The sequence below is a fragment of the Drosophila virilis genome, chromosome X (assembly GCF_030788295.1).
Source record: "Drosophila virilis strain 15010-1051.87 chromosome X, Dvir_AGI_RSII-ME, whole genome shotgun sequence".
In the NCBI taxonomy this organism is placed as follows: Eukaryota; Metazoa; Arthropoda; class Insecta; order Diptera; family Drosophilidae; genus Drosophila; species Drosophila virilis.
Window position 1 is genome coordinate 25,236,381 of NC_091543.1, and position 144,179 is coordinate 25,380,559.

General features: G+C 40.0%; 3 protein-coding genes across 4 annotated transcripts; 2 read left to right on the forward strand and 1 right to left on the reverse strand.

The window, feature by feature from the left end:
- Positions 1 to 37,309: 37,309 nt before the first annotated feature.
- shakB (shaking B) lies at positions 37,310 to 92,451 on the forward strand. 2 transcript variants are annotated; one of them, XM_015170986.3, is made up of 9 exons: positions 37,310 to 37,659; positions 57,524 to 57,683; positions 71,980 to 72,113; positions 72,421 to 72,610; positions 88,630 to 88,784; positions 88,844 to 88,908; positions 90,398 to 90,564; positions 90,644 to 90,822; positions 90,889 to 92,451. In XM_015170986.3, exons 1-9 carry the CDS (start codon positions 37,325 to 37,327, stop codon positions 91,079 to 91,081), a joined length of 1,578 nt encoding a protein of 525 aa, XP_015026472.1. In that variant the 5' UTR covers positions 37,310 to 37,324; the 3' UTR covers positions 91,082 to 92,451. The 2 variants fall into 2 exon arrangements, with proteins under 2 accessions (XP_015026472.1, XP_002055223.1); XM_002055187.4 differs by lacking the exons at positions 37,310 to 37,659; positions 57,524 to 57,683; positions 71,980 to 72,113; positions 72,421 to 72,610 and adding an exon at positions 82,776 to 83,150.
- On the reverse strand, positions 38,022 to 41,601 carry LOC6631962 (glycerol-3-phosphate acyltransferase 4). Its single transcript, XM_002055189.4, has 2 exons — positions 41,455 to 41,601; positions 38,022 to 39,370 (listed from the first exon to the last, which is right to left on the reverse strand). Exon 2 carries the CDS (start codon positions 39,357 to 39,359, stop codon positions 38,082 to 38,084), a length of 1,278 nt encoding a protein of 425 aa, XP_002055225.1. The 5' UTR covers positions 39,360 to 39,370; positions 41,455 to 41,601; the 3' UTR covers positions 38,022 to 38,081.
- Positions 92,452 to 117,417: 24,966 nt separating the features above from the next.
- Positions 117,418 to 118,652, forward strand: LOC6631959 (uncharacterized). The gene is made up of 2 exons (XM_002055186.4): positions 117,418 to 117,722; positions 117,899 to 118,652. Exons 1-2 carry the CDS (start codon positions 117,656 to 117,658, stop codon positions 118,501 to 118,503), a joined length of 672 nt encoding a protein of 223 aa, XP_002055222.1. The 5' UTR covers positions 117,418 to 117,655; the 3' UTR covers positions 118,504 to 118,652.
- The last annotated feature ends 25,527 nt before the right edge of the window (positions 118,653 to 144,179 follow it).

The following is a 144,179-nucleotide window of genomic DNA, read 5'->3' on the forward strand; positions in this document are numbered from 1 at the left end:
CCATAGGAACGATCGGTCTAGGTTGTGCTCTTGTATGAAAAACTTGTTTGTTTATCAAGATACCCAAACGTGGCATTTATAAGTTTCACTATGACCCTATGCAAAATCTTATCAACATCGGACCGCTTGATTTTATTCTCGTATGAAAGCTTTTTTTACATAAAGATAACTTAAACAAACTCGGTATTCATTTGTTCCATTATGCTTCTCAAATATATACAACATATTACCAACATCGGACCACTAAAGCATATAGCTACAATTATAGTAGGATCTTATATTAAAATATTCTGCTGTCAAAGACATTTCAATAAACTCAGCATTTTCGAGCTGCACTATTATCACATATATGCAAAAGGGAAATGCCTACAGTGGTATAAGTTCTTTAATGTGTGTGTGTGTGAAGATATCCTTGCTCGATAATATATAAATTTAGAAAAATATGTATGTAAAAGTAAAACAACAAGTTTTCAATTATATTCATGTGTTCCATCTACAATTTTAACATCTTAAAGCTTATTCTGATTAATTTTGACTCTAGAGTTTTATATACAAACTGACAATTGATTGCGAATTGGGGCTGAAGTCTGACCGAGACTGCGTCACATTGCAGCCAAAGGGTCAACACTGACTTAACCAACTTTAGTAGCCAACACCCACAACCGCCCCCGCCCCTTGCAGCCTAACAATGTGCTTGTTCAAACGAATAAAGTTGAATTTCCCATAAAATTTCGCACATTGCGTATACGACGCGTATGTCGAAATTGGTTGGCAACGAAAACACAGCAATTCAAGAAAGGCTTGTGAGTAGAGTGTGTGTGTGTGTGTGTGTGTGTGTGTGTGTGTGTGTGTGTGTGTGTGTGTGTGTGTTGTGTTTGCCATTGCACACAAATTAACTGCTCGCGATTGTTTAACACGTCATCTACCCCGTCTATGGCGGCTAGTTAAGACAATGCAGGCTCAGCCATTATTTCAGCTGTGCATGAGTAGGCTTGTGTGTGAATGTGAATGTGTGTGCGTGTGTGTGTGTGTTTGTGTGTGTTGACTGGAAGTTGCTTGTTTTATGCCAGCCATTTAACAAGTTTATTGCTCTATCCTGCAGCTGAGAACTGCGTATTTGCCATCGGCTGTTGTTGGTGTGAGTGCAAATGAGTAAACTTCAGCTTAAGTGGACTGAAAATTGTTTCAATTAACAGCAGCATCGTAAACAACAGTTGAAGCGCCCAACTCTCTATTTGTCTAACAGTGTGAACTCTTTTGATGCTGCCACATACACACACACACACACACACACACACACACACATAAATACATATATGGAGGTGTGGTATTTGCCAAGGATTATGAGTTAACTTTGATATCAAATTTACAAATTGCCATTCGTGCGTGCACAAACACTACTTAAACATTTGTTTCAGTGTATCGCTGTGTGTCGAGTGTATGACAAGTGACAAGTTTGAAAGCAATTAAGACAAATACTAATTGCTTACTTAAGCCCAGATACACATAAGTGTGTATGTGCACACACAGATACACAAATACTTAAGTACAAACAGACGCACGTGGCCATGATTGAGTGTGCCGCACTTATTTGTATGCTGTGTGTGTCAGTGTGTGTGTGTGTGTTTGTGTGCAGAAGTTAAACAAGAAGTTAAGGCCAAGTATTTTTGATGTGGAAAATTGAAGATGCCGGGAAATACACCTACAACATTTTCAACACATTTCCATACCTGAGCCAAAGGAGGTTCACAAATCTGCAATGCACAAATATTCATATTCAAAGGGACAGCCAATTATTAGTTTAAGCGAAAATAAATAAAATAACGACAATTAATCGAAAATAAATAAGAAATGCTTACATCAATGAGAGACAAATATGATTTAATTTGAAATTTATAGAAAAAGAACTCACCCACACAAACACTCAGGCCCGCACCATAGAAGATTATTTCCGGTATAAGACTTATGTCAAAAGTGCCAACTTAAGGGCTTATATGTTATTAAAAACCCGTTAGAAACGTTGATAATTGAAATTTTGATGTCTTCAGTTCTTACGAGCTACGAGATATGATCTAAAAATATAACTTGGGTATGGTTAAGTCTTTGAATATGCCTCAAAATAAATGTACACGGAAAGGGATATATTTTAAGTTGTAGCCCAGCGCTTACCCGTATAGACACACACACACACACACACACACATTTGGGTATCATATAAATAGGAAGAAGCATGCTAAGAAACTGAGAAGTGAAATACAAGCTCCGAACTAAACAGCCGTTGCACCGAGAGATGTAAAGGAATTGAAGTAAAAGTAGAAGTTGTAAAAGGGCTAAACAAATGGCTCAAGCACATGACTCTCCCGCTCGCTGGTCGGCAAGTCCCTTCCTTTTGCCTAAACTCTTCTTCTTTATGTATGTATGCGCAGATGTCCCAGTTGAGTTGTTGTTTGGTTCCCCCGGCTCGCAGCTGCAGCTGCATTGTAATCACCACGGAATGTTGACTAGAAGGGGGTCTGGTGGGTTTGGGTGCGGCCATTGGGGTAGAAGAACGGGGTGCGGGCAGGGCAATCCGAGATGCAGTTGAGTCCAAGTAACAGCAATAGTACAGAAAGATGTTATTGCTATTGTTGTTGTTGTTGTTGTTGTTGCTTTTGTAGCCGCCTTTATGGTTGTTGCTGCTGCAGAGCACAAGAACTTGAGTTGTTTGTTTTTGCTTTGTCATGTGTTGACACATTTTTAGTAAAACATGCCGCGTATATGACTGCATGGTGTGTGTGTGTGTGTGTGTGTGTGTGTGTGTGTGTGTGTGTGTGTGTGTGTGTGTGTGTGTGGGGCCGCTAGTGTGCCAAACCGGAAATTGCAAATGCAACAAGATGTTCTGCGGGAGTTGCCACATTGTTCCTGGCTGCCACATATCCACAGACCAGAGCATTGCAGTTCCAACAATAAAAACAACAGCGAGCAAACCCTGCCACAGCCCGCCGAGAGTATATGTTGAATGTTTGAGGTTTACTTAAAGGATTACCTAATCTTTGCTTAAGCAACGCTTTCTTCTGCTTCTTCTTCTTTTTTTTTTAACTGTTTGAAAAACAAGTTGATACAGCTTATATACTTTTTAAAGCATATTATTTAATTTATTTATTGGTAGCGAGTTTATAGCCCGTAGAACATGGAAAAATTCGTATTTCGTCTTATTATCTCTTGCATGGATCTGCACAAAGAGAGAGCCGTTAGAGAGCGAGAGCGCGTGAATATTGCCGAAAATAATTCATGCCTTGCATTGCAAGCGCAGCAGCTAAACAAGTGAGAGCGAGAGGGCATGCAATGCTGTTTGGCAATTCATATAGCTTTTGCGCTTACGCCAATGCAACCAATGCTTTTGATCCCGTTACCTGGCTGTCTATCCAAAGCCTGCAGTGTGGCTGCTGTGACCGCAGTTGTTATTGCTTTACTGCAAATGCTGGCTTACCGCAGCTGTGAGAGAATTTAATGAGGCAGTTTAGTCTGTTTAGTCTGTGCGCGTCATTGCCTTTGATCGTTTGTATTCGCTGCGCGTGTTTATTTGCATTTTTCTTCTTTTGTGTGTGTGTTTTTTTTTTTTGTTTTTTTTTGTTTTTAACGAATAAACACCATTAAATCAATTTATTATTATCATTCTGTTCAACGCAGTTTATTTGTGTGAGTTGCCATTTATAGTAGTGAAGATTTGTTAAACAATCGGGTGATGTGAAATATAGTTTCGATTTTGCTTCAGAGCTTTTTTGTTTTGGCGCACTTTGAGCTTAATTAGAAAGTTCGAGATGAATGGTGAGTATTAAAAAGCTTTGCTTTAACTGTTTGTGCACATATTTTACATCTATTTGTTTCTGTCTAGAGTATTCTAATTTGTTCATTAAATTTGTTACGTCTAGCATGGTCTTGATCCGTATTGACATTATAATTTTCGCAAGCGAGCTTCTAATCTAAATCTAGACATACCAAGCTTTATCGTGAATGTATATTTTAATATAGATCGTACCATAAAGACTGAAAGTTAGTTTATATTTTAGTGCCGGCATCTGGGCAGGGTATCTCGTTGCCCGGCTTGCGCAACTAGAGCACTTTTAGTAGTTTTTAATTAAACATTGTTAGCACAATGTTTTGCCGCGTGCAGACCCGGCACGTTTTCGCGTTCCTGCTCATCTCCGCAGCGTACACAAATTTTCGCTTACGCCGCAAAGTAGCAACACGTTTGCCATGTGTGCGGCCCCGGCAGGTCGTTGGCCACTCTCTCTCTCTCTCTATCTCTCTCTCTCTCTCTCTGGCTCTTGTCTCGTGCGCACCCCCTGGGCAGCAACTGCATCAACAACTTTTTAACCAACTTGCCAGCCAGGCTAACAAGACCGCAGCCAGTATAAAGGATGAAGGTTGAAGGATGAGGTTAAGTCGCAGGGGATGTGGCTAAGGACGACAAGCAAACTAACTAACGCGACGGTCGCCAATTGTAATGTACCATTATGGCTGCGTGCCATGCGAGAGAGAGAGAGAAAGAGAGAGAGAGAGAGAGAGGGAGAGCATGTAAGATAGACAGTGTGTGAGTAAGCGAGGCTGATGATGAGCGTTTTTTTGCTTTGTCCGCGAAATAATTTTATTTTATTTAATTTTTTTTTCTGTTCATTTCGCAAACTTCAACTGCAACAGCACAGATTTTTGGTCAGCGTTAATGCAGCAACCCTGCGGCTGCTTTTGCTGCAACCCACAAACCCCCTCCCAGCAACTGCTGCTGCTGCTGTTGAACGCTTTATGGCATCGGCGTCGCCGTCGCCGTCGCCGTCGACGTTGCCGTTGACGTCGGACCAGTTTAGTCTGCTCGTGTGTCTGCCAAGTTTTTATGCCATGCAGCTAAATAGTTGGCAACTTTTTTATGTTATTCAGCTCCCGCTCCGCACTTGCTGCTAGCCTCACCCCTCAAAAAAAAAAAGAGCCCCCCTTATGCTGTAAATTGCACACAAATTGGCAGCGCTTTTTACTGCTGCTGTTGCTGCTGTTGCTGCTGCTGCTGCTGCTGCTGCCTTTGACAACTTCTCGACCAGCAGCCGCGAACTTTTCTGATTGGCCACTGGCTTTTAATAAAAACTCATTTTAATAAGACTAAGACAGTTCCCGGTCTTCTTCTTGTTCTTCTTCTTGTTTGTTGTTGCTGTTTCTTTTCGCAATTGTTGTCTTATTTTTATTTTAGTTCTTAACATTTTCGTACTTCCGTTCATTGCTTTGGCAGCAGCTGCACTACAATTAAGTGTTGGCGGTTTGACTTTTCTTTACCAGCTTTTCCCTAGTCTCTTCACAAGCTGTCAAACATGTTGCGCAACGCCTTTGTTTTATTTTAGTGTATGCTTACAATAAAAGTTTTAATTTAAGCACACATATATCGATTACCCCAGACAACAAAGCTCTCTACAATATACGTAAATACTAGTGCATGACCTGTTCTCATCTGGGAGTCTGTCTAAACGCAGACACTGCAATATATATATAACACTTTCTTTGGTATATCGATAACGCAATTCGATTAAAACCAGTTATCGTTGATATAATTATCAATGCTTATATTAATGCTATATATTTGAGTTTATTATTATTTTTCTGTTATTTCTTTACTATTATTATAGAAGGAGAGTAGAATGTTTCGATAAGCGATTGCTTATCGATTGCTTTTATGGGATATCGCTATGTTATCGCTCTTTCAATGGGAGGCTAGTAAGTTTTTTGATTTTTTCTTTTTTATTTAACAATGGAAACATTTGATTAATATGTTATATTATATAAGTGTATTTTACATATGCTATCATTGGCTTTCTCGGAACAGTTGTAGCTATTGAGCCTATTTGTAGAGCCTTACCTTGAGTTGTACAATCGACTTGTATCGTATATACTAACAAACTAATTTATTATGCATATGTGTATACTCGCATATAGGACTTACCGTAGCATTATGGGCTTTGCTTGGCATTCGATGTTTGCATCATTATTAGTTCTGGTCCCGGGTAAAGCCGGCTTTGGAGCTGAAAACCAGGTGCAGCTCGAGCTGAGGTTGTTTTTCGACGCTCGTTTATTGCATATCGAGGCACGTAGCAGGCACTCACACACACACACACACACACACACACAAACGCAGACACACACGTACACATATAAAAATGGCGCACAAAAGTCTAAATATGCACAGAGAGGCACGCACACACATGCAGACTTCAATGACAGCCTCACTGGCTGCTCGGATCTGTTCTTTGCCCTTTGCCCTCTGGCCCCCCGGGCCACCACGTCGATGCAACTTGGCCAGCTTGCACTTGTTTATCATTTATTACTGCAGTTATCTTTCTTTGCTTTCTCTCCCTGTTTGCTCTTGTGCATTGCCTGCTTTTCTATTTATTTTATATTTTTTTTTTTTTTGCATATTTCATTATGGATGCCAACGATATAAGTAAGCACACATGTTTGCCCACGTGTGTGTGTGTCTATATACATATGTATATATTTTTCTATGTTAACCTGTATGTTATTTTTTTTTTTACATTTCATTTCGCTGACACTTTTGCCACCTCGCTGCTGGCAAAGCTGCAAATGCAAAAGCATAAAAGTCTACAAGAAGGGATTGAAAGCAGAAATTTATGCATTTAAAGACGAATATGGCGATACCCTAGAAATGCACACAAGAGTGGCATATTTCACATAGAAGCCCATAGGGCTCAAACATCAAGGCAAAGCGTATGTTTTTAGCATAAGTAAACTAATAAGACATTTAGACCTTATCTTGAATAATCAATCACTACTACTAGCTGTACTACGTTAAGGAGACTTGGTTAAAAATAGATATGATGTTCCAATGCATGGAAATACCAAAGACCCAGAGTCTTCATTAAATATTCTGGTAGTCTGGGTAGTACGAGGTATCCAAAAAGAGAACTATTCTGGATCTGCGTATGCTATGCAAGAGCTTACATGCCAAATGCTTCTATATATGCCAAAAACACGATTTCGATAACGATAGTAAGGGTATACAGGGTATACAACAAGTTGAGCAATATAAATGTAGTCGTTAGTAGGCGCCTTCTGAAGAACTGCATGGCTCAGCTCAGCAAAAGGTGGCAAAGACGCGTCAGTGGTTAGCTGCAAATGCAAATGCATATGCACAAGCATATAAATATACATATATTTATATATATATTTAACATGTTTCTCATAACATGTAATTCTTGTTGTTGCTGCTGGGTGATAAAGTTCGTTAACCTTTTGTCGTTTATCTAAATACTGCGTACCCACTGCAGTGGGAAATGTGTTATTGTCTATATTCTGTTTTACGTGTACACACACACACAAATACATGCACACACATACAGACACACACGTGCACACACACACACATGCTTGGCTCTCATGCAGGCGCTAACTTTGTTTGTTTGTTTGCATTTGGTTCTGCTTGAGTTGTAATATCTTACAGCGTCGTGTGTGTGCGTGCGTCTGTGCCTTTGTGTGTGTGTGTGTGTGTGTGTGTGTGTGTGTTCGAGTGGGTGTGAGTGTGTATAAGTACTTTGTGTGTGACATTAGTGCAGCAGGTTATTCTGTCTGTCCCCCGAAAGGGGTGAACTTGACTAGGCCCAAAGTCAAAGACATTTAACCACAAATTCTAAAATAATTATACGCAGATTTCTAAAAATTATCTTCAAATATGACTGACTGCCAGATAGGCTGACTGCCTGACGGAATGCCTGACTGATAGGTAAACAAAGCTAAGTCCATTAAAGCAAGGTTTCTTTTGTGCTATATTCACTTTTTGTGATGTTAGAGAACCGCTACTGTGGAAAATTGGTGGAAAATGATTGTATGAAAGCTGGAATCGGTTTAATATGCGCCCAGCTGTGATTGAAATCTCCCTTGGAATCTCCGATGCAATCCTTTTGATTGCATTCCCATTTTGCAATTAGTTTGGCACGTAAAAAGCGCGTTAAATGAATTTAATTCAATTTGCCACATATCTGAGACGCGCACGGCTCATATTAAATTGAGAATCGATATCGACCGCAAAATCGGTTATCGCTTTGTTGGGCCAACGATGCGACTTTAATTGCATTTGCGAGCCGTCGCTTGTTCTTAATTAAATGTTAAGTGATTTCCCATACCGCTTAACAGACCTCTTTCACACAGTTATGCATTATGCATGGCCCATCAATAAATAATCTAAATGCAACTTAACAGTTTTCTTTGATGGCCGCAACACATACGCAATTATTGTTAATCGAGAGAAATTGGATGAAAATTGCAAGAAGAAAATTAATAGAAAACGCAGCCGTTGCATTGAACTAAAATTGAAACGAGAAGTCAACTTCATTACTAATTCTGTTTCAAGCACAATTACCCGCACACACACACACACACACACACACGCATCCATTGAGCTACAATCTGTTACGGCAGAGACGCACTTGGCAATTTCTGGCCGCATTCGCAATTGCAGCAATCTATGCAGCGAGGCAAGTTGAATCACAGTGGTCTAAAATTCAATGTTTAGGCGGCAAAATGTAATTTATTATTAGCGAAAAGGAGCAGCAAATGTTCCAAATATTAATTTAATATTATTTAATTATTTGAGTAGCACATTTATAACTGGTTGACAATTTGCTGGAATTCTTTCATATAAAAGAAATTGGATTTCTAACAGCACATCAACATATTTCTACTGCTGCCAACAGAGAATGTCACTTAACAGCGTGATGAAATGTTGTTGGATTCTGTAACAGAGCATATGTTATGCAGTTACATAGTTCAGGAAATGTTAACGCGTTTACATTGCTGTCACGGTTAGCGTTGGTTTCTTCGCTAATAAATTTTACTTGCACATTAAACAGAGCTGCAAGCGAAAAGGCAAAAACGAACAAAGGTTAGGAGAGACAATTATTTTTATTATTAAATATTATTGAAAGGCAACCAGACCAAAGAATATTATTTAAATTTGATTAATATTTAAAGGTAAAGTTTCGAATGCGATTGCATTTTTCGTTTATTTGATGTGCATATTGAAGTTCGGAGCGTTTGTTTCAATATTTATTTTCAATTTGTTTCGATCAATCATATTTCTCAGCTTGACTTGATCAGATACCCTGTAATTGTTTTGTTGCCCGTTTGTTGTGATTTTGCCCGCTGTGCCTGGCCACCGCAGTCCGCAATCTGCCTCGCAGTCACGCCATCAATCGCTAAGTTGGCCCCCGCCCCTGTCCCCGCCAGCAGCTCTCGTTTGCTCCATGTTCAGCGTCTAGCACTCAGTGTGGGGCTCACGATTTGGTGCACCCAATCGACCCATAAACCCAGTTATTTACTTAGAAGCGCCTTTTAACATTTTTATTTTGTGTGTCGGTGTGTGTGTTTGTATTTTTTTTTTTTTTTTTTTTTTTTTGCCAGTTCTCTGTATTTTCTTCGTCTGTTTTGCCTCTTTTTTAGTCGCACGGCAAGTCAAGCAGCCGGCACCGATTCCGATTCCGATGCTGACGCTGACGCCGACGCCGACGCAGCTGGCGGCTTTTTGCATTAAATCAGCGCCGTCAACAATAATCAACAACGAAGCGGCGGGCCAGGGAGTGGCAGCGAGAGAGCGAGAGGGAGATGTAGAGGGGAACAGCGCGACCGCAATGAGCGTTAGCTCCCTAGGGCAAGCAGCGTCCTGTACCGTTCCGCTTCTTGGCCCTGTTACGCCCTGTCACAGCCTGCCCCACTGCCACGCCCAGCCACAGTGCAGCGAAACCAATTTCAATTGCAATTCGAACTCCAATAGGGGAATTCGTTTCAATTTGTTGCAGTTGCCGCCCAGCGTTACCGCAATAAAGGTGTGCCGCGGGTCGTGGGTGGGCTATTGGGCGTCGTAGGGTTGTCGCTTCGGGGGTTTTGCTGCTGCAGCCGAGAATTGATTCGCGGCCCAGGTACATGCAAATAAGGTCAACGTGTGCTACTGCTGTAGCTGCTGCTGCCAAGCCAAACGTCAGTCCAGCCCTCTGCAATGGGCTTACGAGCCCCTCAGCCCCTCAGCCCTTCACACAGTAGATCGCAGAAGGCCCAGGCACATTTGAGACAACGCCAGAAAGTATGCAACGTTGCGCCAAATGGCTAACTATGGGAAAGAGGGCGACCCACGCGACGTGTCCTGGTCGCGGTCCTGGTCTGGGCACCTGGTTTGCCACATTCCTGTTGCGAGAACGATACACATGTGCACAGTACGCTGTACACAGCCATAATTTGGAATTGCTTGGCAAATAAGCTTCATACATAAGCTCGCAAATAAACTGATTTCAGCTGGAATTTAAATAGAAATTGGCAAAATTTTTGTATGAAATAGGAAAATGCAATAAGTAAAACTGGAGCTAGTTGCGGGAAATAAGCTAGAAAAAAGGCTACATGCTTGCCAAGCGGCACATTCACAATTTGTATATTACTTTTGAGGTTCTTAAAAAAAAAGAGAAACTTACTCCACTTAATCTTAAACTGTAGCCTTAGCTTTTATTTGTTTTGAAAAGGCCAAAACAATGGGCGAGATTTCAAGAGAAATATGTTTCAAGCAGTTAAGGAACAATCTGTGATAATTTTACAGCCGACAGTTCCTATTCTATTGTCTTCTAGAACTATTTTTTTGTTCGTTACTGGATGCCATTTTTTAATATTTTTTGGTTTTATGCATTATGCGAATAGAGAGAGAAGAATGTTTTACTTATAGACGGAACCATAAATAGTATAAGAGAAAACGTTGTCTACATAGATTGAACTATCGCTACTATCGATAGAAAAGGATATTATATTAAATTGGCTTTGTATGTAATGTATCAGGTTATAGTTCAAATATATCTAAACATGAATGTATTGGAATATTATGTACGAGCTGAAAGTTCTATATTGCATACGAAATACAATGTTTAACGTCAATCTGCATTGATCTTATGTTATATAAGATGGTTTTTGTGGGCGCTTCTGTTAAGCTTAAGGCTTAAGGTTTTTATTTCGCCTAAATTCGAAACATTAGTTAGCGCTTGAATAAAGGCAACCGCGCGATATAAGTTCATAACGTTTAAGACAAAATCAAAAGCTAGCACACACACACACACACACACACACACACGAAGCTGCAAAGAGGGTATGAGTGGAGGGAAGGAGGATTGTGGCACGGAACCCGGATTGTGGGTGAGGAGGCTAACGTGGCCAATCAATAAGCTCGTTCAATTGCTGCTACCAAACCCAATACAACAACATTCGCTCCACTACCCTTCACCCTCAACTTTGCTTGCAACGCGCTTTGCTGCTGATATTTTGCATGCCACGCTTTGTTTAGCTGCCGTTTCTACCCCAGCTGTTGTCGTTGTCGTTGTTGTTGTTGTTGCCTATATTATTACGCCCGATTCGCGAGCATTGAAAATGGAGCAACGGGCGCGAATTGGCGGCAGAGGCAGCAGCGGCAACAGAGGCAACAGCGGCAACGGCTAATTGATTTTATGAAAATGAAATGGCTAAAATGCGCTCTATTTAGCAACGACAATGAGTGTGTGTGTGTGTGTGTGTGTGTGTGTGTGTGTGTGTGTGTGTGTGTGTGTGTGTGTGAAGCACGGATTGGGCGTTGAGACAGGGAGACAGGGAGTAGAGGGAATGCCAACGCAATGTGGTGGAAAGCAGGCGCAGAGAGTTACGTGAGAAGTCAGCGGGTGGAATTCAATGAAAAACAGTTGCCGGCTTGTTAACGTGGCAACGTCAGGAGTATACTGAAAGGGGGCACAGGCAGAGGCACAGGCAGAGGCAGAGGCAGCGGCAGGGACTGCGAATTGTTGCAAGTAAAAGGGACTGAAGCTGAATTCGCTTCGTTTCAATCAATTAAGCGCCAATAATTAATTCAATTGATTTCAATTCATTCTCCATCACGACCACAAGCCACCAACCACCAGACGCGCCCAAGCCCCACAAATGTGCCCACGCCCAGGACCAGGCCCAAACCTAGGCCCACGCCCATAGTGGGGCATGGGACATTAAAATTTTGCGGCTCGTCGTCGCCTGTGCTGATGTCTAGCGCCATTTGGATTTCAAACGCCATTAATTCAGTTTTAAATTTATGGCCTACAAATTAATGTTGCTGCTCATTTCGAGCATCAACGAACTCGGGCAAAAGGCGTTGCCAGCCTTTTCCGATTAATTTGTAACAATTTTTCATGTCCTATATGCAACTTCTATTTATTACTTACATTATGCATACCCATATGTGTACTGGTGTGTGTGGCATAGCTGCTGCTTCCATCCGTTCAGAACAAGCAAATATGTGCCCGACCATCAGATACCCTGCACTGAGAGCCAAGCTGCCGTGACAAATATTCCAACAGCTTTTGCCGAAGGCTGCGCACTTGATGAATCGAATGTGTTTTCTTCTCTTTGCCCAGCACTAAAAATATACTTCTTAATGATTAGCTTTGGCTTTCCTGGTCTGATCCTTGTGACATTTTCAAGATTTGGAAACGTGACAGCCAAATGTGTGTACTTACCAAAGCCTATGTCTATGCTATGAACTGGGGGAACGATCGAGATAGTAAAATATCAAATTTGGTTCATTTAAATCTTATATTATTCGAGCTATGCTTAAGAAACATGTCTTAAAATCGATATTTTTCGATACTATGAAAGTGAGTGGAGATATCAAAACCAAAATGTTAACTGATTGCAAATGCAAGTTTCCTGCTCTTGCAGTTTCCGAAGAAGAGTAAACACAGTTAGATATGGTTGTATCGAATCAGCTAATTGTTCTGATCAGAAATGAATATACCTCGAGAGAGAGAGAGAGAGAGAGAGAGCGAGAGAGACAGCGAGCGAGAGAGAGAGAGAGAGGGGGAGAAAAAGAGAGACAGAGAGGTCACATCTAACAAGCTAATGTCATTATAATCGACTTAAATGTAAAATCTCTATTTTGGAAGCCTCATCTGATTATGCAGTTCATAAGCAAAGATCAATTAGTTAATTTAGTGCTGAATTACGAGTAATTGGTTTGCTTAAAAAGTCTATAAGTATCGCTTTCAATTTAACTTGACTTTACTTAACACAGTAAACGGCCTAAGAAAGAGAAAAGAGGCGCCTCTTCTTGAATGTGACGCTAAGGGGCGCCACTTTTAAACAATTTCACACTGTATACTCATAAATTACGACATTTAAGTGGGTCAAATGGAGGAATTTGTGCGGAAAGCGCTTCACAACGGCCCAAAAGGGTGTGCAAGACGAAACAGCGCTGGATATATGGGCACAAGGATTGACAGAGGCATGGTGATGTGAACGAGGATGAGGTTGAGGATGAGTATGAGTATGAGTATGAGTATGACCCTCCTGACTGTAGTGTGAGTTGGCGGCTGTTGTCGATGCGGCTGCTTTCCATGTTACTGGGTCACTGCAGGCACACAAATTGCGGTGCGACGCCGCATGATGACTACCGGGAATGGTGGTGGTGTGCGGGTAGGGCAACAACTTGGCCTGGACTCGGTTTACATAGCGGAAATATGTACAGTCTCAATATAAATGAGCAATGTGGGCTCGACTCGTTGCAAACTCAAATAAGCCGCAATAAAATAAACTAAACGAAACGAAGAGACGTCGTAAATTGTTGTTGTTCTTGTTGCTATTGTTTTCGTTGTTGTTGCTGCAGCAAATACACAATTAGTGCCAAACAAGAATAGGCAAGGTGGGTGGTGCTAGCTGCAGCTGAGTGCTGTGTGCTGGGTGCCGGGTACTGGGAGTGGGTCAGCCAATGGAGATATTGCTTTACCCTCAAAATCAACGACCTTGTCAGCAGTTTTTGTCTGTGCTGCCACGTTGACAGTTTTCCACTGCAAGTTTCCGCAGTTTGCTGCAGTCAGGCGAAAAAAATACAAATAAAATACGAACAAAAAAAAAATAACGACAACTTCAGAACCCGTTAAACCTAATCAATAATGCACTTGTTGTTGCCACTGTTCGTTGCATTAACAACTACGCCTGCCACATGTGGCACAAAGGCACCAAAGCTGCCACACTTTTCAATGGAGTACACTGTAATTTTATGTGCTGCAATCGAGTTATTTTCGTTCACCTTTTTTGCTGCAAATCAGTTCTCAACTAAACCCGGAACTCCACTTTCTTTTTATTCATTGAGAACAGACAACAGATACCCTGAAACGGGTAAACTGGTAATAAGGGTATAATGTATTTGTGCAAATGCATGTAACAGGGAGAAGGTAACATCTCCGAGCCCATAAAGTGTATATATTCTTGATCACCATCAATGAACGCATGGAGCTCATAACCTATAAAAGCTGGAGACTTGAAATTTGGAACGTATCTCTTTCTAGTGCAGCACGAGTTTGTTTCCGATATTTGATAACTTTCCCTGTATCCGAGCAAATGGATATCGAAAAACAAGTTTAAAATCTAGAAATAAATTTAAGTATCGTTATGCTCATACTTTTATGATGCGTTTTTCATGCGACTCGACACATTTTCTTGTACATTTTTTCTGGTGCCAACTATGTTCTATTTTATTTATTTCTTTCTTTTTTTCAAATCGACCGTCTTCACAACTGACTGCCACAGCTGAAATTTGATTAGCTAGCGCGGCTTCCTGTTGGCCCGAATGGGGCTTCACTTGATTTGCCCTCAAACGAAACGTGGCAACTTCAGTGCTGCATGCCGCGGGTGTCACGTTTGCCACTGTGGCGTTAACAGGGCAGAGGGAAAGGCGCTGTCTGCTCTGGTTTTAACTTGCAGCTAACGCCCTTGAACCAAAATCGAATGACCACTTTAGTCAGTTGGTTGGCAGCAAAGCTATCAGCTTGCTGGGCACGGCAAGGGAGCTAGTGATGGGCGCGTGAGCAACACGATAAATGCAACACGAAAATCTGTAGGTATATCGTTATGGAGATATATATCGTTCAGGATCAGACTGCAGGCTTCACGTTCATATTATATATTTTAAATTTGGGCTATATCATAACCAATATCAAAATTATCTTGATCTTATATCAATACTATCTTGATATGATCTTAATGTGAAAGGCGAAGGTCTTTGCATTCCGAAACGTGTGAAAACAATTGTACAGCTGAATATAATCATGCTAAAATATCAAATATCCAGTCTTGCTTTAATGTTGACAATTCAGATGAATGTAGGACTTAGGCAAGCATAATTATTCGTATATATGTATATAGCATGTATGTAAGATACAGAGTTGCATTGTCATTTCATTTTGGATTTGGATTTGGGCTCTGCACTTCGCACTGACATTTGCCTAGTTATTTGCTTTCATATTTGCCATTCAAATGTTGTTTGTTATTTACTATTGTTTTGTTGTGGCACAGCAGGGCAACATCGGGAGCAAGAACAAGCATTCTGCCCATTTGAAGTGTAATTTTAAAAAATTCCAAATGTTGCACATACAAACCCATGCACACCCACCCACACACCCACACACACACACACACTCGCACACACACGATGAGCGAGTTTCATTCTTTCCATTGCTTGACTTTCTCTCTTTCTCTTTCGCTCCCTCTGAATGTCAATCTTGTACTATGTATCGTCTCTCTTTCTCATTTGTGCGGCCTGCTCGCGAGTGCCTCATCATCTATGCCACAACCACAGCCAGTCACGTTCCCCCTTTAACTGTCCCTTCGTCCTGTCGTGTTGCCCCACCGTTTACCCAAGCCAGCTAACGTCCTGGCACATTACAAGCCATCGCTCACTACGTTCCTTCCGCTCTGCTTCGAGCTGGCATTCACTTTTACTATTGTTATTATTATCGCAGTTGTAGTCCTCATTGTTATTGTTGTTGTTGTTGTTGTTCTTGTTGTTATTCGACGTTGAGCAAGGATCTAGGTCGCTTTTTGAATATATTGTTTGTATCTAAGATTAGTGCGCCAGATATCAGTTTTATATAGCCATACACAATACAATATCATTTGCATATCAGTGAGTCAGTGGAGTGGGAGAGCGATACCAGCGATACCATCCAAAAGGAGCGAAAGGGAATGTCGCCGGTTACCAGTTGGCAGTTCGTAGTTGGCCAAAATACTGAAATTCGAGCCACATTAAAGATAATCAATGTTGCAAAATGTATGTAAATAGAAAACATATTTAATGGGCAGCAGTTCTCGGCTAGATGAGCTGTCTAAGCGACCCAGCCATTTAGGCAACTGAACGGAAAGGTTCCCGTATCGAATCCATAGGCATTAGCTTGTAACAATTTCTTTGCTAAAGGCCATAGAAATCGGTGTACTGGGATAAATCTTCACACTCTGCTCAACTACTCTGCAAGTCTTGCTGTTTTCTGTAGACTTGCATTGACAGTGTTGGCAAATAGGTTTCTTTTGCAAAGTACCACACTTAGTATTATGTTATTACTGTTATGAAAAATGCTTAATGATTGATAAAAGTTTAAAAAAAAGAGCCAGACAAAGCATATACTCTATTCGTTAACCCCAGAACCTGCGGAGAATCTAAACGAAAGACTATCTTTGCTTATTTTCATTTAAATGAACCCATGACAGAAAACGAAATTACTGCAGAGCTCTTTCACCTGTGTAATCCTCAACAGCTGGCTGACAATTACTTTTGCTGGTACGAGTACGGCTGGGAAATAGAGCTGAAAACACGCGTTATGCACCGCGCATAAACAACAAAGTCGGGCGTACATTCAATGTTTTAAGTGGCTCACTTGAACCGGCTCATATAAACAATTGTCAGTGCATTTACTATTGGTGAAGACTGCCAGTTAGGCCGACTCTGGCTGACAATACCTAACACACCTAACTAAACAGTAAATAAATAAGTGTATACGCATTTGTGCTCAAGCCGTGTGTTTTCGGTGCCATCGCGCCTGACAATTACCAGCACCACGCTGGACAGGACAAATAACAACAATAGCAGCAGTAGCAACAACAATAACAACAACAAGAACAACAAATACCATAAAATCAAATTACAAACTAATATTACTCACAGTGCGTTTACTTTTCCGTATCGTTAGTTTTCACTGTCAATTGGCAAAGGCAAACGCAAATGCGAAATGAGAATGGACCAAACATCAAATTCTATGCCAAAGATGCTAAACGGAACAATAGAGCCTCAGGAGGAAGAGGGGGCAGGCTGTGGATAGTGGGAGGAGTAGTCGATTAAACTGCAGCCATAGCAAAAGTTACGGAAATGTAACAAGACGTTGGCAAACAAAACGGCTAAGCCAAAGCAACCAATATAGAAAGAGGTGTGTGTGTGTGTGTGTGTGTGTGTGTGTGTGTGTGTGTGCGTGTGCGTGTGCCTGTTTGAAAAACGGCCAATGCGAAACATCACACAACGTATAATTGTGTCGCCGTCATCGATTTAAGCCAAACGACTTGAGCATAAAATTTACTTGCGGATATTGGGATTGAGTCGGCGAAAAAAAATGAGCCTCCAACATAAAGCAGTTGGCAACATATTTTTCTAAACCATATCAAAATTTATATGCTAGTCTCCTGTCAAAAGGCATACAAGAATTAGGGTGCAATCGATTGCAGCAAAAACCCGAATAAATTTAAAATTGGTAACTACATTTAAACAAAATCAGTGTTATATAATCAATCGGTTTTCTTGAGCGTTTAAATAGGAACCAAAATCGAACTGACATAAAATCTATAAATATATGAAGGTAATTTCCCATAGTTCCCGGAAAAGCAAGCCTAATTAAATGATAAAAAATTGCAGTCAGTGTTAACTAATATGGCCAATATTCCTAATATTCCAGGCTTAACAAGTTCTAACTCGAGTGAAAAGTATTTCAGAGAGTGTGAGGAAATACTTCAGTCTGAAATTTTACATTCTTTGTATTTTTTATGACTTTTCAAACATAAGGAACCCATGAGTAGATGAAATATTTGTGAATTCCCTTAAAACGCCATGTTTGTAAAATTGATTAATTGATTGGTGCGAAAATGTAAGTTACTAATTTGAAGGCAAGCTAAGAGAACTCACCAAGAACCTACTCTCCACTGAGCAGAATATATAAATAAAAAATAAACATTTTAAGCAATGCCTCACTCACACGATTCTCAAAAATACGAGAGGGGGTTATAAACATATTTTCATTAGATAAATAAATAAACGTTATCGCTGCTCTTAATCTTACAATAACTTACTTCATCTCTTTTTCCCTTTCTCTCTCTGTCACATAATATTCAATTTGCTTACTACTGTTCTTACTCTAACCCGCTCCCTATTTCTTTTGTTCTTGTAGTGATGCGTGGATATAAAAGTCTGCCTCCCTCTTACCAATAGATGGCAATGAAACAATCCCTCGGGTTTATGTGAATTTTTGGGTAAGTGCATATTCACATACATATTTATATATAGAAATGTATGTTAAGGCAATTCAGGCCTGGGCACAGCTTATTTCCTTTTTATGTATATAATTTAAAACTAAAACCGACTCGTGCCCCCGTCATTCCAATTCAAATACCATTCCTTAAATGTTGAATGCTTTCAAGTTCTGTTTGTTTTCGCTTATACATATATGCTGAGAGACACACACACACACACATGTGTACACAGTCTTTATGTGTGTGGACTTACATATATTGTATTTGTAAGCACATGCTGTTATGTACTTAGTCTTCAGAGGGAGCTTGCTTGCAGGAGGCATCAAAAATCATGTATACGCCACCGTGGCTTATGCGTCGTGGCTTATCTGCTGTTGTTGTTGTTGCTGTTGTCGGGCCATAATCGCTAGCGGCATAAAAAACGCATTGTTTATGCGACGTAATTGGACACCACGAGCAGCACCACGAAAGCAGCAGGAGCAGGAGCAGCAGCTCCACCATCAATGCCATTACCATCAGCGACAACAATGTTGACGTCGCTGCGTCGCGTGGTCATCATCGGGCCGTGCTGGCCCATTTCCAATGCCATTAAAAGCGTCCATTGAGCGATGAATACAAAGCGCCCAAAGAGCCCCCGTCCTCAGCCATATCTCCGGCCACGCGATCACAACTGCTCATCGGGCCACCTCCACGGGCAAGCTCCCACACATACCCACACCATGGTCCACACTCAACCGCTTTTCGACTGGACTGAATCCGGGCATTTGTTGTGCGTTAATCCGTCGCACATTTTATGCTGCTGACTTGGCGGGCGTCCCAACAATTTCAGCACATTCAACAATCCCGGGGACTGACCCAGCTTACTGTGACTTCAAAAGTTTTTGGGGGAGCTAACTTGGCTCATATAACATGCTTCTGCTCGCACATCAGCTTATGTAAATAGCTTATCAAAACAAGAGTAAAACACTAAAAACCAAAAAAAAAAAAAAAAAATATCTCCTCCTCTTCCTCTCTCCTTCTCACGCTCTTTGTCTCTTGTATTCTCTCTCGCTCATTGCCGAAACTTGGCAAACAAGTTTGGAAATTTGCAAAATTTTGAAGCGCTTTTCGCTTTAGTCTGTGTGCATCACATCATTTTTTTCAGTCAGAAAACTTTTCTGGCCGCACACACACACACACACACACACACACACACACAAACACACATGTGTGCACCCAATGTCGGTGAAAATTTAAATTAAAATTCTGAAAAGTTTTGGTTCGTGTATTTTTGCGCAAACACTGCGCATAATTTTGCGCAAATCTTTGACAAATATTTTCACATGCTAATTTCACGTGTGCTGTTCCAAATACCAGTAGTACACAAAGTTTGCCACACACACACACACACACCCCCCTCCCCCTTCCCCATCCCACCCACTCCCCTCTATACGCGACGTGCCTTTACGGTTTGACCCCTTGGAAAGCAGCATGCGTTGGCAAGAGTTTTTGGCAAATGGACCAAAGATTTATTGTTGCATAATCAAAAATTCCGTAACATAAAACAAGGCAAGAAAATTGTCAGCATGCCTTAAGTTTTCCATGCCACATGCCACCTTCAAATCACTGGCTATTTTCCGGTGGGTGTGGCTGTTAGGCGTGTGTGTGTGTGTGTGTGCTTATCGTTTAGCGTGCTGCCCAAAACTATTATCGAATTAGGCAGCATTCCGGAGAGCAAAGATGAAAGCTGTTTTTGAAACAAACGTGCGACAAACTGGGCCAAAAGCATTTCTCAAGCTAGCCCCCGAAGGGGCCCGCAGCTCCCGCTGCGCCCTTTCGACCGTGCTGTCCCCGGACGCCTGGCACGTAGTTAAAAAACTTTTCACTTCCCATTTTTCTTCACTGGCAAGCCATTATTTTTACACTTAACCCCGCCGCCGTCTGTCGTCTTGAAAGTGCAACATCAACCCAAAAACTCTTTCAGTTCCGTGGCATGCCCCGCCACGTAGCCTCCAAGTTCGTCGTCTCGACCTGCTGCAGCACATGGGCAAAATTAAAATGCGCCGCTCTTCAAAGTTGGGATTTCTATGAATTTCGGGCATATTCTGAACAGAATGGAAGAGCCAAGATCTGCGGGTCGAGGACTCTAAGGCATGGAGAACTGCCTCATTACAGACTGCGCGTCAACAGTTTGGCATAATCTGCATTTAAGCCCCATATGCCCAAGGCATTGAAGTGTTGTCAAAGGGTCGCGGAGTGCGGGAGTGCAGATGTTTGTGTAAATTGAAAAGAATAACGCGAAATTAACATTGCAGACATCTGGAAGTCTGTTCGCACACAGAAGCAAATGGGCCTGATAAGAAAAACGAGAGGGTGTTCTAGCGGTTGCGGTATGTGTATGTGTGTGGGTGGGTGTGCGAGTAGTATGTGTGTGGTTGTGTGTAGATGTGGAGAGATTGCATTTTGCTGTAAATTGCTTGAGTCACATACCACAAAAAGACAGTATTTTTTACGTTTTCTCTATTTTTTAATAAACCTCTAGAGGAAATTATGATAAAACCACAATTTCGCTGTATATATCTGCATATACATATCAAATCTGACAACTATATTAAGTAGCTCCCTTAGTAATAATCGGTCGGAAATAAGGCATATTTCTACAAGGCTAATGAATCTCTATCTTAAATGAGGGTATCTCCAACTAGTTATATACACTTGGGTACGCCCACTGTTGGTGGCCACACCCACTTTCGCCTCTGCAAATCGATTAATTGTCACAAAGCAACAGAGTATTGTGTAAATTTGTAAATTTTAATTAGCTATTGGCTTACGAGAATATAAAAAAAGTTGAAATTAAAAATTATTACAAATTTATTACATGAATTTACATTTTAATATTTTTAATTCCATTTAATTACATTATTTTTTTACGATTTTCACTAACTTCATAAACCCGATCATTGAAAATATTTAATCGGCTTTCGAGCTATTGAAGCTCTTCTCAAATGCACTACAAATAATCCGTACTTGCTTAAAAACATGTTTGGGGGCATGGCTGGGCCAAGATTAAGTGGGTGGCTTTATTAGATTACTCCAAATGCTGTCCAAATATATTCATTTAATGTGATGCAAATAAATTTCGATGGAGCGCATAAAAGCCATTGGGCTGGACAACAGACCCGCAGCACTCGACAGATATGTGCAGCATACGTACACATATATATATGTACATATGTAGTGTGTTTATGTGTCTTACATATCTATTCAATGTGTGTGTAGTGTGTGTAGCTGCAACCGAAACCGAAATCAAATGAAATGAATTATTTAATGAAAGAACATGTGAGATTACGATATTATGTGAGTACGCGCCAGAATGTTTTATGAATGTTTATGGTCGCGTAAAATCTATTACGTCACGTCAGCTGGAATACGTATACGCGGAAATGGACGCCGACACGGACACGGACACGGACACGGCCACACTCCACAATTTACACTCTACGGCCGCAAAGGTCGTAAGGCAAAGCCAGCTGCCCAGGACTGCAATTCGTAATGCTTTAAAGCTTTGGCAAATGATTTCAATAGCCGCCAACAAAGAGTATATTGCCTAAGGCATTGGGCTTGTAACACTAGTCGGACGGAGATGTGTTAGTTCCATGATATATCTGTGCCCAGGCATTAGAAATGGCAAAATATCGGTAGAACTGTTAAGAGTATAGATTAATTTTCCTTTTCAGTGGATAACATTGAGTAAGAACAGCCTTTTCCCTTAGAAAAGACCCCATATTCTTAAGTAGAAGCTATGCAGTTTTCCATGACAGAATTTGCTTAATTTGTGTATTTCAACTATTGTTAATGGTTTCTCTGTTGAAATAAAATCCGTCGTCTTTTAGAAAGGAAGCTTTTCGTTAAGCATTTCAATAAGCCTTTTTTAGATTTGCCTTTGAACTTCGATAGCGGAGATAAGCAGAGGTCAAGTTAGAAAAAACTCGATACTATCGTTAGTCTATGAAATCACGTCTATAATGAGGCATATAGTATTCAGTGCATCGATAGTTTGTCGATAGGTTAGCAGCTCTAAGATGTGCGGTAAGCGTATCGGTAATTCCTTACACAGCTACAACTTTGTTTTCACTTAGTTCAGCCAAAGCCTTTGTGTGTGTGTGTGTGTGTGTGTGTGTGTGTGTGTGTGTGTGTAGATTGTGTGTTTTTGTATGAAGTGTACACTCACAATACATTAAACTGGCTTTCATGCGTCGCCTGCCATGCATATAAATGATAAAAATAAATGCTAATGTCGATTCTTTGACTTCGCCTTCATATCCGACCCCTGCTGCTGGCCGCCGACTGTGCGAGTTTTATGAACTCGCAGCGAAACTAAACCGAAGCTAATGGCATGCTTAACTTTCAATTATTGGTAATAGAACTGCCCTCAAATCAAATAATGCAGTCAATCCCACCCCGCCGCCAGGCACTGCGTGTATCTAATTAAATGCGGGCTGTCCAATTCATAGCATACTTTTAAGGGCAATTTTCAGTTGTTACTGCAGGGATTTCGTGTAGTAAATGTCTCTGAAGCAATTGTCTATCATTCATAATGTGTTAATAGGGTATAATTAAACTGCGTAAATATAAACAGTCTGCAGAGGCTATTCCTAAGACAATTGACATATTAAAATTCACCGAGCTTTCAGAAATGTTGGACTATAAACACCGTCGATATTCAAGAATGCGTTGCCATAGTAGGGCGGATTTATGTACAGAAAAGAATTTGCGATTGTAGTTTTAGAGTATCTGCTAGTCGGGATAATCTTGCCGGCTTGCCTTGAGCTTCCACCTGAGCAGCCACTTGATGACATAGTTAAAGACCCTATGCCTGCGTACTGAAGCAATGTCAGTGTCCTCTTATTTCATCGATGAGCACTTGAAGTGCACAAATTTGATTCATTCTGCCCCTGCCTAGCCACCTTATTATCCTTCGATGACCAAGGTTAAACATGTCATGGCTAATTAAAAAGTCAGCGCTAGCGGCAGCAAAGTGCTTCATGCCGTTCACTCTGATCTATGATGCATGTGCCCAGAGGTGGGCAGGGAGGCAACCCACTTGGGTTGTGCACATCTCTAGTGGTCAGCAATTCAACATGTTTTTTTTTTTGTTTTTTGCTGTCCTTAAGGTGGAATGGATGGAACAGATGAAGAGCCTCATCCTCATGCTGCTTAGGACTGCATCAATCAAAGCAAATCAATCGATGCAAAAATAGAAGCCAAAGACAATGAATTAAGAGAGGTATAGGCAAAAACTTGTTCAAGGTGAATTGTGTATATATGTATATTTTCTGTTCAGATTTCGGGGGCAGGCTGTCTGTTGGGAAAAGTGGCGTCAGCAGAAAATCTTTTGATGCCGCTGCATAAATGCAAATCAAGTGTTCAAGTATGTATGCTGTGTATTATGTTTTATGCGGGCGCGTGTTTATCTATAGCCTGGGCTGCAGCCTTTAGATTGCTAATCAGCTGAGATTCTGGTTAGCCCTTTTGGGTTATCTGCCATTGTTGGCATGTTGTTTGTTTGGCCCTTAGTTCACTCACAGCTGCCACTTTGGCTAATTAAAGAGCCAGCTGTAATGATCAATTTGCATTTCACTGGCGTCAATTATCAGCCCGCAGCAAAAGAAACAACAATGGACGCCACGTCACGTCCTCTTCATATATCCTAAACAAACCGGGCAACATTCAAAAGGCACAGCCAACGAAAGCCCGGAGAAAACAGAGTCCATGCGAAAGGGTCACAAAAATTGCGAACCCAAACAAATCGTAAAAGGCCCTGCCTCACTGCCAAAAGGGGTTATTGGGTTGGTCAGGTGAGCTGCCCACTTCTCGTTCCCTCTACTCTATCAAAAGTCTTGAAGAAATTGAATTTTCAATTTATAGCCACAAATTATGTGCGAGCCTTGGCAAGCGCCAGTTTAACTGCGTATGTAAGCGAAAATTTTTATCACTTGACAAAAAACATAAATTTCTCGTTACAAGCCCAAACCCTAATCCCGACCACATATAACCCCAATCAAGCAATGCTCCCGCTCTATGTCTCTGTGACTCCCTCTCTCCCTCTCTCTCTCTCTCTCTCTATTACACTCTGTCTCTGTCTGTGTTGTGCATATGGTAAGCGCTGAGTTTTATGGCCGGTCGGGCACTTCTTCAAATTCAACTCCCGTAGGGCTAATAAAGCATAATTTAATGAAGCATGTAACAGTCACTCGGGCAAGGACTTCCGCTTTGTGTAAACAATAGTTTATAATTCAGCACATACGCACACATACACACACATGTAGGGTTAATAAGCAAACCTGGAATCAGCCCAGTCATGTGGCTAAAGGTAGATTGGATGGCCAGGAGCAGAAAGCTAATTGCCTCGCCGCTTGCCTAGCTGCATGTCTGAAGTGTCGCCCTGCTTGCGTGTGTTTGCGGGTGTGTGTGTGTGTGTGTATGTATGTGTGTGCGTGTGTGTGTGCGTGTACGTGTCACAGCCCTTCCGTGAAAAAAAGGCCATGCTATGACTAAGAACTGCGAGCTGCGTGAGGCGTGGCAACGAAAACTGGCCAACGATTCAAGTGCAGAGATATTTGAAAATTATAAATTTAAATATATATCAACCGATATATATATATATATATATACACATATATATATATATATAGCCATGTGTCAACTCCCACTGTTGCCTTGGCAGACCAACAGAGCTGGCCGAGATACGCTAACGCTCTTAAAATTTGGGCCATATCAACGAAAACAGAACCTTAAAAAACAGGCCACAAAACGAGCAGCGACACAATATGCTTCCAATTCCCCAACCCTTGACTCGGCCTGCATCGGTCCCCTCTCCGCTTCCCGCTCTCCGCTCCGCATCCCGCTGGTCTGTCACTCACTTTGGACTTGCGGCCAACTGGCCTTAACATTTTGAAAATTTTTATCGCCAACACCGGCCACATTTTTATGTGCGTCTAAACCCTTTCGCCCGGCTGGCCGGCTGCTTGGTTGGGGTCGTGGACCCAGCTGGATGCGAGGCAAAATATGCTTTTTGAGACCACCAATCTAAGCCCCACACCTCGAGCATGCACGCAAACAGTTTTATTGCACTCTTTCTTTGGGTTTTGTGAGGTGAGGTGCGGTGTGGAGCGGTGCGGTGCGGAGCGGAGCGGTGTGTGGTGTTGGGCTGTCGTGTGCGGTGAGGCTCACTTCGGTTTTGGGTTGGAGTTGTCTGGCTCGGTGGTCCGGCTGGTCACCTTTGACTTGCGGAAAACATTGTTTCCGTTTTGCAAGACTTTTCAGCTTGCTTTACCGCTTTATATTGATACCCTCTATATACAGAAACGCATAGAAGAGAGTCTTATCAAGTTCCACAACTTACATGGCGGTGAATCATTCATCTTTAACATAAGTAGAACAAGTCTTTTATCTTGTTATACCCTGAACTGAAATGTAAAGCTATAAAGTAGTATAATACTTGCGAATAAATGTATCTTACTGTCAGCAGGAAACATCTCTGATGCCCTTTATATATTTATATATTCTTGATTATTAGCACGGTGAGCTAAGTTGATCTAGCCATGTCCGTTCGTCTGTCCTAAGTAGCAACAAAACCAGAGACTTAAACATAGAAATATTTAATCTCGTACGCTTGATAGCAAGCAACAGAAAATAAAATAAATTTTGGAGAGTGCTCCGAATCGAAACAATTTAGGAGAATGCTCCGAATCGAAACATGGTCGCAAGAATAACAATCTATATTAATATTCTATCATAATATCAGTTATTCGAGTAATTTCTAAGGTCCTTAGTCATATGTTTTGGGAGACTTTGCAAGCTGTTGCCATGTTTATCCTGTATAGCTAAAAATACATTTTTTCACAGTTGTTGAATTATAGAAAATCCTCAGATATGCATCACATAGTCAAGTATAACACATAACACAACGTAATCCCTTGAAAGAGCCGCTTAGTCAATTGATTGTTGGCTTTCTTTGGCCAAACGCGTGCATACGACTTTTTGACTGCATGGCTTTTCATTTGCCATTTACCATTTACCATTTACCATTTGCCATTTACCATTTGCCTGCTCTGGCCTCCAGATCTGGCCTTAAAAGTTCCCGGCTGGGACTGGAGGCTGCGACCATTTGCGGCACTTGAGCTGGCTGCATCGTTTTATGGCTAATCGATGCGGAAAGTCGAGACGAGGATGCTCTGCCAAAAACTCAGACATGTCGGCACTGGGGCCAAGTAATATTGCTTTGGACAGACAGAGAGCGGCCAAATGAGCCAAGGGATAAGCCTGAGGCGGCGCGCACGGGGCTGGTAACAACAAAAATCTAACGACAGCTTAATCCTTTTAAAACTGAGAGCACATAAAAGCAGCAGCAAAGGCAGGGCATAACAGAGAGCCGCAAAAAAAAAGAAAAGAAAATCAAGAGTGCGCTGGTCGGAAGCGCCCGACTGCGAGATACTCTGCGCCGAGATGTCCTACATACAAATTTAGTTCAGGGAGCCTCTTCAGAAAATCGATTTTTATCGAATCTGTGGAAACGAGTCGAGTCTTCGATACTTTAGACAGATAGACGTATATGGCCTATATCGACGCGACTTTTGATCATGATGCCAACCAAGAATATATATATTGAAAGCGAAATACATTAATAGCTAATACATTATATCCCATTTGAACCATTTGCTATAAGTACAGGGTATAACATGAAAAAAAAGAGGAATGCAAAACAGAAATCAACTATAGAGGCGGCTGTGAAAGAGCCAAGAGAACAATAAGGTGATTTCGGATGAGACCAAGAATATGGGCGAGGATGTGCACGAGAGTGGGATGGGGAACGGGAAGGGAAACAGGAACGAGCATAGAGGAAAGAGTTGAAGCATCAGCGTGACACAATAAAGACAGCCACAACCAACCGCACAACAACAAAAACAACATTGCACTAAGGAAAAGTGTAATAACTATAAAAATAAACCGCTGCCGAAACACAGCGACACAGTACACAATGACAGGGGGGGTTGGATAATATTGAAAGGGGGCAAAAGCAGGGGTATCAGGCGCTCAGCAGAGCGTTGTGAAACTTAGAGCATCAAAGTCATTTTGTTATTACAAATCTTCAAATACCTTTAAGCAAATATTTTAGGCGGCTTAAGTCTTTTTTCCAGTAAAACAAGCAATATATTAAAACAGACTGTAAAATATGATGTGAAAATATGCAAAAGCGGGATAGATTGTCTGTTTAGTAAGGTGGAAGTCGTACTCAGGCATTTGATGCAGAATAAGTACATTTTTATAGAAGACAAAAGTTTATACGATACAAGTTTTTAGAAATTTCGAAAATTTTCATTAAAAATCTTATTGTTATCGACGAAGGGTATATAAAATGGAACTTCAGAGGAAACATTTTCTTCAGTTTAAACGAAGCTACGTCCTGCTAACCACAAGAGACAATAAACTAATGCTTTTATAATTTAACTTGCTTAACTTAACCCTTAGCTCAAGCCGAATAAGTCGCTGTCTCTCGCACCCAACCCCAGTTTTCGAAGCTATTCTTAAATATTAAGCAGGCCAAGTGCCAAAATCAACTAGCTGTTAGCCGGCTGGGTAACTGGTTTACACGGCTATTTCGTCCATTAAATGTGGACGACAAATTTGCAGCTCTTAAGATGCACATAATCGCTTTTAGGACAACGGACGAAGAACGGGACGGGACTGGCTACAGATGCTAGGCAAACAAAACGTTTTATGGCTTTAAGCTGTTTTTCCAATTTTCACCTAAATTGATTATTATACAGCTGCCAATATGAGGCAGTGGGATGCAACAGTCTGTATATATATAGATATATATATATATATATATATATATATATATATGTGTGTGTGGGTGTGTGTGTGTGTGTGTGTGTGTGTGTGGGAAAAGTTTGTTAATTTCAACACGTACACAAATCCCATAGCAAAGCCCTTTAATGGCAGCCAAAAACTAACAAATCACATTAGCACGAGGGAGGGGAGTGGCAGTGGCAGGGAAATTGCTGGGCGAAGTCTGGTGGACCTGGAAGAGCGGATCAAGCTTTAACTAAAGCTGCCACGCAGCTGCTGAGATTTGCTGGGCGCAACAACAGCAACAACAAGCATCAAAACATACATCCTTTCGACAGGACGCACACACACATTCTCAAACAAAGACAAATCTAATAATAAATCCAAGACACTTAACGCCTTAGCCGCCAAGCATGACCCACAAACCAGCCAAAGGATAGCATACGAGAATATAAGTATACGCTGGAGTTAGGGAGGGGGGGTGCTGCTCGAGAGTAAAAAATAGAAAGCGGGAGAGTCGAGCGTTTGGGTTTGCTTGGTTACTGTTGCCCGTTGCCCCGCAGGGAAATGCAAATCGCTGGAAACCCAACGAAGCGTCAGGGCGCCGAATTGAGTTGAAGGATGATTGCCAAAAGGCGAAGTGGAGCGGCAAACGGATTGGCAGCGGTCCACTAATGTGCCACAAGTCCATAGCACCCATTTGGGGATTTCTTTCATATCTGCTTAGTTAACACCCTTGATGAAGCGGAATAGAATTCGCTTAGTTCAAAGATGAAACGATGAAAATAAATACTCGTAATGTACCTATCTGGGAGCCCTTACGGATGTCTCTTGCTTAATGTTTTCTTCTCGCACAGCCTGGGAGAGTTTATGCAGTTATATTTACGAAAAATACTCATAAAATACACACCTTACTCGATTAGAAGTATGGGTATACAATAATTTTGATAGACCTATTAAATCGAATCCAAACGCATTTTAGAATTATCAAATGGAAAGCGTATCGCAAAATCGGTCTTGTTTCATCTTGAATCTTCTGCAGTTAGTAATTTAATTGAGCTTGCGGTCAAACGTTGAGAATCATGGGAAAATTACTTGATTCTAATTTGATTTGCCTAGACAACAATCAAAGCCAAGCCCAAGCGCCAAAATGCGGGCTGCCGTCTGTTGGTCGGGCTTGGGGTTTTCTTTTGTTTCGCTTGGCGCTCAACTGGATTAGGCCAGCAAACACTTTGGTCAAACTTTTGTGGTGCTACGTGGGGCTGGCTGCTGGATGGTCGGGTTTTTCGATGGCATCAATTTGGATCCTTTTTGCAATGGCCAACCACTGAAATGGATAAATGATTGAACTCCTGTTCACACAATGTCAGTGCGAGCGAGATAGGGAGGGAGATGGTAAGAGACAGGGAGAGTGCGCCGAGTCCTCGAGCGAAGTTAAGGCTTTCAACAATGATTACCCAAAACTAATTTGAATTTTATTGATTCAATTCGGCGTGTCTGTGTCTTAGCTGCCCATTTACCAGATATTCTGAGCAAGCCTATTTCTTGAAATCTCCCTAGCTGGACGCAGCCCTTGGCTTTTATCTGCATCTGTCCTTGATGATGTGTTGATGATTCGCCTGAGCCTAATCTGCTTACGTCCAGCCCCCCGCCCGTTCAGCCCCTTTGCCATTTCAAGACTCAAAGGATCTCTATGCGTAAAGGATTGAGCATGCCTTTGATTTTTGTGGCATCCCGGCCTTGTCCTGGCTTAGCTTTTAATACAACAAAGTGTATTTTAATGTGTTAAACGCATATGGCCATTCTAATCGCATTACTCACATTTCTCCGATTCGCTTTGCACATCCTTCCACTTAACCTGCAATATTTTTAACATATTGACATTCTCAAACATGGGTCACAACTCTCAAGTCTTCAAAAAAAAAAAAAAAAAAAAACAAAATATTTTCCATCGTTTCTATATGACATATGATTATATTATTGCATAATTAACTTTAAACAGCTCCTAAATTGAAGCCTCGTGAGCATCAAAAAGAAATATGCTTCTAATTATTTTAACCATTTAAAGCTTAGAAGCTATCCCGTAGAATGCAGAGGTATATATCTGAGTTGACCAGAAAATCAAAGAGCGTACTCCTATTGTTTTATTGTTATACTATTACGCTGCGATAAACTAGAAATTGATTAGCATACATTTATGAATATAAATTAATAATTTAAAATTCCAAAAAAAAAATAAACTTTTAAAGGACAGAAATCATTATTAATTAGATTGATTTAAATAATTTTTATGCATTTTTCCTCTTTGATTATTTTACAAAAAGTTGTCTTGAGAAAATTATACAGTATATTTTCCATCAACGTGCAACAAACAATCTCTTCCAAGAATAAATGACAAATGTCGTAGCTGCATAGCAGAGTAAATATTCAGGTATTCTAGCACATTGTATTGCCTAGTTTCAGGCGCAGACCAAAGCAGCACATGTGCACATACTATGTGAGTGTATGTTTGTGTGTGGAACACGCTTATGAGCTTATGAGAAGATTGAGGCGATAAAGATTTGGCAAATAGAGCGTGTGTGTTGTGTGTTTGTGTGTCGCAAGCATCAGCACGAATAATTAAACCCGAAAAATGAAATTTGATTAATTTAATATTTACAGAGAGCTGCTAGCTCTTTCTCTCTCCCTCTCACTCTCTCTCTCTCTCTTCCTGTCTGTGTGAAGGCCGTAGCTTCATCTCTTTCTATTATTTGCTGTGACTGCAGAAGGAAACGTGCTTTAACACTCGCAAAACTTGTTTCCTCTACGTGTATGTGTGTGTGTATGAATTTCAATGTTTGTTTAGCTAATAAATTTTCGGGCTAAAGTAATCAAATAATTGCCAAATGTACGAAAAACACAAGAGCATAGGAATATGGCTTGTTTTATTGCCATTTTATTTGGCAAAATTTACGAGCGGCCAAGAGTTTCGGTAGCCTTTTATATTGCCTCATGAAAGCAACTACAACAACAGCTACAACTATAACTACAACTACAACTACAACAATACCAATAACAATAATAACAACAGCAAGAGCAATAACTTGAACTTGGAACATAATAAAGTACTACGAGAAAGAAGCAGCACAAGAGCAGCAATCCCAAAATCATGTAACCGTATATTGATGACAATGTTTCTCTAATGATGCGTCTTTTGACTTGACAAATCGCGACCCCCGAGTGGTAGAGAGAAATGAGGTCGAATGGATGAACAATTAGTTGTGAATGTCTTAAAGATATCTCTCTATATTTAATGAAAGGAATCGTGGCTTGGTTTTTATGAAAGCTAAAACTATGCTCATGCAATGCGAAAATGTAAATTTCAATAGCTTGGCATATTTTTTGTTACAATAACAATGAAATTTATCTCACTGCAAGTGAAAATACCAAAATAATACGGATTAGGTTTTTCAAATTGGGAGGAACAGTGACAGCTATTCAGAGAGAGAAAAACTATCTGCGTATCATCTGTATATACTCTGAGCTATACTACACTCCAAGCTGTGTATTAATTGTAGATATGGTACGAATAAAAGTTGCTACTCATTAATGACTCAGACGAGTTAACAAAGAAGCATAAATCATTTATAATTATATTTGTATTGTGTGAAAATACTGTCTTATATTATTTTTATTAAACTTCCATCTAGAGCTTGCCAAAAATCATATTATACAACAATCGCACCCTAATAATCAAGACATAGCAAATTTAAAAGGCTTTACTACATACAGATTTTGTAAAAGTATAGCAGAATTGATTGCCCGGATACGCTGTATGGGTTGTGGGTGGAGGAGTAGGTTGCGGGGCGTAACATAAATAAAAGTCTATTTAAGCGTATCGCTGTTGAAATTGTGTCATGAACTCCGGAAAAGAAGACGCGACAACACAATCTTATACTTTTACATATGTATGCACAATCATTCACACACACGCATGTACACACACACACACACACACACACACACACACACACACACACAAATAACAAAGAAAGTGAGTCGGTTCGTCGGTCGGTCGGTTGTTTGGTTGCTGGGTCGCTGAGTCAAAGGAGCGTGTCGTATCTACAATCAGTTTCAGTCTCCCAAGCGCTGGCATATAAAATTGATTTGAGCAAAAATTACAAATTCCACAACTAACGTGACACAGCAGCCAAACCCCCCGCTTCCTCCTTGCTTACTACAAATTCCCCTCTCCTGCTATCCAGGACGAGCATCCTCTGTTCTTGGATGGTCCAGTGGCATTTATCGAAATACAAAATACCGCTCCTGCACTGTCCTTATATAGTGCCCGACCTGCGTCTTCCGCCCTACGTCCTCCCTTCGGTCTGTTGTCCAGTCTCGCTTACCAAAATGTATACAAAATACCGCTTCTGTTCACGTTGGCCATCTTCATGGTATATCCCAACACCTCCCCTCACGCCTCACCGCCCACTCCGCACTCTGTGTACTGTATCGTGGGCGTGACCACAAATGTTTTGAGCCACTCAAATGCAGCTCAGAGGCAAGTGGCTCGCCATGGTGGGTGTGTGTGTGCGTGCGTGTGTGCGTGTGTGTGTGCGTGTGTGTGTGATTACGTAGCACATGGCCAGCGGCTGGCACAACAACAATGCACGAAATTTAATGCCAACAGCAAAAATAATGAAAGTATTTGCTTTGCTAAGCACAAAAATATGTCAAAGTAAATTTCACTTCATTTTTTTCTTTCTGGCTGGTATCCTTTCACTGTGTGTGTGTGTGTGTGTGTGTGTGTGCGCGCGTTGGCACGTAGCACATCCTTATAAGCCCTCCAGCTTACTGTTGGAAAGTGTATACCTAACCAAATAAAATGCGCTTTAAACTCTTGAGTTAAACACACACAAGCTCAGCTGCATCTGAAGCACAAATTTCATTTGTTATTAAAATATTTATTGAGTTAATGCTCTCTAATTGCTTTTGTTTGCGTCTGAGCTGAACGGTTCATGATTTTGTTTATTATGCTAGGTTTCTAATTTATTTACATGCAGATATGGTTATGCAATGCTCTAGCTTTTGCTGGCGGTTGGGTTGTTCAAGTGGTCTATGAAAACTAAGTTTCTTCATTTTATCCACATATTTGGGTTACTTTATTTTAGGACTTAAGCAGACTCTAATAGTTGACATGCATATATTTTTATTTTAATTCAAACCAGTTTTGAACCAATCCGATTTGAAACCGAAATCGCACTCCTTACTCCCGTAAATCAATTGGAATGTCTTGGGTAGAAAATAACTAAAATCTTATCTGTCTCAGTCTAAAAATATGGTTTGATTAAATAAATATTTTTAATTTATTTTTGACTATTACAAAACAATTAGGTTATGACATTGCTTTAATGATAGCCGGAAGCTATATTTTATACAGCCAAAGTTTTTGAATAGTTCCAATAGGCAAATATAACGAGAATATTAAGAATCAAGACCCGACGATACGGCCCTCAGCACTAAAGCAATAGACGATCAATCAACAGGTTATGAAAGAATGAAATAAATTATAATCAAGAGAAATCAATAGAATCAAGAGATCCAGAGGAAAAGCAAAGAAAACCCAGTTTGCAGATGCTCGATTCATTTGCTCATTTGCATGTACAATTACGTGTGAGCTTCAAGTAAAAACTTATTTGATAGCTTATCATGAATTGTCAAAACAAAGACATATCACAAATTGAGCCCATGTCAAGCAAAAGCAGCAGCTCACTGCAAGCTTGGGGATTATGATATATCACGATTATTGCTTACGAGTATTTTGAAATCTGTTCGTCTCTTGTTGGGTGTTTATTTTGTTTTTTTTTTTTTTTTTTTCAACCCCACCTTGTGAGAGGAGGGGGGTGGGGTGGTTGGTGGGCCGTTGGGTAAACAAGCGAATCCATCAATCAAGCACACGAAAGCCCACACAAAAGTGACCAGGGAATGGGTTGGGTCTGAATTGGGGTCTGGGATGAGTGTAAACTGTACTCTGAAACTGAAACTGAAAACAAACACCGAAAGCCCAAAATCAATAATCACGTCTCAAACTCAGGAGAAATGTACACGAATATTGTCGTATGTTTTATGTGCCCAGCCAGTCAAATAAGCAACAAATAAAGAATTTATCTTAAAAAATATGTTTCTGCTATACGTGCTGAACAGAAATGAATAAGCTTAAAAATTTTAATATAATATTTACAATTTATATAGTATTTAATTTTTTCTAATCTGTGAACAATATTCGTTTTCTATCTATTTGCAGTGAAACGCAATTTTCGAAACGGAAACAAGGTTGAAATCGTTAAATCCATAATCGAAGGTCGAGATCGGCCGACAAACTGAACGCGTTGCAAGTGCATTTTTTTTTGTTTTTTGTTTGGTTTCGGTTACTGGAGCACGCACAGAACTGCAGGCAGTTACACACAAACACACACGCGCGCCGTGTGTAGGTGTGCGTGTGCGTGAGTAAGCTGGACGCAGCACTGGTAAACATGGATTGGACTCGGTGGCAAGACGCTAAAGCCAGAGACAGAGCTGGCAGCAGCAACATCTGCAGCATCTGCAGCAGCCTTTGCGATTGCGATTGCGAGCATCAGCACAGCCAGTGGCTACCCATTTGATTCGTCCAGTCTCATAGTAGGTGCAATCAGTCATTCAACTAGTCAACCTGTCAATCAGCCAACCAGTCAGTCAGTCAGTCAGTCAGTCAGTCAGTCAGTCAGTCAGTCAGTCAGTCAGTAAGTCAGCCAGTCAGTAAATCAATATCAGTATCAATCAGTGCACACGTCACCTACTCAATCAGTTAGTCAGTCAACTGATCGATTCTCTGGTCAGTCGCTAGTTTGTACAATCGGTTGTCTCTGTTCCATTGCAAGCAACGTATCGACCGATTTGGCATTCATAAAAAACTGTAAATATCAACTTATAGATACATTATTCATATATATACATACATATGTATGAAGTGCAGTGCTAATTGAATTTAACTGAGTGTCGTGCAAAACAACAAAACAATATTGGATTGGATTAAGAAGTCCGGCGCGGAGAGAGCGGCGCACGCTGCGGTTCAGTTGGCCCAGTGGAAGAGCCAATTATTCCATCAACAGCAGCAGCAGCAGCAGCAACAGCAGCAACAATAATTCTATAACAAGAGCCGCCTCAACCTAGCCAATGCCCTCACTGCCATCATAGTTAATCAACAACGTCATCATCGTTTGTTTAGATTTGACACAAGTGAGTTTAGAACAATCGAAATTGCATGCTCATACAATATGCCAATAACATAGCTATCAATATATATACATATATATATATATATATAAATTTACATAAATATACCTAACTATATGCTCATCTATCTGTCCTCTAATATACATACTTATGCGTGTATCTTCAAGATACAATTCTTGTATAATATACAGAAACACATTTGATTTACATATGCTAGTGTACACACTTGACTTCAACTATCGATAATTACATCAATCGATTACATGGGTTCCTAGACAGTTATTTTTATTTCATTTACTGCACATTAAACATAACTGAAAAATATGTTCATATTCTAAAGCCATAAAATTAACTTCGAGTTAGAATTCATTACGAAGTTCCCTTGTATAATCGGTTTATTTGTACTTAAACACACGCTGATCGCGCGAAAATTGCTGTAGGGCCTATTATATATACACATACCAGTGGGTATTACCTCAAACTGTGTGGTCATCAATTTTCTACCTATTTCCATACAGTGGGGAAAGCATTTTACCAGCAATTTCTGCAAAGAGGGAGTCACACTTAAAATACTTCTTAATATATGTTCAAAATCGAGTTTAAAGTCGAGTTTAAAGTTCTGGGAATACTTGCATAGATCTGTGAAAATAAATGTTAAGGTTTGGGCTTGGGTTGAAAACCGATTTTTCTATATAATTATATAAATAACTATACAAATAAAAAATAGCTAAGTAATTTAAAACATTTCCACGTAATTTCCGATCTTTAAGGGTTCAGTTTTGCCTGACGACAATATTCTTTATATTATGTGGGTAATATATATTTCTGTCTCTGACATCTTCCCTTTCGTTTTCTCTCTCTCTTTCCCTCTCTCTTTCCCTTTCTCTCTCTCTCTATTTAAATAAATATATATTCATACGTCTTTGAATCTCCTATAAAATATATCCCTTATAAAAATTCATAATCGCGAGTTCGTTGTGTATGTACAAGTATGTACATATATACATACACACACACACATACGCATACGCACACACAGTTTGGCAGTAGTATGTATGTAATCGCTTAGATTTACGAGCTGTGCGCAATGGAGAGTTGGGTAGGGGTTCGCCCGATGGGACCGTCTGGGCCATTCACAATGCACTCGAAACACTCATAGTGCAACATTCATTGCAGTGTATTGATTGCAGGTCGACAGCAGTCACTCGCAGCACTCTACACCGCCCCCACGACACCCACTTAGACTGCATTTTGTACAATTGTAACTAGCGTAGCTCCGCCTAGCCACCCCCCGCTCTGTCCAGTTGCTCAGTCGCAATCTGACAAAGCAAATCTCATGCAAATCATATGCAAAACAGGACGACAACGGTGCACGAGACGCCGCGGCGGGGTCGCCGAGAACGTTTGTCAGGCGACAAGCAATTTGTACAAACATTTGCGCAAACAAAACGCAGGCGGTCACGAGTCACCAGCCACGAATTACTAACTGGTGGATGGTGGAGCTGCAGGTGAAGGAAGGGAGACCTGGTCGGTTTGTCTGTCAGTTGGTTTGCCCGTCTGCCGGTCTGACGCTCGCGTGACCGGCAAGTTTTACACACTTGGCACACGTAATTGCTTATAAAACGACGCCGTGCCGCCAAAGAGTGCCGATAACAAACCCAAACCGTTTATAACAATTATACGAGCCAAGCAGCCATTTGGGAACAGACGACAGGGAGCTGGGGATCAAGCCGGGCTGGGTTAACTGCGTGTGTATTTGCGAGGCACTTGACCAATTAAGCGACAGGCGTGAGTGTGAAAAAGGCTGTCGAGCTGGTGGGCAGGCGATTTAGCACCCCAGCGCTCACACCCCATGGTGGGAGTGAAGCAGACTGGCTAAATGTATAAGCCCGATACACTAACACGGCGCGGCAGTCTGAGATCCCTGCGCAGCGCACCGCTGCTCAGTACGGTGCTGGAGAGCACGCTCTCGCTGACCCGCATCCATCCGATTGCTTCGCTGGAGCTGCCCGGCCTCGATTATGCAGTGCAATCGCAGTCAGCCATTGGCGGCATTCATCATCGTGAATTAGGCACCTCCCTACGCAGCGGCATCGCAGCGATCACCGCAGCCAGCGCCAGTGGCATCTCTCAATCCCAGAGCGCGCTGCTCGGACGTTACGGTCCAAACGCCTCAATACGCAACAGCGAAAGAAAGATTGTCCAGCCGAAACGGTATGTCAATAATAATAGACCCCCGCAAGCCCATCCAAAGATCTATCTATCATTGAATTTGGCAAATTCCTATCAATATCATAGAACTCTTTCAACGGGCGATTTTGGATAATAATCTAACCAAATTACTTTACCATTTGTGAAGATTTCATATATATATACGATGATTTCATTGTGAATCTCTACATCATTTTTCACCGATAAGAATGAACAATTATTTTATTTATTCATAAATTCCAATCTCGAATGCAGTGTTGGCTAAGGCCATACTTGCTAGTGCTGATAGTTTATAGGCTTACCCCAGGATTAAACTGACCCTTGCTCACGTTTCGCAGACTTATTTTCTTGGAACTTGGAAGCAGTTTTGTTTGATATTTTCTTATCTTTATTGCTAACAACTTAACGACAATTGCCAACACTTTTTACTGCCAATCACGCACGGGATTCCAGCGCTTGAGATTACCATCCCAGGGCAGATCCTCGAGGCCAGCTTGTGCTGCAATCGCTGCCTTGACACGATTCGAGAATTCAATGGCCGTTTCAGTGGATCGTCGCTTCAGTGCCGGCATATACCACACATCACAGATGATGGACCAGGAGGAGATCACCATTAGAATGTAGCGCAGCATCGAGCACCGAGTGCTATCCCAGAAGGCGTCGCCATAGCGTCGATCATAGCGCACTGCCACGGGGTAGACGACATTGCAGATGGCAAAGCTGCCCTTTTTGAACTGCATCACGGCCGTGTTATTGATGCAGGTGCCTTCCGGAAAGAGCAGTATGGGCGGCTTGCCACGTCCAGCTGCATGCAGGCGCAACACCAGGCCCAGTGCCTCGCGCTCCCCGTGCGCCTGACGCTCGAACCACAAATGCGGCGATGCCCTCTGCAGGGCGCGCTGTATCACGCCCAGAATGCCATCATGCCGCTGCCCAGTGAGGGAATAGTGCACGTCACACATCAGCAGCAGCACGTCCAGGGGGCTTGTGTGGTTGCACACACAGATGCCCATGCGGGGCCGATGCTCCAGGTTGTGTATGCGTCGCACCACCGGAATGAAACAGGTGGCAAGGCGGAAGCACGACCGCAGCACTATCTGCACCAGACGCCGTTTAAATCTCCAATCGGGCAGCTGGCCTAGCACACCCGTCACCAGCGTAACCAGCAGCAGGCAGCCGGAGCAGCCCAAGGTGCGCAACGGCACCAGCAGACTGTAGCGCAGCAGCAGCGCCAGCAGCCAGATAAGGAATAGACGCCAGTTGAGATGCCGCTTTTGGTGGCGCAGATTGCGCGTCAGCAGATTCCATTCGCCGGCCGGCGGCGCAGCGGCCGCAAATCGTGGCGTCACATCGTCCTCGAGCACCAGACGCAATCCCTCCGCGATCAGGTTGCAGCACTGCTCCATGCGTGCGTTTAGCGCATCCTTGACAACCACCTCGGTCTGACCCGCTGACAGCTTGTGTAGCTGCTGCTGCTGCTGCTGGTGTTCCTGCTGCTTCTTGCTCAGCAGCTGGCGTAGTCGACGATGGCGTTGTCTTAGCTGCTCGTCGCAGGGTTTTATGCGGCGCTCCTTTCGCAATTGGCTCGAGCTGTAGGCAAAGAGACGTTCCAGTAGGCTCAGGTAGCGATTGTTCATGCATCCTACGGAGCCGCAGCACAAAGCTACGCCCAATAGGAATAGCAAAATCAGTTGAAACCACATTCAGGGAACCGCTGCGCAGTAGGCAATAAAAAATATATTAAATGAATATTGATATATTTTAAATTCAAGTACATCGATGAGAACATTGTTGAAAAACGAAAGGACAGTATTGCAAAATAATAACATTCAATTATTATTATTTAAATAGAAAAATCAATTCAACATACTTTAAAATCCCTTTAGGGCATTTGTAAATTGATCGAATACACTTATACGGCCAGTGTTGCTCTACAATATTTTTAAAAGTCGTTAATATTAATGGGCACTCCTCAGCAATGCAAAGTGAGTGCCGGCGCAAACAAATTCTCAATTAAAATTCTAATTCAATTTATTGCCTCCTTTTCGGCTTTTTCGCCTTTGTCTTTGCCTTTTTCTTGGATTTAGTTTTCCTTTTTTTCTTCTTCATTCATTGTGTGTGTTTTTTTTTTTTTTTTTTTGTATTTAAGCTTTACCGACTTTGATTTATTTAACAAGCAAAAGGCGCCAAAATATAAAAAGCCACAAGAGAAAACTTTGTCGACGTCGTCGTCTGTCCGCAGTCGTTTTGGGTTGAGTTTTGGGGCTGTTCTGCTGGGTTCTGTTGGGTCTGTATTGCAAACTGTTTTGGTTTGCCCTTATCCTTTATTTTTGGCTTTGCATATGGCAATAATTCAATTATGCACAACAAGGCCGCAAAATAATTGGGCGCCGTTTGTCGCCGCAGTCCCGACAGTCCGACAGCCCGACAGCCCGACAACCCAAAAGCCTAACAGCCCGGCAGGCCAACAGACCAACAGATTCTGAGCCTGATGCTGCCGAAACCGAAATCACTTAAAAACCCGCAAAAACTTCTGGCTTTGTTAATTCGTTAATTAAATTGGCCTGGCTGACTCTCGATGACAGCTTGTAAACAGGAATTCAACTTTAAGGATTACGCAATGAAGGAGGCGACAAAAACAGCCCCCCAATCGACGTCGCATTGCCACCACCCCATTGATGACATTGGCTGGCAGCAATCTCTGCTTATCAAAGGCAAACAACGACGTCCACGACGACAACTCATTTATTCACGCCTCCAGCCGCCCCCTCGCCACCTTCACCTCCACCACCTGCCCCCAAGCCAGAAGACCCTTAATTAGCATAGAATATGTTTTAAAAAGCCACTTGAGCTAAACATTCAACACACCTACACGACGCTGCCCCCAACTCAGACCCAGTCATAGCCGCAGCCTCAGACTCGTGCCACCGAGACCCGCACCGACTACTGCGACCTTAGACGCTTGCGGCTAAGACATCGCGTGAAGACTCCGTGGCACAGTTAGTCAACGTTGGCAGGGTACAAGCTTTTTACCAAACGCTTGACGGTGTCGCAAATGGAACAAGCTTGAATTGCACTAATTAATTAGATTTATTTTGCATAGATAATTAAATAGATCACCAATATCTGGCGAGTTAGGAACACAAAAATAATCAGTGCTATAAAACGGCAAGGTCTTGCAATAAATATAGAATTAATCAACATGGTTTTTTGTGAAGGCTTAACTTTTATCTAACTAATCTAACCTTAAGATAATAGTCCAATTGTGCAGCAGTGACCAACACACTTAACTTATTTAATAGAAGAGAGAGAAAGAGAGCGTTCGTAATTCGGCTTGACTACATTTTTGTTTCTAGCTGGCAGCACACAGCGCAGTCGACGTCGCGTCGGCAGCACGTGATGCTCAAGTGTTGGGATAAGCATTTCCGCTCTTCAGACGTAACGCTAAAAATGCGACACATACATACAAACATACACACAGAAGCGACGGCAGCCACGCACTGACTATGAGGCTATGTACGCTGTGCTCTGTGGGCTGGGGTGGAACAGTCGTGGGGTAGGTGGATGAGGAAGCACAAAATGAAATTGTGACGTTGCTGCCACGCCCCCATGAAAGCGGCTGCCCGCCCAGCTGCCATTCAAAAGTAATTTAGCGTTTAAAAAACATTTTTCTGCCTGACTTTTAAAAAGTTGTGCATAATGCGCCCGCCTCGCGTTTGTGTGTACCTTTGTGTGCGTGCGTGCGTGTGTTTGTATATGTGTATGCGTGTGGGTGTCTGGGGGTGTGTCAACACTCACCTGTTTAATGTGGCCACGTTTCGTCGTCTGTCTGATTCAGCTGATTGTATTATAGCACCTACTAAACAGACTGAATGGCAAAGCCTCTAAAAATTTCTGTATATTGACTTTGACGTTTCACTGACTGCCAACAAGCATGATGTAGGAAGTGTGTGCGAGCGTGTGTGTGTGTGTGTGTGTGTGTGTGTGTGTGTGTGTGTGTGTGTGTGTGAACCAATTGCTTATAAAAATCGGTTTCAGTAATCTGTATGCACTTAAAGATTATAGCAAAAATATGCTCAAAGAAAACGCTGAAGACACGAGCCGGCTTCTTATTCCATATACCCATTCGATATTGGTAAAAAGTAAAAAAAGGTTTAATTTAAGTGTTCAATTTTGACCATTAGAAGAGGGCAAGTCTTCATTTCTTCATAACGAGTTGAGTGAATGATGTCCCAATGTCCGTTCTGTATTATAAAAGTAACCCAAATTTTAATTTAACTCTAACATAAATCAGGTGTCAGTATTTTTGAAAGCAGAAGTCGCAAACTTTCATTATCATAAGAGCACATAGCGCAAATTAAATAATTGATAAAAAAAGAAAACATTTAAGCAAGTGAAGAAGAATTTTTTAATCTCATAGATTGGAATTTTGTGACGAAATATGGAACCGTAGAAGAAATGCTCAAAAGAAACGTTTCTGTATGGAAAGCTTTTGTGTAAACTTTACCTTCTTTATCTTTACTTTACGCTCTTGCCTAAAATATCAGCCAAGCTGTACGACATCGGTCTTTGTCATATGATTCCTATTAAAAAAAATCGGTCGGATATAAAAAAGGATATTAAATCTTCGCCTTGCGATACATTTCGATAGCAGATTCGATTGGGTACAGGGAATCTGTTAGTCGAGCACGCTCGCTCAACATGCTGGGCTATCAGACAACCCGAGTTGGGCGATTTTGATGCATGAGATTTTGCGTTATTTCGAGTTTCTTAAACGCTTGCAACACTTTAGTTAATTATGTTAGAAGACCTAAAAGTTGGCCAGTTAGCGTTCATAACTTTTGAAGGAAATCTGTTGCCGCACTTTTAACTGGGTTAATTAACAAAAAGCGTTTTGCCACTTGTGCACATAATTCTGGTAGAAGCCCGGCTAGTTAAATGGTTTTTATTTAGCTTCTTCTTTACTTTTGGGTGGCACGCTTTTAATTGGCTAAGGCCATTTACTGGCCCCAAATGTAAATATTTGCCGGCCACAAAGAGGCTGTGCAAGAAGATGAAATGTAATTCCATAATTTTGTCGATCCGGCCATGTTTATTTAATTTGAAAAGTTCTCCACCCCATCCGCCAGCAGTTGGTCAGACCCATCAATAATCTATTTCTGGCGTTTTTTAATTTGCCTGCTAATTATATTGCTGGGCTTTTGGGCTCGGAATCGTTATTATTGGTGTCATCTAGTCATTATTTAATATAAGACCACTTTGATAAATTATTTCCGTTGGACGCGACGTGACGAACGTTGTCCGCATATACTCCGCGGGGCTACTTTGATTTGTGGCCAAGTGGTTGGCCTCAAGGGCCCGCGGCGAGTGAGCGGAGGGCTGAGTGCTCTGTGGAGACGAATTGGAGACAAGTGGAGGCGCGTCTCGACTATCGTCGCGCGTTTATTTGCGCAATTAATCAATTTAGCTGGCGCTGTTTGCTGAATAAGTGATAAAGATTTATCACTCACTCACTAAGCTAGCTCTTGCACTCCTTTGGCCCCGCGCCTCAAGTTCCTTAAGTTAACTGTGGCTTGGCGAGCTTCAAGAGCGCATTAAAGTTCACGGCAGCCCTCGGCATTCATTGAACCCAGAGCTTTGACTTTTGCGTCTCAACGCACATGAAAAGCATTTGAAAACGGTTCCGACTTGCCGAGGCGTAGGCGTAGGAGGAGGTAGTAGCGGAGGCGGACGCGGAGGCGAAGGCGAAGGCGTTTGGCCAAGCGGAATGGAATGGGCATGGAGATGTTGGCTGGAGCAAGGACCGCAGAGCGTGTATTTACTTTGACTTAATCAACGGAAACCGCGAATAAATGAATTTTTCAATGATGTTCAATACGAATGTTTTATGTGTTTTAGATTTGCCTCGCAGTCGACTAAAATTTAAAAAAAAAAAACTGATTGCACCTGAAGTTATTTAAGCAGCAAGTGTTTGAGGTTTGCCCAGGTTTATCTTTAAAGTTTTTCCTTGATGAAATAAAATAAATTAAAATTATTGTGGAGAAAATCAAAAAGTTAATTAGAAAAGTTGCCGATTCAATCAATTTTTGTGATTATTCTTATTTGATAATTATTATTATCAATAATTGGTTGATCGATCAAACAGCTGGGAAACTTTTTTATTCGACACAAGTAAAATAAAAAACCAAAAAGTTTAAGGCTTTATGAGCAAAATCCGTAATAAAGGGCGAAGGTAACTTACTTCATTAAAGATACAGAAAACTTTCTTGGATTTTGCTCGCTTTACTGTTTAGTAGTAGCTTGGCAGACAGACCTGCTCAGCCTGCACAGACTACTTTCTCGGTGTTGTTAGCTTAATCTTAGCCTATCATTTATAGATGATCTGTAGTACTTTACCCGATGCTGATTTATTTATTACACTGGCCACTTCAGTAGATAGTTGCAAGTTGAGCTGAAGTTTCGTTAAATTATATTTTATCTGGCGTCGACTTTAAGAGCCTCGCTCACTTTTGCCTCTTCGCATTTTCGCATGTTCGTATTTTCGACTTTTAGTCTCCTGTGATTTCTGTATATTACGCAACGCTGGGCCATGTAGACGGTTCGATGGGCTGCCTCCCGGTCGGGTGGGTGGATCTGTGGGGTCTGTCGGTTCTGTGCTTTGTGTTTCGACGGCGGGTGCTGGTGCATTTTGCGGCCGGTCAATGCACCCAAAGCATAGGCAAAACTGCGAGTGAAATCAAAAGGAAAGGCAGAAAACGTGGGTAGAATAGCCTACCCCCCCCCCCTCTCTCTCTCTCTCTCTCTCTCTCTCTCTCTCTCTCTCTCTCTCCCTCTCTCTCTCTCTGTGAGCTGGGGATGTGAGGCCGGGGCAGAGCAGGGGAATGACCACCAATGCTGATGTTTTCGTTTTAAGTCGCGGCATTTGGCATTTTGCCTTGTCAACGCCGACGCCAACGTCGATGCCAACTTTTTGGGGGTGCACTTATTAAAAATTGTGGCCCGCAGTATATTGCACATTTTCTTAGGTGCAAAAAGCTGCACTTGGCGAATGGCCAAAAAGCGGATTGAACACTGAGCTGAGCATGGTCCTTTATGCGCAGTGGGTGGGCGCTTTGACTGATTGAGTGGTGGTTGCGTTGGTGGTGCTGCCTCCTCCTCCATGCCTCCAGCCAGCTGCCTCCTGGTCCGCCTGCAACGTTGTACAGTTGTTGCTGTTAAGTGAAGTGTGGGCGCATGAAGCGAAACACGCGAAACACGCGAAACTTGTCGGTGCGATGTAATAAATTTGCAAAACGTCCGAGCCGACTATACGAATGGCTTACCCAATACATGAGCGCTTACACACACCCACACACCCACACACATGCTCACACACACAAAGCCAGTCGCATTCAGCAGAATATAAAGCAAAGCCTAACTTCGTTGGGCGGACTCTTTTTTTTGACCGGATACGGACACTATATTGTGTGAAAAAAAACCTCTATTTCCCTGAAGCGAGCAAACACCTTTTTTTCTAGTGGAAAGAAAATATGCGAACATTTTCCTTACAAACTAAATTTCGGCAAAATTTTTGTAGTCGCTCGACAAATTGTGATTTTTTTAAACCAAAATAGAAAAGTTTGCAAACATCCATTTTTATTTATCATTTACATATATCAACAACCATGTAAGAAGTCCAGAATTGTGAACGATGGAGCAAAAAGCCAATTCGATCTGGCGTCCATCCACTTGTCCGTCCGCCATATATGAAATAGTTTAAGGATCATTTAAGGCATTTTTTTATTTTGTATTTCAATGTTATTTTTACTAATTATATTAATCAGTTGGTAAATCAAAAATCTGCACTAAAAGAGACGAAAGAGAAATCAATAATAGACGGAGAGAAGAACCTGACCTTATATTAATAAGTATTTATAATAAAAGGGAGCGAGACAGAGTTTCTTTTTGTTTCTGTTTCTCTCTGTCTTTGCATTTGCTCATACATTTGATTCATTTAAGCCCCACCCACGTATATTCTCACCTTTCTTCTACTGTTCTGCTGTTTTGTCTCGTTTTTTGGCAGCTTCTCTGTTGGGTTAATGAACTCTGTTTTGGGACTGTCTGTTTTTTTCTGGCGTTGAGTTATTGTGCATTTAAAATTTCATGCAGTTAGCTGTGCAACAATTTTTAATTTAATAACTTTAAATATTTCAAATGCAGTAGAATTTCAGATTTGATCAGCGAGCTTCGACTTCTACTGCTCTGCTCTCTTTGTGTACGTGCGTGTGTGTGTGTGTGTACGTGTGTGTGTACGTGTGTGTGTGCGTGAGTTTACAGTTCTAGCCTGCAGCGTGCAGCGCTACTTTTACTGTTGGCCTAACAAATTGAAACGTAAATGAAATGAGTTTAAATATGCATACAATGTAAATAGAAGTGAACAACTTTGCTGCAGGGGCGCAGCTGGCAAGTGTTTTGCATAGTTCATAAAAGCGACCCCCTCCATTCGATTCTCTAAGCGTTCACTCACCTCCGCCCACTCAGCCCACTTTCTCGTTCGCCTTATCGACTCGCGGCTCCATTCCGCTTATCGCTAAATACCAATCAGCAACGCAAATTTGACAAAGCGACGAAAATCTACAAGAATTGCAAGAAATCGAAAAAAGAGCGACACACAGATATAGACGCACACACACACACACACACACACACACGCACATACATACATAAACATTTAGACAAAGAATGTTACAATGAAAATTGACGAAGATTTGTGAAAATTTGTGCAACTGTCAATTTTTGCTTTTGGCATCAAGTAGTTGGTGCAGTATTAAAGCAGACTTAAAGCTGCATAAAAGCAATTTTCAATCGGTCCCGCAGCTGTCTGAAGCCTCTAAATCTTAATTCTAGCTATCTAGCGGCGTTAAGGCTGCCTTAAAGCCTTCTTAAAGCTCATTTCAATCTGTCTCAAATCTATTATAAGGCTGCCTTAAAGCTTCCCTAAGCTACCCTAAGCCCAAAGCTGCCCAAAAGCTCCCTTAAAGCAGACTTAACACTTTTTTCAAACATTCGGTGCATAAAAGCTTATCTCAACGTGCTTTAATACTGTCTTGAATTTCCTTAAAGCTTCCTTAGCGCTTTCTTAAACACGCAGCTGAATACCCACGCTTATAACATGCAAATTGTGCATCCTTCTCTGCCTAGTGACTACTCCTTCTGTAAAATATATGCGTATATACTTTTGTGTATGTGTGTGTAAATAAGTTGCGAAGTAAACGCATGTAGCTGGCACACAAAATGCTCAGCTTTGCGAAGCAACAAAGGCGAAAAGAGACAAAAAGAAAAGGCGCAAGGGGGATAGTTAAAATTAAGAAAGCAAGCTCCCAAAATGGAAAGGAAACCAGACAAAAGTACACACAATTTGAAAAGCATATGAAAAAAAAATAAAAAATAACTATATAAATGCAAATATTTTCTTTTGCTTGTCTGCAATGTAAGCATATAAATGCACATACATACAATGTAAAAATGTATATATGTATATGAGCATATCTATCACATAGGCACATTTGTGGGCACAATGCGCTGCAGTTGCCGGTCCAGACAGATCTAAAAAACCGAGATAGACGAGATAGAATGTACGCTTCTGGGCGGGTATTTCGAGATACCTCAAAATTTACTCGAATCGAAAAGTTGTCAATGCAAGTCAATGCAACGGTTTTGAACCAAAATAGTTCCGATTCCAATACGAAATACTTTGTAATACTGTTAGCTATATAATGCCAGCTTCACCAGCCGAACCCAAAGACAGGAAGCTGGATCGAACCGTAAGCGAAACAAGCGACGAATAGTCGTAGCGCTTCGAAGCAGTTGACACCTTCGATCTCTTCAGCTCCAAGTTCTCATTCACTTTTAATCGCTCGAGGAATATCTAACATTTATTTGTATTATTATATAACTGAGGAAATTTATTGGTAGGAGTGCATAAATCGAAATTGCTGTTGCAGCCGTCGTCTTGCGTCCGCTTCAATTTGCTGGTTCACTGCGAACTTTTAAAATATTAATAACAAAGGAATATTAACATTCAATGAAAACAACGCGCACTGCCTCAATTTGCATGTCTATGACTGTCTGCCCGGCTTTTGCTGTGTGCGAGCATTGTGCTTTCAGGCATGTACGTATCTACATATATAAATACTACTGTCTCTGCATAAAAGTGGCTGCTGCCAGTGAGTCCTGAATCCTGAATCCTGAGTCACTGCTAACTGACTGCCGGAATGACAATCAGAAGCGACTTCCAAGCCGACAACTGGCACACACCCCACACTCACACAGACACACAAATATGTGTAAATGTACATATGAGTTTGCTGTTACACATACAAGTATATATATATATACATGTATTTGCAGTTAGTCCTTAGCATAAACCAAAGTCTGCGAGCCTTGCACTTCATTTCCATAGACCAAAGAGCAGCTGCCTGGCAGCTGGAGTCCTTGCCAGAGCTCAAATTGGCTTTAAATCGATGCGAATCGCTTAACCAAGCGTGTGCACGTACATTTGGTAGCTTTTCTTTTGAAATAGAGAGGACTTTTTTTTACACATTTAATTTTAATTTTCCCTCTCAGAGCATTTTACAATTTTCGAAATATCACGAAATGTGAAGCAGAATTATTGGATATCATTCATTTGCAATGCCATTAAATTAATGGCTCGTCCTGTAACGAAGGGCAGAGGTAGTCTTACTTGTAAATTGGGCAACTGGAGCTGTGGCTAGAATATAGTTTTGCTATTGGCCCAAACTCTTGTGGGCGTGGCATCGCCTGGGTCTCTTATAATTTTGTTGATTTATTAAATAAAATAAATATTGATTACTCGGAATCACTTTCAAGAAAATCTTTATAGAATCGTTGGCAATCATTTTCAAATGATGCCTAAACCAAATTCCCAATTGCCCATTTTGCCTTCAATTTATATTTATTCTGACTATAATAGCCAAATTCATCATAAGCCGTGGCAAAATGTAGCTGGATTTGTTAAATTGATTAAATGTCAGGTCCACTGGCAATAAATTGAACATAAGATTGTGAATTAAAATATTTCCATGTTTTTCTTTTGAATGTGATGTGCAATTCGAGTCACTCGGGGCGTATGCGTTATATGCACAGAAATAAATCATAAGGCAGACACTGGCAACTTCTAACAAACGTCTCTTAACACCCATCAAGATGCACACACAAACACACGCACACAATTTTGTGCGTGTCAATTAAATTATTAGCCAAAGTTGGAAATTGGCCCGTATTGCGTATACGCAATGTTGACCAAGCAAATTTGTAGCAAATTTTCAAATCCCAATGGATATTTGCAAATGGATTGTCTAAATGCAATAATAATTGCCTGATATGTTCGAGTCTGGCTCTGGCAATTGTTGAAATTGAATACAGAAATTACGCATACGTCGTGTGTGCCAAGGGAATTGCACGCCAAATTCTCGTTAATCAATTAAGAAGAAACCCCTTTTAAAATTAATTTTCATTTCTTGTAGTAAATCTTTAAGGCATAGTTTATAAGCATTTAAGTCGCTGCCACTAAAGTTGTTGACGAGCAAAATGAACCTCCCACCACATTTAGTTGCCGAAACTCCCACCTGGTCCTAGCCAGGTGCAAGCCGGTCTGTTGTGGCTCCTCAGCTCAGCTCAGTTCAGCTCAGCTCCGGACAGCAGACCCGCCGACCGGCCGGACGGCAAAGTGTAATTAAATATCCATTTAGTGTACATTACGTTTCCTTTGGCCAACAAACGGGGCCCAAGGACTTGCAGCTGAGTTGGGTAGACACATAACGATTGCTTCGCTCCGCTGTAAGCCCGAGCAAACAGGCTGGAAACCCCTTAAGAGTAAGTAAAGCACCGAATGCAGCCAGAAGTTAGAGCCGGCACGGAGCCGCGCCTGAAGTTTAAAGAGCTGCTGTTTATGTCCAAATGAATTTAAAAGTTGGCTCACTTGAAAAACCACTCACGCTGCCTCTGGTCCCGTTTCTGTTTCTGTTTCTGTTCCTGCTCATTATATTTCAGCTATGCTCATCTGTTTTCGATCCTTCCCTCTCATCGTTCATTTGCGGCCGCTTGAGAGTTGCCCGCGGCGGGCCGGACCATTGAACGTGGGTCCGCACCCTGGGACGACTATGCTCCCAGGCGCTCACTCGTTTATTAAAGATTATGCTTATAATGACGTCGACAATGACGACAAGCGGCTAAATGCGCGACCCAAGCAGCGGCTGACCAACCACCATCTAAGCATCTAACCATCTTCCATCTTTCATCTTGATGTTGATGATTTTCTCAAAATTTTCTTCATGCTTTAAGTGTGTTTTTTTTTTTCTTTATGCTGTATGTGTGTGTGCGTATTACTGGCGTTTTCTTTCTAGCTATCTTGTTCATGCCGTGCTTTATATTATTTTATTTCATGGCTCTCTCGTCGTTTCATATTTTCTTTTTTTTTTCTACCCCTCCTCTTACTTCTGAGCCATTAAAGTTGATATTCTCCTTTGTTTATCTTCACTGGACCCGGGATTGTGTTCGTGTTCGTTTTCGGGGCCGCGCTGCCGCTGCAAGGCGTGATGGGGCATGCCGGGAGCGATGGGGGCAACAACACGCGTACAACCCACGTTGAGTGTCACGTGATTTGTGAAGCAATTTACCAACTCTTATGCCACTCGAAGCGACGCGTTGCACTGCTTTGCAGTGTCAGGGGCTAAGCTGCCGTAAGTCGCGAGGCGACAACCCTGACAACACTGAAAACAAAAGTATGCGTACAACGTCATGAATAATGTTACACAATCGAAACGCAGCGAAGGCATTTGTTAAAGTGAGTAACCAATTTGTGGCAATGAACATTTCTGTACCAAATATAAACTAAGCCTTACGCTAAAAAATGGAAATATAAGTGGAGATACCAAGGTTTTAACAAGTTTTAACTGACTGTATAGTGGGGCTTAACAAAATTATATGGTAAAAGGCTGCAATGCTCCTTGCGATTGAGCAGCAAATGCTTAACGATGCAGATTTCGATAGAACATTTTTGAAACTCACAAAGTGACTAAAGGGTGGCGTAACAAATAATTTATTGAGTGACAATTCTTACATTAAAACTTATATGCGAATTTACTTTCCGTTGCCCGTAATTTCACAGCGCCTTGTGCATTGTAACGTCGTTTATCTGTTAGTATAATGAAGCTTATGGGTCATATGTGGCTTGAAATTTGTGACACTGTCGACACCTCGGCGAATGCTGAAGCCAGCCCCACAAATGACTGCGCGCCATTGTGACTCATTGTAAAACCTTTGCGGTGAGCTAGCAGCAGCAGCAGCAGCAGTAGCAGCAGCCCTTTTGGCTCTATTGTGAGGGAATCTCATGGGGTAGCTATGTCTCAATCGCTCATACAATCAGTCCGATCCCCCGCCTGCTCTGTCCCCTGTCCCATGGAGGACCCTCTCTGTATGGTCATGTTACTGGTGGTAGCCATTGTTTCTCTACTCTGTTTCATTTCTATGTCATTTCCGTCGCCTTTCGCTGCTGCTGCTGCTGCTGCTGTCGCTGCCGCTCGTGGCATTTAGCAGCTAATTTCAACGAGAACATTTTTGGATCGTGAGATTAGGCGGTGACAAGGAGGCCAAGTTTGCTCGACGTAAGGGGATGGGGCGGGAAAGGCACTACAACCATAAGTCATCCGACCGCTTGCTTGTGCGGCGCTTATGCAAATTTGTGTCAGCTGACAAATGGGGCAGCATTTGCACAATGCCGGCAACCCAACGGCTGGGGTGGAGGGAGATGCACCGGGGGCTATACTGAGAACTAAGAACGAGTCTGAGGACTCAAAAAGTGAACGGGACGCTGGGGCGTGTCTATATAAATGTCATTTCTGTTTTATTTTTTCGGTTTTTATTTCTTTGCTTCAGACTTTGTTTGGCCTCTTTGATAATTTCTTTTCCTTTTTTTTTTTGGTTTATTTTTTATATTATTTGGGTCGGCCGCTAAGCCCGACATGATAATGACAAAATGCACAATAAAAAATTGTCGTGTAAAGCGAATTTATTTATTTGCATTTTCATCCAGGCAGCAGCAACAAAGGCAACAATAATGAAAGGGCATATAACTAAGTGTGAATAGTTTTCATTAAAGGAGAAAATTAATGAAATTTCTCTGTGCGTTTGTGTGTGTGTGTGTGTGTGTGTGGCGTGTGTTGGCTTGTGCGTGTAATTATTATTACTCGTTATTATATAATAAAGTGCGGCGTATAATTCACACTTGCACACTTCCACACACCCACACCCATCGGCGGGCATACGCGTGCCACGCCCACGTCCATACGCCCATGTGAGCTCTTATCATCCAGCTGCAAGCCACACTCAGATGAAGACTTTGCTTTTAATTTTTCTTGCTTTTTTTCTGGTGCCAACGACAGGACGCAACACACACACGCGCACTCACGCACACCCACACGCACACACGCACATAAAATTATTTTCTTCTTATAATAAGTGTAATAACTTTCATGTGTCGCCCATGTGGAATGTGGCACGAAGCTCAGCGCAAATATGTGCGAGGGCAAAACGAACAATTTAACATAACCAAGGAAGAGTGTTTTAGTCGGGATGACCCTAATGAATGATACCCTAAGCACACACACAGTCATTAAAATTGGCATAGGTCCGTCTTTCTGTTACAGGCAGCTCATATATCGGTATCCATCGTATCAGAGTACTATAAATTATAGTATATCTCATAGGAATGATCGGTCGTAAATTAAATATTTGTGTGAAAAACTCTTAAAGAAGGGTATTATATATTCGATGTGTTTTCTTAACTTTGAGTTCAGTTCCAGCTAATAAGCTGAAAACAGCCCTCGCATATGGCTGCCGCTTTCTCACTCCATTTTTGCCTCCATCCCTCTCTCTCTCTCGCTCTCCTTCTCTCTCTCTCTCTCTCTCCCTCTCTCTCTCCCGTACACACTCTCACTCTCCGTGTGTGTGCAGCACTTAGAGAGCATTGGGTGTGAGTAAGGAGTGAGGAGTGCGTTGTCCTCATTTGGGACTTTGCGCACAAATCCAGCATAAGACAATAAAAATCGTTGTAGGTGAAGTGTAGTTAGTAGTCAGTACGTGTGCGTCCCTGTGTGTATGTGTGCGCGCGCTTAAAGCTTCATGGGTATTTAAATATAGCAGAAATATTAAATGACAGCCAAAAAGTCAACCTTCGCACAGCAATTGTTCCACTCGTTGCAAATAACCGGCGAGGCATGCAACTGTGGGCGAGGACAATGGCTGGGTCAGTGGGCAGGAGCTGCTCTGATAGTTAGTCTGGTTTAATTGCCAGCAAGAGAATAAGAATAAAAAGCAACAGCAATGTTAAAGGATGCGAATGCCAAAATAAAAAAATAAACAAGTGCAAACTTGAAGCTAAAGAAATCAAACAGTTAGGGTGATGAAGTTGGTTTGTAGAGGCACATAGAAAATAAAGCTAAAAAAATAAACATTCTCCTATTGGTCCGCTCGCTGTTGTGGAATAAATTGGGAATCACTGGAAGCAAAAGCTAAATAAAACAACAACAAACGACATTCTTCAAGTTGTCAATTCGTTATTGCCTAGCACTCATTTTACTCGAAACATATTCTACTCGTTATAATCTTTCTTTTGTTTGATTTATTTTACTCGTTATCCACGTTCTGCTCGTTACATTTATTCTACTCGCTTCACGCATTCTATTCAGTCATTCTTCTTGTTGGACTCGTAACACACCTTATAATAATTCTACTCTTTAAACTAGTTTTACTCGTTAGACTCGTTTTACTCGTTACAATCCTACTTCATGTGGATAAATCAATCAATAGAAAATAAACTAGATTTCATAAGGGCCAAGCATTAAAAGTTACAGCAATGATTTAAAGTTTTATCATCTTATGAATGTGTGTTTTCCCGGCGACTATTCAAACGAAAGACTGGATGAATCTCGATGTGCATATGCTTGCTTGGTGAATGTATGAGGATTACCCCAGACTTACCACACAACTACAGAGTATTTCACAGTCGATGCTAACGTCTTTTAATGCCAACAATTCCATACAATTTTCCATTGACAATGGGCAAGTGCACAAAGTTAATTACGTTCTCTCTTTCTCTCTCAGTTCCTCTCGATTTCGCAGTCTCGCTCTATCTTCTAATTGCGCTTATTATGCGTTGCCTTATCTCAAATGTCATACAAAACAATATCGTAATTTCAGAGTAATTTCATGTCATCTCTTGGCCTTAGACGCCCTTCCGCCCTTTCTACTTACTTACCTATTTCTGTTTTTTGTTGTTAACCGGCAATTCACAACTGCAGCTGGTCAAAGCAAACACACACACAACTGCTGCTTAAATGTGTGTGTGTGTGTGTGTGTGTGTGTGTGCAGTTGTCATTGCATACTTTCGAGCTATGCCGCGCATGTTGTGACTGTGCCTGTCCTTGTCCCGTGTCTGTGTGTGTTTGTACTACTGAGAACTGATCCGAACCTCGTCCATCTTTCATCCTCTGTTCAATTCTTAGTGGTCGCAACTATCTCGCGGACGCAACACACTGAAAACGGGCCGGGTCGGATCCAGGGTCGAGTTGAGTGGCTCCCACTTAAGTCTGGGCTACATTGTAAATTTCCTCATGGGCCTGCCCCCGTGTGAAGTGTGTGTTGAGTAATTACATTAGTAGGCGGTACTCCTTGCCGTAAAAGTTGGGTAAAGTGCATGCAACTTTTTATACCGTGCCAACTCTCCAAACAATTTTAAGAAACAATTTAAAAAAGAAAAACGAATAACAAAGTAGCGCAATTTACAAAAGAGCGCTTAATGCACTTACTTTTACTAACCAGATTTTATGCGTGGCTTTGCTCACGTCACCTACAGAGAATTTAAATATAAATCAAATTCCCTGTGTTCACAAAGTTAAAGAGTATTCAAGTTCTAATGAACTTTTCACTTGCATCTTAAGTTCCTGTATGCCTGAATTACATAAAATTAACGCTTACTAGAAATTATTGAAAACTAAAACTAAAACATACAATTCTTAGTAAATAGAAAACTTGTACTATAGGCAAATGGAGCAATTAAAAACATATTTTGGGTACTTTTAAAGGACGTCCATGTCTACATCTAGTTCATTCCCAAAACCTGCAATAATAATATTAAATAAGTAAATAATAATAATAAAAGTCGGTCCACAAAGGAATTTATTTTTTGCCAGCTTGAAAACAACTGCCTTTGTTGTTAAATAAATTACGTTTTTGTTTTGCAAATTTGTTAGAAATTGTTAAGCAGCTGCTTAAGCTCAATGCCTCAGCCACAAGCTCTATGCCAAATGTGGTGACATGTCAAAGGTTTAAAGTCCTTTTGCTGTCTTCATCTGTAATTTTCTTGGGTGTGCCCATAAATAACCCGACAATTGCAAAGTTTGCTCCCAACACGAGTTTGATAGGAACTTTATTACGCCAGGTGACTGCTGAGGGGGGTGGTGCTGCTTTAAGTAATCCAGAGTACGTATTTTGACTACTGCAGTGAAATTTGTAAAATGTATCCACTTGAACCTTCAGCAAATTAAAAGAAACTCGAAAGAAAACTGCGCGCAGCTGTAAGCGAAAAGTGACTGAACTGGAAATGTAAATATTCTCCCCACCAAAAGCAAGGAAAATAAATAACAGAAAGCCTTATGGACATTTGTTGGCATTCTTTGAATTTATTTTTAAACGCACAGGTCGAGGGGTCGCCAGACCAATGCGTTTTTTCTTTTCTTTTTTAATCACTTGACCTTTTGCGCGTCGTGTGCTTTTAATTTATTATTTTTACCCAACCGCACTCACAAGTTTTCTTTTATTTTGCTCGAATTGTTTTGTATTTTTTTTGTTTTGTTTTGTTTTCATTTTGTGGCTAAAATGTTTAACTGCATGAAAGAAGAAAATAAATCTTGAAATTGACTTCTTTTCGGGGGGACACCGCGATTTTCTTTTATAAGTAGTTGTTGTTTTTGTTACCTTTTTACAAACTGTCGCCTTTTTGAGTTCTTGCTGACAGCGTGAAAATCAAGATAAATGTTTTTGTTCCTCTTTACGTGCTGCTGGTGGTTAAAATGCGAGCTTATTTATTTTTAGGAAGAATTTTATTTAAAGATCGAAATCTGTTGCAAGGACACCAGCTGACAGCAATGGGGCGAGTAGAGAAAATCAGAGTTTCAGCATTTAATTATTTCTTTATGTCTCTCTGTTGGAATATGCTTTTACCAGGGCTTAGTCAAATTGTAATCGATTATTTGTTTCGTTATAAAATTGCAAATTGACAAACTGCTTGTTTGCATTTAAGCCCCAATCTTGTCCTGTTCAGATAGTTCAAAATTGTATCAAACTCATTTACAACTAATTTTCAAACAGCATTTGGCATTTTGGCGTCTGTCTATATGGCTTTTCCTGCCACATGCGCGCACTTGAAGTCCGACTTATCGCGCTCTTAATCCACACAAAATCACAGAAAATCTCACACTCTGTACACACTCAGAGTCCGTACAAGCTGCGGGCAACTCACAGCAACACGTCAGACTCTTCAACTGGCCAACCGTTTATGCGATAAAAGTCACGATTTTACTCAAAGCAAATATATCCCTGGTAGGATTTTTACTAAGATATGTTAGTAATATAAAAGGGACAAAAAATCATAACATTTTCTTGATCAAAAAATGTACACGTAAAACATCTACTGCCAGCCTTCCTCTGCGATATTCATGAACTCAAGTAAGGATGTACGCATATATTAATTATATTAAGATCAAAATGTACTCCCGATAAATTCACAGACTTAACGTTCTTATGGCTCGAAATCATGAAATAGCATAGCGTATGCGCAGTGGTTGCGTGTGTGGTTGCGTGTGTGGGTGGCTGCGGGGTGCCGCGGGGTTGGACCTTGTGTGTAAATTGGGTTCACCAATGTCGATGGTTACTGTCTGAGTGCTGACTGCTCAGCACTGCTCTGTTCTGCGTGGCATGTTAGACACGGCTTAAAAGCTTAGCGAATAAAACTCAAATTATGCGCTGCGAGCTAGTGAACTCTATGTGTGTGTGTGTTTTTGTGTGTATGGATGTGTGATTGCGTGAGTGTGTGAGTGACTTGATGGTCTGACTTGTCTGTGGCTCCTGTTGCTTAGAGCAATTAAACGATAAGCGTAATCTACGGCGTCAATTTGCCAATTGTCGCTCTCACAAGTGCGTGAAGGCGTCAGCGCGGCATTTCAATTAGCCAGAAATCCCCCACAACAACAAGAACAACAGCAACAACAACCACATCGACACTAGATATATGTACATAGACATATCCTGGCCTAGCTGCTGCTTTTGCAGCACCCGTTCAGCCAACACATTGTGTGTCTGTGAGTCTGGGCGTATATGTGTTTGTGGCCTTTGCGCATATTTCATGAACTTGAGAACGAGAACAAACACAGCGCACAAATGCCGTTGGAGTGTTCAAGGCAAAGGAAAGAGCTGGCACGGGTGGTACGGGTGCGACGGCATGGAGTGCGGCCAATTAGCACAAAGGCATTTGACTAAGTACACAAAAGTGTTTCCGTTTAGGCAGCACGTCAAGTGACAATTAGCTAGGCCGCAGTCGGTCCGTGATTCGGTTTACATTTTTGAGAGGCCTCGAGGCCCGCCACGCAGCGACTTAGTACGCGCATAAAGGGCTCAGTCTCACTCTCTTTCTCTCTCTCTCTCCTCTCACTCTCTCTCTCGTTTTACATTTCTACCTATCTCTCTCTCACTCTCTGTCATCTTCAATATAAGTACATACATCATTTTGATTGTCTTTCTCGTTTATTTTTAGCGTTCTATCGCGCAAGCTAAAGCCACATCTGGTCGCCGACACCGTTAAGCAGTATATAAGTCGGGCGCAACGACCAACAAAAAAGGGTTCTCAAGAGCAACAAAATAACATGGAGTTTTTACGTGGTGTCTATGCGTTTATGCAAGTGAGTAGATCATCGGTGAGTGTCAACTGTTTCCATTTTAACAACTGTACTAATCCATATCAACTTGCTCTATTTTTATTCCGGCAAATTTTGGTTCTTGTTTTACCATACATACCACTGAAAACTATATATGTTGATTCGATACCATTCGATCAAATTCCTAACTCAAATTGAAACAAAAAAAAATCTTCAAATAAATTGAAATAAAATACAAATAAATATGTAACTTTTATCTGCCACTATCTTACTTATTACTACTTCTACTACTACCTTTGTAAACGTAACAAACAACCGAAAAAAAAAACACAAAAACCAAATACAATACAATATGATACAATACTAAAAACAAAATATAAAATAATATTGGTTACATCAATGTACATATGTTATACTACATGACAACTCCATGTTTCTTCTCTGCCATCCATGTAATTGTTAACTAAAAACTATAAACATAAACAACAAATAACTCGCAATATGATTAACAAAATGTATATATGTATATATATATATATAACGACAACTGAAAAATCACCTTACTCCGAGCTACGCACAACAACAACGAGATCAAATACATCGGCGGCAAGAATAGGTTCAAGAATAGCAGTCAAATGCATAAATGGGAAATACGAGAAATAATTAATTTTCTAATATGCTAGGCAATTATATAACAGCATACATACATATACATATTATAAATGAAAGTACCCTGAAATAAAAAACGGAAATATTTAGGTATAATTAATAATATAATAAAACTATAAAGCTGAAACGATCACATCACGAGCGAACTTCAAGCAGAAGCTAAGCTACAATTTGCATGTCACTCATACGTTACCATTATGAATTACCTATCAAATAACTACCCATTGACTTTCACATCAACTTCATACGTGGACTATATATATATATATTGTAGGCCTCCTCTTATCCAAAACATAGCCAGTTCAGATGTGATTCTAACTAGCGAGCGAGTGAGCGTGCGTCCTTTAGCATTACATTAATGTTGTTCAATTCCAAAATAATAATAAAACAAATAAACAAATAAATATTCATCAACAATACTTGAAGAAGCTAACAAAAAAATAATAGAATATTAACAAAAAAAAAGTATGCATATATATATGTATACTTGTATATATATATATAGATATGTATATATATATATATATATATATATATATGTTTATACAGAAAAGAATTTAAAGAAAAGACAGCGTAAACGACAAAAATTCAACAAAGGACAGACATAAAAAATAAACTAAAATAAAGAAAGAACAAAAACGACCGCTAAGAAAAGAAAGAACAGCAACAACAACAATAACAATTGAAAAAAGAACGCGTAAGGCCCGAAAGCGGGCTGCCATCTTCATTGAGCGACCACTTGCCCATTGCCCATTTGCCCATTGTCCATTGTCCATAACCATAGTCCATTTAATACCCATTGTCCATTTGCCATCCCATTCAGATTCAGATTCAGATTCAGGCAACCATGCCCATAATTCTCTGTCTCTCTCTGTCTCTATTACTAAACGCATATATGTATGTATATGTACACATTTATATACATGTTGTCTCTTATTTAATACATAAACACGAACAAATATACCTTCACACACAGAATATGTCCTCTTTACCTTGTCCCCATACAAAAACCAATACAATATCCAGCTGTACGTATTGTCTAGATTTGTGTTCTACTCGTGTTAGTGATTCATCATTTGCTTTCTTAATCTCAAACCTTTTTGTAATTGGCTGTATAATTGATATATGCATAGCGGACCCATTTGTGTTTTCTCGATGTTTATTTATTTCAAAAAATTTCAAAAATTGTAGACTTAAGCCTAGCTTTTGTGTTGTTTTTTATTTTGCCTTTGTCAACCTTTATGTGTGTGTCTGTGTGAGTGTGTGTGTGTGTGTTGTTCAGTACCTTAAGATTTGTTAAACATATATGCGTGCATTACGTATACGCATAGTTGGGCACAAATATTTATGTCTCGATACCGTATTGAGCTCTAAGCCGAATCGCAGCAAATGTTTTAAATAAGCAAAATACTTTATATTTATTCTCAAACAAAATAAAACACAACAACATTGATAACGTCGGTATTAAATGACATGAAGATCGACTACAGCAACAGCAGCGGCGGCTGCGAGCCGACCCTCAGCCTGGTTAATGATGCGAATGCGGCAACTGCATCAACGATGCCGACGACGACGCGCGATACTGAGGCAACAAGTTTAAAGGCAGCTACAGGAACTACGACACCAACTGTTACTGCAACTGCAACAAGAGAGCCGCTAGCTGGAGTAGCTGAATCCGTAGAAGTCGGGGCTGCCACAAGCTCAAGGCTAAGGCTGGCCAGCAAGCCAACGTCTGCGTCCAAGCAGAGCCAGAAACATAGTCAGAGCCAGTACCAAAAAGAGACTTTGCATCAGAATCTGGTGATGATGAAGACAGCCAAAGCCACAAGGTCAACGACAGACAACAGTTGAGAGTGCAGCGAAATGTGGGCAGATGTTGCCAAGAGTCACAACAACAACAGCAGGAGCAAAAATGCAAATGTTAAGAAACAATGATTCATAATCAATCCACAAAATAATGCTAACCATGTGATAACTCGTATGTATGTGTATATAGGCCGTATACTCATGTATAACAATTATTAACACATGATCGTGACGTGAAACAGAACAAAACAAAAACCGAAACACAGGGCAACTAACACAGTGGCCTTAGCTTGTGCAACTGAATCAAAACCTAAATCAAAATTCGATAAACGATAAACGATAAAAGATAACCGATAACTGATAAACGATAAACGATAATCGTCAAGCGATAATCAAACTCAAAATCGATCATCGATACCCAATAACTGATAACTAAATCAAACATTAAATCAAATCATCTGAGTGCTATCAAAAATAACAACATAATATAACTAGCAGCTGAAACTCCAGTAAATTGTTAATTAACAGTAACACGTAACAGTTACAGCATCATTTACATTAACAGTATCTGTAAACGTCAATAACACACACTAAGGCTACGACTGATCTGATTTGCGTGCGTGCGTCGTGCGTGTGTGTGCGTGCCACGCCCACCACCGGCCACCGCGTGCACTCAGAGGGTTGGTTGGTGCCCGCGGTGCCATCCCCCCAAACGCAAAGTGATAGAAAATGGTAATTACAAACAAAACAATTCTAGTCATTAACTATCCTAAATCAAAAAAAAAAAAAAAGAAAGAAAGCAAAAAAAATAGACCTTAAACTCTGTCCAGCTATTCAAAGTTCATCTCTCTATCTCTCTGTCTATCTGTCTCTTTCTCTCTCTCTCTCTCTATCTATCTATCTATCTATCTATCTATTTATCGATCCCCTTTTATCACACTCTTCAAATGCGTTTCCTTTCATAATTAACAAATAATTGCCTATATTGTAGTTCAGATATTATTAGCTGCAATTTTTTCAAAGAGTTATTGTTTATTCATATTATGCTTTAGCTGCCGATTAGCCGTACCAGCGCCATCTAGCGGCTAATGTTTGTGTTAAATTTCGCATTTGATTTTCCTTTAATTTTGCTTTGTCGCTTCTCTCTCTCTCTCTCTCTCTCTCTCGTATCCCTCTCCCTCTCTCTCTCTCTCTGTCTCCATTCATATCTTTGTCTGTCGCATTTAGTTTTTGCGTTTTGAGTCGGATAACATATGAGCGCGATCAACCCAAACAATAATAGAAAAGTAAAACCAAACCAAACAGGGGATGCAAATTCGTTGCAATTGATGCGTAATCGATAATCGATATTTTATTAAAAGCAACGTTTTACGTGAGAACCCAACGGTAACTGATTGCTCGCCTGCCACCAAAATATGCTGCCATCTACGTGAAATTCTGAAAAAAATTAAATAAAAAAAAAAAAAAACAAGAGAAAAAACTATTTAAACCATATAAAAAAATAAATATATAACAAAATGAAAAAGTAACTTCATTAAAATATAATAATCAAATTTAATACAAACTAATTATAAGTAGTGAGAGCAACCCAGCCAAGCCAAGAACCTCTCACCACCAACTTTTTCTCTCCGTCTCTCTCCATCTCTCTCTCTCTCTAATCTCTCTCTTTCTCTCTGTATCTCTCGATAAATATATGTATGCATCTCTATTGCATATACGATATTCACACAAAGCTACACCCAACACACGAAACACCCATGTATTTATATACCGGGGTCAGACACTTTGTAAAAGTATAGTAAAGTGTTGCGAATACCTCATATAAATGATAATAACTGAACAATATGATGATATAAAGCGAAAAACAACTGGCCGAAAGCAATGTCAGCTGAGTTTCTTTTTATTTAATTTCTTTTACACATATACTATAATTTTCCACATATATCAATAACGATGACTATTTATGCGTATCAAATAAGCGACTAAAAGTACAATACAATTTACTTTATAACAATTTGAAATGCTGCGATTAGAAATTGCTGCAAATCAAGCATCGATTCATAAACAGCATTTTAGCCCCTTAATAGCTCTATTGCCGCGTATATGTTGTTCTGTTAAAATATTTTGCCAAAAGACCGAAGAAATAAAACTCTATCACAACAATAAGACAAAACACATAAAAGCAACTTGAAATTTAGCAAGCTCAGCAGGGAACATTGCCCTCTCTCTCTCTCTCTCTCTCTCTTTCTTTCTCTCTCTGTATTTTACCCTCTGTACCTCCCGCAAGCTATTAATATATTTAAAAAAATACTTTTCTTTGCATAATTATTATTAGTCTTATTCAAATTTGGATTATGATTTGTATTGATTTGCTCCCATGATGAGGTTGTTGTTTTATATATTTGGGTTACAACTTCTTTTCAAAATAAAACTTAACACTGAACCACCCTCCAATGCTCCGCCTAACCCCACTAGCACACGCCCAGCAGTACATTGAGAGGACTTAAAAAATGAAAAACTAGACCGAAGAATAAAGTAACCGCAGCGCTCTCTGCAATTTGAACTAGCATCGACGGCAGTCTATAAATTTTAAGTTGCGTATTAAATTTTCTTTGTGTTTCTTCTTCTTGGTTCCGTTGTCCTTTCGTAGTTAAGAGCAAATTGCACGTGTCTAACCAGCGTATTCATAATCGAATGAAAGAATTGAAACCTTTTGTACTTATTCATACATATTATAAATATTCTGTTCTTTTCTGTTGTCGGCGCTTAAAGTAGCCCAATGTGTACACGGCAGATAATAACTTAACCATATTGTATTCGTATCCGTATCCGTAACCGTAACCGTAACGCATACAAAATAACCAGTCAACCCACACGGCACATGTATGTATGGTATATGTTATTACACGTACGTATCTTATTTATATCTCAAGTCTTAAACTAACCTATCAATTAAGCAACCCAATGCCAGCTTATATATGTTTCTATATATATATAAATATATATATATACATGCATACATACTTACCTAGTCGTATCGTATAGGAGTCTCATATCACGCATACACAGCATGTTACGGAAAAGCCAGCACGGGATGCAACTAAAATATGATCGAATTGATCAGATAAAACTACTCCGGTGCATATGCATTGTCAGATCGTGGTATGTATATAAAAACGATATTGTATTAGTGCACACATATGTATATCTTATATGTGCATATATATGTATATATGATATGAATATGTGTAAGCCTATGTACGTATGTATGTATTACTTAATGTACATGTGTATGTGAATGTGTATGTGTATGAGCCGATGTATGTGTATGTGTATTCCTATGCGTTATTAACTAACATGAACATGAACATAAACATGAACATTAACATTACAAGGAACATTAACTCGTATAAACATACACAAAATACTAAACACCAACTAATCGTATCTAACTAGCTATTTCAAATACATTTATTGTAAACTGTAACGAAATATTGTGCATTGTATCATTATTAAAGTATTTTTTGTGTAAATCTTTTAAGTTCTTATTGGTTGACTTGTGATTTGATGCTGATTTACGATTAACTAACAACTAAATCTACTTGTTTTATTTTGATATTCAATAATGCTCTATGCTCTATGCGTAACCACTTATCATCGAACATCGAACATGTTCTATGGTTAGTGGAGCAACGTATCGATAACTGTCGATAGCTATCGATGGCTGTGCGTGTGCAGAAAAGCAATCACTATCATAAGTATATATAATATGCTACGCAAATACTCCTATTTATATATGTATACTCGTACTTGTACTTGTTAATCAATATATGCATATACATACATATCTAAATATATGCATACGTATGTTATACATTTAATCCAATATGTTTATCTACATATATATTTGTATATATATATACATATACATATATATATATATATTATATATATATATATATTTAAATAAACATTTAACAATTACAATAATTATTATTATTACTCATAATACCAAAAAGTAGTTGTCGTTGTTGATGTTGTTGAAAATGTGCAATTTTGATCGAAAGCAAAAACCAAAAAGAATATGTGAAGAATTTTTATCAAAAGAAATGCCAAACTAAAGCTGAACCCAAGAATTATATACATATATATATATATATATATATAGTAAATACATATATATATGTATAAAATAATAATACAAAATAATAACATATTTAAGATATACTCAACCATAAAACAGAAATATGAACATATCAAACGGCGCCACGCCCAAAAGTATGCAACTGTGGTATTTTGCGGCTGGCATTTTTGCAATGGAAACGCTTTGTTTTTTGAAAACCAGCAAAGAAGAACCAAGCAACCAACCCAAATCGATACAAACATCAATGAACTAACCAACCAACCAACCAACCAAATCAATCAACCAACCAACAGGCAACCATCCACAAGATTCCTTGCCCCCACCCAAACTCTCTTTTACTCACAATGCTAATTTCAATGTTTTTGTGTGTGTGTGTGTGTATGTGTGTGTGAGTGTATGTGTGTATATAAGATTTTTGTATTAAATTTGGTTAACTAAACATAAAGAAAAAAAGAAAACAAAACAAATATAAAAAAAAATAATAACTCAATTACCAAAGCAAACGGACAGGCAGCATATATGTTGGCAATCGAGCAATTAATATCCCCAATCCTTATATCGTAATATATTGTAGAATCAGCAGTTATTAAGCTCAGCTCAAAACTACTTGAGGAGTTTAAGTCATTTAGATGTTTTGAGATGTGTATTGTTATTCATTTGTTTTTTTTTTTTTTTTATATTTTGAAATTTCGATAAGTCCAAAAATGAGAAAATATCACAGTGTTGAACAAAATTAAATGTATGCCAAAAAAAAAAAATTGAATTAAATTAAAATATACAACCAAAAATGCAAAATACATAAACTAACACTTTAACCAATACCAATACCAATTACATACCTATATACTATACTATATATACTACTTATACATATACTTATACTATGCTTAACAGCTCCTATTCTATATACTTAATACTAACAATAATTGTATTATATGTACACACTGACACACCCTCCCCACCAAATACTTGCAACGGGCAACCCCTTTATCTTTGAGTCATACGACGCACACACACAAACATAGCTGTAACTTGTAATTTGTGACTTGTGTCTCATATTTTTATCCTCATATACTGTACATATACATATTTATCTTTAACTAATCACATTAAAACTATAGAGAGAGCAGTTCTTTTTGCTCTGTAATCGCATCGTATTTGTGCAGCGTTTTTCATTTCAATTTCTAATCCCCTGCAGCTGGCCAATTTTCATAATCCGCTCCGAAATGGAAATGTCCTTGCTTTTGTTTGGCTTTTTGCGAGGACTCTAAGGAGCATGACCTGCTTACGTATATGTAGCTACTAAACCATTTGTCTCAGTACACAAATAAATGCACCTTACACTGTATATATACATATATATATATATATATATACTGCTTAACAAATGTCATCAAATGTATACACGAACACACTCGAGACCCGAAGATAAGCTGCATGAATATTATAAGTGTGCATCACATATATCTTGTCAAGCTTCATCATCATAAATGTAGTACCCTTTGCTAAATATATATATGTACATAATTATTTGTCAGTTTTTGATTTCTTTGCTTTTAAAAGACAAGCAGTTACGTGCTTTTTATATACATACTATTTATATTATCTGCTTTTTTCTTCATTTTTTGTGCACTTTAATAATTTAAATAACGCATGTGTATCTTATTCGTATTTATATCTCCCAAATCTGGGAACGTTGCATACTTTGGGGAGCCAATAAAAATATTTTAACTCCTGGCTGCGTATTTAGGCATCGATTTGATTGTTGTGTATACAGAAAGGTTATATTTAATCAACACACATATGTTATTCATACATTGGAAACCCATTTATCGTATGCTTCCAATTGTTTTTGCTAACACAAGCAGATTCGATCAAGGATAAATAAACGCAAGTATTATTATTGCAAATACTAGTTAAAAGTTGAACTAGAGACTTGTACAATAGTACTTTATAAATATATGTGTATGAAACTATAAATAATTGTAAATTGTTTGCATAAATACTCGAATAATAAATTGTTATAAATAAGAAAAAAGCAAGTGCTTGCGCCCTACTACTTACTACTGCTCATCCAAGTTTGTTGCTCGAAATTCTCAGTCTCTATTTAAATATAAATACACACAAACACACACGCACACATAAACAGACACACGCACTCGCACAAGCAATTTGGTTGCTGAACTGATTGTATCTTACCAAATGAATTCGCCACTCGTTACTCGTTCAAATTAAAGTCGACGAGATTCAAAAGCAAGCTATGATCAGTTAACCATCTGTGGTTTTTTCTGCTTGCTTTTATTGCAAGCAGTGGCCAGTGTCGCTGCTCGTTACTTTGTCAATTTAGAATGAACATTAAAGAAACTAAGACCAGTAAACCATGTTATTGTTATTGCTGCTTGCTTTTTATCGAAAGCACTGGCCACTCGTTACTCAGCACTCGTTTCTCGTTACCCATTAAATTTATAGCCGTCGAGTAGCATGAGATTTAAAGAACTTTAACCAGGAAGTCATTTATTGTTGTTCTGTACTGGTGGGTTTTTATTGCAAAGGCTAGCCACTCATTACTTAATACTCGTTACTCGCTATTCGTTACTCGTTGCTCGTAACGTGTTACTCTTAACTCGCCACTTGTCACTTGGAGCTTGACTTTAATTTATGATTGAATTACTGTAAGAGTCCTTAGACGCATCCTAATGAGGCATAAGTGGCAGGCACTGTACTAGACCCAGAAGTCATAACAATAGCAACAACAGCAGCGACGGCGGCAACAACATCATGTGTGAGATGCTTAAGGCACTCAAAGGACACTCGAACGCAGAACGCAATGGCTAAGCTGGCGAGCTGTATTGTTACAAAACTTATTTTTATTGCCCCAATGTATTGCCAATGTTGTTCTAATAGCAAAAACGAGCACCAAAGCTCTCGGTTAGCCACCCAGTTATTGCCTCGCTGTCTCGACAGAAGCGGCAGCAAATTCCGACTTTTACTGGATTGCGGGCATAAAATACATTGTTATGGTTACTGGGCAAAAGTCAGTCAGTCGCATAGCCATTGCAGTCAGTCGGGGAAATGCCATTTTGTTAATCAGTTCGTAAGCGTAAGTCACTCAGTCCAGGCTCACATAATGCTTATTACATACACAGACACAGTCACTCACACTCACACACACACACACACACACACACATATGCACAGTATGGTGGGGGTAAATGGGTATGGGAATTCGGACCTGGGAATCTGTGAAACAGAATTCACTTCGCTATATTTACGTTAGTTCGGGTTGGCCTTGCGTTGCTTTGCCCGTTTCATTTTGTTGTGCTATGTAGCCAATTCTTTTTTTTTTTTACTTTTGTTTTGTTGATTGTCTATTGCTTATGTCTGTGTTATGTTTGTTCTTAAAGCCTCTTTTCGAAAACACTTCCAAACTCATCGCTCTTGTTCGCTCTCGCCCTCGAATGTGCTTACAAAGACATACAAAAACTGAAACCAAAACAATATAAACGTTTCACATAAACTAATACTAAAAAATTTAAACAAAGTTTAAAATAAAATGAAATTAGAACATAACCCTCACCCGCAAAAAAGAAAAATTAAGAAAAAAAAAAACATAAATTATTGAAAAAATTGTGACGAAATATAAACTGGCTCTCCACCAAAATCACTTTACACAAACCAATCAACAAACAATCAAAACCGAATCACCTAATTAAATGCGAAAACAACAACAAACAAAGAAAACACAATTAAACAACAGGAAAACAGCAATAGCGAAAAGTTAACTATGCAAATTCCTGGACACCAACACCAGTGACCAGCAAGCGAGTTATGTTAAATCTAAAAGTAGAAAAACACTTGAAGCAGTTGAAACACAACGCCGCACACAGCTATAGTACAAAGGCAATTATTCAACACTTGATCAATCGCATTCCTAAGCCACAAGCTCCTCAATCCAAGGAACTTACTTTACTTTAGTGCTTTCAATTTCACTCATTTTCCACAACTCACCCCTTCCACCACAACCACCGCCACCACTCGCTACTATCCACGCTCTCCACCAATTTCAACACACTTTCACGAACTTCACAATCGCTGCGTGCGCTCACTCGTTAGCTGATCTTGATCACCTACTACTATACTTACTCGCTCACTCACTCACCACTCACTCGCCACTGTCTCTCTCTCTCTCTCTCTATATATATATATATATATATCTCTCACTCTATCACCGAACTCTCACTTTCACTGAGGAATGGCAGGGTACTAACACACGCTCGTCATTCAGTATTTGTCAAACACTCGTTCGTATTCAGCAAGCGGATGCGACGCTCACAGCGTACTCGTTTAGATCACAACAAGAATTACAAGTAACAACAGCAACAAGTCTATTATGTTTTTGTATTTCACCTACTCTGAACACTTTTTACTCACCAGAGCAATAAACAAAGAAGAAGAAAAAATACCGTAACTAACAGCAAAGAAAAATGAAATTAAACAAAATCACAATTAAATTTATATACAATTTAAAAAAAAAAAATGAAACCAAAAACTTGATTAACTAAACGGCAAGTTTTATACAAACTTACACACACTCTCTCTCTTTCTCACTCTCTCTCTCTATCTCAATCGCATTCACTCACTCAATCACTCAATCAAACTGCCACAGTAAATTTATCTATCAATCACGCAATCACTGACTCTCACCCAAGCTAAACCACAGCCAAAGTCAACAGCTAAATTAATCCAATTACCAATTACCAAAAATACCGCTAACTGATCGAGCTAATATAAAGCAACAATAAAAAATAATTTCACGTCACTCTCTGTATTTAACTAGTGTATGTGTATCTGTCAATCATTTACTACCTATTAAAAACACCAAAAAAAAAAAAACAAAAATCATAAATATATATATATTGTTAGACATATATATGTATATTTATATAAAAACTTATTTCCCATAAAAAAAAAATATGCTAAAACCAACCATCTAGACAACACACTTAAGTCAAGCTATCCAAAACCAAACGAAACTCGAAACAAGGCCGACAGCACAATACCGATCCGACACATAAATACAGATACCAATACCGATACCTTGATCGATACAACTATACAAGAAGAAGCTAACCACAGTATTTACAACTAAACCAAAGAAATCAATCCTAACTTTGTAAATATTTATAGTGGCTGTTTGTTTACGTTCGAAAATTGTCCAAACCTCCAAAAAAATTAATCAAATAATAATGAAATTAAATTAAAACCCGTAACCAAACTCAGTTATGACTGCTAATTGCAGAAGATACTGCGACAATGCTTGAAAACTATCAAATGCTTAGTATTATTTTAACAATTTTACATATAATACTTATGCTCGATGATGGGATTTAGCCTAAAGTATGATATACTGTGAACTATGCGGGCCAGTGCATGTGACAGATCATATCAAAGACTAGATATGCCCATATCTGGGATCTGTATGTAATACACTGGCCAGCAGGCCAAACAAAAGTAAAAGAATAAAAAGAAAGAAAATTTAATTAAAGCTAAGCCCCCACCAACGAACTGACTGCGGTACCAGTCGATTCGAGCAGTTACGTATTACCGTATACCTCTATATATATCTACAAATATATGTATATGTCTGTTTGTCTTACTCTTACTTGTACTGTGTTGAATATTTAGAATTAACGTACCAAGTTTACACCTTACTTAAAATTTGTTCGTACAATTTTCTCCATTCAATTCAAATACATCTAGTTGTTCACACCATCTACAATCTTATACAACTTTTATAATAACTATAATATGTATATCTTTTTACTTTTCTTTGTTTTGATATGTTATTAATTTTCGTGTACAACACTTTCACGCTCACTCACTATCTCTATCTCTCCTCTCTACGTCTCGCAATTTTCTCACAATTACATGCACAGCTTTCACAGCTGTCGCACACATTTTTATTGCTCACTATTCCACCAACCACCACTACTAAGCCGACACAAACACCACCACCACCACCACCACAGTTCACCTACCACCACTCACCACGCTCACAAGCCAACTTACCACGATCATGATCGCAAATATTCGCTCACCGTTCACAGATCACCGTTTACCATTCACCGGTTTAGACGTTGATCACTTTTCAAGCAAGTTGAATACATAAGTTCACCCCAGCTCACCGCTCAGCTCACAGTTCACCTCAGCTACTACAAAATAGCAAAGCGCCAGATTTGTTTTGTACCACTCTGACGATCACATTTTACTTATTCACCAACAAGCAACTAACAAAACTACTACAAAACTAAAAACCACCACCACAAATCTGTGCATTCGTTTTGCAGACATTGATAAGTCATTATCGAAATTTCATGGGTTTTACCAGACCGTTTCACGAGACTATTTATTATTAACATTTAGAGTTTCTCTTATGGTTTCTGAATATTTTGTTGTGATTTAATTAAACTTCTCATAGTCAGCCGAAAGTGACGAGTGAATCCATTTTATAAAATATCGATTGAGTGGTCATCGTTACGAACAACTAAATTCAAATACAAATTCAAATCCAATTTGAAATTTAAGCGATAACTTAAAATTAGTCGAACAAATCACGTAAAGCCCAATTGGCATTTAGCCCATTAAATGGCGGCCCAACTGAAGTGCGTTTATCGTTAATCGTTAATCGTTAATCGTTAATCGACTATCATCTCTGCTCATTTAATCTCTCTCTTTCACTCTTTCTAACTCATTCTCCCGTCCCTTCTTTCTCTCGCTCTCTCTCTCTCGCTCGCTCACTTCAGTGGCCGCCTTATGATTTATGTCAAAACCTCAACATAAATTTGCATTCCCAGCAATTCTATTTAATTGCTAGTAAGCATACTTCGCAATTCGTATTACACTTCACACCAAAATTTATTTATCGTTCCTTTTGTTTTCTTTGTTTTATATAAAGTATAAAGAAAAGTCAAGCCAAAAATTACCAAATTGCTGTGACACCTTACTATACTTACATGATAATTCAAATTTCCAATCCGTATCAAATTCGTCAACTCGAAACTGCAAATTGTATTTATTTCATATTAATTAATTAATACCCCCGGGCACCTAATCGCGATCAAATTGAACAGCATCCAATAAAGCTGCGATAAACTTACGATATGTATAAATATATGTTGTCATCGATCGCATTTGGCCAGCGGATGTTCAAAATGGTCGCGGTTATACCCCCGAATCGGGCCCAAATGTATGCCAGCTGAGATCAGCAAAGTAAAGTACCTTCTATATATGAAAACCTGTACGTATGGCAGAAGACTTTCTCTCTGTTTGTTAATTTGTAAGTCAGTTACACTAATTGTAAGGCGAAACGTCAAAGAAATCAAGTTTTTGTCAAAAAGAAAAAGAGAAGATGAAGAAAAAAAGAAAAAGAAACAGTAATCCTGCCATATAAGTTAATGTACATATACTACTTATATTACTTAAAAAGCACAATTCAAAAGAAATACAACCTAATTATGAAACAGATATTCCTAGAAAATTTGTATTACAGTTTCGCATTAAAACTTTTCGATTTATATCCCCCTTTAATCCCCCGCTGCCAATTCGCTTAATAATAATGTTCTCTCTCTTCGCATACGACCAATAACAAATCAATCAACACCAACAACAACTTCCACACACACAATCTCTTCGGATTCTCGATTTACACGAAAACAGGTGTCTCATGTCAAAATCGATTCACCTGTTTTTCGCCTGCACACAAACGCAACGGTTATTTTACTGATCACATTCTCGATTGCTGTGACAACGCGGCAGTACGTAGGAAACCCCATAGACTGTGTACACACAAGGTAAGTGGGATTATATAATCTTTCAATCAATATACGGAATTGTTTGTCCTCACCGACTGACTGACTGACTGATTGCTGATTCACTTAGATTCCACTCGTAACTATGGGAAATGGGTGGAAAACGGTTGCATGAAACTTTTTTGCTTTCCTTCCGATTGGCTTTTATTTAAATTGAAAGGATATTGGTGTATTTTTCTTTTAGACGGGCTTAATTTAATATATTTGTATTTTTCACTAGCTCGGACAAGGCCCGGTGAAACCAGTTTGAAATTCGATATTTAACCGTACGATTCTTGTTTTCCCGCAGAGACATTCCCGAAGATGTTCTCAACACATACTGTTGGATACACTCAACGTATACAGTTGTGGATGCGTTTATGAAAAAGCAAGGTTCCGAGGTGCCTTTTCCTGGAATTCACAATTCACAGGGGCGTGGCCCTCTTACAATAAAGCACACAAAATATTATCAATGGGTAGCGTTTACACTATTTTTTCAGGTAAGTTCTTGATAACAACATAGCATTTTAAATACTGTAAGTTTCTTGAATCCGTTAAATACAAAAGCTCTTTTTAGTTAAGCATTTTGAGCTTTTGAAAGCTGTCTAATTGTTGACACAACTCGTGAATTGTGTGTGCATAAAGCTCAAACACGAGCCATGAACTGGCACAAGTAGCCATGACAGCAAATAAAAAGCATTTTTTGAGCTTTGGCCGAAAAAAGACGCTAAAAGCTTGTTAGCTTTAGTTAGTATGGGTGTCCTTAGTAAGGAAAACTTTAAATAGCTTTAGAGCTTAAAGCTGTAAAGCTTACTCTTGTTTTCAAAATATAAAATCTGTTTAGGACTCTGCTGGAGATAATATCAATACTGCACTGATATACACTTAATATTAATAATTAAATATTAATTTGAATACAAAGTTCAGTCAAAGTATATTTATGATTCTGGAAAACGTGTTTGTTCAATATTTTTGTTACTAATTTTAAGTTTGCAACATTGGCGTCAAAAATTTAATATATTACGAATTACATTGCTGGTGTGAGCTTAAAATGGCTATGGTTCTTCGTCCTCAATACAGAATACCCAAAGTTTCTGGTTAAGGACGGCAATGACTCCGCCATGACTTAGGTGGAGGTTGCCCTGAAGAATTCTTCATCCGTGGTGCCCTCCTACTTGAGGCGCAGAACAGATGGGTGTTTCGCAAGCTCCGAGTCTTCCGATTCTTATTTAAAAGCTAGCAATACGCCAGTGAATGATGAAATGTCTAAACAGCTCTGTTTGTTGAATCTTATAAAGATAAACAATACCTTGTCTAGCCTTGAAAAACCAAATATTTAGCGTAGCTCCAAAATTGGTTTCATATTCATTCGATCCGGTGTATAAGGCCGTGTTTTCTATTTTTATTTATCTCAAAGTATCTTTGAGACGAATTAGTATCGTTTATCTTCCTATCTGCTCTCTATTGAACCAAGGATATTCCCTGACCTGCCCTAAACCGGCATAACTAAACAATTTTTGACGCACAGCTGATGCATCGTCTGGCGAACATTTTACTGGGCTGTCGGACCATCTGGTCGGCTGCAATGCATGCGGCTGTCTGGAGTTGTTAAGCGAGCCAGGGGCGAGGACAGAAGGGGCCAACGGGTGTGCATGGTGTAAGCACAGGTCTGCCCAGACGCATGGATATCATCAATCGCCTGGGACAGCTACACGCTGTCCACGTCCGGTGGAACCGTTGAGTCGCCTTTTGTTTTAATATGTTGGAATAATGCGGCATAGACGTTGATGTGGACTATGCAATTACTCGCTGCGTCTATACCAGCAGTCGCCGTTCCAGTCCCAGTCCCAGTCCCAGCCGTAGCCGCAGCCGTAGCCCCATCGGCAGACCCAACCACATAAGCGAACTCCAATCGCAGCCCGTCCCCTTTTTAGTGTAATTCCGTGGCAGCCGGATGAAATGAAGCGTCGACGGCGCAACTATTTTTGGAGCACCCGCCACAAACTTATCAATTCTATTTCTCCAACTGTTTGGCTGCGCACTTTTTTCTTGCGTTCGCCTCCTCCCACGTCTCCTCATGCCTGTCTCCTGGCTCGTATTATTATATTTGTGTGTCTGTGCTATTTTCGGTAAAAAACAAAAAGAAAGAAAAAAGAACCAAACGGGGAATGCAACCGCTTGACCCCGTTTAAACTTTACCGATGAGGCGCACACACAGCCTCCAGCGGGGGCGGCGGCGGGCTGTTGCCACTGGCAAGACATCCGTTGCAGCGGCTTAGTTAATTGCTTTGCCTGCGTTTTCCTGGAGCAGCGTTAATTTAATGTAATTTGATGCACGATCTGCCTGATATCTGTATTAATTTATTTAAGCAGCCTGAGCGCGTCGCTGGAGACGCTAGCGGAGCGTGGAGGCGCCAATAAAAATAAAACAAAATGAAAAAATAAAATCATTTAATTTACGAGTCGTTTGTGGGTGGCCAAAATTCTTGATGCTTCATCCAAGACATCTCTCACGGGAATACCCAGAAGCATGTCGTTAAATTATAATGTCCTATTTAACAAATCATATTTCTTCTTGATCGCAAAAGCAAACGAGGCAATCGTTTGACATCTCTTCCATAGTTTATTAAGCCAACCCAATAGGTTATCATATTGAATGCCCAATCACAAACCAGAAAATTGAGTGTCGATCATAAAGCTCAAAATACCATTACAAAACTGCGACATCTTAAGGGAATCCCCTCCCCAATCAAGAGTTCGGTCAGCTGAATTAATCAAGAATTTCTATCTGTGCTAAAGCTCAGTCAATAATGTTCAATGGTTCGATTCATATTCTGATTATCCCCGTCTATAACCTCACCCTGACTAGTCATATTTTTTTTACCAATTTTCATCGAACCTTTTCATTTATTATTTTTTATATTAATTTCTACATATCCTTTTTATTTAGCAAGGTTAGTTAGTTTTTTGCAGTATTATGTATGGCTATTATCAGGTGTAGATTCTGCTTTTATTTATTCAGCTAGTCTTTAACTCTAGGTTAACAAAACATTAAAATTCTGCATTTGAATTTGTTCGCCTCGGGAATTAGTCATAGCAGACTTGAAGGACCTTACATACTCTAGCGTTTTCTATTTTAGGCCGGATTTATGAATCGAAAACAACATTGAGCAGGGGTATGATACGAGACTTTTTGTTTCAGCTGTGCACGTTTTAAAACTCGGCTCAGTTCGACTGATTTTGTTAGTGAATATGTTTTTTATTATCCCGATTGTAGTGCGATGTATTTTTTAAATTTTCCAAGCCTTGTGCCGACTGTCATTGGCAGTTTCTGGGTTTTTAAACTTTGAGCAAGCGTATCTCCGTGCTGACAATTAGAAACGTTGCGACTGGTATCTCCACTCCCTCGGGGATTGAACATAATGCAAAACTTGGCGCTGGGCCCAGATAACAAAGTGTTATGCATTTTACACACTCGAATTTGGCTAATGTTTTGTGCATTAATGAGGCGAGGCTTATCTGGCATAGACGTCGCGCCGCCTTCGACTGCACTTAGAGCCTGAAACTCAGGCTGACGCTGAGACTGAGAGTGGCCATGAAGAACTTTTGTCTTAATGGCCGAATTATGCATAAAGATTTGTTTTTGTCTCAAGCAGCCAACTCACGTAGAACCAAACCAATTGAATTTTAATGGGCAGCCGGCAGTCCAGTATCAACTACATGTAGCACACCCGGCCCTATGGCCAGCCCACATATTGTACACCCTTTACAATATAGCATTTACCATTTACCATTGATGCGGCAGCTGTCCGTCATGGCGTTATTTTACGCTGCGACAAATGACAGCATAATCAAATCGCCAATGGATGTCAGACAATTTTTATTTTCATAAATCCAACACTCAGGCTACACTTGGCCGGCAAAGAGGCCCTTATTGGTATGCTCCACATGGTGTCTGTGCGCAAAAATCAAAACACGCATAAATTCCAGGCCCATATCCTGCGCTCTATGTCTGAGTCCGATGTGTGTGGTGTAGCCTTTGTCTGGCTGATTGCAGCAATAATGAGCGGAAATCGCACAAGCAACAAGGAGACGGCTAGACAAACAGCTGGACAACAATGCAAAGGACATTTTGCGTCACGTACTCCACTGCACTCACTCCAGAATCAGCCCGACTTGACTCAATTCAAGACTCGAGTCCATTCGACTCCTTTTTTTCTATTTGCATTCATTTCACTTTTGCCACTGCTGCTGCTAGGCTTTTGTCCTTTAGGATATATGTGTATGGGATGCTGTTGATAGATGCGGACGACTCGTGAGTGCACGAAATACATATAAGCATCATGTAAATAGTTTGGTAAGCGCACAGTGGGTCGAAAATGATGATCCCTCGGCCAAAAAAGTTACATCTTGTAGGGTTGGTAATTTATTTTGATTAATGATCAATCTGATCTTTTCTGACAGCTATGATCTTAAGAGTCGCCAACATATGCTCATATTTCTTTATTTATTGAAATTGGTCAATTTTCTATAGAAACTATCGTTTAAAAGTTTTGCTGTTCATCTGTATTAGGGTTCGGTTCTTGCTGGATATACAATTTGGAACTGGTTCGGTTCGAAATCAGCTTGCCGCCTTGTATGATTAAAATCATAAAATGTATTTAATATCCCATTTAAAATAATCAGCTTTATTTGGCTGTCAAATTTAACACTCATATTCTTGCCAATTGGCATGCAACCATTGGGACCGTAAAGTGTATTTCTTGAAGCGGCCTGCCAACTGCAATGGAACTGGAACTAGGGCTGAAACTGTGAAATTGTGAAACTGGCCAGTGTATATGTGTGTTCGCTTGTTTGCGAGCTGTTGGCCACAGATTGTTGCAACAATGATGAGCGTCGGGCGTATCGAACGTCGTCGTCAGTTCATTGTTGTTTACAGCGGCCAACATTTACTCACTCATACAACAAAAACATACACAGTCCCAACACTCACACACACACAGACACATACAGCAAACAGCAGACCAGCAAATGCAACACACAAAAACATACCGAGACAGAGACATCAACAAGCCGGAAGTGTGCGTGGCTCGCGAACGAGATGGCCGAATGGAGGGCGAAACAGAGAGGGAGAGAGAGCGAAAGGCAGAAAGAAAGAGAGAGAGGCAGCAACAAGAGACAGTGAATTAAAATGATAGAGATAGAGAGAGAGCTAGAGAGAAGTAAAGAGAAAGACAGCTAGAGGGAGAGCTGGCAGCACGCTGAGGAAATCTGAACATAGATCTGTCGGAGAGAGTTTGGCCAACACAGACCTGGCCCGGCCAAAGTTGCGGCCATTTCCGCAGTGTCTTTTGGGTTGGCGAGGCGAGTGCGCGCGCGTTTTTTCAGCTGTGATCTCGAACCAACGGCTAACAGCCAACAGCCAACAAGCAACAGCTAACATCCAGCAGCCAACAGCCAACGGCCAACAGCGAAAAGCCACGCCGAGTATCGGGAATCGAGAATCGAGTATCGTAACGTGTATCGAAAGTCGAGTATCGAAACGGCGGCAACCGAAGCCGAGCCGTGCCAGACGCAACGGCAATATTCCTGCTCATTATTTTTTTTGTCTAATTCAATTGGTGTTGTTTTTTTTTTCCTTATTTTTACAATTTTTGTGCGTCCCCGTTTGATGTGCTCGGGCTTAAAACGTTGCTCGATATTTGCCAGTTTTGGACATCGTCGTATTTTTTTTGTCAACTTATTTTTTGTCGGTGTTTTTGGCCGTGCTATCGAAAAATGGGAAGAGTCCTTCCACACGTGATGCAGCCGTTCGCAGGCCTTGTGCCCGCGCCCGCGACGCGAGCGACTAATGCGATCGTATGAATATAATTTTATATAGTTCACGTTTTTTTTTTTTATTATTTTTTTTGTTTTTTGTTTCTATTGACGATCTGTTTTGATATTTTCACAAAATCACGCAAAGTTTGGTCTGAACAATGTGCTCACAGCCTAGCCTGTTTTCGTGTCCGTATTCACTTGCAGCATGCTGGCCAAGTGATTTTGAAATTGCGACCGCTCTGGCCACCGCTCTATCATAATTAACTCTACAAAGTAAATAAACGAACTGGCCAAATGGACCCGGCCATGTGTTTATGGTGCGTGGTAGTGTTAGTGGCAACAGTTTCGCATTCACATTCACATTTACAATTCACAAGTCCAAAATATTCACATGGCTTTTGTTATACTCTATTCGCAATGTGACAAACGGGTATATTGGCTCTCTGTGCGTATGCGCCCACGTCATATTTCGTGCCGAGAGAATTCAAAACTTGGCAGATCATCGTGTACACGTCTACAAGATATGCAAACACACATCCTCTGGGCTCATGAATATCTGTCCCACTTGGAATATCTTTCTCAGATGAAATCTATACTTCCTCAAGTCGCAGTGTTTCAGTCTTAGGGACAACAACACAATAATCAAGAAGATGTTTAGCAACTCTTTTCAGCTCATGGTGCGCCGTGAACAGAGTATTGGGCAGTCGGTTGCACTCGACTGCTTACTTGTTTTAATTTTTGCCATTTTTTTTTAAATATATTTGTCGATGTTTTTTTGGCGCGTGGTGGACAGACGAGAGGAATAGGGGCACTTCATTGCTCAGTGTTCAATCACCCACGGTTTACGCCTTTGCACGCCCCTCCCATCGCATACATTCATTCGCTAAGCATATTCGCTTTTGGCAGATCTTTGTGATTGTCGAACAGTTTTTACGCACACAATTTGAAATTTTTCTTTTCGTTTTTATATTTTAAATAGCGTGATGTCGACTTTAACGTTAACGCTAACGTTAACGTGCACGTCAACGCCAGCGTCCACTTCGGCGTCCTCGTCGTTGTTGTAGTTGTTGTTGCTGTTATTGTTGTTGTTGTTTTATTTCATTCACACTTAGTTTAGAATGATATATTAGGTTGTGGCCTCTTGTTTGTAAAAGCGTTGAAAGTGTTTTAATACTCAACTCAACATTTGGTTGGGAGTGGGGTTTTGCGCCCTACAGAGGCAAGTTTTCATAAACTGATACAAACAATACGGGATGAGTTAATTATGGATCGAATCGAGTGGAATGGGCAACAGCTCACTGCAGCAAAGGCCAATAGGTGCAGGAAAAATCTATATAAATAATTACTATTCAGAATAAAAATGCTACAATATTTTGGTAAATGAACTCTAGTAAATTATTATGTGCATATTTCAGCATAATATCTCTGCGGTCTACGGATATTTTTCTCGAAGAAGATACCAGATCTGCCCAGCTAAACTTATAGATCGACGCAGATATATTCTGAGTTGTAATACCTCAAATAAAAGATACAAAGGCTAAATCGTTCTTGTGCACATTTAGATGTATATGACAAGCAATAGACTGTACTTCCGATCCCATAAAGTATATATATTTGATAAAAACAAATAGCTAAGTGGATATACTCATACCCTCCATTCCTTGAAATGTGAAATATATTTTCTCGTGTATCACACCTCCCTCAAGCTTACCATTTCTTTCAATATCTCCGCTCAGTTCGATAAATATCGTTTTTCAAACATGCTTTTGTAATCATAGCTCCAAACTTATAAGAACTAGATACAAAAAACTTGGAATGTAGGCTCTCATATAGTATTTTTTTCATTTTCGATAACTCCGTTCATTTTTAAAGCAAGAGCAGCTTGGGCTTATGGCGTCTCCTAGATGGTCCTTCTCTTAAAAGATCCGACGAGGGTACTCTTGTTGTTTTTCAACCGATCGAGTTAGAACTTATTTTAGGATGTATATGCAATGTTATTTGAGACGGGCTTCAAGAGGCGGAATAAACTTTTCCTATGTTCGTAAGTTGGATGGCAAGGTGACATCTTCAATTTAATGCAAAACTTGAGCCGAGCAATACCGGGTAAAACTCGCATGTAGAATACTTTGATATACCAGCACGTTTCCATTCGGTTTCCATTGCAACATCAGCCCGTTAAAATATATACATATATTCTTCCATAAGTTTCATAAGAACTTAAGCTTCACAGCCGCAAGTTGTCTAGTCGTATTAAGCCTTCATATTTGGCTGCTAAATCCCGTCAATAAATATGTTAAGAAATATACAAATTTATATTGTATTTTTTGGGACAACTGTAGCTTCTGTTCGCGAAGCCCATGGCAAATAAACATAAATAAAATACAAATATAAAACAACGCAATCGGTCGACTCTTTTGATATTCTTGCCAATTCTACACTAGACCCTTTTGTAAAATCGAATACTTTCCGATTTATTGCCACGCTTTATCAATTTTTGATTGTTATCCAAGCCGAACCAGATGAAAAGAGTGGCCGTGTATGCAGTTCAATTTTATGATCCTATGCGGTTGAATTCAATTAAATTTTATGTGGTACTCGTGCTATACCCGATGATTGGCGAGGCACCCGAAATTGGTTTTTCTGCTCAGTTTTATTCTTCTTTCCTGTTTTTTTTTTTTTTTTTTTTTGCTTCTGTTTCTCGTGATTCTGGCGATTCCTCATTACTCATTGCTCACATTTGTCAGGCGACGAGGAAAACCCAATTAGTCATTAGTCGATGCCGATCTCTATTCTTTTTTGATAGCTAGGCTGTTGCTCTTCTTGTTGTTGTTCATATTTTGTCTTCGGCACAATTTAAAATCATAATTATAGACGCGTATATTTAAATTTAGACGCGCATTGTTAGCGCCTCACCCTCTCTCTCTCTCTCCTCCCCCTCTCCGACACCCTCTTTCTCTCCGTCTCCCTATCTGTTTTCGAATCAAACAAAGGGAGTGGAAATGTAAAAATTTAAAAATTGAAGAGCGGAACAAGAACGATTCTTTTTTTGTTTGGGAACATGGAAGTTGGGCATGGGCATTGGAGTGGGTATAAAATTGGGGACTCGTTTAACTTAATTAGGCATGCGTAGCAACAACAAACGAACTCGGAGATTTGGAAATTTTGGAATTACTTTGGTATTATCATGGAGCGTGCTTGGCATTTTTCCAAATGCCCTCGTCCCAAAATATTTATTGAAATGTCAAGTGCAGTCGTGGCCGATGCTTAGAGCGTATCATTTTATAAACAACGACACGAAGCAGCCCAAATACAAATTTCAAACTAATCACAAGCAACAACAATAATAAAAACCGAAAAAAAACTCTTGAATGAAATCGAAAACGTGGGCCTTGAGCTCGAGCTCTTTCTACTACACCTTTGCCTTTCCATCCTACCTTTATTTGGACATATTCATTCTTGATGGAGTCCATAGTCCACATCGATCATCTCTTCTACACTTGACGGCGCGTTAATTACCGTGAAGCCTTCACCATTGACTTTGCATGGTTTATTGGGCCACGTGTGCGTATACGCAATTTGGTAGACGTAATTTTTGGCTGTATTTTATTATTCCTTCGGCTCGACTCGGCAATTTGTTTATAAACATTGCAATTTTGAATTTTACTGTTCGTTTCGTAGATAGTTTTGTGCCCCAGCTGTGTGAGCATAAATTTATGAACATGCATAGATATATATGTTGATGTTTAGTTTATATTTATATATATATAGATATATATATATATATATGTGTATATATCTTTGTCTTTCATACAATATGTATAAATGTAGAAATGTTTAAATATGTATGCGATCCCCAACCCTAAACCTATACGCACTGAGCTGAAAGACCATTTAATGCCACATTTTATTTATATGCTCGGCGCGTTTTTTATTTGTTTTGTTTCGTTACGAAATTTCAATGGTTGGCGAGCATTAAGACTACTGCTAAAATAAATATTTCTACATTGAACCATAGAGGGTAGAAATGTTTCCAATTAATTTTCAATAAACAAACTGCAAAAAACTTAATACTGTGAAAATATTAAACTAATTTCGCACGTTAACAAAAAAAAAAAAAAAAAAAAATACTTGTCGCCGCGCTCCTCGCATTGATATTTATTTCGATTTGAATTTCGTTTCGCATCGTTCCCATAGTAAATACCAGGCAGAAATGCTGATCAGTGATTCAACCAGACAGCCTCCAATCGCGATTTCCAAAACAATAGCCAAAACGAATCTCAAAAGAAAACAAATCGAAAAAAAAGAAAAGAAAAAACAAACCACAACAAAAGATCAAAACGAAAAATGCCAAGTTCTTTGCAAGGAATACGCATAACGAACAAAGTGTCTACCAAAACAATCCAGCCAGAGGAACCAGCTCAAAGAGCTTCAAAGGCCGAACCAGCTCCAGCGTGATCAGATCAACAATTCGACAAATGCTTAATTTGCGTACTCGGCCTACTGCTCCGCTGCCAATGATGGCCTGGCCGCGCAAAAGAAAGAACTCTAATCCTGAAATCGATAGCTCTACGAGCATCTTTCGATGGGCCGATTAATCCATCGATAGGCCCACCTCGGACAGCAAAGAACTCGAGTAGTGCGTCAGATTCAGATCACTGAATACGATCATAGACGATCCCATTGACACACTCACACACACACACATTCATAAACAACCACACACACACATATATACACACACACACACACACACACACACACATACGCACAGGGACATATAGGGAGGCAAAGCGTCAGTTTAAGCCATATACCAATTGAGCTTTGGTAAAACACTCCGCGCTCCGCTTTGTTTAACAAACCATGTTAGATATATTTCGTGGATTGAAAAACCTTGTAAAGGTCAGTCACGTTAAAACCGATTCGATAGTATTCCGCCTGCACTACTCAATAACTGTGATGATTCTGATGTCATTCTCGCTAATTATAACCACACGCCAGTATGTGGGTAATCCAATTGATTGTGTACACACTAAAGATATTCCAGAGGATGTGCTCAACACATATTGTTGGATACAGTCGACGTATACGCTAAAGAGTTTATTTTTGAAAAAGCAAGGCGTTTCGGTGCCTTACCCGGGTATTGGCAATTCTGATGGCGATCCCGCCGATAAGAAGCACTATAAATACTATCAGTGGGTGTGCTTTTGCCTATTTTTTCAGGTGAGTTACGAGAAGGGTATCAAATATTATAAGTACCCTTAGACTTAAGGAATACCCCCAATGTGTGAACGCTTAAAACACTTGATTGCTTTGTATCCTCTAAACCTGTATTCGGATCGATTTGGAACGCATCTTATATCCTTGTTGAGGGAATTGTAAGCTTGTCATGAAAGGTGTCACGTAACTGACCGAACCCGTAAATTATCTATATCTTCTTGATCAGTCTCAGCTTGTATACACAAAGGTATTTGATCTTGCGTACCTTCTTGTTCGTTCATCAACTTTGTCTCCAAGTAATTATGCTCAATTCCCAGAAGAGTTTATTGTAAACGGCGAACAGAATATTTTGATGGATTAGGTAATTAAAGCTTCACTGTACTGTCTGCCTCTGTGCACCAAGGCACACAGTGCCCCAAAGTCAGGGAGCAGTAAAGTGTGCTGTACATTCTGATATGCTTGCATACATACTTATTTTTATATATACATCTGAATGAGTGCGTACGTTTTTTGAGTCTCAATACAAAATTCAAATTTCCAAATATTTGTTCTACTTATTTTTTTCGATTCATTGTTGTTGTTGCTGGCTGGCCTTTGAAACGCAAGCAACTTGAATGCGCATAGCCAATGAAATGGAAATGTTTAAACATATCCGTATTACCCGATTTGTTGCTGTTGCGAACATTTCACTTACGCATGCTCAAGGCCAGCAACAGTTGACTCTGCTATGTTGTGACGTACTACTATATATGTGCATATGTTTGTTTGTTTGTTTGTTTACATATTGATCGAAGCGTTCAACAATTTTTGAATACTTCCTAAGTCCTTATACTTCAACACTTTCACATTCAAACATCATTAATATTATTCGTACAAATATAGTCCTGGATCCTCCTAGCTTCCTTCAAGTGAAGTCTAGAAGAGCCGTCTCTAGAAATTTAAAACATTTTGTTAGTTTTAGTCCAGAACATTTGTATCCTTTTGCAAAAAACGGAAGGAAGAAAATTAAGTTTAAAATATAAATCCAATTAGAATACTCGTTCCATAAATGAACAAATTTATGTATGTTATATATGTTGGTTTGGTTCAGGAACTATGAGCTGAACTGTGCCTGTAACATAAAAGAAAAACTAATCAGCATCAGCCATGTATAACACTGGAAAAAAAGATCAAAAATTGTTACATGGCAAATAAGAAGACTATTTTGTATTTCTCCATTGTCTTTATTCACAAGATATACAAGCTTGTGCACTACATTTAAATTTAATTGATACCTTAAGGCCCATTAAATTTAAATGTATTCCAAAAGAGAAGTTAATAAAGAAATGATGGTTTCCAAAAATAAAAATTTTATATTTAAGGCTTCTAATGCATTTAAAATAATAATTTTAATTACTTAAGTCGAGAGACTTACTTTGTCACAAGAATAATAGATCGTTAAATATGTCACTGTTCCCCCTGTCGACTCTGCCCACCACACATACCAAGGGGTTGGGGGTTGGGGGTTGGGGTTTGTCGGTCCGTCGAGTAGCCAGTCCAAGCTGAGTTGTGGCGAGGGGCGCTGAACGATTACACAATGATATATCTTCCCGCTAACAATGTACAAATATTAAATGTATATTTTTACCACACTTTTGTCACAGTTGTGGGTGTGTTTGTATCTGTGTGTGTGACTGTGACTGTGTGTGTGACTGTGTGTGTGTGTGTGGCAGAGGGGGCAGAGCCTCGCTGGGCTCGTTGCTTTTCTCGGTTAGTGTCACATCGGCGATTATAGACGTCGCCGTCATAGTCACCCAAATAACTATAAATACATTTATTATGGTATTCTCCCCGCTTAATGACGCGTGAACGGCGTTTCTATAATTTACACATTTTCCATTCTGCTTAATTTGTGGATTTATTAATAAAGACGACGGGTGCGACGGATGCGACCTGAAATCGAATGGATGCAGTTTTTAAAGCATTAAAGCATCTACATGCATATATAACAACAACAACAATAACAATAAGTGTATACATGCATGCATGTATATGTATGTGTGCATAAATAATAAAAGTCAACGATCATAAATGCCACGAGAAAACAAGCAAAGCTATAAATCTGTGGACAACAACTACTTATGTATATAGAACTACCCAGAACACCTGGAATTAACATAGTTAACTTTCTATATCCCAAAATAGCTAGATATATATATATATATATACAGATAGACAGATAGATAGATAGGTCGGTCGTTACAATTATATACACATGTTTGTGATCTCAGGACCCTGATGCAGGGATCATAATTGATTGCGAGTGGGTGGTGGGGATCGAGCGGCAACCATCATCTGCTGATCCAACAATTGATCGCGCTCGCTAATGGCCTGGCCATTAAGTTGGACAATGCAGCTATAAAATTTAAAAGCAAAATTGCCTGCAGTAGGCAAGCATGTTCACGATCTCGCTTTCCCCTCCCGTTGCCTTTCCGTGCCCATTTCCCTGATTCTTTTCTTTCATTTCCAATTCCAATTCGATTTCGATTCCGTCCCCGATCGGTTCATATCGATCAAGCGCTCCCCTCAAATATGTCAAAAATTGAAATTTCTTTTTTTTTTAATTTGTTTTTGCCTAGCTGGATATTTATTGAAAAGGCACAGACAAACATAAAAGTGAACAAATAATAATTCTGGCCAAATGCCAGCGCACAGAAACAAAAATCTGGCCCGAACGGAAAAGCAGAGTGCGGAGCGGAGATCCGATACGAATCTGCGTAGCTATGCTGCGTTGGGATGGAATGGATTGGCGTTGGGGATGGGGTTGAGTTGGGGAAGGGGTTGGGGCTGGTTTGGATTGGTTTGTTTCGAAGTTCGTGTGCGCTGGGAGACGGGTTGGCAGCGTGACGCCAACGTCGGCTGGACTCCCCACCAGAGTTGCACGGACATGTGTTTATATTTGACTTATGTGCTTTTATTTTTATTCACGCCATCCGGGAGTGGGGAGCTAACACGGAACCGGGATCAGGCAACATACAACCGGCAACTGGCAACTGGCAACAGGCGCACTCGCCATTTGCCTCCAGTTTCCACAGATCTTGCCTTAGCCGAGCAGACAGCCCGCCCACATGCTGGAGCTGAGTATGACTGTTTGTGCTTGGGCTCGTCAATGGCCACAATGCGTTTCAATTACTTTGCCTAATTGAAAATGCAAAATTTCCTTTAATTTTACATGGTAATTTTCACCACTTCTTATAGCTTCATTGCTTTGCGCACCTTGTGATCAGGTTAAATACAATGCAATTGATTTCATTGCTTAAGTGTCAGTCAACTTTTACAACAAATATGTCACAATTAGCACTATTGTTAGGAAATCTTTTAAGATTTTCGTGTTATTTCTCTATTCCCTTGTTGCTTGCATAACTGCAACATTTAATCAACATAAGACCATCATATCATATAGCTGCGTGTCCACGGACCATATTTTCGTAGATCTTACATGGATTTCAATCAGGTGCTTTATTAGTTTTTAAAGACGAAAAATTGATCAGAATAAGTGATTGTGACCTTTTTAATTGATTTTACATAAACGTTTAATTTATTTCAATCGGCTAGGGTTACATTTTGAAACAGCTTAAACAAGCACAGCAAAAAGAAATTGTTTTGTTCACAGCGGAAAAGGCTAGATTTGTTGCCTTTTTGCTGTTTTCTTCATAGATTTTGTATAAGAAATACACTTATTCAATGATTGAACTTTCTTGTTAGATGTTCTTTTCAAAGCTGAGCATACATTAAATAATATTTTGCTATTAGTTTTGCCACGTTTGCGCCACTGTGCGTCTTTTGTGTTGGACGCGCCGACTTTGGTGCATTTTCTTTCGCTGGCTGCGGCTGTTGGTATTTACTTCATTTTGCTTTGATTGCAGTTGCATTTATGCGATATTTTTATGGCAATTTGAACGCTTGCCAAATTGCTTTTCAGACACACGCATATGCGTCCCGCTACGCAGCCCCGCAGCCCCAGTCAGTGCTCCACTCCCCTAGCGGAAAGCCCTTTTGCCCGGGCACCCACAAGGATTTTGGATGATGTTCTGATTATTACTGTTGCATGTCGTCGGGCCAAGCCAATTTGCAACTTGAGCAGTAACCAGGGGGCTAAAGAGAGATGGCGAGAGGAAAACAAATAGAAATATGCCCCCGATGAGGGCCAAGCAATAAGGGAAATACTTGCTGTGGCTCGCATAAGGCAAAAACCAAATCAAACGCATCATTTGACTTCCGGCAAGGCGTTGCAAGCTGTGAGCCCATCACTTGTCCATTTGTTTTGGTTCTTCTTTTGTGCTTCCTATTGTTGCTTTTGTTGTTTTCGTTGTTGTTTTCTTGCCGTCATAAGGCGATACAATGTGCCGCAGATGTTGCCCAGCCATAAAATGTTGCGGCGACGCCAATTTCGATTTTAAAGTCGTATTGTTGCAACAGATGCAAAATTCAAATGCTGCCATGACCGTGCCCGTCATGACGTTGACGTTCGGGTTCTATAGACTTATATAGTTATTTTAGCATTTACCAACACCGACACCCAAATGCCAAATGAAAATGGAAAATGCAAAAACGACGCCTGACAGACGGGCAATGGAACAGACGTAAGATTGGCGCGGACAGCCGCCATTTGGGCAACCGTCTAAACATACTGAACTCTCACCTCAATGGGCATTAGAATGTCACGTCCACTAAGCCATTGTCTCCCTGAGCAGTCTGGGATTAGCACCTGCCCACATCGAGCTGGGCAAACCGCAGCGCGTTGCGGCCGCCAAAGTAAACATTTGCACAATTTAGTGTTAAATTTACGATACAAGTTATTATTAATATGTCATCAGAGCGTACATAAATACCAAATGTCCGACAAGAGATCCATTTAATTGGGCAAGATCATAGCCGTTGCCGCAGTCTGTTTCTTCATCAACAATATTTTGTATCTCTGTGTCTCTCGCATGTCGCATATGTGTCTTTTGTTGCTTATACTTTCGCTAATGGATCACAGCTAATTGTTTTGATGACATGTCTATAAATACTTACATATAAATATCTACGTCTGTCTGTTCGTCTGTCTATCTGCTTGTCTAAGTATCGAAATCAGCAAATAATATAACTATAGGAATGCATGGGAGCACTCATCTAGGAAGGTCATCCAAAGGCAATCTTAAGCATATAATACCTTTGGCATTGTTAACTGGAATTACGCGCCTGGGATTCTCTATGGCGTATGCCTAAGAAAACAGCTGGCGATTGTCACTTGTCAAATTTAAGCGCTTTTACGACAATTCCAATGCGTCAGACGCCTACACAAAGGCAACAACTCACCTTTACAGAACTAATGCCTATATACATATATATTTATATATCTGTACACATATGTATCTCTGTCTCTATCTCTATCTCTGCGTTTCTCACCGATTCTTCTTTCTCTCTATTTACTTATTTTTTTTTTGTGTTTTTTTTGCAGGCAATCTTATTTTACACACCAAGATGGCTGTGGAAGTCTTGGGAGGGTGGCAAAATTCATGCGCTCATCATGGACTTAGATATAGGCATTTGTTCCGAAGCCGAGAAAAAACAAAAAAAGAAATTACTTTTAGATTATTTATGGGAAAATTTAAGGTAAGCAAATGCCCACTTTCTACTTTATGGTCCATTATAATCAAAATTTCTCATTTTAGATATCACAATTGGTGGGCGTACAGATACTACGTGTGTGAACTGCTCGCCCTAATAAATGTGATAGGTGAGTAACAGCCACATTATCATTATCATTTATTATCATTTTTATGCATAATCCATAATCCATCATCCATCATCCATCATCCATCTGCATCATCTGCTTGCTCATGATCATTATGAGGTGCAGCTGCAGAGAACTGTTCCAGTTTGCACAATCCAATAAACAAATTTGAGGTTAACTATACACGATATCTTTAGTATACGCCAAACTCATGCCATGCACACACAATACAGAATACATACATATATGCTCGAATAGAGCTTTCTTTATTCATTCACTCATTTTCCGAGGAAAATCAATGACGAATTTTTATCGACTGACCGTAGCCGCAGGCCGCATCAAAATAAACAAATTTTCCTTATTGCTGCGGATTCCTGGTTTCTTTTTTTTTCTGACAACGTGCGCCACGTGCGCTACAATCGGAAATCTAACAAAATAATTAACTGTCAGAATACATAAGAAATAGAGAAATAAACAATTATAAAATACACCAATACCATATGCACATGCACAAGTATGCGTATTAACAAATAGTCAGAGTTCAGACTAATTGAATGTTGACGGCTGATGAGTTTACAAGAAACGCTTTTTGCGTTGGGGAATATGGGGGAATGTATCCCATTTAACAAAGTTAAATTTATAGTTTGCATTTTTTAAAGTTTAAAATATATACATATAAGTATATTTATATGTATATGTATATGTATATGTACATAAATACGTATGTGTTCGACAAACTATCGAATCAATTCAATCTATTCTTATGGGGTGAGGATGCCGAGTATAATAGATTTGATTCGATTCATTTTGTTATGTTTTATTTGGACTTATCGATACCTTATGAGAAAATCGATTGCGAGAAAATCGACACAAAACATATGGGACTAAATCGATATTGAGAAAGTTGATATTCTGATAGATCTCTGTTTGGGATTTTATAGATTTTAAGTTTTATTCGGCTTAGAAATTGTATAATTTGTTTAAGAAAATGTTATCAAGTAAATGGAAATTTGTTTTGAAATTATCGTCTTATCGATAACCGACAGAGTATCGATAAATTAGGCTAAAATCGATTAAGCGATTTCGTGAACATTATTTTTTGATTTTGGAACACAAACGGAATCAAATCAACAAATGATGGATTATTAAATTTTGTAATTGTTTCCCCTGAATATTCAATTAGCCGGGAGCCGGAAAGGTGAACCCATTCATATTCTATAATTGCCTGACATCACATTGTTTGATTGTTAACAATAACAGATATCTCTGAGTTCATACTCATACTCATACTCAGACTCATTTTCACACTCACACTTACACACACACAGACGGCAAGTTGGAGGCAGCAATAAACCCATAAATTACACCCGCCAATTTACTTTATAAACACTGTCTACATATCGCATACTACATATTATCGTCGGCCAAACTTTTACTTATACATATGTGTAAATATATATTTCTGTGTGTATATGTCGTTCTTGTTGCATAGGTCAAATGTTTCTTATGAATCGATTTTTCGATGGCGAATTTATGACATTTGGCTTGGATGTGATAGATTATATGGAGACCGATCAGGAAGATCGCATGGATCCGATGATTTACATATTTCCCAGAATGACCAAATGTACATTTTTTAAATATGGTTCAAGTGGGGAGGTGAGTGATTGCTCCAAATGAGTGATAATATATATATATATACTATTTAAATATATATTTTTGTGGCTCTTTGGTTTAGGTGGAAAAACACGACGCCATTTGCATTTTACCATTAAATGTTGTTAATGAGAAAATTTACATTTTCCTTTGGTTTTGGTTTATATTATTAACGTTACTCACATTATTAACGCTAATATACAGGGTGGTTATTATATTCTCGCCTCGAATGAGGGTCTATTTATTTCGAATGCGATTTAGGTGAGTCCACATACGAATAATGCACTTAGCCCTTTCTAACACTGTTTTTTCTATTCGATTTTTCAGGTTAGTGCGTCGTGACGCTATTGAAATAATCGTTCGTCGTTCCAAGATGGGCGATTGGTTTTTGTTGTATTTATTAGGTGAAAATATAGATACAGTTATATTTCGTGATGTTGTACAGGATTTAGCAAATCGTTTAGGACATAACCAACACCACAGGGTGCCTGGATTAAAAGGTGAAATACAGGATGCATGATATTGGGAGTATTAGAAACAATACAAAATGCAATATGTCGTCTCTATATAAAAACAACAACATCAACATTCAACTACTTAGTACAACAACAACAGCAGCAGCAACCGCTTCATAAGTTCAAAATAAAACTCAAAAAAAAAACGTATCTTACAAATACAACCAAAAAAACTATCGTCAATGCTAACACATCGAAGTCATTTTCAATCAACAAGAGAGTAAAGCACAGAGGCACCTCAATACCGATAACGATACCGATAACGACAAAGATAACGACAAAGATAACGATAAAGATAAAGATCAACATTAAGATAAAGATAAAGATAATGATAAGATATCAATAGACCCAACCACACAACGAATGAAAGCGGACTAAGCCGAACCAGAACTAACATAAAGGTCAAAAGTAAAGGAAACGAATCAACCAACAAAAGAAAAACTCAACAACGAACATTAAAGGCAGATCGAAAAGATGATAATATTGATAGGAATTATTAACAATCACGAGCAGCAGCAGCGGGAAACGGAGTTTGGGTGCAGCTGCAGCTAGTCAGCTCAGCCAGCGCCCAAGGACATCGCAAGCAGTTGCACGTGGCGCCTGCAACTGTGGGCATGCCCCATGGATTCAAGTCAAAAAGTTATAAAAATAGAAGTTGCCCAGGGACAAGGACAAAGTGTGTGCAAGAACCAACAAGGAAAGAACAACACAAAGACAAAAGAAACGAAAGGAAAAGAATGGAAAGGAAAGCAGAGGAAACAACGCTCTCTCTCTCTCTCTCACACACACACACACACACACACACACACACACACACACACACACACACACACACACACACACACACACACACACACACACACACACATACAAACACACACTCTTAACAAACATAAATAGAAACTTCACAGCACACCAACATCGCACACACCATTTACGCGGAATTACTCATACGCCCCCGTAGACGCCATCACATCGCACACTCAACCTGCTCCTCACTTTGCTTGTCATGCAGCAACATAACAAACACCAACGAAGTCGAGACGACGCCCGCGAATATAATTGCATTTCTGTATTAACAACCAACAAAACAAGAACAACATTAGCAGCAGCAGCGGCAACAACAACTGCAGCTGCAATCACTCGAAAGCATCACGAACAGCAGCAACAACAACAACAACAACAACACCATCAGCTGCAACTGTTTCAAGCATAGAAAGAGAAAGGTAGCTAAAAGGCTCGTCTCTCGTCTAGTAGAAAAAAAATATAAGTGAATATAAAAAACAAAAAAAAAACAACAAAAAAAATTAAAATAGAACGAGTTAAGCGAAAGAAAAGAATAAAAAGATGCAAAAAAGCAGGAAAAAAAAAACAAAAGTTAGTTTAAATTCAATTCAATTAAATCACTTATTAAAACAAAACAAAAATGATATCTTGAAGTGTTCATGTATTCGAATGTAGGTTAACTAAGTACAGCATATTAATAATTCTAAATATAAAACCTACTCATATATACATACAAATGCGTATATGGTATGCGTATACATATATATATATATATATAAATATAAACAATTTTTTTTTTTATAATTCTAAGCATTTGTATTACCCGCTAAAAGAAAAAAACAGAACAAAAATTATATAAAAATTAAAACGAAACAAAAAAAAAACACAAAACAAACAATACAAATACAAAAAACCAAAAGGAAAACCAATTTTGTATACAAGAACAAAAAATGATACCAAACTAAATGTAAAGAACAACAAAATATCAATAAATATCAGCGACAGTTTAGTAAATGGAGAAAATGAAATACAAACTACAAGAAATACGCATAAATACCACAAAAACAATGAGAACAAATACTAAACAAAAATACCAAAAAAAAAAAAAAACCTTAAATGCCGAGGATACTTACATTTACATAAATACATACATACATACATACATACATGCATACATAGTAAATTAGGTCAAACTGTAGCGCGCATCATTATATAACCAAACAACCATAAGCATTATAATAGTAAAAATACTACGAACAAAAGGCAAGCACACACACAAACACATTCATGACGCGTATTTTTAATTAATCAGACATGTGCAAGCATATATTGAAAACAGAAACGGAAATGGAAACGGAAACGGAAGTCAATTTCCGTATTATTATTAATCATCATTGTTAAGCCGCAAGTGTGGAATTTTTAAGCGAGCTCATCAGCATTAATAGCATAAATCAATTAAATTAATAACGAAAAAAAATAAAATTGAGGAAATTAGAGAAAAAAAGTACCAGGAAAAAACATAGTTCATAATATTCCCCAATTGCTATAATTACAAATTACACATAACGCATATTATTGTACGCTATAGACAAACAAGCAACATAAATTAAAGTATTTGTCACAAATTGATTGCATAGTATTGAAGTCACACACTCACCCACACACACATACACACACACAACCAATCACCTGTTAATATTTTTGTTCATTATTTGTTTGTTGTAATTCACATTGGCATTGCAGCTGTTGGAGCAGTGCTGAAGACCGAGCTGCCAATTGTAGAAGAACCATTGATGAATCTCAGAAGAACTGAATATCTTGCTGGGTATATACACTTAAGACATACATGAATCATCTGCAGCGGGTACAATCTCTCGAATACACTTGTGTACGCTTAGAACTTCTTATTCACATCGAATATCGAATTGACCACATCATGTGCTACAAATTGTAATATCCGTCCAGAAAACTTTTTGAAGCGCCACTTTGTTTCTAGGGTTCCATTAAACGATCCGTTAAAAGACTTATCCTCAGCCAGCTCTAATGTAAATCGTTTTCGTTTTTTCTCATCCCCAAGAAACATCCATAAGAAACAAATAAAATACTCAATATTAACTGAAAAAGGACCAAACAAGTCGCAAACGCATCAAAAGTTTTCTATTTGAGTTGGAGCAAACATAACCGGACTGCCATATTCGTGGCCACTTTATTAATCCTATCTCTCTCTCCCTCTCTCTCTCACTCCCTCTCTATCTCTCTCCTACTCTCTCTCTCTCTCTCTCTCTCTATTCGTCTCCTACTTTACGTGTGACTCGGTTGCTCTATCCCACTCTGTTGCACACACTTTTCTCATAAGGACGACTAAGGACGTATCAGACACAGCCAAAGAAGCCAAGCCAATGAGCAAATATCACTGCCAGCTAAATAGTTCTAGAGTTATATACTTATGTAGACATTTATAACAAATACTCGTATACCCTGTAGTAGGAAGGGCAGCTCCAACTCAGCCGCAATGCCAATGTTACAAATCGAAAAACACTATCGGCCATTCAGAACCTAGACTTGGTCTCTCAACAGGCATCGTCTGCAGAGTCGTTCAGACCACACAGAATAAACAACACACGAATAAAGAAAAACAGAAAGAAAATCTTTGTTTTTAGTGCATAATTATTTTTGTTATATTTTCGTTTTAATAGTAATTTTGATTCTCTCACTACAGCATATTCAAAGACGCATTAGATTTTAGCCAAGATGGTTTGAAGATAATACAAGTAATTGGAAAACAAAATAAACATAATTTCTAGGTCGCTATACAACTTAATAGAGAAAAACAATAATTATAACAATAACGATAACAAGTAATTTAAGCGTAATTTTTTTTTAACTGCTTATAGCCAAATATGTGTAAGGCTAAGATCTAGTTTAAAGGAAAACAAAATATTACGACAGTACAGGTCTAGAGAGAAACTAAGAGAAGGATTAAACAAAAAATTAGCTTGTTCGTGTTTTTTTTTTTCTCAAGCCAAGTAAAGCGAGAAAATAAGTAATAAAATTGAATTTAAACTGAAATCTATGCAACACAAAAGAATAATATATAAACCATGAAAAAACATATATTAGAATATACAGATTTATGATGCTATATATATATATATACGTACACATACGTATATATATATATACGTACATATATCCGTAATAAAAAGGTAAATTATGCATAATAGAAAGAAATTGCCATTAGTTGTTAGTGTTAATGCGATACGTACATACATATATACATGCGTATATGTATGATCTAAGGATGTAAGAATAGATCTGTAAGGAACACAGCTCATAATACTTAGTTAGAGGTACTGGGTTCAGCAAGCATGTAACTCAATTTGAACTAAAAGCAACTGTAAAATATCTTAACTCGGAATATGAGAAAAATCGAATATTGAATATCGAATTTCGAACATTGTACATCGTATATCGAAAACGTTACGTGTTGTTTTTCCAAATGCAAAACTTTATTTTTCAAAGTGTTTGCTGCATTATTAACTACGATCAAAGAAAAGATGAAATTTAAAACAAATAAATAAATAAATAGGTAAATACGAATTGTATTAGCTACGAGTATAGTAAATACTTATACTTATACACATAAGCATGACAAGATTTCATACTTGAATAGATGAGAAAAAAAAAGAAAATCTAGGTGCAATAAGCAGGAATCAGAAAATTTGGACTTTCGCCAGTCTTTAGACGAGTAACTTTCACATTTGCCCTTTTACAACTTACAACTTACCACTTTTCAACACTGTTCACTTTTCATTCTTTCCAACACACCGTTCACAGCCCACTGTTTACAGTCTACTTTGCTCCCAGCCTAAAATCTAGTCGTAAGGCATTTAAGCGAAACTTTAACTTACTAGTTGACTTCTTTTCCTTACTTGCATTTGGCGTGCTCTCTTTAAGCCGACAGGAGCCATAAATATGACAAAGTCCTATCGTATTATACTATCTTACGAGTATATATATGCTAAGCACAGAGTGCACTTGGAATCTCAAACGCAAACACAAACACAAACATAAACACGAACTCAAACCTAATCTCAACTGTTTTGCTTTGTTTTGTTTGTTTGGTTGTATTGTTATGTATCATTTTGTATTTGTTGTGATTCGATGTTCTTAGACGGTACTTATACATACTTCAACATAAATACAGCTATATCTGGACTTACTTATGTATGTGTAGTATGTATGTGTCCTTTGTCATTTATTTATGTGTGTCATTGCTTAGTTTAGCTCTTAGTTTTGTACCTTATTTTACATTATTGTTTTCATTGTTTATTCGGCAATAAAACGAATACATATCATTGTTTTTACTAGTTTTATTTCTTAAGTTAACAACACTGAATTTTCACAGATTTGACAAAACGTGACCACATATTACGCGAACGTTTATTCTTATGCGTTGCTCTCAACTTTTACAAACACTGCCGCATTCAGTGTCTCTCCCTCTCTCTTGCTCTCTGCCTCTCTCATTCTTTCTCTGCCACTCTCTGAATTCTCAGCACTCTACTAAGCACATACGGTATAGAAATCGACACACAGCAAATAGGTCAATTGTCTCGGTTTGAAGATTAAGCCTGAGATCAACATTTAACGAAGTATATTGGTGAAATTTTTTCAACTTATATTTTAAATAAATTTATTATATTCTTAGCAAATGAAATTAGACTTTGTTTAGTTAAACATCAAATATTAACGAAAATAATTAAAGCAACAAATAAATTTCATAATAGTGAAAAACTTTTATTAGACCAAGCGTTTTTAATGTAAACAAATGAAACAAAACTGTATAAACTACGAGAGAAAAAATAATAAAATATATAAATCTGAAACTGCCAATTCACATTCTCAGACAAATTCAGAAAAACCACAATATAAATCAAATCTGCAAGCATATAAAGTTTAACACTTTACAATACGATTACTAATGTATATACAATGCATACATAAAAATTGAAAACGATGAAAATTGCTGAATATTTAGAATGAAAAACAAATATGCAAAACAAAAATAATAAAATAGCGAAGAAAAACATATAATATATAGAAATAAATAACATCAATCTAGGCATATGTATTTGTATTAGTTTAATGCTTAGTTAAGAGCCTGTCAGAATTTTTTTGATTTGCCTTTCGTTTGCGTTTGCCTTCCTCTTCAATAGTATTTCGGGCAATTCGGAAGTGTATTTCGGTTCGGGCTTACGGCTTAGTATTATTAGATAAAAGATCTTATACACATATCTGTTGTGTGTGTGCGTGTGTGTGTGTGTGTGTGCCAGTGTGTTTTTGTATGAGCATATACTATGTGTGAATAAATAGCAGACAATAATTAGTAAATTTGCAACAACAAAATAAAAAACCAAAATAAAAAGAAAACACGCAGGCACATTTGTGTGTACCGATGCGTTACCATTAACTAGCGCCCGGCCCACACAACATGCACACCAACATACTTATCTCCATATGTATCTACAAAGAGTATCTGTATTCGTAGCTGTGTTTGAATTTGGTTATTTGGCTTCAATTTCAGCTTTAGTTCAGAGTGTTTAAGTTTTTGGTTTGAGTGCAGGCAGCAGCTGAAGGCGCAAAGTAGTTCCTAAAATATATCCAAGGTCAAGATCGAGCTGATGCTGAAGGATTATGTTGTAAGATCGTATTGAAATTCGGTAAAATGGGTTCAATTTAAATTTGCCCTTCCCACGGTTTGCTATTGTTTAGGGGTATTTATTTTTCTTGTTTTTTTTCTTTGTTATGTCAAGGTATTAACATAATACTCATAAAAGTAGTTCCTTTCTCGTTAGCACAATTTTGAAGCATAAGAAAACTGCCTTAAAGTGATTTTCGAATTATAAAAACAATTTATATAACTAAACAATGTACATAATATAGTGCCCAAAAAAAAAAAAAAAAAAAAAAAAAAAATCAAAAACAAAACAAAACAACATATTGGAAACAATTTTTTTTACTAACAATAATTAGAAACGTATTGTATTTTAAGCATAAACATGACTTTTAATTAACACCTAAGACACATACAATTGTACATAAATTAATATACATTTACATATAATTATACAATATATACAACATATAATTGCATATGAAATGTATTTTATAACGAATTAGATCGTAATTAGCAAAAACGTTCAGCGAAATTACAATTAAGTTTTCCACATTCAGATGACTTTTGACGCAGACAAAGATCATATTATAGCTAATTGAGAAATCCCCCAAAAAGAAAACAGAAAAAGAGGAAAAGCAACAAACTGTTTTGCATTTTAACTTGTTTTCCACAGCTCTTAAGTTTATTCGAATAACTTAACGAACGTATTGTATTAATAATAATAAAATACTTAAAATAAACAAAATAAAGTAAAGGGAAAAACCAAAAGGTGTATGTAAAATAATTGCATAAATAATTTCTAATATATTCGCCGATTGCCTTCAACTAGAGGAATTTTGATTACAAAATTAATAATGAATATTACAAATGAGAATTATTAAATATTGCATTAACGAACATATTTATACAATGAATGGCAAAGTAAAAAGAAGAGGAAGAAGATGAACGACAGGAAGAACAGAAAGTAGAAGAAACAAACAACAAACGCAGAAACGCAGAAAAAAACTAAGCAGAACAACAACAACAACAACAAAAAAACAACAACAAATCTACACAAAATGAAATTCAAAAAGAACTGAAGTAAAAACAAAGATTTTAAACGCAGCAACAACAAAAAGTAACAAACGAACAAAAAGAAAAACAAAGCAAACAGAAAAGCATCAACAAAACGAATACAAAAATGTTCATATTTGTACACAGAAAACAAAAACAAAAACAAAAACAAAAAACAAAAAACAAAACATGAAGCAGAATCTATAGGACCCATTAATTTATATGCATAGGGTATACACATACACATATATTCATATGTACATACATACATATGTATATGCTAATGTTTGTATGTATTTTGACACACATATACACACACACAAGTACACACATACACACCCACACTTCAAGAAATTTCTGTAATCTGAACGCAATTCGAAAAGCCAAGTTTGCAACATCTTTTAGCCCAAATTTAGGCAAAAATTTTTGAATTAGGCCAACTATAAAGAAACAGAAAAACCGAATGCAATTTTATCTTTAATGCAACACACAAACAAAGCCGTCTACGTCTGAGAATTCGTATTTGCTTTCTTGTTTTTTATCATCTTTCTATTCGATTTCCCTCAATCGAACCAGAGAATTGTTCAGAAAACAAAGACATATCCAATAATCTTTTCAAGATCGACATTCGCCTGCTTTGAATACTGAGAAATCGAACCGAATTAAATCGAATCGAACCAATAATCGAATGTTAAAGCGAGCATCAACCCTTCTCTGGTTGGGTACATACTATTTCAATTGCATATTCTTTCGTGCTCATTCCTTCCTGTAGACGAGCTGCTGCAGCAAAGGCCCTTTCTTGGATTTTTTCATAGACATAAATATAAATATATAACTCGTAATTTATGCCGACATAAGAAATTACAAGCAGCAAACCACAGCAAACACTAATAAAACAAATTAAAAAATTAATAAAAAAAAAAAAGAACAAACATAAGTAAAGTAAACATTACTATAGTTCACACATTTACAATTAGATCGTAAGCGAGTCTCTAATTTGTATTAAAGTCTTATAAGCATATACAAATACGGATAATTACATTATTAATAATACTTAGCATATTAACTAGTTCATATTGCGTGCTAGACAGACGCGAAAAAGTTGGCAGGTCGTGGAAAGATCCATTGATAATCTTTTTTTTTTTTTTTTTTATTGTAATGAAATTTAACTAGTTATAATAATAATACTTAATACGATTATGAATTCATTATAAATCTTGTGTACGATTATTGTGAAACGTTTCATTTTGTTAATACGAAAACAAAACGCGTGCATGGTTAATAAAGCTTTAATTTGAAGCTATGTATTTATATAAATATATATGTATATATATATATGGCATATATATCTATATGTACATATGCAAGCACAAACACATACGTGTGTAACGATATTTATATATGCATACATGTGTGTGTGTGTGTGTCGGCATATGTATGTAATATGAATATAAATGAAGCAAGCGACAAAGCAGAAGAAATAAACGTCCTCAGTTTATAAATTTTCAAATGAGTGACATTAAATAAAAAAAAGAACAGAATAAACAAGAACAACGTAACGTATTTAAACCTAAGATCCATACAAGTATATTAAACAAAACAAAAAAAAAAAAACAAAAACAAAGAAAACTAAATTATTTAAACATCAATTTATTACTGATAGGGAACGGAACCGATCCCCGAGAAACAAAATTATTTAACATATTACTTAGCTGAATAGAATGCATCAGAGCATCAGAGGGGTAATCGGAGGATATAGTACGTGCTATATACATATGCATATACATATATATACATGAGTGTGTGAGCGTAAGCATATGTATATATCTATAATGACGACAGTTTTTAGTCTTTACTAATAAAGAAACAACATGAGAATACAAGAGAATAAACGGAAAACAAAAAATCTAAAAACAATAAACATGGCATTCAAGCATATATGAAGCCCCTATATTGATAATATAAACGTGAATTTTTAGCAGTGTAAGTAATAAATTACAAACAGATAAACACACACACGTTAATAATACTTACATAAACGAGCGCTAAATGTCGCCCAGCTGTTGTACTAAGACCCGAAAACTGATTGAAATACCATACAGCATACATCATTTTCAGGATCACAAAACATATTCTTATACATATATTCATATGCATATAATTACATATATATATATATATATACATATATATATATATGTATACATATGGACAAGTGCGCTGCATACGGACATGTAATGGCAAGCAAACGTACATATATATATTTATATATATATATATATATATATATATATACATATAAAGTATATGCATATAATAAATAAAAATAATACTCATATAATATTATTATGCAAAAGAAGGGAAACGCTAAGATCCAATAGTAAAATTTATATCTAAGGATACATTATACATATATACATCAACATCAACATCGACAGTGACAACAAACACACGTACACATACCTGGACATAAACTCACATTATTGACTTGTAAATAACACATACACTCACACACACAGACACACTCACACACACAGACACACACACACATAACACAAAACCAGAAAACATAAACACACAAACACACACATACACGCACACACGCACACCCACACACACACACATACATACTCACACTCAACAGATACAATACTATTTTACAATTAGTTAATTAAACTTGCTAAAAATATTGCATCGCATTACATATAACAAGTAAATGGCAAAGAAAAATAAAAAAGACAAGAAAATGAATATTGAATGGAAGCAAAGCAAGAAATAATAAAAATCATATGCATCAAAGTAAATTAAAAGTCAAGAATAGTACATACAAACGCAATTAAGGGCAGACAGCGCGCATTAATAGGCACGATGGAAGAGGTCATATTGGCGTCAATCAGCTTTGATTGACGCCTCTTGATACTTGACACTGATGACGAGCGACGGAGCATAATGAGAATTAATAAATTACCAAGTAATATTATACAAATATTATTATATAAATTATTATAATTATAAATTACTATTAAAGAAAAACAAAACAAACAACAAAATACAAAATCCAACAACAAAACAGATAATGAACACACACTATTATAAAGCGATACAAGATAAAAAAAAAAACGAAACAAAACGAATTGACAACGTTGTATGATTTTGATCAGAAAGTAATAAAAACAATTTTCGATTTGTTACGAAATATACAAACTATCATGACTTCTTGATTAGGCTTGCTCATTGGGCGTCGTTTGCCTGCTGCTGGCGCCCTCTGTTAAGCGGTATCCTTAACTTCTACAGCGGTATCCAAGCAGTGCGAGAAAAATGTGAATTTTGAATGTTGCAGCAAGCAGTGCACCGTCTTTTGGTGCTAGTAAAAAGATTTATCAACTACATTCCTTTTTTGAAACTTATATTTTATTTATTTCTATTATTATTATTATTGTATTGTATTAAGCAATACATTTTTGTAGAATTTTATTAAATCTGTAAATTGGATTTTTGCAGATTGGTTGTAAGGCTGGTTTATTCATTTGCTAATTCCAGCTGTTATTTCTGAAGAGGGCGCGATAAAATGTACAGAATGTTGTTATGAAAGGCAATAGATGGCGATGTAGGAATCGAGATTCAATAATAATTTATTGATAAGAAAATTTATCTGTTAGCTCAAAAGCTTTCAACTGAAATAGTTGGTGGTGAGTGTTGGAAGTGAATGATTAAATTATTTTGGTCCCGTGGAAGATCCAGAGGGTGTACTCTCTTCAGTCTTCTGATGGTGTTGCTGTTGTCCAGCAGGCCAACTGCTAGGTTAGTGTAGTGCAGGTGGAGTCTATGCAGGTATCTTTGATAACTGTCAACAGGACAGTCGAAATAGCCAATAGCGACACGTCAGTACATCTGTATCAATAAGAACTGGCTTCTTAGATTAGATAAACCTCAACAACATGTATTCTGTTACGTTAAAGAAGCCAACCGTCTGATATATACTGATATATTCACAAGTGAGCTAATTCTTATTCCCAAAACCGTATAGCCCCTTATTTCTTTATAACAAACACAAGTAACAATTATTTGAAACTTTAACTTGAATTACTAGCTAAAGCTTATATCATTAACGAAACATAAAATAGACAACATTCGAAAGAAACAAATCATAGGGTAAGCTGCCCATTTCCCATTTCGGGCATCATTTTGTCTTATTCTCAAACAGCGATGGGTAAATGAATTTGTGCTCCTAATCTTAACGTGGCTGAGCTAGGCGGTTGGCATAAAAATACTTATGTAATATATCGATTGCCATTCATAAATAGGTTCCGCAATGTTGTTGGGAAAACACAACATGGGTTAATCCCCGAACTGCTGTTTCCTCTTTGTCCGACGCCTCACCCGATGCGAATCGCGGGTTATCGGACTCGCAATCGGTGTAATGCAAACGTTGTTTAAAGATCAAGCGATATATAGGTAGGTTTTACATGCGACATAATTACCGCTGATTGAATTGAATTTTTGGGTATTTGTTTAAAACTGATGCCTCGACATCCCCGCACGCTCTGCACATATCATGTGTCAAAAAGCAAACGAACCGACAATTTGGTAGTATACCCTAGGAAACAACAACAGCAACGAGAGTCTGACACCAGCAGCAGCATTAGATGAGTCTTTGACGATAAGCGTCATTTTCCCGACGCTCTTGAGTTTGTTTTCCTTTTATTTTTTTTAGACGGAAATGCACACAGTTTGCAAAAAATAGGAGAGAAGTGTTAGTATAGCTGCAACTGGACGTTTGTTTATGACATTCGTTGCTTATCTCTGATTTTGTATTTCTATTTGTTTTGGCGGCCATTCAATTCAAATGTCCATTCGCAAATCGAAACGCCAAAAAACTCGAGTAAACGCGACTGCCATTCATTAGTCAGTCCTCCCCTCCAGAGGTTGTTTGAAGAACCCCTGATATTTTTTCGGCCACTGATGAGCTGGCGGATGTAGGCGGCGCCAATGCTGATGATGACCTCTTTAATAGCCACAGATCGCTGCACATGTCATCGATGGCCCTTGGCAGCAGCTACTCGATAGTTGGTCAATACTGCTTAATTCGTGCGATATTTGTATTTCGAATGGGAAAACTAATAATGTTGAGCGAATCGTAGTGTCACTTTATATATTATGTAATAGCGGCAAATACCAAGCTAGGCGCGGGCTCATTTATTTTCATTAAACATAATTTCATATTTTTACCGGTATTTGTAGTCAGTTTTTCGATTTGAACGGCCAATTTTATGCAATAAATAATAAAACGGTCTCAAACTTTGGCTGCTCTGCGAGATTTCAATAAAAATGTAGTTAAAATACCAGGCACGCAGAATTGTCTGTAGGTAGACAAAATTCGGTGTTCAAAAAAATGCATTGCATATGTAAAAGGGGCCAGGCTGTAGACACTGGCGGTAGACAGAAAAAGTGCACAGGAAAATATTTCATTGCCTACTTCTCAGGAGCAAAAGCATTAGGCAGCTGCTGACGTGAATAAAAAGCATTCATGTTTCTGGACAATTTCCATGCGAAATAGCCAGCAAAAATGTCCCAAGTATATAGAATTTCTGCAAAGTCCCGTCTTGCGAAAATCAGGGTCATACAAGCAAGTAGCAATTTAAATATTCACAAAAGTTTAATTAGAGTTGTTTCCATAATAACAGTACAATTGAAATAAAGCAAACAAAAATGTAAAATTTAAATGTTTGTATGCATTGCGTGTTGTTCGGTGCAGAGTGTCAACTATTTATCGACTCCCAGCAAGGACATTCTTGGTTGACCTGTGCAGATCAACGACACCAAATAATTCATCTTATGTCCCCCTGGCTACTATCAGTTGCCATTGCTGGTGTTTCTCTTTATGTTATCTAATCCGTGGCAGGTCGGCTGCATGATTGTTTGTGAGTGTGAGTTGCTAATAGCATGGAACAGTCCCAGAATAAAAATCCATATCCAAATCCAAATTGGAATCAGGCTCAGCAACGCGAAGTCGTTGTTATTTACTTTTTATGTTTGTTTTTGATTTATTTATTTATTTATTATTACATTTGACTGATTGCCAAGCGTCGCGAGCTGCCCGCCCCGCCCCTGACCTAAGCTCATGTATTATGAACAAGTTTATTGTCGTGTGCTATGTCTATTTAGTTAGTTGGAGCGCCGCAGGGGAAGGGTGGGGGGGAGTGGGCGCGGTAGCTGTGCATGTAAAAGCGGGCTGTCGCACAGCAGGCAGCCTCGTCAAAAATTAAAAAGTGCGTGTTGATTTTTGTTTTATGTAGCTGCCAAATCATATTAGGGCATTTGTTATGCACCGGGCAAGCAGGGCTTTTAGCATTTCCAAAATCCCATTTTTGTCGGTACCCAAAATATTTGACTGAAAATACGTGGAGCAACTTTATGCATTCGGCAACACAACAGACTTATCTCAACCAGTTCTGACACTAGCTAAAAACCTTGCCTTTAACTCAAAGAAAAACGAGAATGTGCCTATATGAAAAAGCTCTGAAAATATTAGAAAAATTTGGGATTACAAAACTCCTATTAGAGAGCGATAATTCATTTTTTCTAATCTAACCAAAACGAGCATATAGTTATATGCTACTTAGAAGTAAAACATCAAATCAAAAATCTGTTTATCGTGTATAACCAGACTTTTCTAGACCAAGTTTCATTTTTCTTTTTGCGTTGTAAGAAATTTCTAACAGTGGGGTGGACTTTCTGGTGTGTCGCACTTGACACAGATATCTAAAGATTAATTTCAGTTCGAGCAAGCACAAATATTAATAAACATTACGAAGTATGAATACAGAAATAAAAAGAGAACAGCGTTATTACAAATCAATTGAAAATAAATGTAATAACTTGATCTTTATGTTTCAAATATTATTTTTAAATATAGTGTGAGACATCCTATGCAATAGTCCAGCCTAGTTAATAAGTATATGATTGCCGCTTCAGTTTTTTGATGTTTGATTAGTTTTAGATTCTTAAGTGCCTTAAAGTTGTATGAAGTAGTTGTCGTGCAAGGAAACGAAAAAAAGGAGATGTTGCCAGTCTGCTGGGCATGCTCCTGGCCATTAGCAAAATCAACAGCAGTCCACACACACAGGCAGTTGGCAGTGGCAGCTACAAAGGGCAAACGCTTGCCTGAATTTTGTTTTACCTTTCTCTGTATCTCTCTCTTCTTCTTTCGTTTGCAACTCGTCACTCTTTTTCTGGCATGCCCCCTGCCCGCTCGCTACTCTGTTTAACGTGGTCCCTGCCTTTCAGTGTGACTGTTGTAGCTATTGTCAACGACGTGGAAAATGTTACGCTACAATTTAATTGAAAGGATAATCAGGAGCACAGCGGCAGCGCGTTATGCGAGGAGCGCACTCATTCAAAGGGGCAACGATACAAAAAGCCGTGCAATGAATGTGTTCTGTGTGTTGCAAATAGAAATAAATAGCAAACGCAAACGCAGAAGCAGACGCAGGCGCGGACTCAACGGTGGCAACATCGGCTTTTGTTGTTCCCGTCAAGTGTCCTTTTTGATGACGACGGCAATGGCTTTGGCTTTGGCTCTAGCTCTGGCTCCGGCGTTGGCTGTGGCTGTCGTGATGATGGCGTTTCGGGGTTGCTTTGGTAGACCTCGCTTGTGGCCGGGTATGTGAGCCCACAACGTGGCCAGCTTTGCTTCCGTTGCGTCGCTGCGATCCTCGCCCGGCCGAGCGCACCAAGAGACGGGGCTGGGGGAGCGCCCGTGGCGCGAGGCGTGTGAAGAACACGGTAGGAGGACAGTGTCGCCAGCAAAAAGGGGTCGCTAGCTCAGGGCAAGCAGCCGTCGACTTTACCGGCGATTGGCAAATGAAACTAAATAAAATTAAATGCGTTGCACAAGTTGCAAATTCATGCACAATCAAAAGGATTCATGCTGCGTGGCCCTTCCTGTGCTCCCTCCTCTCCCCCTCCTCCCCTCACGCTACCTTTCACGCTCTCTCTTTCTCTCCTGGTGTGGCACAAAAGCCAGCAGCAGGCGGCAAAAAATCAAAATAAAAAATGTAATTTTAATCGAATTCATTCGCCCCTTTGATGCATACGAATAGTTTTTGATTCACATTCAGCATTCACAGCTTAGCATTTTTATTCAAGTGCCCAGCCCTTCGCCTTGGGCAAACCTTATTAGAGTCGCCCGCTGTCCTCTGTCCCTCCCAGAACCTCACAGCCCTTTTCCTTGATTTGTGTTGTGCCAACAATCGCAGGATGTGCAGCGTGTTCCCCTTCCCTGCCCCATCCACCAGATATACGGCATCCGAATCGCAAAAGCATTCTTCCACGAGCAATGCAATTAACTCGGCCAGCCAGCTGACTCTGACTCTGACGGACGACTGGCTGACTAACTGACTAACTGACTGACTGACTGGCTGACTGTCGGATTGACAAATCTCGACTGCACTCGCGTGCTGAGTAATTAAAACACGAAGAATCCATTGCTAATTAACAACTGTTAGCTTTAGCACCATTCAAAACAAAAAGGCAAAAAAAGAGAAAAATTAAAGAGTTTGTTTTAGAGAGCCGATGATAAAATACCCTTTGCATATACATCGCAGATGTAACATATATTTCTAATGGTCACACGAACATGGCACGGCTGTATCAAATTCATTCTTTGTAAGGTAATATCTTATATTCACAAGTGAAAGAAGGTGTAGAGAAAAAGTCGCAGAAGTACAATTTTGGCAGTGAGCATTTACTATAGACCAGCATATATGAGAAAATATCTGCTATCATGCTTTGCACATGTCCGGAAAAGTGTACATAGAATGGGTTTCACCAAGCAAGCTATTGGCAATATAGGGAATGTTGTTTTCTATTCCATTTTCTTATTGCATTTGCGTGCTGAAAGGCAAATAAAAATATATGCACTTAATTCCAGATCTTAATAAAAAGTGAAATATAAATTGTTAAACGCTTTTCATGAAATAAAATCTCAACGATTTTAAATTGTGATTTGGGAATTTTCAATTTATTTTATTTTTTGCAGAGGATTGAAAAGCGAACTTGTTTGGCTTGAAAATTTGATTGACACATGTATTTTCCCACAGCCTGCTATATGTACACATTATTTTTTTTATTTATTTTTTTTTGGTTTATTTACTTGGCATTTGTATGCTATATTTAACCAATTTCTGGGGAGCATTCATATTGTTTGACAGTTGTTACAAAAAAAGAAATAAAAGAGTAAATCAAAAATTAAATTGAGACGCGAGTTGTTCACCTTCAGCTGGGAGACGCGTAAATCGAGTGCGACGCTTTGTTTGTCCATGTAAAATAATATTGTATTTGGCTGTTTGCCTATTTGCACGCTGACAATGTCGTTTTAGGCTAATGAATGAAGGACTAAAAGGACACGGCATAAAGGGTTTCGCGCGTGTTTGTGGTACAGAAATAAATGCGCGTTTTAGTAAAAATGTGTGCACAAACCAGCTTAACCGAGCAGAGAGAGGCTGCCGGGCGGATTGCTCTGCATTTGATCCCGATAACCTATGATTATTTGGACTAGGACCTGGCGCCACTTGACAGCTGCGCCGATACTGATTTATGTAGCGCCCGAGGCCTAGCCAAACCGAACAGCAGTTGGCTGACATACCCAGGAATTAATGGGTAGCACAATTGAGTTGTCAGGACGAGAACGAGAGCGAGAACAAGAACAAGTGCGACGGCGTCTTGTGGCGAGTTGTGGATTAGGGATCAGTTCGTCGAGCTGCCGTCTATTAGAAGCTGCACACTCAAAACCCAATTTTGCGAGAATCCTGTCTGCTGTTTGTCAGCCTATTACTTAATCAAGACTCTCGTTTTTAACCAGAAGTCTAAAGGATATAAGAGATTGTATGTAGAAAGGACGTTGCATGTTTTGACACAAGGCGGCGACAACAACAACAGCAACGACAACAACAACAACAACAAATGTAAACAGACACTGCCCAACTGTTGCTGTTGCGCCTGCTGCTGTTGTTGTTGTTGCTGTTATGTAATTGGAACTGCAGTTATTCAACTCTAGTGTTTTGTATCCTGGGTGCCGTTTTTAACACGCCTTCCTCAAGTGCCCAAATGGCTGCTCTATCGCTACCTGATCGCTGCCTGCACTATTTATAATGAGGTAGTTACTCGACTGCGATTTCGCCTGATTAGGCAGAAACAACAGCCTCGAAGAAGTTGAGCCACAGCGGCAGCTGCTACAGGAAACCATCTTGGGGAGGGGTGTCCATTCTAATGTCACTGTGCCGTGCCACAGTCTGCTAATCAGCTGCGTGGCCAGCTCCATGTCACAGCTTGATGCGCCCTCTGCCTGGCTAAAGGGTCAGCCCATGCGCCCAAAATTGAGCTGACCGAATGCTTGACCACTGGGTGCCCGCCTGATTGGCCCGCGTGTTGTTCTGCCGCGCGGAGGTGACCAAAGGCGCAGGCGCAACGGATTAGCACTGGGTCTTGACCAGCCGAATGAAACCACGGTGCGGTGCACGGTGCTCGGCGAGCCGAGCTGGGCTGGACAGGGCCGGGCCGGGGCGGGGCGGGCCAGTTGCCTTTGCTTTTGTCCGCTCACGACCGCTTGGCACGAAAATGAAGCTGTTTTAGGCGCTGCGAGAACAATGCTCCCAGTTACGATCCACGCACCGGGAGAACTTGCTTCACTTTTATTGTTGTGCCCCGTAATTGCTGCCCTGAGACCAGGCATTAGTGCCCCGGCACGCAGCCATTCTTTACATCCCACCCTCCTGCATCCGTTGCTGCGCGGGCAACCGCATTCAGTCGCATTCTGAACAAAGTTTTTTTTTTGCTGCTCTCAAACTTTATTGAGGCGCTCGCATGCAAATAAGAGAGAAAACTGAAAAAAAAAACAATAAACACCAAAGCCAACACAGATATGCACGCGGTTCTGGTCTTTGGACGTCTGCCACGATGCGGGATTAAGTGACACAAAGTGGAAGCACTTTGCCGGAAACAGATTGAACAAATGAGACACTCGAAGCGCAGACACCTCGTCGAGGAGTGGCCCCGAGCTCGCCTGCCAGAAATGCTCATTTGGCCAGCAGCCGAAGGAAAAAAAGTGTCAGACAGCTCGTGACAAGGCCCTGAAGCAAGGATCAGCTGCGCAAGGAATGAGGTCCACTCTTAGTCCAGAATTTGTCACGGCTGCAGAGTGCGAACAAAGCGACAGTTTTCTTTTTGTTTTTGATCACATTATTACTGAGATGCAGTCCCGACCTGCTTTACTCTGCTTTTCTTTTAGTCGCCCGGCCATGAAAATTGCAATTTTTCCCCAGATAATTTCAATTTGTGAGCGCACAACGGGGCAATGTTTCAATGTTGCAACCTCGTAACGTCGTTTGCCGCTTCACCACACAGCCAATTAGCCAGGGCGAGAGGCTGGGACAGGCGGCAATTGATTCGTTGCGCCATCATCGCTATCAATAGGAGGAACAGAAGCAGGAGCCGATGTTCCATCAATGTGTGGTGGATCGACCGCAATCATTTGGCCACAGCGGGTACTCGTGGCTCCGTCTCTGGTCGGAGTGGAACGGAAAGGAACGGAACGGAACGGATTGAGCAAGTTTTGGCAACGTTCTTGGGAAAAAGGCTGTTTCGATCGGGCAGCTCCATGTGATGAGCGTTGCTAACGCGCCCATTTATGGACACACTGGACCCCTGGGCATATTTGTCATGCCACATTTTGTAGCGTGCCGCAACCTTATGCGGCGTTTTGCACACATATTTCTATATGCGATCTGCGAGACTCTGATGATCATTATGATGTGGATGATGTATTCATTTAGACCCGGACACCCTGCCGCTGTCACATGCCCATCGGCATCACCGTCATTATTATCATTAACTGAAGTGCTAAGTGGCCGCGTGTGACCAATTTGTTGGGCACAGCTGCCAATAACGGGCCCGACGCGGGCCCACTGGCCATTGTTGTCCGCACGTTAAATGTGCCAATGAGCCATGGGTGGTGCCTTCGACGAAGTTCTGCAATCTGAAGCCAAACAAATTACGACCAGGTGACTTGCTTTGAAACTATGGCAAAGCATTAAATTGTATTATCGATATTGCGAGTACTCATCAAGCTTAGATGCAAATCAGTTATTGCCCAATAATCATTTTTTATCAATTCCAAAATTATTTTAAATAAGTAAATATCAAATATTGTGTTCAGCAAAGGGCAAAATTCCATGCCATATGAGGTTCAATATATTGGTGTGAGTAAAAAGACGGGCCATGTAGTTAGTGGACTGCTGCCGTAAGAGGAATCTTTAGATCTCTTGCCCCAGTACTTAGTCTCAGCACCTTGGATTGGAAAACACTATTCTACCTCCAATAGGATTTGCTGCAGTGCCAAAGATTTGGCTTGCATAGCACCAAACTGGGCCAGTAGGGTTTTGTACAGCAGCACCTTGCTGTTCAGAAAAGGCTTGCTGTTTTCCTTTAAGAATCATGTCATACTTTTGACAACTAGAGTACCAAATGAACCGGGGCCTCAATTGGCACAACTTTTGATTAGTTTTGCGACCAAGTGTGGGTCAAGTGTGTGCTGCTGCTCGCATTATATAAATAGAATGACAAGATACAAAATACAAATAAACACAAAAACATAAATTATGGTTCATATTTGATTCATATGATATTTCTTTACCTTTTCAAACTATCTTCAGCTTCAAATGGAGAGCATTTTTGAACATGAAATCGAAATGCTGTTAAATATGACTTCAAGAATTGTCTTTATATTTAAGCATTCGGAATAGTTTCTTGCATATTTTTGCTTGAATTTGTTTACTTAACACATACATGTACATACACATGTGGCTTTGATGGTGGCTAAAAGGAAATGAAATGACCGGAAGTTAAATCAAGCCAATTCAATGCATTGGCGAAAATTGTATCAAAACCAAATTGAACGAAAGTCAATGGCAAAAATTTTATGCCAGCCACGTAACAAAACTAAATACAAATATGTTGACTCATTGTTGTTGTTGTTGTTCTTCTTCTTCATCATCGTTTTCTTGTTGCTGTTGTTGTTGTTGTTGTTCTTCTTCTTCTTCATCATCGTTTTCTTGTTGCTGTTGTTGTTGTTGTTGTTGTTGTTGTTGGCACCCTTGCCGAATAATTCAAATAAAATTTACACCTTTGACCGTTCGCCCTCAGTCGCCGCCATATAAATACGTAGATAGACTTTTGGTTGCCTTGCTGACCGAGGGACGACAAACGGAAATCCTTTTTCAATTTTATTTTATAGTAGAATGCGCACACACATGAATACACACACACACACACACACACACACACACACATACTCGCAAGCACAGCTGCTGCAAGTTATTGCAAAATATAAATTGAGTTGCCGGCCACCGAAGTTGATTATGGTCTACGCTCCAGCGAATCTGAGCCAACAAATTTTCTCAATTCGGTTAAAAAATCAACACCAAGTCAGCTCCACAGTAACGGCAAAGGGCCCCACACACTCCTCCCTAAATCAACTGCTAGCAACCTCCAGACAGCGCCCATAGTTAGCTCTTGTAAGGGGCTGCCGTTTGGCAACAACAAAGAGAGAAAGAGTGCTCTAGTCTGGACTAGAAGATGCCCTATACCCAATTCTGAGCAGCCGTAAAAATACATTCGAACTTCTTTTAATGCATGCAAAAAAAAAAAAAAAAAGCGAGGGCATCCTTGAATAACTTTGGACCAAATAGACCCATCTTCTCAGAGCTGAGGCATAACCAATGCGTAAGTCAGAGGTATTGGCAACGTGAAACCTTCTCGATTTCTTCTATCTTTTAGCTCTTATATAATTCAAGATATGCTTAAGTACCCAATCAGTAAACCCACTCGGATTTGATTAATAAAGTCAGGGCGGGTTATCGTTGATAGGCAAAAACATTGAGATCGGCATGTTCATATTGATAGACCAACAGCCGATCATGGGTGGATCAAAAAAAGAAATATAAATATATATATATATATATATTTATATATATATATATGCATATGCTTGTTTAGGTCGCCAGTTAGATATATTTGCAATTACACAATATGCTCTTGTACTTGCACGTTTTTAATGGGCATAGGACATAAGCAGTCGCTGCCAATTTGAGGGCTGGTCAATATATTGGACTACTACTCTAAGGATGTTCACACAAGTATGTGTGTGTGTGTTTGTGTGTGTGTGTGTGTGCCCCCATGTGTGTGTGTTTGGAGCTAAGCCCTGCGGCTCACTTATCAGCGTGCATTAAAACAAAGTGGGTATCGATGTAGAGTCCGGGTCGGCAACAAAAAACCTCCACCACCCGCTCGTTGGGCTGTTGACTCAATTTGCACAAAAGGCAAGAACGAAAACGAATTTTCCATGCACCGAATTAGCATTGCCCTGCATTGCAATCATAATATTATATTTTATGTAAAGAAAATTTGATCTTGAATATCAGAAGTATTTATTAGAAACTAAATCGTAAATGTACCTATTATCGAGAATACTAGATACTGGGCCAACCTTGAAATGGGATTCGAGCCATTGCGCATTTCAAATTTAAGTTAAGAACTTCCCTTTGTTAGAGCATGTTTAAAACAAATAAAAAGGGTCGGGTCTTCTTTTCGGATCAAACGGACAGAAGCAGCTTTCACTTATCAAAGTGGTCGGGGTCCAAATTATTTACGCCTTAAGCTCCAAAGCCGATTTGTCCACCCACTGGCCCCGATTATGCGCCACAGTTCTCATGCCTATTCCCCTGCTCATCTCAAGCTGCAGTCACTCACATATGATGTCGTGCTCTGTTGTCCGTGAGCTTGAAGTATGCAACGCATTCGAGTTCTGGAAAATGTGACACACCGGTCGCAGATCGCGTCCACGGCAGTCCCCTGGGGCGTGCCCCTGTTGACGGAAGTGTCGGTGCCACTTAAGGCAATGCTGGCGCCGGAATTCGTGTGAACGGAGGCTGCTCTGAACTCTTCTCTCTTCTCCTTATTGGCGAGCTGCAGTGTCAGCTTGCAGCAGATAAACAATAAACAGGGAGAGGGACGACAAGTGCAAGGGCAAAGGGACAAGTGTCAAAAGTGTTTACGCAACAAGAGCCGACCATATCCATGTCGTTTGTCTCACTTATTAATTGTATTCCGATAATAATTTCATGCTCGTTAACGATTCCCCGACATGGTCCGGAACCGTATTAGTTACAGGACCCGCTCCCAGTCGTTAAACAGTCGCTAATTAGACGCACATGTGTAACACAAAACCGCATTTAAGCGTTACTCCAGAGCAGCCCCGGTCAAAAGGACCCAGCTCTGGGCCCGGGTCACGGCCAGCCGGGCACGTACGTGTGCGCGCTCAGTGTATTTGACCCGCCACCGACGCGACATTCGACGAGTTCCGGCGAAGCACTAAAACTGTCCCAATTGTAACGAAATTATACACTTGAACTTCTTAACTTTGCCCCAGGGTTGCGCACACAATAACTCTGTGTCTGTGTACGTGGTTTGTGGTGTTTGTTGCTTGGTGTGCGTGTGTGTGGTGTTTGGTGTCTTTGCTGTCTGCAGGTTAAGCATTTTCCACGACTTTTTTATGCGGCTAAGCTGAGTTTTGGGGCGATGGCAGGAGCAGGAGCATGGGTCAAAAGTGTAAACAATGTAAAAAGCTATACAAATATTTTCGTAAATATTTGCAGCAGCTGCAATCAGCTTATGCATATCTAAGCATTTAGCGAGAGCTAAAATATTCCGTATATATAAACAATTTTATTCGTTTGTATGATTAATTAAGAATGTATATCTTTATATACTATTAGTATGATGCAGTTGCATTAGCACAAAATGTAATAATTATTCGCTGGCAATTAAATACAATTAGCTGGCTTGGATACCATAAGGACTTTATTCATAAATTATTTACTTCAATTTAAGTATATTTTCTGTTTCCCAAGGCAATACGTAAAAGTGATTCGCCGAGCATCTATCAATGTCTCTTAAAATGATTTTCGTTTATTTTGCATTATTGGGGGAGGCATGAAAATAAGTGAAATATTGGGAATATGTCTTTACACTTTCTGAAAAAACATTCCAATTAAAGTGGCTCGAAATCGTATAGTTGTAAAATAAATACAATTTTTAGTAATAGTATGTCGCACAGCTTAAGGCAGGAAATGTATTATATTATAGGCTTTAATCCTGACATGTCCAATCTTAAATTATCCAGCAAAAAATAATAAATAAACCAGTTAATCACAATAAACCAAAACAATGCAACAAATTGGCACAGTTTAATAGCTATTTATGGGCATATTTGCATATCAAATCAAATTAAATCAATTCAAGCATGTACTATTGCTAGACTTTAAAAGCTTCTTAAGACCTTAAAGATTTTTTAAAGCATGTCAAAAATATTGCTTACACACATTTTTGCTCTGCAAAAGTGCCCCAACAGCTGGCCAAATCGAGCAATCACAATTGCAAAGCCAACCCCCAGCTTGCGCCACTCCTAAAACAGAATCCTGCTACGTTGGCTCGTCTCATATTTTTATAAAAATAAATTTCAATACTGACTGAATGACCCACGAGGACATTGACGTTGGCAATGATATGGCTGTTGACTCTGTTGTTGCTCTCGTTGTTGTTGTTGTTGTTGTTGTCGATTCAACTCGATGCGTCGCGTCTCGCCTCGTCTCGCCTGGCCTGTGACCGCTTGGTCATCGCAACATTTGCATGCCTCATTTGAGAACAAGTTCCTCTTTATTTATTTATTTTATTGCGGCCTCATTCGCGTTATGAACTCAATGGTCTGTGGACATTATTTCAATAATTGCACTCTACAACAATATCAACACAGCAGCAAACAAGAGCAATAATAACAAACCCACCCGCGCAACGCCGCCCAATACGTATGTCCTCCCCACCACCCAACACCATCTTGTTTATTGTTGTTTGCTGTTGCTGTTGGGCTTTTTATTACTCGCATTCCATTGATTTTCATGGTCTTTTGTTATAAACTTTTGTATTGTTACTTTTTATATACTTTTCTTCTCTGCGCCCAATAAACGAAGAAATTATCGCCAGACAGAGCGAGCGAGTGAGTGAGTGAGAGAGAAAGAGAGAGAGAGACAGAGCGTTTAGCTTGGCAAATTATTTCAAAGTGCCCACAACTCTCAGTTGGCAATTATCCATATTTACAATTTGGCATAGGGTATTCCCATACCAAACCTCCCATCTCAGCATCGGCATCGACATCGTGGGCGTGGGTGATAGTCGACCGGAAGACATGTTGTCTAGAGCGTTTGGGTCTGGCTGTAGGATAATCCATGGCTAAGCTTACACAAATGTTGTGGCCTAATTTATCTTGAGTGGATCAATTCATCAACAAAAAAAAAAAAAAAAAAAAAAAACAAACAGCAGCATGGCCAGATAGATCGATTCGTTGATCGATTGAGCCAGTGGCTCAGTTTAGAGAGGATCAGATGACGTGCCAGATTTCAGGTTTTTGTTGCCATTGTGACCGGGTGTGCTTTTGTTTGCCCACTGGCCATTGGATATGCTTCCTTTTTAAAGGGGATTAAGACAAGTGCTGAGCCGAGCCCAGAGATCGTTGCACAATGCCCAGTGCCAGTTGCAAGTGCATATGGCAAAACAAAGGACATGCACGATCGACCTGCGATAAAGGGCTATGATCTTGGGCTCAGCTCTGGTCCGTTTACCCCGACAGCTAGTCTAGCGCGCATCCTCGCTCACATACGCATACTGCCTGGATGCCTCATATTAAGCCTAAGTGCGGATTAGCCAAATGCTAATAGGTTTGCTAATGTGAAAGCACCGGCCACACATGCGGGGCCAGTTCAGGCCAGGCTTAGAATCACGGACAATGGCCATGACCAGTGGCCCAGTGGCTTTTATTGTGTGCCGCCCTTTCTTCAATTGCAACTCCATTGTTCAATAAATTACTAAACAATGCTGGGCATAGCGCCGGCGCTGCCACCGAACCCTCCATTCAGGCTGTGGCTCAGATTCAGGCCCAGTTTAAGGATCGGTTTCAGGTTCAGTTTCAGGCTTAAGTCCTCGGAATGCTCGCACGCTATGCTAGTAATATTTAAAATTAAAATAATAATAATGAAAATATAAGTAATATTATTAATAATAAAAACAAACAAATAATAAAAGCAATAATAAAAATAAAAGAATAATAAGAATATAATATATAAGTGTTCTTTGCAAGATGTTTGTATGGAAGTATGTAACTACGAGAACTACATTGCAAACTCATTGCGAAACCTTTATGTTACCCAGGCTGAGTTATGGCTCAGTTAGCAGAGCAGGACATAGAAATGTCAACTTTTTTGCCCGGAAGCTGCGACAGCATTGCGTGACTCTTTTTTTCAGTGTTTCTAAAGTGGCGTTTGCGTTTTTAAGCCAAAGCCAAAAGTATTTTTGTTGGTATATGTTGTTTTTTGGTTTGTTTTTCATTTTTAGTGCTGCCTGCCGAAGCCTGATGCCCGCACGGTGCACGGTTCGTGGACCGGAATCTAGACAGGGCAGCACTAGGTTTCTAATCAGTGCAGCTTCCGCTTGCCGGGCCGTCATTCAACACTGCGCGATATTTGTCAACAAGCGGAACTATAAATATGCATGCAGCTTTTATTTTTTGTAAAAAAAAAAAAAAAAAAAAACTACAGCAATAGGTTGGCAGGTCTGACTGGACTGGGCTGGGATGCCAGCCCTGGCGAGCAGGGGCAGCAAACGAGCAGGCTTTGAAATTGCACTCAGGCGATTTGTCAGAGAGTGAGCCCAGGGTAAACTCGTCTGTCGAGCATTTCATTTCATTCCTACTTTTTTTCTGGCACTACATCAATTTTTCGGACTAAGGGAAAATAACAAAAATCAACTTAGAAAAAACAGTAGTAAATTGTGCACTGCAATAGAAAAGTGAATTAAACACATTGAACTAACTAGGCAGATACATCGACTGCACCAAATTTTGAAGTGGCAGCCCCCCGGAGTTGAAGTCCATAATAGTATCTTGATACCAATACTGAGGATGTTGCGTCAACTTCAATTGAGAGCCCCCATTAAGGGCCTGCAGCTGAAACGCTCCTTGACTTACAGTGAGTAGATTCAATGGTATATAAAGTACATCGAGAACATGTTGGACAATGGGCCTACCTATCTATTCGCGCTTCTTTTATATTCATATTTCATTTATATAACGTAACAAACGCACACACACGTATTATATAATAATAGTAAATGATAGATACATATGTTAATGCATTCTCTTTAGATCCAAAGCAATTGCAGCCATTTGCTTTGGGCGAGGCTGTCAAAAAGGAGCCACAGATCAAGATGCAATCAAAGCCAGGACGCTATGTAGCCCAGCTTATCGTCAAGATCGCCCCGATTAAGGCACAGAACAGCAATAATTTGCCATTGGGCTACTCCAACTTGCGCAAGGAGCTGCCGATTTATGAGAACCTACACAATATTAGACAATATAGCGTTTGTCTAAATCCGCTGGACCAGTTGCAGACGGACCAGGGCAAACTGAGCCGAAGCAATAATTTGACAATGGGCTATTCAGATATGGGCGTGGATCAGGCAAACAGCGTGGCCCTTGTGCCGCTAGAGCATTCATCAGTTGAACAGAATATGAAAAACGTTGTCACCCCAAAGCCGCAACCACAGCCAAAGGTGCCGGAGCAGCCGGTGCGCAAGATACCATATTATAATCCACTCAGGCGCCGCAGCAACGTTGATCCGGCACGTGTCCAGTATATCAAGGATAGGTTTAAAGAACGCAGCATGGAGACCGATACTAACAAGCCGCAGGGTAAAAAGTTCGTCTCGCGCACCACGCTTCACTCTGGGCGTTTGGACAAGATTGATTAGATCGATCTCCATGAACTTTTCCCGATTTTTTCGATTTTACTATGCACAACTAGTCGAGTGTAAATCAGCATTCGCTTTATCGTTTTCAGCAAATTGACTTTAAATATATATTTTGTTGCCTATTGGCCTTTTCAAATCAGCAAAAATGACACGATCAGTTGCATTATTTTTATATATTTCCAACGCCCCAACTTGTCTATTCAGACATCTTTGCATCCTTACGGCCAAGACTCAGGCATCACCACTCCCGCCACCAGGGCCACATTGAAGGGTCTTGAAAAAATTAAAATCATACGAGTAACAACGGCTTCATCCAGTGGCTCGAGTCCGGCATCGGAAGTGAGAGTCTGGGCAAACACAAGCCACCATTCAGCGGATGCGAGTGTTGCAGCTGCAACTGGACTCTGCACCTCCTTCGGGCGCGAATATATAACGCACATTGAAGATGCAGACCAAGTGGAGCCTAGGTGCATCGGACACCAGAGGACCGCTCGGCCAAAAGCTGCGAACTCGTTGTAAAATAAAACAGGGTATTCGGCTAGGGTTGGATGCTAGGGATAGTTTAAGAAAACGGTTTGGCTGTGCTTTCAAAGATGTGATGGGTGGACTCACAGATTCTTGGCTACAATTTATATTCGAACTATAGGATGGCGCCAATATGTTATCATAATATTTCTAGGTTCTAAATATCCATAATTCAAGGTAAACATGGTATACATGTATGTATGTAGTACTATATGTTACTATTTTTGTCAACTCCCCTCTTCTAACTCTTATTTTCAAGCGCAACCTAAAAAAGCTGACATTAGGAACTCGACTCTGATGAATCCTAAGATTTCATGTCCATTTAAGTATGCTAACCGAAATAGTGGAAACACCTAAATTTCAAGTACTTGTTGAGTCTGTTTTTGTATACTTGTTTTGTTATTGGCTGTCCTAGTTAGATGTGTTTTTTTAGTTTTTGCTCCCGTCATGGTCCTTGGTGCTGCCTCCCGCCGTATTCTGTTATCCACTGTCTGTTGTCGAGTCCATTCAGCTGATTCAACTAAGTGTTCCGCTTTCAGCTCCGTTTGATGTGCACAAGTAGCTGCAGCTTTTGGCTGGTTGCTTCTGACTGAGCTCGTAAAATCGCCATCCAGATTCCATCTCTACTCCAGCGTAAGAATGGGATGAAAATGTGGATAAAATAGTAGAGGTAGCGAGTGCGGGTGCAGGTGCGGGTACGGGAATTGGTACGCATACAAATCACACTAAACCGAATACGTCAAGCAGGCAGTAGCTTAGCTGCAACAACAACAACTACAAGGAGACAGCTTTGGCTTTCCCTTGAGTGCGCCCAACAGCAGCCGGCTCAATATCACAAAAAGTACCCGCAAAAAATCACATGGCAGCGGGCACAAGGGCTGGCCAGGGCCAGGGGACAGGGGCATACAAGGAGCACGACCAGAGCAAGCAAAAAGCAGAAAAAAAAAAACATAAAAAATAGCAGCAACAACAACAACAACAAAGAAGAACAAAAAAAAAAAACTGCTGAACAAAAGCTGACTGACTACAAAACCAAGTCGGAACGGACGCGGTATCGACATCGGCACGCTTGGCGCTTGAGAGTTTGGCTTGGGTGGCCTAGAGGGGTTTGGGTGGATGGTTGGGATTGACTTTGACTCCAGCTATATATATCCTGTTTGTGCAGAGATTTAGCTTTGAGCTATGGATATCGCCGGCACTGCTTTGTGTGCTGCCGTCGAACCTCATCGATTCAGTCGTCGCCGAGCCGAGTGAGTACCAAGGCATGAGGCATTGAGGCATTGAGTTATTGAGGTATTGGCATTCGGTTTGGGACTGGCCTGGGCCCCGTTTCGAGTGTCGGTGTCGTGCAGCAAGTTTACATGCTGTCAGTGCAGCTTTTTGTTGCCGTTTTTTAATTACATCCTCAACGAGGGGAGCATCAAGCATACGCCGTGTATGACGCGCCTTTGGCAATCGAGGAAAAAAACAAAGACAAAACGACAACAACAAAAAAAAAACAAAAAAAAAAACAAAACAATCACAAGTAGCATACCATGACTACATGATACCCATTAGACAAACAAATAGCACAAGGTATGCACGTATCCAATATTCAAGAATCTTTTTCTGAATATGACATTTAAAACTATAATTATATATAGTTGTCAACATTTGTTGATTAAATAGAAAGTGCTCATAGAAAAATGTTGCCAGAAATATCAGCTCCGAATGCCCTCTTTTGGCACTGGGTAAGCGAAACCGTAGAAACGTGGTTTGGTTTGGCTTTGGCCTACCCTCAGATACCGCGTAGTGTCCTTTGTGCGCATCTCCACCGTTGTCCTTGTCGACCTCGGCGCTGACGTGAAACGTGCCTGCCTCGAATGGCGCGTCGCTAGTTTATTGTGAAATTCCAATAAATGCAGTTCGAGTCGAAGCGTCTTGCTGTGGAGGCACTCAATGCAGAGGCAGGCAAAAGGTGAACCGCACGGAGCCCACCCACACGCTCAGCCCCAGGAGCAAGTGCCTAGCTAAAAGTTCGCAGGGCAAAGCATATATCGAAAAATTGGCCACGAAACGTTGATGGTACAAGTTGCTACAATAAATATTCAAGAATACTGGCCAGCTCCACTTTGGCAGTTCTCTATTCACCAAGTATCATATATGAAAATACATCAACCAAAAAAAATAAAGGAAGTTAGTTATATATGCATTATAGGGTATACAGCGAAAAATATTGAGGAAAAAGTAATCCTTAGCTACGGTTATAATTTCCCTTTGAAGCAGCATTTTGTTTAATATTGATAAACATTTTTTAATTTAATTTTTAAAAAATTGCAAAAGCAAAATATAAAGACATTTTTGCAGTCCTCGATAAATGGCCAAGTCTCAAAGTATTATTCAGGGAACTAAACAGCGTTGATCCGGGGCTGAATCTCAGGCTATGGTTGCCAAAGCCATTTAAAAAAAAAACAGGTTGTTCGATCGCAACTATGTCCTACACTGTTCATATAAATAATAATAAATTAATATAAAAATAATATGCATAAATATTATTTATATGCAATTTTAAGTTGTTTCTAGTAAGCAGAACTACACAGTCTATCTAATTTTAATAGCTTCTACATTTGAAATGCATGAATACGTTTTGAATGCATCAACGAAAATTGCAGCGCATTCGACAGGTCCAACTGGCTGAAACTGGAGCTGCATACAATGCGACAAACCCACTTGACCAGACCAAACAAATTGACGATTGGCACCCGGGCACTCAGCTCAATTGTGCAAGGGATTGCGACTGCGACTGCGATGTATGCTATGGCGCAACCCAAGCCATTATCGTCATCGTCATCATCATAGACAGCAACGTGGGGACGTGGGGGACTCTACCCCATGCTCAGGTGGGCAGGGCAGGTAACGGTAACGATGCGGCGCAGAGCAGTTGTTGCCGACGCTGGCAGGGCAGCGCTTGCATCCTCTGGTGCTGCTGCTGCTGATGCTGCTGCCATTGCTACTTTGGGGATTTTGTGCAGATTTACATGCAAACAATCAAGATATGCCGGGCTTTCAAGTGGCGCTACGCTGGGACCAGAATCAGAGCCTGGACTCCCAGCTCGAACCCAAGCTCCAAGCTGGCACCCGCAGTACCTAAAGCTGACAGAGAACGCTGAACGTGAGAGGGTTGGCGGTCTGTGACCTGTACTACTGCCAATACGTCACTCGTGATACACAAACACGCGCACACACTCCTGATTGGGGCAGGTGACGGTGCTGCCGTGCCGCCCCCAATTGCACGTTTGTTTGCTTTTCGCATCTTTTCACCTTTGATTTGGCCTCGCCTCTATTGAAGCTATTTAAATATATATGCATATGGTATATTCTTGTGTGTGTGTGTGTGTGTGTGTGTGTGTGTGTGTGTGCATTTGCGTAAGATTTTCTTCTTTAGCTTACTTTGTTACTTGCAATGTTTGTTAAACAAATATCTTAACATGTTTCGCACAGCCCTCCACAGCTAGCTGGGGAGCTGCAGCCCTATTCCAAGCCCAGACCCCCGTGTTTTTTGTCAGTTGTGTGCTTGCTATTTGGTCTATATTATGGGTTTAATTCAATTGCTACAGATGTATGTTGTGATGGATTTTGTTTGCCGCGGTAATCTGGGATTACTTTTAGCTCCCACTGCTTGTCTCGCTGTGTTTTTTAGTTGGCCTTGTGAATGTTTAAGGCGCGTTAATTATTTAATGCCTGTCACCCAGTGGCTAACACTCGGTGTTAAATGCAAATTGGCATTTGCACTGGACAGCAGCAAGGACAATAACAAGGATATCAGCGACAACGCACAGCTTGAAACATGGCACAGTTAACCCATGTGACATGTACAATACGAGCAGCAGGATAACGCCACGACATCAGGACGGCATCTCTAGAACTGACTGTAAAAAAACACGTTACACCAACAACAACAGCAGCTGGCAGTCAGATAAACCGTGGCGCAAAGTATCCCTTTTGGCGAACAGCCCCCAACATGCCCAACTCCACACAAACTATACCACAGACTCGACCGCTCCACACACATATAATCATAGCTGCTTTTTATCTGCGCGTCAGGGTTGCATCTCATTGCGGCTAAGCGCATGAGCTCCAGAGGGTTGGGGTTGTGGTTACTTTGCTTTTGGGGAAGGGTTATAGTGCGCATGTCAAGATCTCTTTAATCTAGGGGTAGGTCCAAAACGCTAGCTGTATGGCTAAAATTTAAATCAACTGAAATTCTTTATTTTCCCTGTTTCCATTACTTAAAAAATAATATGTCTAAGTATTTAAAAACGTTTTGGAACTTAAAAAAAAAAAATATCTCCTGATTTGAATGAGGTTGTGTTGCATATATTTTGCACAAAGTTTATTTGACTTAGTTAGAGGATCGCAAAAGTTGCCCTGAAATCGAAGAAAATGTATTATTTCAAATGCTTTCCATGTTATTGTGTTCAACATTTTTTCAATAAGAAATTTATGACAATTATATTTATGGAAATCAACAAATTTCTTTAGTTTAATTTCTGCAAATAAAACAAAATTAGTTATTTTTGTTGATATTACTTATATGATATCTAAACAATATAAACAGATTTATAAAATGTACGTTTTTCTCCTATGAAACAAAAAACTATTACTATAAAAAGAATTTGAATACTCTGTTCGCAAAGCGAAAAAGGTATATGAGATTGTTTAGGTGTGAATATTTAAGTGCAATATATAGGCTAAAGACTCCAAATATGGAAGGATTGAGTCCACAAAAACATTGCCACGCCCACTGCCGTTCCCACAAACATAGAATCAGGGAAAGCCTCCCATCTACTAGCTTTTTATTGCATTATACGATAAATATATCATTACGGTCCCTGAGTAAATTCAATATTGGGCGTAACCTAAACTAGAAGTGTTGAATTATTTTTATTAAAATATATGTGCCTATCAAGTTGATGGAAATAGTTTCATAATTAGTCTTGCACTATCGTTGAATGTTCAGTTCAGTTTATTAAATACAGCTTCTATAAAATACAAACGAAGGTCTTTTAATCTTCAAGTCGAGTGGAGAGCACCGAAGTAGGGTTGCGGTCTGCATATTACCTAGCTGGAGATTTGAAGACTCGCAGAAATTGTTGCTACGCTTTTACTACAGGATGCAGTAAACTGGCTGTTGGTCAGCGACCACTTGTAAAGCCAAAGCAGTTGGAGTGTGTGCTAGTTTGTGTGTGTGTGTGTGTGTGTACTCATATGTGCCTTCGGCCTAGGGGTTGGGTAATATTTACGAGTTTGCTGCGCGCATTATCATTAATTAAAGGGATTAGGAAGCGGAGAAGCTAAACATCAAAAACCACAGAACCGCTTGAAAGGAAACACTTTCACGACAACAACAAGACAAAAAGAACAAAACTGAGGCAGAAAATGTGTTCCTAGTATTTTAATTGAGTTGTACGCATGCCAGGGTTGATAACAAAAACGCAGACATGTGCGTGATTTAAGGCAAATCCCAAAAATTGTGATAATAGACTTTGATGCCGTCTGTCGCCGACTGCCGCCGACATGCAGCACCCAGCGTGCAACATGCAGCATGTCTAGAAGTTGCATTCAGAATGTCCATCATGTCGCCTAGTTGCAGTCTTTGGTCTGCTGCTGCTGCTGCTGCTGTTTGCCAAAGACAGAGACGGAGACAGGGACAGAGACAGAGTCGGCATAACAAAGGAGCAGCTCGACAGAAGATAACGTGGCAGATAGCTTGCCCTAAATATCCTGTTGTTTTTCGTCATACTCCATGCTGCATACTCCTTAGCTGACAAGTTTGAGATTCGCAGACACTTCATGTGGCAGCCGCCTCGTCGCTGCTTTTATTACACAATGTCAGCAGCGACTGCGACGACACTTGGGTGCAAACGAGCCGATTATTGCCGCCTGATAATGCTCTAATTGCCCTGCAGCGACAACCAGTCGGCAAGCAGGGCTCCTACTGTTTGGGCAGGTTTTTGCCAAAACGAAAAAAAGGTGCCAGAACTATGTCCTAAGCCTGAGCGCTCTGCACTTTGTCCTCTCAATTCTGTGTCCCTTGGCTAGGCTCCATGCTGCGTCTTTAGTCATCCTCCGACTTCTATCTAGTGCCCTCTGCCATGGATTGTAGGTGTTTTATTTGCCGTTGCCGTTTGCTGTCGCCTGTCATAGGGGTGGGAGAGAGCACTTCATTAGTGTCGTGCGTCTGCACATGGTAAGATGATTGCTGCCTGCAACTCCAATTCTCTGCAACTATCTGTATCTGTGTCTCGGCCTGGTTCAAGCTGAGCCTCCTGCCTTGGCCAGTCCTATCACTAACCGCAGTTGGTCACTTTCTTGGAAACTGGTCGGCATTCCTTATGTGCCTAACAACTGCACTGCAATTGATTTTTCATTTTCAATTTGTTGCTGCTTTTTGGAACACTGTGGAAAGCGGTAAACTCAGTTACACAAATATTTGGTTATGTTAAGCTGAAATAAATTGAATCTTAGATATGTCTATACAAATACCTTACCACCTTATATGAACTGTGAAATATGAGCTAGCGCAACTCTCATCTAGTCCAAGCTTTTGGAAAATAACTATAAATACGATACAAATTAAAGAGAATTAAGGAATATTACAGGAGTACATATGCATATTTATGCCCACAGATGGTCCGCTTTGAAGTTAGAGCAAAAGTGTGAAGATTTGTTTGTCAACATATTTCGCAAGAGGGACTATCTGTCTGTAACAGGTTTACCACAAAACTCGCTGAGCTTCCAGGTAAAATATTTATCAATAAGTTATGTTGAGTCTTACTTCGAATCATTCCTCATAGGGTAAGCCGATATGCCTCGCTTGAGGCCTGAACAGCATTGGGCTCCGTAAGGTTTCCAGCAAAATAGTAAAGGAAAATTGAAAAAGCCAAAAACAAAAAACTCCGCTGTGGAAATTGACCTGGTGCTCGTTTAGGTGGTGGGAGGGGGGGTGTGGAGGCTAAGGTTCTCCGGGTGTTGGGGTAAGGAATTGGGCTGCTTAAATGTCCAACCAGATTTGATTTTTATCGTAAGTATATTTGAATTTTATTGCGTACGAAATATTCGATACCATCAGTGGCCATAAAAAGCGACTGGAGCCGTGTCCACGTCGCCTGCCAAATGGCCGGCCCCGAATAAGCCAGTTCACCCAATTGGCCGCCAGAGTGAGAAGAATGGCAGAGATGAAATTGCAGATGGACAATGGGGACATTCGCCGGGCAGTCCGGGCAGTCGATAAGGCGGCGACGTGGACATTTCTTGGCCACGTTGGCGTCATTTTCCACGCAATAAAATAAACATTCAAAACGAAATCAAACTAAACGCTGCATGTTGATGGCGTACGGACTGGACTGTGTACTGCCTTCTGTGTCTCCCGGGGCAACACCGAACCTGCCTCATTCCCTCTCGTGACCCATTCATCAATGTAACACATTTAACTATACCCTGTAACGAGTGAAAGTGTGTATGTAGGATGGGTGAAATGAAAGTAGGGCTAGTTAGCCTGTTTATCTGTCCATCTGCTTGAATGCGTCGAGCTATCCAATTATTATATCTACTTTTAAATGATCGATTTAAGAGAAAGTCAACTTAGTAACACACAAAGCTGGGCATGTCCTCGTACAGCAATCGCATCTCAAGAAAATGTCCCTGCTTAAACACAATCAGTGCTGGGTATTTTACAGTCGGCCACTTTGGAGCAGAGCACTTTTATTTTATGCTCATTTTTATTTGATTTTGCATTTTGTACGGCCCATCGCTGGTCAGCATCAGAGGCCGCAAATCCCTGCCGAATCCGCATCCAAATGGGCACCCAAATTCTTTTCCCAACTAATAGTTTGGGTAAACAAGATTCGCTGAGCTGAACTGGAGCGGGAACGGGAAAGAGAACTGGAACTGGAACTGGATTTTGTTGTTGTGAAGGGGTTGTTGGACGGGCGCTGGTCACAGGACATGCTTGGTTAGCTTTTGCGAGCCTGATTTAATAAGTTGGGCAACTCAATAGCCCTTCGATTTCCATTATCTGTTTGTTGGGCGTGGCAGTGGCAGAGGGGCACACTATAAGCACATCAAATGCCTTTTTATTGAGACTTATACCGAATGTGACAACTTGAATGGCCACCCACGCTGTGGCTAAGGGCCCTAAAGTGCCCTGGCCACAATGAGCATGGGTCAGGGACTGGGTTGGAGACTGCTTTTGGGCTTAAGTTGATGTCTGGCTTCGTGAAAGATAATCGTAAAACGGCTGAAAGAGCGTTAGACAATAAGAAAACAGGAACAGGAAACGACAATGGCGTAAGGTCCTTCTCATCTCGACTAGCTGTGTACTCTCTCTGTCTCTCAGTGTGTCTCTCCGTGTGTGGTGACATCATCGCCCATTATAATTTGGGCTACGAAGCACAACAATTACCTCCGACCAAGTAGGGCCCGCAGACAATACAATATGCTACAGTTGGCTCTTCCTTTGGCCACAGCCCTTGATTGCTTTATTTGCCAGCAAGAGCAGAAGCAGACGCAGCGGCTACTGGGTCCTGTGATTCTATGAAGCTGTGAATTATAGGCTCTGTCACAATGGGTTCAGCTTGCAGCAGGATCTGCTTGAGCCACATCTTTGATTTATATTGCGGATGCGCCTGGCACTTTGCAGCCGCCGTTTGACTCTTGGCTCTTGGCATAATTGCATTTTATTTTGGCAGCCATCAAAGCCAAAGCGAGACGCCCAGCTGCCTGGTCGGGCTCTAGACGCAACGCCAATTCAATTATAAGTCATAGAAATATCTTCAAAATGTACCACCCCTTACCCCCTCCCCACACCACCCATTAGCCTATTTAAAATGGCCTAAAGGGGTTGTCCATAGTCGTTTTTGAATTGGTCTCTACGGTCCGTGACATTTAGAAATCTGTTATGAAATCCTTAAAACGTAGCAGAGTAAACGATTTTATGTGAGCGCTCATAAAAATAGAACCAAATCGAAGAATCAAAGCGATAAAAACGGTTAAAATTACTACCCCGGGTAAGCTTAAACAGCCTCATTCGCACGTCCTTGCACAACCCGCCCGTCCACAATCCCGCACACACACACACACACACACACACACCCGCACACACACACACATGCTCGCTAGTAGCCAAGGAAATTGTCATTAGACATGCCGAATTTATGATTCTTGTTTTGATTTTTCTCATTTTTTTTTAACCCGAACCCAGCCCAGGCACCCACTCCCAGCTGCCTCCACCCGAGCATGCTTTGCCCATTTTTTTGGTAACCCTTCTCCAAGCTGTTGGTGCTGTTGTTGCTTTTGTTGCTGCTGTCGCACACTCACAAACTCATAAATTGTATAAATTGTTGGGCTATTATTTCTCGTTGCTGTCAGCGCAATATTGCGGAGAGGCAAGTGTCACAGGCGGCGAATTCGCTGCAACCAAGAGAGTGAAACGGAGAGAAAGAGTCAGATATGGAATGAAATACATATATGTGCCTATATATATATACATATGTGCCTGGTCAGACATGTATTACATATCGTTTGTCATATTTTTATTGTGTGTACTTTTTATTTGGGATTTTTTCTCCTTTTTTTTTGGCAATTGACTTTGCAGCCTTGACTTACGCCAAATGACATAATTAACCCGCTGGGCAGGTAGTCGGCGCGGTCGGTTTTAGGGTTAGGCTTGGGTGAGGGTTAAACCGTAACCCTAGCCCTAACTCTACCATAAGCCATAAAATATAATTCGCGTGAATTCGTGGACAAATCCTTTTTTTCTCGTCACATTTTTTGTGCACATTTAATTGCAGTTGCTTTTTTTTGTGTTTCTCTCCTTTTTCAGCGAATTTTCGCCCATTTTCATATTCAATTTTTGGCAATACTTTTGTTAATGTTTAGTGGGCTGCTTGGACGGTTAGGAAGTCAATTGGTTTATGATGCAACCCCCTGGTAGGGTTAGAATCCCAACAGGCTGTGGGCTGAACGTCATTTGGCTAGCTGAGCAGGATTCAAACAGGGATAGTCACATGAGAGCAGGAACACGAAAACTACAGATATACATATTCAATTCTAGATTTTGGATTCAACTTCTTCATTAAATGGAAAATACTGTCTTGAACGGACTCCCAAACTCCTGCAACATGAACATGCAGATGCATGACCCATAATCTGCATAAGGCATAAGGTGCATAAGGTCAATGCAAAAAGATTATATTGAATCAAAAATTGAAGGCGATCAGGGCATGGTGAGCCAGTAATACAGCCAAACTCCACAACCTTCGCTGGCGCGCAGCCCCAAATGCTTGTCAAATTAAAACGGTTAGAGATATACCCCACATTATTGGGACACGATCACCAAAATGAAAGAGATACGTTTTGTATATTTTTTCCTTACGATGAGTTTCTGGTTAACACTACGCCTAACAATTACATTATTGCCAAACGCAAAGACACTGTTCGAATACTCTTAAGGGCCTCGAAAACCCGGCCGCATCTTCCCGGTAATTACATAGACACCAGCCCAAGGGTGTTTTATGGCCGGGCCTGGCCGAGTCGGAGCGGCAAGACTGGGCGATTGCTGAGGTTTTGTGGGTTGCATAGAGTTGAATCATCTTCTGGGTAAGATATACCTGCCATTGTCTTGACTATTGCGTCAGGCCTCTGGCAACTTTATGCAATGGGCTCTGGAGTCAAGGACACGGCCAGGACGCGTTCGGACTAGCGACACTCACCGACTACCTGACACGCTTCCAACACGCGGCCAAACTCTTTTCTTTTTATCGCCAGCCTTTTTGGCTGTGGGTTCGAATACTTTTTGCCATTTGCTCACTCCTTCCGCCGTTCCTGCGAGTTTCAAGCGAAAAAAGGATTCGTGCTAAAGGATAACTGCGTATGCTTACCATTTGGCTAGCTAAGTAGCGGGCCAATAGAAACGAATATTTTCAAAACTGCAATTGAAATGCAGCCGAAGAAGTCAGGCACTCAATTCTCAGTCATTTAACCGTTTATTTAGCAGTTTATTTAGCCGTTTATTTGGCCGTTTATTTTTATTTTTATGACTGCAGCCAACTGGACTAGCCCACGTTCATGGTATTCGTTTTGTTCGCGTTCATTCTCCAGCAATTATATAGTTCAATATATTTGCCCAATCACCTTAACGAAAAAATTGAAAATGAATCTTTTGATGGTTCAATTAACGTCGTTTTCCACATTCGAAGTGCTTTGAATAGCAAACAGACAGAGAGAGAGTGAATGAGAGAATGAGTGAGAGAGGAGAGAGAGGAGGGAGAGACACTGGTCTCCTCTAATATGTGCTACTCACTTTTCTATAGCTCCCGATTTTATTTTTGTTTTTATCCATTAGCACGCGTGCTTGTTTAATGTAATGTAAGAATCCTCCATTGGCAATTTAACGAGCATTGAGATGCAGTTAAAACATGACAGTACACCGACGAATAAATACCCTAGCATAAATATAAATACTTTATACCGCTTTATTGTTCCTTTCTCTTTTTAAATAAATTTGGTGTTTTTTATGACAATATACAATATTCAAATATTCATCATGATAAAGTACCAGAATTTCGATATGACTATAATTTGAGGGAAAGTAATCCGACCCAATCCGAAATAGAAAGACGGAAACAAAAATGTGTTTGGCGAATCATACAAACAGACGAACTTGGCTATAACGGCTCAGTTGTCCATCTGCTCCCATCGGTGTGCTGCACAAGCCGTGACAAAATTATAATACCTTTGCAAGGGTATTTGGGTATTTGAGATATTTGGTAAGAATTATAGTGCTTACAAATATTAAAAAATGTAAGCTCCAAAAAAAAGAGATTCTTTGTTTTATTTATTTCTTATGCTATTTTTTCTCAATTATTTGAGGAACAAAAAAGTATAATCAATGTCTCACATTGAAGTCAAATTTAAAATTGAAAATTCAAAAGGCACATTTCATAAGTTCTTTGGCTAAGGGGATGGGTCTAAACGCTGCCCGGAGTGCCAGGGCCTGGACCAGACAAATGGTGGCTCATTGATTAGCCGGCCTGGCAGTAAATTTGGCGTTGGGCCTAGGTCTGTGAGAGCGGCGTTTTGTATGGATGATACTGTTGGGGGTTGGCTTCTGATTTTCGCCTGGCCGAAATTCGCTGTCAAGGACTGGCCATTGACTTATTCAAACTAATTTGTTCCATTGTTGATTTCGCGAATGAGTGTATCAGAGGAGGGTATATTCGCTTTATGTTTGTGTTTCGTTTTTTTATAATAAGCCCGCCCATAAAAGGAAAAGCTTGCGCCTGTGTCTGTACACAATTTAGATATATTTAATCAAGATCCCAATGTAAGCATCAAAGTTATTTAAGGATCAATTTCCAATAGTGTACAGAAAAAGTAGCTATTGTTCCAAGTGCAAATGTTTGCTACAGCAGCTGGTTACAGGGTATCACTAAGTCCGGCACTTTCACTGGATCGTGCTTAAGCATTTTTAGCCAGCCCATAAACTGATCTAAGGCAACAGTTGTGGAGCTGGTGAAGCCAGGTTGATGACTAGCTATTCGCCATTTGACACACACCCACACATACACACACACACACACCCACACACTCATACACATGCAAACAGAGACACAGAGCGACCACAGACCATAGCCACACGGTGGTCAATTAAGCCGTTAATATACGACTGTCGACTCGTTTATGATGGCCAGCGGCAGACTCCAAAACTGATTACGGGTGGATGTCTGTCATTATGAAGGTTCCAGTGGCCATATGACTGGCCGTGCTTCCCGCAGCTATTTGTTTAGCTCCAATGTGACGGACCCCCGGTGTGGTGTGGATCAGCTTATGGCAGCGTTCGGCTGCGACCAGTTAATTGAAACATATTTCATTGTTTCTTAACCAAGTTCGTGGTGGTGCAGACTGCACAGGACAATGGTCGTGGCAAGGCTTTGAATTCGGGTTATATATATATATATATATATTTAGGGAACAGCTCTGGTTCATAAATCATGTCGCAAGCTGCGGTCGTCGCCTGGTCGTCTGGGAGTACAAGGGAAAAGTGAAATCAAAACTATTTTTGGTGATTTTTTCCATCTACGGACATTTGGCCCCCTTCCCGACAGCCTCGTGGTTGAATTGGTTTGTTGAGCTCGCAGGTCGTAACGTCTCTCAATGACAAATAAAAACATCAAATCATTCATAACACTTGTTTGGCTGGCATTGATTGAGCCAACACACCCCATGATCCTGACCAGAACCCGAACCAGAACACAGCCGCAATCGCAATCAAAGAAAAGATACCTGGCCACGTAGAAAACGACCATTTCCCTTGCATTGTTTCCAGCTCCGTTTCCCCGTTTTGGATAAGTTCCCAACCTGTTCGACAGCTTCACTTTCATTCACAAAATTCTTTTCTGCTGCCCAGCGATTTATTGTTTGTGTATAAATTGGTTTATGAAAACATTACCAGGCTTCTAGCCAGTCAGTTCTCTTGAATTCCTTTTTATGCCTCTCACTTATTGTTTGATGAGATTGATTAATGCTCTGGTCCTAGGATTTCTGCCTTTAGATTCTTATATTAAATACTCATAGTTGACTCTATTGAACAGCTCTGGGCGTCCCCTAGCCCCGAGTTGGTTTGTTTATGTGGCTTGTTTGGCTGCGCATTTTTTTCTTTTCTTTTCATTTTCTTTTTTTGTTTGATTAAATTCAAGGTGGCTTTTGTCTAGTTTTTGTTGTTGTTGTTGTTGCTTTCATTTCCACGGTGGGTACTTAATAAACCCATCAATAGGTCAATTAGTTGGCTGCCTGGTTAGCATTCAAGATGCTACGTCATGGCATACTCTGCAATGATTTAGATATAAAGCCAACACGGAATTCTAATTACTTTTTACCAAGAACCATTGTATTAAGCCCAACCATTTGTTTAAAAAACTGCTAAGCTGAAAGTCGACTTAATCAGAGCTAAATATGAAAACATTTACGAGAATATGTAGAACAAGATTCAAGAACCTAATCCTAAGGCACGGCATTGGCTTAAACCATGAACCGTGTCACCAAAAACATAGACATAGAACGTAGACATTGTTTATTTGCCTTTCAAATTTGCTAATAGTCTTCCTTCATATTTATATTATATTTATTTATATTCCTTATACGCCAATCAGCCACAAAGTCCTTTTGACCAATTATCCAATGGACAATTTGGGTAAGAAATTTTGAATAATAAATAAACAATTGAATGCTAGGAGTCGAACAGCGGATAAGTGGAACTAACTAACTACTACATGGAACTAACATTTATTCTCCTCGTTTCTATTGGGATGATAATGAATCTGTTGTTTATTTCTATATATATGCTTAAAACTTAACTTGAGACTGTTTATACGCCCCATTTTGGCAATATAACATAATCATCTATATAAATAAAGTAATTTTTCATCTAGAGCTTACACATTCGATATACGTTTGACCTCCAATAAACACAGGTCTTGACCCGTGTCCAACAGCATTTAATATTATCCACCCCTTAGGGCCGCATTCCCCCCACCCAACACTTAACCTAAGTTGGTCGTTTTTAAACGCTTTTTTTTTGTATTTAACAGATGTTTTTTTTATTTTGATTGCAAACTCGGCTTTAGGACAATTAAAATTTCACGCTGTAGAAACAGGCGAGCGCGAATTTTGTGTGTGTGTGTGTGTGTGTGTAGGTGTGTCTGCGTCTGTGTGAACATGTGTATGTGTCGCTTTGTGCCTGTGTCAATCAATTATTGTGCAAATTATCGCGGCAGCTATGACAACCTCAGGTGGTGTTTGAGGTGGTTGGTTTTCTTTTTTGGTTGCCCCACACCCAACACACGTTTCCAGTTGCTGTAATTGTTGCCTGTTGTGCCTGGTATTGTTGTTGTTGTTGCTGCCGTTGTTGCTGTTGCACTTGTTTAAGCGCATTCGCCACGCCTGGGATATGCGAACAACAATATAAATGATACAGAATCGGTGACAGGGCTGCCGGCGAGGGTTGTCTCAACACATCTGAGCAACACCATTGAGTTCCTTGGCTGCTGCAAGCAAACCAACCCCCACTTCGCCCCTCTACCGTTCACCGCACACAGCCCACACCCCCACTTTGCTGGCGGCCGCGAGGTCGGTGATAACGCGAAATAATTGCGTGACAACCATGTAGCGATAATTTTCAATTAAACGGCATTTTCTTTTTTCCTTGTTGCCGAAATAAAACGCACACACACCCACAGAGATACGCACAGATACAAAGGCACGCACACAAATGCAAGACATAGAAGAATGGAAGGCAACGCGAGGCCCACTAGGAAATGAGACAAACAGGGAGAGAGCCAGCGTGAAATTCCATATTAAAATCAACTTATTTTCTGCTTTCATTTATTCATGCTCAGTTGTTGTTGTCGCTACCATACACACGCACGCACACACACACACACACACACTGTGCTAAAAAGCAATAGTAACAATTTGCTCTTGTTTCGTTTTTCAACTCTGCTGACGTCGACGCTGCCGCTGCCGCCCAAAAAGTGTCACACTTGTGCGTCATTAACGCCGCCAGCCGGTCACAACTGGTGGGTGGGCTGGGTGGCTATGCTGGTTCATTTGACGCTCCTTTGGGGGTGGCCATGGCGGCCATGTGGTTGCCGCCTTTTGGGGGTTGCTGCTGTGGTTGGCAGCGACATTGCCAACCATTTTTCTGCGGCCAAAAGACAACAACAACGACAACAACGAGAACAAAAAAGCACAGCGCATGTTAATTTGATTTGCGCGCTTTGCAATTTAACAATAATATTGTCATCAGGTTGAAGGTTCAAAACACTCGCTCAGGGTTGGGCTCGACAGCGTAGCCGATGTCCTTTTAATTGTCTTGCAACGAACACGTGATTCAGTCGTTTCCTTTGAATAAAACACATAGTCCAAGTACTTTGAGAGGCCCCAGGGAAAAATGATTTTCTCAATCCAATATAACGCAGCTACTCAAGTTGATTTTAATCTCGATCTAAAATAATACCCATTTCTTATCTTGGTTAGACCACCTAGCCTCCTGATTATTCCAATGGATACTAACTATCTAGGCATTGTACTTCTATAACATGTACATTATATAGAAACAGTTTATGAGCTATGCTGCTCGAAGTCCATATAGAGGAAGAAAGGAGAGGAAGAAAGGAGAGAAAGGGAGAGCTTACTAAGTCTATATATGAGAGAGCTGAGTCCATAAAGCCGTATGTGTCCCTGTCTCCATATCTTTGTTATTTGCTCATCTGTAAGGCTTTTTCATAACATTGAACCTACGTGCTTGTTCGAACCTATAATCCTAGTATTTACATATATATAGAATAGTTATATTTATTATATTTACATATTCTTGTCAATTGAAAATAATTAACTTTTCGTTTTTAAAGAACTTTTAAAAAAAAGTTTCAAATTAAAAAAAAATGCTTATTAAATATGGCTTGGTTTAGGCTTAGGTTCAAGTGTTTTTACCCAACTTATTTGGCTTATAAGTAGTTCAACCCCGGTTTGTCGGCTTGAAGTCCTCAAGTACTGAAGACCCCAAATTTATTTATTAGGTATAGCTATCCCGGCTAGAAAAACATTAATAGTAGTGAAAATCAGTGCGAATGCTTGTTGCGGTAAGCTGAATGTAGGGCATCGCCTAATCGAGAACTTTCGGCTCAAACACTTTTCTTATTATTGCCAGTGACTCTTGTGGGAAGTACAACTCTCAGAAGAACAATGAAATGTGAATATGTGTCATTTTGGCGCGTAGTCCGTTTGTGGACTGGTCAGCAAAGCGACGATATGACGACGGATTACACAAGATTCCCTGTCAATGTGACTGTCAGTTTGGCCACGGCAACCACATCCGGCATAATGACAACAATAACGAACGTCAATGCCTGATTTTTGGCTAATGCCATTTTGTATGCCAGAGGACAAAGCGATAAGTGCAATCTTAAGCAAAATGTCAGAAAATGGATGAGAATTATTAAAATTAAATTTACTTTGCGCAAGTAGATTGCTCACAGCTCGAGGGCTGCGACTAAGCAGGATAATACTTTGGGATTAGGACTGAGGAGGTCCTCAAATAGATCAATTTGCCTAAGGCCGTCTTGATGACGGTTTCTTCATGTTCCATTCATATGTGTGTACATTATGGTAACCGGACATGGAAATACCTGCTGGTCGGCCGGAAAAACGGGTTCGTGTCTTGGCTGGCAAGAATTTTCCTAAACGTCAGTCGCCGCCGCCGCCTGCTACCATTTATCAAATTCAAATTAACGCTGGCATTGCGTTCGCAATTGTTCGGCAATAAGTCCTGTCATTAACAATGAGTCCTGACAAGTGAGTAACAGCAGCAACAGCAACAACAGCAACAACAGCAACAACAACAAGAAGCAACCACCCCTTTGCGCCTCATTGAGTGGCATATGCGTTGTGAATTACGATTATATGTATTCGACGCTCCTCGCTCGCGTCCTGGCGGCTGTTCAACCTGGACGGGACAGAAGCCCGGCTGCCTTTTTAATGAGTGCAACGTGTTTTTGTTCGCATTTTTGTCGACTCGTCGCCGTCGTGCACCCACTGTCCGTCATTTATTCATGTTTTTTTTTGGTTTTTAATATTTGCGGTTGTCGATGGTCCCGTTGTTAAGCATCCGCCTGCCACCCCAGACCAGACCAGACCAGACTCGAGCCGAACAGGCCATCCAATCCAACCATCAACATCAACTTAAGTTCAATTAAAATCCACATCAAACAATAAGCGGGCACGTAGCTGAACCATCAACTACTTCAAAATTGGCACAACAATAACAACAATGCGCTCTGCTCGTATTCATACTCATACTCACACTCACATTCATACTCGTACTCGTATTCATATGGCAATTTGGTGTAGATAGGGGGAGGGGTGGTCGCTGCCTCGCGGCTTTTGTGGGTGGTTGATTCCGTTACTCTGCTCGTGCCTGGGCTTAAATCTCGCCCAAAAGAAAGTGCACACGTGTCCAGCGGGCGACAAACTTGTTGCCCTCCTGCACCGCTTCACACGCCGCTCACACCCACACGCACACGCAGAGCCACATACACGCACTCAAGACTCTCCGCTAAGTTGAATTTGATGTCCTTGTCTTCTTTTCGTCAAGCCCTCCTCCGGCACGGATCACTGCATGCTGATTAGTCCGAGACACACATCTGGGCGTGCGGTTATGCCTCAAAGTGGCGCAGTCGAGCATAATTCGTTTGATATGTGGCTAAGCTGCCCGAATACAACAGTTTGCTCTGCCTTTTAAAACTTGAACTTTTCCAGATATTCATGGTAACTCAATAAGTTTTGACTAAATATTGATTACAAACCAACACGGCTACTACTACTACTCTTAATAAATACACGTATTTTCTGAGATTCTAGTATTTTTATCACCAGCGAATGGGGCCTTGGCTATTTGGGCTGTAAACTGAGATATGTTATTTGATTTTACCAATATGTCAATTTCTTATTTAATAAAAGTATTATATTAACACGCAAACGTAGCTGGCCTTAGCCTTATTAGTCCACGCTCTATACCAAAGCCATGTTCATTCATAAGGCAGCAAATCAATAGAAGCGACCTCCGTTTGACTGGCTTTGTGTCAGGGCCGGGAGTCAACTGCGGAGCCGTCGGTCTGTCGGTCTGGCGCAGAGTGAGCTATGCGGGGAATGCCTGTAAGCCAATTAATGCGTCAACTTATTAGTTTGTGCCCACCACTCAGGAAAGGGCAAGGGCAGACGAGGACTCGGACTCTGATGCTGATGCTGATTCGGACGCAGCTGTGGCTCATGCCATTCCGCGTGCTTTGTCAGTGGGCGCAAAAAAAATTGAAAAGCCCATCGGCCTGTGGCGGCTGTGGGGGTGGTGGAGGAAATGGATGCGGCAGTCGGCTAAAAGAAGAATGCGAGCGGGCGGCGGCAGTGGCTTCATTATTAAAATAATGCCACAATGCCGGAGCAGGCCAAACTAACAACCACGAGAACATGCACAGAGATCACATCAAAGCAGGGTTCTTGGACCAGCTATCGAGAACGGTGGCTGCGTTTTGTGGCCAATGCGGCACCCTCAACAAAAAAAGAGAATGAAATAAAATAAAACAAGCCCAAGCGAAATCCAAAATAAGGGGGCAAGTGCCAGGGGAATGGGCATGGAAATGCGAATACGAGCGCGAAATGCTAAGGAGAAACGGCACAGCTTGGGCAATCGGGCCGACCAGGCCAGGGCAGGCCTGGGAGCAGCCGTTCGATTTCTCAGGATGCCGCTCTTGTGGGCCCACACAAGAGGACATCGAGGACATGGAGTGCAATTAATGTTAATGTTGAGATATTTATGAAGCAACCCCCTTTTTTCGCTTTTGTAGCCAGCGAATTCAGGGTGTGGGCCACCCTTTGGCTGAATATTTGCGTATGAGCTTCAAGCGCAATTTAAATAACCCTGGCCGAGGCTGAGGCCGAGCCCGTCCCCGTGCCTGTGGCCGTGGCCGTGGCCGTGATCCTGGTGCGCATCATCAGCACATGCCGTTTACTCCCAAAAATATCCACTATGCGTGCGTATGTGTGTGTCCTGGAGTCCACCCTCGATTGACGTTGGCATGGCCACAAAACAACATTTCAATTTCTGTCAAATAGTTTCGTATTGTCGGCGGGCGAAACAGCCCGAAACTGCGCTTCGAGGATTTGTCAAATCAAAAACTTATGTTACAGCTGGATTAAAATTATACATGTCACTGGCTCCTGGCCGTGAGCAGAGACGGAGACAGCGACTGAGGCTGCGATTGAGGCAGCAGCAGCAGCAGCTGAGGCCATGCCAGCTTGTCAGTCAGTGCCACGTTGCCTGCCGCCTGCCGCTTGCCTCGTCCTCGTCGTCGTCCTCGTTGTTGTCCTTGTTGTTGTTGTGCTGATTTAACGCATCAGCGCGCCAAATAAAACTTTCAAATGAACAGTTAAATGCGCGCTAATAGGGGTTCAGATTTCAGCAACTTTAGCCCTTGCCTGCCCCAGCCCCGTTCCCGTCACAGTGCCTGCCCCTGCCCCGTCTTGTGCGTCCCTTATGCAAGTTTTGTAACCAACCCGACCGGGCTCCTGACCCATTGTCCTGCCACGGATTGATTGTGACATTAAGTAGGATTTATTTATTTATTTACTCCTTTCTGGGCTGCCTTTTTTTAACACACACATATTTATATTTTTTAATTTTAACACAAGATGCAAATTATGTTTTCAGTTTGTTACACTTTCGCCGCGCTGAGTCGCGGATCGGATCAGATTAGATCAGAATGGATCAGACGGGTTCAGCTTGCAACGGGTTGGTTGCCTCACAACTGTGCGGGTTGTTTGCCGCAGCTTTCATCGCCTTCTATTTGATTTTCGCATTAAAATTATTCTAGTTCGCATTTTTTAATTTGCTATTTTTAAGATTTTATATAAATAAGTATTAAATATGCATACGTGAATATGGGTTGTAGCACAAAGATTTCATTGCTAAGAAGTAAAACACGTTTATAAACTTTGTTCCGATCATATTTATATTTTTGCTTATATGATCGGAACATGATCAAGCCCGTAATTGCTGAGCTTAGAAAAGTTATTGGAAAAACAATATCTCTTTCTTTATTCTTTTTAATGCATTTTCAATTCTTTTCTTAAAAATATATGCAATATAAGTTATATTCAGTTGAGTTCATTTTTCTTAGTGAATGATATTTACTAATACAAGTTTCGACAAGCCCGAATCTAGTCCAAAATATCAACAGGCCTCTCAAATAAATTGATGAATTAATTGGCAAATTTTCAAAATAATAAAGAAACAAAGAAGGGACTTGCAAAAAATTTGGAAATGTATGTTCGCCAATTGAGGAACCCACTGCAAAAGATCAAAATCCATTGGGAATTTATTTAAGAGCTACCAAATTCTTAAAAGTTGTAGTATAGTTATACTTAGTTATATTCTATATACCTGAGAGAAATCAGCATCCAAGTTCTAACATGAATCATCGTAAATGTCATCTTTTAATATTTTACACCTTTTAAAATGCAATAACTTACTTACATATTTAAAATATTTGATAAATATATTTATAATTGCGACAATTGTTATGACATCAGGTGGCCAACACTCCCGCCTGCAGGCATTGGGCAGGTGCTGGGCCAGGTTAAGCCCCAAATCGATGACACCAAGTAGCGCAGCGACCTGTGAAAAGCTGCCCAAAATCGGCAACACATATTCAGAAAAAAATAAATGCTAAGCCAATAGCAAAACTGAAATAAAAAAGGGATAAAGACAACATATATGCGCGGATACACATCCATAGATATATCTATATATATATATTGTCCATGTACAAATTGTATAGAAAATAACGGTACTGGGAAAAATGGGGCTCTATACTTTTTGCCGTTCATGGTTTAGTGATTCAATTATTTTTGTGCGCAATTTAGATTTATTGAGTTTACAGTTGACGTTGTTGTTGGTTCCAGTTCTTGCTGTTGTTGCTGCTGTTGCTGTTGTTGTCGTCGATGCTGTTGCAGAGATTTGCAACAACAACCTGCATAATCAATACTGAATACCGAAATGCGAACGTGTTGTGAAGTTTGCCATTTGGCAGAAAAGTAAATAAAAATGCATCAGTCGCACTGAAGCTGCATGGTTGGTAGCTAAAAGGATGCCCATGGGCCATGGGGCATACGGCGTGCGGCGTGCGGCGTGCGGCATGCGGCCATGGGGCACCGGGTAACGGGTAACGGGTAACGAGAAGCGAGTATGGCCGCTAAAAGCTTAACGCTCGACAACAACATCGATGTCGACGTCGACATGCGCTCGTGTGTCACGTGACGCATGCAATTCGCATCCGTTTCCGGTTAAGCACTGTACATACTAGTACGCCAGTTGAGGTGTGTGTGTGTGTGTATGGGTGTGTGGGTTCGGCGGGGGCTACGGGGTTAACGGGCGGCCGAACGGTCGAGACGGTTTACTGTAGTGTAGGTATTGTGCAAAGCGCGCGCCTGCAGGGTTAAAAATCATTTTAAAACCATAAAAATAAACTCGCGTGTCTGGTAAAATAAATAAATAGCAAAATAAAAGGCAAGCACGCACACAAGCATACACACACACACACACATAGCGAAACATTTGCGAGTTTATATCTGTCTATTTGTGTTTTGTTTTGATTTTTGTTTAAGCTTCACACATTTTTGTTTTTAAATCCTTTCACTCAACACTTGATGCAAGTATGTGTGTGTGTGTGTGTGTTTGTGTGTGTAGGTGTACGTGTGAGTGTGCGTGCACGCGCGCTTAGGCAAAAAATGCAATTTAGAATATTTGCAATTCCCTTTGGAAACAACAAATCTGCCACCGGTTGCCCGTTTCCGTTTCAGCTTCTCATATGCATTTTATTTTCAGCCTCAATGTATAAAAAATTGCAAAAAATAAAGAAAACAAATTGCAGTGCTCTAGTCGGCAGTGCCTGACTAGGAGATATCCCGCACATATACAGGTATACATAAATACAGGCATACACACAGACACACCTTGGTGAAGCTGCGGCTGTGCTGCTTCTTCCTATGCTTTCCCACAATATGCGAAGTATGTTCTTGAAGAACTTCGGTGTCTATTGTCCGATCTTTATAAACATTTCGGGGCGTTCATAAGGTACACAAATGTGAGTAAATACCAAGGCGTAAGACAAAGCCCCAAAAGCCCCTAAGCTAGCCAAAAAGTGGAATATTTTGGGTCCGTGTATACTCCTAGATATTCTACATTTCAAGCGTTTTTTTTATGTTATAAAACAGGATGTAGATATCGATTATTATCAATTTATCAATCATTTAAATAAACTAAAGCTTTTTGTACACTAGGCGGACCTTAGTTTAACATTTATCTGGCTCTAATAGTCAGACCGAAGGCCTTGGCTAAATCGACTGCACTCTAGACACTCAGCAAGAATATATACAAATAATGTAGTGTAAACATAATAAACCTACGTCTGCCTGTTACATACATATGAACAAAACTATCATGCCCTTTTTATTTCAACAAATTCAATGAGTTCAGGGTGTAAAAATAGATAAAAATGCATAAATCTGCATTTCTTGTAATATTTATTTTACTAAGCCTTCACAACAATCTGGCGGGCAATGGTATAATCACATAGCTGTTAAACCTATTATAGTCTACAAGCGCACTTTGGCAACATCAGATTTCGTACGGCCAATAACATATCATGATTGAGAATAAAGTTAACATATTGTTGTGTTTTAATATTTAATGCTAAAATTATATTGTTTAATTATTATACATTTTACGCTTTTTCTTTTCATTGTTTAAGTGAGCCTCTTTACATTGGGAATATAATCAACATTGATGCATTGCTGCTCAAATGGAACAACGAAGATCAGGGTTCGAGTCCCCTAATGACAAAGGTAGATCAACAACTTATAACTATATTCTATGCTAATAATAAGAGCAGATACTTTATGTTCTGCATATTGTTTATTTACGTATTAACCAATGAAAAGACTCAACACCAATTTCAATTTCTGTTGCCATAACATTATATATTTAGAATTATATTGTGTACAATGCCTTAATTAAGAATCATTAAGAGCAAACGCAATAATAAGTCATATTCTATAATTTGTAATGTCTCCCATTTTCGTACTTCCAAATTCTCTTACACTTATCTCAAGCGGACAATATTTGTGTTCTATTTAACATTTCTCCTAAAGTTCCCTCTGTGCTATTATGATATCCTCGCACACATCCCTCAAGGGAGTAAGCATCCAATAAACTCATTTTAATCCTTCACACTCAATTTTCGCCCGTCTATTTAACACAAAGAGTACCTCCCGTTTTTGTCTTATTATCCACGCTCGCTGCTGCTCACTCCTAACCGACTTAACTGACCTTTTATTATTATATTTTTTATATATCGTTCAGATTTCATTATACCTAGTGCTTAATTTTTCAGTACAACATCAACACCCTGTACGACAACTTGTGAACATGACAAAGCAATTGAGCAGGGCCGGCCACGGCTACGGGCAAGGCTGAGGGTTGGCTCCCTGCCAGGGCTGTTTCAGGGGTGCGCGGGGCATTGATTATTAAATGTTTGAAGTGAAGCCAATGCCGAACCCTTTTTTAGACTCATCTGGCCCGTCTAACATCTCCCGTTGCCCTGCCATTGACTCATAATTTGGACTGTGTGCGTCAAATTTATTGAAGTTAATATTTGTCGCAACGGGAACGGCCGGGTGGGTGGGCGGAAGGGCGGGAGGAAATTGCAACAGGAGAAGCACAGACTGAACAAAGCTGTTGCCAAAAAAATTATATACATAAGTATATATAAATGAATATGTATATATATATATATATATATATATATATATATTACCGCAAAAGGGTGCAAGGACTCTTTTTAGTTTGGGTCTCCTCTCTTTAACCCCTTCTCTCTGCCTCTCTCACTCTCCTCCCAGTTGGCTGGTGAATCTGCAGCAAGCATAAATCATGCAACATATTGCATTATCATTCAGCCAGGACAACGCGCACAATGCCCGGCTGATGGGGCGTTGCGTGATTTGTCGTGCCTGCTAATGGATATAATCATCGGAGTGCGAATGAAACGCATAACGGAAACTATAACGGGTTGACGCGGTAGCTGGGTGGGCGGAAAATGCAAGACAGCAAAAAACTTGGGTAAGGAAAGCATATTTTTGTGAAATTGCATATGGAAAACTGGGTTGGCAATCGATTCGTCCCTGTAAAACAATGGGAAGGTAACCCAAGGTCACGTCAACCTTTCGACGCATTTGCATAAAGGATTTTCGGAGAAGGCATGTCCACAACATTGCGTCGTCGCAAGACGTTTACGACCGCCCTTTCGACTAGTTTCAGTGTTCGGTTTTATGATGCAATCCAAAACTAGAGCATTTCCCATTTTACATTTCCCAATTTCACCCGCTGCGCTGGTCGCTTTCCCCGGAACACAGCAACCCGGAATTTGGGATAGGGATAGGCAACTTGTACGGTAACTGGGCATTATATAAAGTTGCGCAGTAAGTGAGTAATGAAAGAGGCGAGC

Excerpts from the sequence above, each read along its gene's own strand:
- shakB (XM_015170986.3), top strand. The coding sequence starts at position 37,325 with ATGTATAAGCCCGATACACTAACACGGCGCGGCAGTCTGAGATCCCTG. Across the intron at positions 88,785-88,843 it reads TATTTATGGGAAAATTTAAG|ATATCACAATTGGTGGGCGT; the intron begins GTAAGCAAATGC and ends TTCTCATTTTAG. Across the intron at positions 90,823-90,888 it reads TTATTTCGAATGCGATTTAG|GTTAGTGCGTCGTGACGCTA; the intron begins GTGAGTCCACAT and ends TCGATTTTTCAG.
- LOC6631962 (XM_002055189.4), bottom strand. The coding sequence starts at position 39,359 with ATGTGGTTTCAACTGATTTTGCTATTCCTATTGGGCGTAGCTTTGTGC.
- LOC6631959 (XM_002055186.4), top strand. The coding sequence starts at position 117,656 with ATGTTGCGTCAACTTCAATTGAGAGCCCCCATTAAGGGCCTGCAGCTG. Across the intron at positions 117,723-117,898 it reads GAAACGCTCCTTGACTTACA|ATCCAAAGCAATTGCAGCCA; the intron begins GTGAGTAGATTC and ends CATTCTCTTTAG.